Here is a 127,417-nt window from a genome sequence, read left to right as displayed (position 1 = left end):
AATAGAATAGAAAGGACAAATAAGAAGTGTGAGACTTCCCTCTTAATATTTTCATGTAAATATCATCATTTGAAACACCACTGAAATCTGCCTTGGTGATTTTAAATTCTATTTCAGCAGGGCACAGAGCCCCAAGTAAAGCAGTGCTTCCTACTTCTATGTGCCCAGTCAACTGTTCACATAGTTTAAATGTTACTTCATTCCCTTAACCACATTCTTTCCACACAGTTTTAGGTCTCTGTGATATTAACGCTGCAGTTGTGTCGGACTTGAAGCTCTGTTTACCAGCAGAGAATACGCTGTGGGAAATCCATAACTACTTCCTGAACAATATTTATGTAGGAAGTGGAATATTTAGTGGATTTCAAGCTGTATTCAGAATATACTGAATGCATATTAAACAGTTGCGAATCAATTTATTCCAAAAATCACCATCTGAAATTGTTTTCATAAACATGAATACTTTGTTGTCCTCAATGCAGCCAATTCTCTCCACTAACAGAGAAATGAGACTTGCAAACAACTTTCCCCCTCAATTTATGCTTTTTTGTGTGCTTTCCAATAGACTGGATAGCAGAGCATCAGCATGTGCAATGCTATAAATCCATGGAATAGCTGCATTTTTAACCATGGACTTTAATTCCAGGGCGAATTTATGTGGTCCTTGGCTAAATATATCCTCCTAAGTAAATTACTCATGCATCTGCCTGTAGGAAAGCTTTCTGCAGATAAAGAATCTGTTCCCAAATGCTACATCTGACAGCACATACGGCACAAAGTTCCATTCTTTTCTCAGTGGCAAAAAGCCCCCCAAGCTGAAGAAGGTGGAAGGCACAGGTCCCTGCTCCCTCTGCACAGACTGCTCAAGAGACAGGTTAATGCTGCCTGCTTCCTGCTCCTTCCAGAAGAATAAATATCTCAGTGTATCAGTCTGCTACATGTTTGTCTCCAGACCCTGTAAACAGAGGGATTTCTAAGCTCTTGTGAAGCACATTCCCACATTCATTTCCACTTATCCATGCAGAAGACAGTACAAACACATGCCTACCCCTGTGCCTTTAGCAGGATGGGGAACTCAGACTCTCTCATTACCCCTTTTTTTCCCTCTCTCTTCTATGTTTTCTACTTCTTACCATTGGAGTTGTCCTGGTCCAAAGGATTATCTGGTTCCATTACTTCAAATAAAAGCATCCAACATGCAGTTCTCCATGCAGCAGAGGCATAAAAACACAGCAGTTGCCTAAGCTGATTCACCTGATTTATGAATTAGTGCAGCATCCATAAGAGGCTGTGTTTCTTCTTTTGTATTACATCTGGCTCCTTTTCCCACTCGATGGCTGGGTATTACAGCATGCAGGCCTTTTTCCAGCATCCTCTTAATGCATTATATTTAAAGTAGCAGCAACCTTTTTCTCCCATCCCCCAGACTAAGTTACAGCAGTAACTAGGCTGAGCTGGCAGCAAGCGCAGCTCATTCAGAGCAGGACCTGCAAGCGTTCTCCGAGTCGTGGTGCTGCATAAAGAGGATGATTGATACAATAAAAAGTAAGTGGGCTTTGACACAGCACGGGGTGCACTGCACAAAATCCCACCAAAACCAGGCAGAGGTCCTGAGGGTTTGGGGAATGCCTGGCTGAAACCAACAGTCTGCACCCCCTCACGCACAAACACAAATTATGTCCTGCTCCCTCCTCCTCCCCCTCCCCGCTCCAATCTTTTATAACCCTGGATCTCCTCCAGCAATAGTCTGTTCCTCCACTCAGTTTATAATAAACTCTGCCATTCCCCCGTGTCCCTGGGGCTGGCATGGAGAGGAAGGAGGCTGTTTGCAGAATGAATAGCCCAGCCCGTGCCTGACTGCGAGGCAGCTCCGGGACTCCGTGCCGGGCGCTCGGAACTCGCTGCAGCAGCAGCCTTTGGCCGGGGACCTTGTCCTGCATTGCCCTGCTCTGCCAAGCCAGGGCTGCTGCTAGGCTGCCGTTGGAAAAGCTCCTGCAAAGGAGCTGAAGGACGAGCCCCAGCTTGGCTGGACTCGGATGGTAAATGACACCAGAGTCTCTCCACAGAGCCCGTATCAGCTGACAGGCAGATCGAGCACTGCACGTCAGGTCACCTTCACTCTGCTCCTTGGGTCTGCCACTACCTCCTGGAGACCTCTCGTAATTCACAACTGCTCCCTGTGCCTCAATCTTCTGTGATGGTGACATTGAAATATATCTTAGCTCACAGGAAAGGAGCTGAAACCTCCCAGCTTTACATGATTTGAACTTCTTGGATAAATGATACGGTACAAGGGCTGAGGAAGAAGACTCCACCACCTGGCTGAGAAATAAAAAATTCATTTTCTTTGAAGATAAGTCCAGAAAATAGCAGAAAAATATATCAAAGTGCAGCTCTAAACCAAGCTATGCCTCCGAAAGTAAATTCATATTGCGGTTACAACAATCCTGAAATAATTCTTCAAATCTAGCTTTCAGGATCAATTTTACCTCGAACCCACAATTCAAACTCTTTCCTCCACACTCCAGCTAAGGCATTAAGACATACCTTGTTTCAAAAGAATGTTTTTCACAGAATCCAAGGCAAGAATCGCTCTAAGCACCTAGAGCAGCCCGAGTGCATTTTGGGGTTGCCGAGGCTGGTGCCAGAGCACTGAGGCAGGCAGGGGCTGCTATTTCGGGCCCCGGGTAACGCTCCTGCCTCAGCAGCTCCCCCTTCCCAGAGCCAGGGAAGCGGCTCTGGAGCTCCCCGCTGCCGCCGGGGGCTCCGGGCTGTGGGCGGACAAATGAATGGCTGGCTGAAGGCAGCAAAACACGGAGCTCTGCCTGGAGGAATTAACAGCAGCCTGACAGGACTCTGCGGTAATTGTGCCTTGCAAACCCATTTTAGCACTGTTCCTGAGGGCTAGGCCATATTAATAGAAGAAAGACTCATTTCCATCTATTTGTTTTAAGTATTGCACAGTCTATAGCCTGTTAAATACTGCTCTGAGATCTCTGCCCTGGGGGAAATTACAGTGCTGCAAACCCTCTATTCTCCCCCCTCGCACCCTACGCTCCCGATGTTCTTTACAACTTCAATACTTCTCCCACTCGCTGACAAAACAAAAAAACCTCCCTCTTTCCACCTTCCCCATAAAAACACCTACTCGGGGACTGCAGGCACACGGCACAGCCTGTCAGCAGGGCTCCACCTGCTCTGGGTCATTCCACGGGCCAGGAGCAGGGCCTGATGGAAATAGGTGTCTTAAGTTCTGACTGAAAGATCGCATCCCTCCGGGATGTCAAAAATGGGCATGGAGGGGAATTGGAGACCTTTTGGGGTGAGGAGGCCCGAGCAGGTATGATCTGCCTGCTCTGTACCCCAGGATGGGGGGATGCACAAACACAGGCTGTGACTCACTGACTCCTCGATCACAAGGGACCAGAAATGCCTGGAGAATCAGGAGTGTCGACGTAAAGGAACCCATAGTTCTGCAAGGAACATCTGAGTCAAGACAAATTATATACAGAGAAACAATTTGTATTCTGCCATGAAACAGATGCTGCATATACATAATAGAGACAATTTAGAGGCAGAAAAGAATAAACACCTGTGAAGGGAGAGTCAGAAATAATCCAGGAATACAAAAGAATAGCGAAGATCAAAAAATCAAGACAGGAAAGTGAAAAGCAATAGTTGTTTAGACCTCAATGATTTTTTGTGACAACCAATTTGATTTTAATGACATCCAAATGATTCGCTAATCTCTAGTTACAGACCTAGTAAAAATTAATTCTTAATGTGTAAGTCAGAATGATGTCAATATTTTGGCTAAGACTCTTCACAGTTCCTAACAATTGAGCAATTGTAGTACCTTCTTTGTTTGAGCTCAGCTCAGGCAGCGAGGCAAAGGAGCTCATGCCATGATTGTGAAAAACAAGGGACACTTGGAAGACCAGGGCTTTGATCACTCGGGATTTTAATTGCTCAGGCACTGAAAGGAAAACTGCAGAAGTGAAGAGGGAAATGATTTTCAGACAAATGCCTGGATGGTCAGAGGCTGTGCTAGACCAAATCCTAGGAAATGAGCCAAGTGCTCTGAACTAATGAGCGTGGACAGAGAAGTCCAGCGAGCATATTCTCTGCAGTACCCATGAGATTAAGGGGAACACAAAATGGAGAGTTTTGGAAAGCTGACTCTTCAAGGAAGGAATTCAGAAATTGTTGGATGGAAATGGAAATTAAATGTCTTCTGTCTAATCAGAGCATCTCTGCATTCTCCTCAATAGCTGGTTTGGAGACAGGAAAAGAACTTCTATCTAATTGCCTAATGACTGCATGATGTTTGCTTCAGCATCTTTTATGTCCCAGGCTCCAGTCGTGCTCAATATGTCAGACTGCACTGGAGGAATTGGGAGCTCCTAACTCCTATGTCTTTTCCTAACAGATGGAATCATCACTCACATTGGCATTTATTTCACACCGTAACATGAAATTGTAAACAAGAAAGATGACCCTTGCTTCTGGTTTGCTGTAAAGCTTAGGGCAAATCACCTCATCTCTCTTTTACCAGCCACACAGATCAGCACTGGATCTTTATCATGAAGTAACAGTTTATTTCCAGATTAGGCAATACTCTAAGTCTGCAGTGTAATGTGGTGATATAACTGGTCTTGAACTTATTTCAGGGGAAAGGGTTTCCTTTGTAGGTCTGTTTGGACCAGGTTTCCCCATTCATGTATAGCAGCAATAGAACACAGCCAGCAGAGTCTATAAAAAGCCCGTTTTCTGTTCTACCAAGTGCCTAAAGATCTACAGGAAAAAGTAAGTAGAAATATTGTATAAACACGTGCAGCCAAGAGACATTGTGAAAACAACACTCCGTTCTTCAAAATACTATTCTATTCATCCAGAAGATAACTCATCATCCTCAGCAGTGATCCCACTATGGGAGAAACTCAAGTTGGACTTGCTGATCTTAAAGGTCTTTTCCACGCTCCGTGACCCCAGAACTCGGTGACTCTCCAAGGAGCCACGAGAACCCTGGAGGCTGTAGGAAGGAGCGAGGGCAGTTCCAGCTGCATTTCCCCGGGAGCAGGGCGGGCTCCGTTCCCTGGAGGCGGCTGTTGGGAGCGGAGCAAAGGCTCAGCGTGGTGCCCCAGCTGCTGCCACCACCCGGCCCCTCCCGGAACACAAATTCCCATGTAGGAGGGAGCAATCAATGCCTGCGGGTTGAAAAGCCAGCGAGGCACAGACCTGCTTAACAAAACCCTTTGCCAAGGTTACCGGGGGTGTTGTCAAAGCCTCCTCTTTTGTGAGGGCTGAATAACAATTCATACCCAGTAACCAGCTTCAGTTTCTTTGGCTTTACCTGGCACATTTTCAAAGTCTCTGCTCATGGCTGGGGCTGTTCCCATTGAGATGCAGCTTATCTTGCCCCGGACAGCAAGTGCAGGGATCATCCGACTCCAGAAGTTCATGCCAAAGCCCTTTTGTGCTGCTTTGCTGCTTGAGCTGAACTACAGCTCTTAGAAATGTGCTTGAAAATGTCACAGGCACAAATGGAAATGATGCAGCCTTGGTTACTTCATACTGGGGGGGAAGAATTTCATTTTGAGAAGTTAAGTATTACTGGGATCTTCAGGAGGCCCCAGCTGCAGAGCAGCCCCAGCTAGGAAGATTCTATCTGTGCAAATGCTCCTGCTATTAAGTCAGCAGGCTTTTATCTTAATTTTCAGAAGAAGGTGATGCTCTAATCACACATCTGAGGTGGTAACTTTTCATCCAGAACTCAGCAAAGCTCCACCACAGAGAAAAAGCATGTAAAAAAAAAAGGTGTAATGATTAAATGGAGTGTGAAAAGCTCCAAGAGCAGTGTTGGAGAAAAAGGCAATGTGAAAGACATTCCCCAGGAAATCAGTGCAAGGACTGGCTCCTGTCACACCTTCCCTCAGTGCTCTCTCTGCTGTGAACCATTAGGAGTTTGGTGTATCAGCGTGGTCTCTGGTAGAAGAGCAGCTCTGGGTCTGGTACATGCCCAAAACACGGCCCTTCCTGAACCCCCTTTGCCTTCAGAAGCCATTTGCTGAACAGACTGAGCCTCTTATCTCTATTTAAATCTCTGCCAGAAACTGAATCTTGTAATCATTAACAAACAAAATTCTAAAGAAAAGAAAACAACAAAATGCTTCAGAGTTACAGGCTCCATAGTAATGATAGAAAATACAACTACTGCTATGAAAGGAGAACACATTCAATATTCTACTGAGAAAAATGCCAACAATCAAATGTAGTCAATATTTTAAAGACCCCCAAAATTGATAATAACATCAGGACATTCTTTCAGGGTCACTAGAACATAACATCGCCTCCTGCCACTGTAAACTTCAGACTGAGGAACGTGTCTTTGGGCTTCTTTAGTAAAACCCTACTGGCAGTTTAATGGAGGAAAATAAAACTAAACTGACTCCTGGGCAGAAATAACAAAAGGTCTGCAACACCCAGAGCTCTGTGCCCAATTCACCAAGCTGTCTGCTGAGATTCCATCTGAGCTGACTCTACAGATTCCTCACCATGTTCCTGCAGTTGTCTCCTAGAAACAGGAACAAGAAGCATTTGCTGTTTTCTCAGCTCTTTTGAAAAGCTCTGCAAAGCTTTGCTCACGTTCCGGCCGCCCTGGGATCAGCGTGTGCTGCCTCAGTGGATGGACAGCCTGGGACAGTGCACTGGGGGCACGGAAATGAGATACAGCAGCAACAGGTGTCACATCAATGCATCATTAATAAAAACTCCCACCAAAGTACCCACAGAAAGCGCAATTCAGAGAAACACTGGTATAAACATGTGGACACTGAACCAGGATCCTGAGCATACCCAAACATTGGGTCGGCAGCTTACAAGTGTAGACTACATTGAAATTTACTCATCCTTCCTTCTTGCACCAAGCTAAATTCACAGGGACTGCAGCTCCGAAGGGATCTTACTGCACAGCAACACAGGGACATGCAGACTCTTGAAACATGGGCAGAAATTCTACCTGATGTTTCTGTGAAGAATAAGGCGTAAAGAAATAAAATGCAAATTCTATGCAAATTACTAAATCTTCAAATTACTATCTTCGAATTACTGAATCTAAATGCAAACTACTAAATCTTCAATACTGTCTGCTGGAAATGCTGGTGTAGCATTTATAAATCTTATTGCATATTGAATATCATCTTTTCTTCCCTCTTCCAGGTATGGCCAGTGTCATAGTCAGTGTAAATGAGGGGAAAAAACTGACACCCAGATCCTCTGAAATCTTGACGTGCACAGAGCAGTAGATTATTCCCACACATCCACAGTTACAGCACAGAAATGCTGGACTCCTTTCCATTTGCAAGTGCTCTCCAGAAATACATGGAACTTAGAAAAAAGAAAAAATTCCAGATAGTGTTTAGGCACGTGAACAAAGCTGCTGCACTGAAATGTAGTGTGAGCCCCCAAAGGCTGCCAGTCTGTCTGCTCTGAGCCCGCTCCTTCTTTGCCTTCATTTATTGTTTCTTGTCTTTCCCTCCTTCTCTCCCTTTCAGTTTAGAGATTCAGCCAATTGTTGTCCTTCCAGATCAAGCAGCCTCTTCATTTCACTGGCTTTTTGAGGCTAAATTACTCCATACGGGTTCCTGCATTAAGTGAAGCTCCCACAACAAAATGCAAAGGTTTTGAGCTAACTTTTGTTTGTTGCTGTCACTTGGAAAGTGAAACCCAAGATAAATGATGGCTTATTCTTTCTTAGGGTTTCTAATCTGTTTCTGGCTTTTAAAAAAGCTTATAATGTCTCTTTTTGGGATATTACTGTCAGTCTCCCTTTTTGTTGTCCAGTAACTCCCGGTTTCACATTCACTTTTCAATATTCTCCCTTGCTTTAGGCAGAATAAAAGTATGAGAACACAGTCTCTGTTCTTACTCAATTAGCTCTGCCTGAGCCAAGCCCTCAGAAACAGATCGAAATACCTGACAGAGAAACCAGTTTTAACCCAGTTTCCATAGAATTGTCGAGATGTTGGTGTGGGTGTAAAGTACTTCCAGCAAAACTCATTTCAGACTCGGCTAGAAAATGCGAAACTTCACTGAAATCAACAGGAAGAGCAAACATAAGGTGAAAAGACAGAAAATAAATGCTCGTCTTGGCATCCTTGGGAGGTTCAGACCTGCTATTCATTACGGTGATGAACAAAAAATCCTGACTAATCAATCATCTACCCTGCACTTCCTTTACTTCTCCAATTAGTCCATGTGAGGCTCATCCTTTGTCTTTCCTGTAGAGTATTTTGGGAATCTAAAACAGTTATTTGGGAATCCCACCCTCTTGATTCATGCTTCCACTACAGATCAGCCCTGAGGTGAGAGATGCTTCACCCATTTCCCCTGAAATACTTCTTACCTCAGCACAGATGAAGGTTAAATCGAATAAACATTTACTTACAGCATTTTAGGCAATACAGCTACAAAGACAAGAAATGAAAGAAAACCATTTTAGTCCACTTAAACCCAAATTAAATATACAAGTTCCTCTTTCTGTGTATGTGGGTGATCGATACAGTTGGATTTCCACGTCGAGGCGTTCTGACTCTGCTTACTTTACCCACTCATTCTAGACTCCCTTTCCTGGAGGAACATGCTGGCTTTTATAACTGATCTTCCTCTATATCTTATCTCCTCTAGAAACTCCAGAAGGTGTTTCAGCTTCTTCATCTTTTCATTAACTTATTCATTTTCCGTATCAAGTCTGGCTTGGGGCAGTGTGTAACTGCTTTAGACTCAGCTGCTGATGCTGTTGTTCAGACGTGTGTGTCCACCTCTCCCTAGGCAATATCAGCACCTCCAGACTCTCCAAAATCCCAGCTTTGTTCTAACTGAAATTATTAGAATGGTTGGAAGAATTAAAAATACTTTTTTTCCTCCTCCTTTTTGGCAGCCTACTTTTATCTGATTTAGCTGTGTCCTCGTTTGCCTTCTTATTCTGACAAGGAGATACAACAAATTTCTACAATCAGCTCCCATCACTTGATAAAATAATTTCAGTGTCAGATGAAACTGGCTTTGCCTGATGCTCAGAAATGCCTTTCAGGCTGCACAGACTATGAGAACTCCTCTTGGGCTTCTCTTCTGCTGCAGGTTTTTATCAGCAGCACAAAATCCTCCCCGTGTCCAATTCTGCAGCCACAAGGGGCACGTCAGTAAAACACACCTGTCCCAGGATCCTAGAGAGCCCTCCTCAGACACCGGAGCCAGGGCTCCACAGCTCTTTAAGCTCCTGTATCAAGCACCAATTTAATTTCCCTTTCTTCATCAATTCTTCATTCTCTCGTGATGTCTTGGCAACATTTTGTTCCCGTTCAACATTCATCATTAGCTTCTCTTTTTCTCTTACTTCCTTTTATACTCCTTTCCCTCCCATCTGCTAATTTAAAAGGAAATTGCCTGGTATTCAGCATTGTCAGCCAGTCTGTTTACTATGCTCGTGTTCCAGTGAAGACCATTTCTCACACACTGAGCTGCTCTGCCTCACCCCCCACCCACTGTTACTATCCTCAAGGCCTGGATTTTCTTCCATATGCCACCTGGAGAGCTAAGTACCCCTCCAGAGGCGTACGGCTCCCCAAAACTCAGTCTCTCTTTTTAGAATTAGGATGTGGAAAGGAAGATCCACATGGAAGAAGTGAATTTCCCAGATACAGGCCTTGCCTCCCTCCCAGGCAGTCCCAGCACAGCGGGCACGTTGGCACCCACAGAAATGAGAGCTCCTGGCACCCTTCTGGCTCTCGGAGGAGCAGCACTGCCACCCACACATCCCACACCCAGCCAGGGGAGACCACCTCCACGGGCATCAAGCTTTTTCATGTGAAACAGCTTCTCACAGTCCCAAATCCTCCCCTCCCACCACATCAGCCCAGCTGCTCCCAGCAATCCCTCCTGGAAGCACCTAAATCATTTCTGTTCCACATTGTTGGTTTTGCTGATCCTGCCTCGCTCAATATTGCACAGTTTGTGATTTCATTACTGACAATAACTCTGATTTTGACCTCATGCTCCAAGCCTTTAAGATAAAAGATGAATAACACAAAGTCTCCTTTGATCCCTATCACAGTGGCTAATGCTGAGAGTAAAATGTTGAAATAGTCCTTGATAGCAACGACATGAGAGATTTGCTTAGCCAGGGCCAGCAAGTGGAACTGGGGCTAATGGCTGCTGAAAGCCAGTGGGAAACAACTCACAGGAAAGGCTTCATTAAACCTCCAAATGCCACAATTCTCCTCTCAGGGTCTACTGAAATACTTTAGAGAGACCCCTTCAAAGGAGGTTCACATTGTGAGCGATGGCCCTATGGAATTATTTAAAATATCAATATAAACAAAAATATGCATCTGTTTCTCTAGAGATGAGATCAGCTGACAAAAATGATCTCCACTAGGAAATGTCAGATGTGAATTTACAAAGTGATCAGATCTTTTCAAATTCATCATTACCTTGGCTTTAAATAGAGGAGTATGGAATACATGAGAGAAGTGAGATTCCACCTTATCAAATACTACAGTCTGTAGTTCAGGTAATGTTATGAAATATCTGTGCTGATCTGAACAGAGATTTGACATCTTCTCTCTGCTCTAAAGCTGGTCCATTATGAGTGAGGTATTCCAGCACATCTGTAATTTTAAGCAGGTAAGCAAACAAAGCTGCTTCAAAGTTGAAGCATTTTACTTAACTGGTGCTTTGATAAAAGCAAATCTTTACAAAGTCAGTGAAAGCCACACCATCTCAAAATAGCTAAGACCACCTTCTCTGGGGGAAATTACGAAAAAAATATATTTAACTCTTTTTAAAAACCCCACCAAAATGTCTAACTTTTGTACGATTTTGTTACTAATTATACAAATCTTTATGTGCTGAAATGAGTGGATTCTTGTGTAACAGAAAAGTAGATCAGAATAATTTTACTGAATATTGGAGCTTGACTCCTTACCAACTGCAGAAGGTATCATGCTGCTGTATTGTATGTTGCTTAGCAATATAATGTGAGAAGCAGCACCACAGTCCTTGACAGCACCATTGTCCATTGAAATGCTTGTGAAATATTACCTGGGTTATATAAAGGTAGCACACAGTCACAGAAAATAGCACGAAGTTTCCAAAAGCACAAAGAAGGCTGGAAAGAAAAGGCATTGCTATTCCAATGGCAAAAAAAAAGTCTCCCTGGATGATCTTTCACTCTCTGAATACAGGCAGCATAAATTAAACATGGAGCAGTCCTATCTCGCGGGGTCCCCGCAGCTGTGCCCAGCAGCGATAGGCCGCGGAGCAGCTCCTCCCTCCCAGAGGAACGGCCGAGGCCGGGATGTGCCAGTGCCTCTGCGTTCCTGCCCCACACACCTGCTGCTCCTTGTTCCTTGTGCTGCTCTGGAGGAAAAGCCCTGTGCCCTCACTCAGCCTGAGAGGAATACGGGCAAAGGAGAAGCAGCAAGCCAAGACAGATTTGTTCTACAAACAGATGACATGATAGGGCCTTATCAGTTAGATAAATGTGAATATTCATATCTGGAGGCCTCCCAGCACCCCAGGGTCCCAGGCACACCCCCTGCACTCCCGTGCTTGCTCTCACTCCAGGCCCTGGAGCTGGGCTCTGTGTAATTCTGGAGTGCCATGTGACTGAGCTGCAGTGGCAGCGCCATGAATAATCCAAGGGGAATGGATTGCTCTGAGCTGCTGCAGGAGGAGGTCACAAACCCAAACCCGCACACAGAACTGTGTCACCAGCAGCCTGAACCTGAACCCAGGACCTTGCAGCTTACAACACAATCACCGGATTCACCAAGTGCTGTCAGCTGAGCAAGCATCAGGCTCATATTCTTACTTGGTCATACAGAACTAACCTCACGTGATGATGGTTCATAAAGACACGGGAGCGTATCTGCATCTTAGTGAAAAAATATTGAATGGACATGACAGATCCTAGGGGCCTTTCCAAGGAACAATTCAATATTCCCTTTTATAGTATTTGGCACACCACAGAGTTTATTCAGCTTGAATTAACTAATGGATTTGAGCATTCTCTTTAACAAAGAGAAAAGATGTTGAGTTCACTGACTGCAGAGTTACAGAATGCTTTAGACAAACCTCACAAACTGATTTACCACAAAATCTGTGCTGGCTTTTCTCTAAACTCACAGGAACTCATGCCTCATATTTCAAAATGAGAATTTATAAAATGCATTTAGAACATTTATTTTTGTTGATAGATGTATTACAAATAAACATGGGAAGTTATTTGCCTTTATAAAAAAGTGAGGATTGACAAAGGAAAAGATGCTGTGCTGTTGAATGAAACCAAAGAAGAGAAGCAAAGGCTTCAGGCAGGACAATCCCTTCCAACATGCCCACAAACCCCACTGCATGAACACACACAGCATGGATTCAGAGGAGGATCCAGTTCCTTCCCACAGAGCAGAACCTCATGGTAATGAGTTAAAGTCTCACAGTAGCAACAGTGAGACTTAACCTGTAACAAACCTCGCTCATTTTCACCCAAGAGAAATATGATTTTGATCTCAAGGATCGAGATGACACTCAAGGAGTATCATTTGCACTTGGTATGTAAGACCCATTCTCCTATACCAACATGAAGTGAGTAGTTTAAGCAGGAAGGGCACTTAAGCTGAAAGTAATTATGTTTGTCTCCATATAAAGGCAGAAGTGTTTGTTACAGAGACCTTCCTGAGCTCACGGCTACTCCTTGTAGCAAACTGTGCAGCCTGCTCGTGGTGTTAAGGACACAAGTGCCCCTTCATGATGCAGGAGTTCCAGAGAGGAACTGGAGAAAGGCCCTTAGGAAGAGCTGTTCCCCATATGTGTCCACGAAGGCAGCATTTTCTCCCAGGAAAAGAACACAAGAGAACTTACACAGGTCCCAGCTGATCACTGGCTGATGTTCCCAAAACTTTGATAATTTGAATAGGGACTGCAGAACAATGTGTGGGTCATCAGAAATATTGTATTTTTATGACAGCCTTTCTTCAGCCTTTGAATCATTTCATACTTCTTTGAATTCCTTAATTTGGTTCCTTTAACTTAGCTTTTTTAAACTTCTGCCACATATTCTTGGTGTTTCAGCCTTGGTTTCCTTTCACCCAATCTGAAATGAAGATCTATTCTGTGCCTCTAATGGATTTTCTGGTTAAACATAAGTGAATGTATCATTCAGCCAGAAGGTTTTTCAGAAGAGCGCAGCCTTACAATAGATTAAAAGCAGTTAGCTTTTACCAATACAGGCTCCTTTTCAGATCTGGTGCTTCAGAGAAGATCTGTAGAGAAAGACTTCTGCTTTTATTCCTTATTTTCATCCTGAGGAGAGGTTTTTCAAATTCACTTAAGCTGAAGTTGCTCTAGGTTTTTTACTTTAATTTGCAGCTGACAACCAGCGAAGGTGGCTGGCATGATAGAGCTGTGCTCTGTCTCACTCTCTGCACAAATAATTTTAGCAGGAGAATAAATAACAGCCCTGTTTTCATAGTCAATTGCTCAGAATAACTTTCAAAGTCTGCCCTTACGTTTCTGACCTTCCTGAGCCCGCTGGAAGCACCCAGAAGTGGGGAACAGTTTCAGTTAGAGGGTGAAGAGCAAACCCATTCCTGGCTTCCTCACAGCCGAGCCCTTCAGCGTCAATCAGCATCATTTACTTGGCTTGTCAGTTCGAGGGCACAGACCCATCTGATGTTCATCCCTGTGTCTCCCTCCGACTGTGCTCAGCCTTGGGACTGACTCCCTCAGGCCAGCGGGTGGAAAACACACCCGACCAACAGCTGGGGGCTGCATCTGCCCCCAGGTGAAAGCTCAGCAGCGCCCATGCTGGGTGAGGGTCCTCAGCCTGCACACCCAAGGCCTTCCTCTCACACTGTGTTCCCTACAGAGCAAGCCTGGGATGATGGAATGGCACTCGTGCCTGCTCCAAAGGCTCCTCGTCTGCACAGCAGGAAGAGCCACCACCTCTGCTGCAGAGGTGACAAGTACAGCTCAGTGACAACAGCCCACCTAAACACCGGCCACGGAGACACAAGGAACAGCTCCTCCTACGAGACCCCGCAGCTGAAGCAGAGCAATGCTGGGAACAACTCTGCCGGCCCAGCCTGGGATTTGGGGCAATGGGTATGGCTGCATTAAGCCCTTTTAAGTGGGGTTATGTGAAGAAAGCAGTTTGGGCACCAGTGCTCTTCGCATTTTGGTGCTGCCTTTGTTCCCCCATAGCAAAGTCTGAAACTCCCTCTTGTGGGGGATTCGGGAGGATCCTTTCTGGAACAGAAACACCACAGTGAGAAATTAATGGCATTTAAATCTTCATTTCCCCCGTACTCTGTCCCCTGACCATTCTGAAACGGGGTGATCTCAATACCAGACCAGAGAGAGCTTTGAGGAACCTGATTTGACCTCAAAGTTGACTCCGGCTGAACAGGAAGCAGGAAAAAGAAGCAGGGAAGCACTTTAGGAACTTCCTACTACTCTATTTCACTAGTTCCAAACATAGCTGACATAACGTGTAGGAGATTTTAAGCAAATTACTTCAGGAAACATGGAAATGTACTTCACTGTCCCAATTCCCAAGAGGAAGAGAGGCTAAGGATGAAACAAACCAAACAAATATACAGGATCAGGCTGAAGTATCTTTAGAGCCTCTTCTGTTTGTACCCCCAAGGATGCACAAACTGCAGCCCCAGGTACTGCTAAATTACCATTTTGATTCACCACAGCCTAATTCTAAAAATACCAACGTAGCTCTGGGCATCAATGTTCACAAACCAGATAAACGATACATCTACACACTGCTTTACATCCACAGAGTCTCAAAGCACTTTGCAAACTCAGAGGAGCCCTACAGATCCTCAGAGGTTACAATTGTTTGCTGAGAGTTATGAGCTCAGGCAAGTGCCTGGATCTTGGGCTTTGTTATGCAGCTCAAATCACCCCATGAAAGTTCAGCTCAGTCACTTTGGGCTCAACATAATGAACATTTTATGAGATGGCAGAGATGGAGACAGAAGATACAAAGGCAAAATAGAATTTACCACTTGGGAAATGTTCCCATTCAAAACCTGTATGTAGGAATAAGCTCAAGAAAAAGAAAAGGAGCACTTGAGTCATTTCTTACAATGAAGCTTTCTAACATCATGAACAAGGTATCAAGGCCATGGCAGTCCAAATGCCATCCCAGTACAGCTGTACCCCTTCACTGCTTGTATTTTTAACTGAAGTCAACTGCTCGTCCTTGAATTTATTTTTAACAAGCAGCAGTGATTTCAGCTGAGGGTACAGGGCACTGTGAGCGCACACTTACATATTCAGCGTGAGTGACTGAAGGAAGGAGACATCCAAATCCTTCCAGATTGCATCCCATTCATAAATTAAATGCAGACCTCATCCTCTGAAGTTATGTAATACAAATTGGGATGGTAATTATGTTGAGTGTTTCCTCTGGCAGAGCCAGGTTTTGCAGCTTCCTCACCTTGCTCCACTCTGCAGTTTCTGAATCGTGCCCTGACCTTCCGTTCCACCGCATTCCCACCGACAAACCTTCCACAGCAACTGAGCCACCCAGTCCTGCTCCAGTGCAAATACTCTGCACTTCCATTCTTACACCCTACTCCTAAAAGCGTCTGCTTGTCCTTTCAGCCACAGCAGGTACTGCATTTTGCCTGCCTTGGGTTCCCTGCATGGATGCATTGCTCACTCCCCAAAGGAACAGCATATTTGTCCCACAGTTTAGGGGTTTCTCCCTTTTACTTCAATATCCAACAGAAGATCACTGCCTCTTCTTAGTTTGCACAATAACTGGAATACTGATTTTCATATGAGTATTTGAATTCATGAAATTTCTTCAGTGGAATTTCTCTCCATTTTTTCCATCATGTAAAGACTGGGAGATTTCCCCTACAGAGTTCTGACAATCCCAAACACTTATGGGTATTTACAGAGGCTGCAGGTGTCCCCTCTTCTTCAAACTAATTCTTGTAAGCACACACTCAAACGACACCAGAACTTTAGGACAGCTTTAGCCTATGCACTGACATAGATCTTATCTCTATTCCTTTTTAATTGCAAGCAAGAAAATAATTTCTCATTACCAAAAAGTTATGATTGCACCCAAGAGCAACAGAAATGGGAAGAAATCTCCATAATGACAAATTATATGTCAAATCAACATGGAAATCCAGAGATGGGGAGTGTTATGCACAGGGCAGATTCTTTGCTCAGCAGAGCCAAAATCTTTTTTACTGCAGAGGTTGTTACACTATAATAGAGAACATTTGGCTCGAAGCTGATTGAAAAGGTAGGTTTACAATTTGGTATTAAAGGACAATCTGTGACTGGAGAACACAATGAGCAAGACAGCGCCTGATATGAAATGCTACTTGTCAAGCTTGACATTTTATGTCTCTATTTATATCAGTCTCAAGGAGATGGAGTTTGCTGGCAGTAAATCCCAGCCATTAAAGCAGGATAGAACCTGCTGGAAAAGTTTGTGGCTCGGTTTAATTGGGCTATATTTATCATTAGCACTATAGTCTTTAACATCTAACCTACTGACATTATTTTTCTCCTTCAAGCCTTTGTACCTCCTCTAGTGCCATAAAGTCTTGTGAAGGTTTTTTTGTTGTTGTAAATTAAGGGGGGGGAAGTGAAACATTCAGTCATGCCCTGTAGCTACCTAGGCCTAGGTAGAATTTTTAATCTGTGCATAACAGCAATAGTTTCTCGTTTTTATGTTTCCCTGAAATCACAGTAGAAGCAAATGCTAAGCCTAATGTCCCCACCAGCAGTGAGGCTCATTAGGTACAAGTTGCACCATTTCACTGGGAAAAATAATACATTTCTCTGTGATTTATGAAAGCCAAAACTCAGCCAAGTGCTCAGGTCTCTCCCCAGTTGTGTTACGGCTCAAAAAATTTGCGAAGGGACATTTAAAACACATTTCAAAACAATTTGTCTGAGTGTACATCTTGTTTACAAGAACAAACTATTGAAACCGAGTAATAAAACTTGGAGAAATGCATTTTATAGTGGAAACACTGGCACGACTTTAATTACTTCAGTGTAACTGGCATCTCTGTGGACAGACTGTTCAGGCACTTCCATTGTATTTTAAACCTACATGAAAAAGTCAAAGGACAAATGCATACAGCAAGAAATAGAAACATAAATCCCTTCCAAATGCGAGATGACTTCAGCCGAGAAAGTTTGCAAGCCATTAAGACACAGTCCTGTGGATGAAAGGAGAGGCAAGCAGTGGGATTTCCCCCATTGTCCGTGTTGATTCCAGTCTAACCAGAGCCACAGAGAGCTCTAAAACAACTTAATAAGGAACGAGACCTCAAGTCTATCACAAATTGAGCAAAAATAGCAATTCAGGAAATCGACTGCAGGCTTTGAAAGAAATGCATCTTCAGCTGCTGTGTGAGGAGAGATTCACACCACTGCCCACTCCCTGGAGACAGCAGCAAAACACAACAGAAACAGGTGGAGGATCAGTGAGGACCAAACAATCAGCAAAGTGATGGACTTGTGCTGGGAGCACGGAGCACCGAGGGTCATCCTCCACATCCACCACACTGTTAATTACAGCACCATTCCTGGAGGCAGGAGCACATCAAAGCAAAAACGCAGCACGGTGTGATAGCAGACTGCCAGCCCGAGAATTCAGCAGCACTTTGCAGATTGAATGCACTCCCTGAGCTCCAGGGGAACAGCTCCACGGAGCGCTGGGGCACGCTGCTTAGCCAGAGCAACCTTCCTGGAGTAACAGCTCCCACCCCAGGGAGAGGCACAGGAGATCTGAGCTCCAGAGGGCTCTCCTGCCCCTCTCAGGCACAAACATTTCCTGGATCTCACATCACCTCAGGCTCTGAGCCTCACTCACAGCAGCGCCGCGGGCACCCCTGACACACAGCAGGGAAATTCACTGGGCCCGGGGAACCCTTCATGAGCAGAACCCGGACAAGGCAAAGGCCAAAGAGCTGTCACAGGATCTCAGGGAGCAGAGGATGCCAGGGATTGTTTTATGCTACATTTGGAATGTTTTAACCTCCATTGACTGCCAGTAAACTCTCACCTTTATTGAAATTACAGCACAATTCCCTCCTGGCTTGGGGTGCTCCGTAGAGATTTCTTCCTAAAATCAGGCCCTGTCCAATGTTTGGAAACTGACTTGAGTTAAATGCAAGGAAAGATACTTTATACCAAAAAACCCCACACTTTTCAGGAATATCCACATTATTTATACACAAAGTAATTGCTTCTAATTCACCCAGTTCAACTGAAATAGCACTGAAGTCAGATTGTGATGTTTTATGTATACACCAAACTTCTTTCATGTTGTAAATAAAAATAGCATCTTATTACTTTAAGGAAAATAATTAACAGTAATAATCCTAAAAAAGGCTTTCTGTGAAATAAGTTTCAGAAAATAGCAAAGCCCAGTGGGGAGTCATAAAGCAATATATCTGTCACAGAAGTTTTTAAAGAATCTATATAGCTTTGTGGGGCTCCCTCGAGCTACTTTAGCTGTGACTAATAAGAACAGATGCACCCAATATGAAATTGTCCTGCTGAAGCAGTAGAAATAAAAATAAAACATTTCTTTCACAAAGCACACCAGATACTGTTCTATGATCAGATCATCAGCTGCTCGACAAACACTGCATAGAGACAAGCAATAAAAGTCACTGACTAAAGAGTGTCTTGACAGCTCTAAAGAAAGCTTGAGTAAAAGCTTCTACAAGCAGTGCTTTATTAGAGAGATTTACTAAATATAGCAATATCCTCTTGAAAAGTTGACCATCGTATCTTGTAATTTAAACACAGTCATCAAATCCTTCTAACCAAACAGATCTTGTCAACCAAGTGAGAAAGAGAGTCAGAGGCCATAATGGTTTAATCATTTCTGTTTTCTTTCCAAATGGTGTAACTGCTGGCCCTGGGGACAAACAGTTTGCTGTAACTCCCCTGTTCTAGTGCAGAATATTGCACGTGATATATCTGGAATGACTGCAGCAACCTCAGCTCAGCCAGGACCTGTAGTTAGTGTGGATATAACTCCCAAAATGCACAGAGTAAACACTGAAGATGTGGATGCTAAGGAAGCGTCCTTTTGTCACAGGACAGCGAGTCTGAGCTGCCCAGAATGAAGCTTGAGTGTTGAGATCAGTGATTGTGTTTAGCAAAGTCTTGTCAGTACTCTGCAGAACGTGTCTGAAATCCCTGGGAATTCCTCTGCAACCCCCTGCAGAACGGGCAGAATAAAGCTGAGCTCTCTGGGATTCGGAATTTCACTTGGAGCAGCCACTGCTGGTCTCTGCAGCCACATTACAAATCAAGGAAGGAAAAAACAAATCTCTTCTAGCTTGGCATGGTGATAATGAATCCTTTTCAAACCCTCTGCCAGCAATTTACCTCTCCAGAACCCTGCACTGCTATCCCAAATTCTGGGGACAATGCAGCCAGAAGTGAAAGGAGAGTGGAATTATGAAGGCCAGAAATGCACGATACTCATGAATTCATTTTTATCTCTCGAACTGGGAACACGTCATTGGGATAATTTCAGTCATTTGGTTTGAACAGCCTCCCAGAGACAAAGCCAGTCATTATTTTACATTGTTCAGCTGCTGGCACCAGCCTGTTTCTGTTTGGTTTTGTACAATGGAAACAGTAAATTTTTCTCCCATTAAACCACTCTCGCTATCTTTAAAATTATCTAAACCCTTATTAATTTCTCCTTTTATTTTGTGCTAGAGCCCCAAACACCTGGTGTACTCCACTTGATCTATTTAAAGGAACAAATCAAACGAGCCAAAGCAGAAATATTTCATTTCCAGTATCAAACACTTGTGTCAGAATGAAAAATCCTGAACTTTAGGGCTGCTTGGTAGCTGCTGCTGGAAACAGTGCTCTTTACATTATATTCCACATTTTACTTGTGCAACAGTATTTCCCCAAAGGAAAGTAGCAGCAAACATGGGAAACAGTTCAACAAAAGATTAAAAGCCAAATCAAGAGGAAAGAAACTGCAGGTAGCTCTGAGTTTTATGAGGAGGTGGGAAGAAATAAAATTCCTTAAATTGGAAATTAATTTCTGCTCTTTTCCATATTACTCTTCCATTTAAAGCATCAATTTAGGAGTGAATCTATAGTTGTTGTAAAAGATTCTAAGTAGTTCCTGAACTCATTAGAGTAAAAATGAGTAAAACGAAATGAGTTATTTCATTTGCTCTAACAGTCAGTATTAGAAGACAAAGATGATGTCTGAGCCTCAACCAATCCGAAACATGAGCATGTGCTGTGTTGCTAACGAAGGCATTGGCATGGCCATGGAATTGTGAGGGCATTAACCACAGCCAGCACAAGGTGCCACTTCTCAACTCAAACTTGATTAAGGGAGCATCCGTCTCTGCCGTGAACTACTGAAAGATCTGCTGGAAAGTGAGGATGAATGGATGGTGCGTAGTGAATTCTAAGGCTGTGAACTGATCTGTGTTAAGAAAGGGAAATCAAGTGAATAAAAGCATGGACAGAAACAGCACAAGGGCTCTGTGAATCACAGCTTTCACCTGTGAGCAGCACGTTCCACTCCTGACCCGGTGAAGGAGCTGCAGGGTCTCGGCCTCATCAGCACAGCCCGCGGCTCAGGGCTTGGGCACAGGCTGCTGCAGCACCACGAGGGACAGGACGGGACAATGCCTTCCCGTGGACAGAGGGCAGGTTGGATGGATACTGCGGGGAAATTCCTGTGAGCGTGGGGAGGCCCTGGCCCTGGATGCCCCTGGATCCCTGGAAGTGTCCGAGGCCAGGCTGGGTGGAGCCTGGAGGCACCCGGCCCAGTCCACTGATGGACTTTAAGTTGCCTTGCAACCCAAAGCATTCTGGAATTCCACAACAATCAGAGAAACCAAGAGGCCACCGGCACAGCTGGGGGGACTCTGGGACTGCAGGGATGTGGCTCAGCAGGGCAGGGTGGACATTTACAGCAGAGAATGAGGAAGGCACAAATGTGATAAGTCAGGACTGGAAATGCCCGGAGATGTGCCCAGGAAATGCCCACATCCTGTGACCAACTCTAAGCAAGAAGTTAATGCTCAGACACTCAGTAAAAACAATCAAACATTTCAGCAGCAGCAGCTGAATGGAAACTTACACCAGTACTTCGACTGCTGGGCTGCAGCTTCTCCCCAGCAATCTGTCCTAAAAATCTCATCATTAAAGGCAGTGATTAAGACAGAAATGTCACCTTTCATTTATGCAGCAGTTTTCATCCTGAAGCACTTCATTAACTATCTTTCCAAAGATCACTTTGCAACACTGATTCTGCTGTATTTCTCCTCTGTCTACCCAATCACAAAAAAGAGGCAGATTGTACCCTTTTCAGAATCCATCAGATAAAACCTCAAACTGGAGTTTCCATAGAAACACATCATGGGGCTCTCAGTTTCTCTATCAAACCTGTTCTTAAACTTTCAGCTTTACTTAATGCTAGATTTTCAAAAACGCCAATTAGCTCTTTCAATTCATGTAACAGTTGGACTCGAGGATCTTGAAAGTCTTTTCCAACCTAAATGATTCTATGATTCTATAAAAAGACAAGGGAAGAACAACAGCTGCCACGGACGGGGGAACAACAGGGAAAATTGTGGGGTTTGGTCATCCAGTAAAATCTCTGAGTGCCAGTCACCTGCCATTTGTGCTCAAAATCTCCTGTCAAAGGTTGTTACAGAAATCTGAGCCCCACAGGAACCCCGACCATGGAAAAAATAACGTCATGCAAATGCTGAACACAGGACCGGGTCATTTCAGGAATATTCTGACACAAATAAATGACTCACCAGAGTCTACTGCCACTGACCCCCAGCTCAGAGCCAAGTTTGTTGTCAATAAAAGTGAATACAAATGTTTGTCTTCCTTTTCTTAACATTTCCTTCAGTTCTTTTTCTGCATCCATACAGTTTAATCACTGCTTCCAGAAGTGTATTTGCAATAAAATACATTTTTATTACAAAGTCCCCAGAGCTTTGTTACTTTTATCATCAGATTTAGGCTGCATTGTTTGGCCAGAACAGCTTTCAGTGTCTCACACAGTTATTCTGGTTTAAAACTCAGAACTATTAAATACACAGGGTGAAATGTACAGCCCTTCAGTATCTGGTTTTTACAGTAACACAATCTCTTATTCTGCAACTGAATCTTTCAAGCGTGCCAGTGCTCTGGAATGCAGCTCTGCTCCTTCACTCCAGGGATGGAGCAGTTACAAGTGCTAACCCCCCCAGGCTATCTAAGTGTGAGACAAACTTGTAATTTCAGTGACATATGCAGGAGGGATCCTTCTGAGCCGGGGTTTCTGGAATAGCAAAGTGGCATTCCACTGCTGCTTTGAGGCACCTCGATGACTCTGACTTGTTCTAGCACATTTGCTTGCTTTGTGTGTGTTACCTCAGGCTTTCTCTGTTTTGTCAGACACAAATTTTCTCTTTTGCCAAACGTACAGAAGTAAAGAAATCGTTACATTGAAAAATCAAAAAGAGCCCTGGCTGCCCAGATGGATCCTGGGTAAGCCCAGAAATGACGAGTAAAGGCTCTGTGCACACGAGCAGCATAGGAAATAGGAGGAAGGTTTCTCCTCAGAGAAACTGACTGGAGAGCTCTGGGAAATTTGGAAATTTACAACTGCTGCATCCCCTTCTCTTCTCTTGCCCTCTTCCAAACTGGCTCCGGGGCTGGAGGAGCTCTCAGACTGCTGGAAATCTTGAAAACTCTGCCTCACTGAACTGTAAGAAACACTCCAGAAAACAAAAAACATCTCCAAAATATTCTCTGTCAGCAAATCCCATCAGCAAGGACAGTTTATTTTGACTTTGATTTGTATTTGTGGACCTTAACAGAATGCATAGGAAAATTCAAAGGAGTTAGTTGTGCAGAATTTCCTAGATTTCTAAAACACTTGTAATACTCACAGATAGTTTGGCAGTAAAACTATTCGCTGAAAATTTGACCAGATTTTCTCGGCGTTAGTAATAAGGAAAGTATCCTCAGTCAGGAAAAAAAAATGCAGATATTTTGCACAATGATTTGTTTCAAAGCTCAGATGCCCCCAGCAGCAGCACCCCTCGGGGGAGGCAGATGGCTGTGACCCCTTCTTTCTCCTGTTAGATCCCTGTACAGCAGCCCCAAAGCTCGGGATCCCCTCAGGAGGAGCTTGGCCTGAATGCTCTTTGATATGTATTCTCTAAGTGTAAACAACATCAAAATAATGAACCTCCCAGACTCAAAGCTATTTTAAACTATGAATCTTTTAATGTGGGAGAAATTATTCTGATTAAAGAAACCTGATTTTAGGACATTCCTATTTTGGGATTATTATCCAACATACTCTATTTCCACTGAAAACAAATAGTCCCACGATATAAAAATAGGCAACTAAATGAAATGCAGGCTGTTACAGCGTGGGAAATGTTTGTGGAACTTGCAATTCTGGGGTTGATTACTTTTAGATGTTTTAGGGGAAAATGATTCAAAACAGCACTTTTAAGATTAAAGCCAAAATATATGGACACAGACCTACTGCAAATGTGTAAGGGAAGTGAAAAAGCTCTCCAGAGAACTAAAAATTCAACAAAATATTTGAACACATATGTAGCAGGAAGCCAATAGATGTCCTGACATGCTTAAATGCACCCTTCAAAACTCAGAATGGCAAACAGCACTGGCAAACAATGGTAAGAGTTGCTTAAAATGTATTGTAAACTGGGAAAAGCTCACTAAAATAAGGCACACCAGCACACCTCACTACCAAACTGCCATGGCTAATCCCTGGGGGAAGCTCACAGCACACAGCACTTCATGCGTTTAGAAGAGCATGAGTAAAACTGAGGTTTCACATAAAGTTCAGTGTAATAAGCCAGCTCCAAACATAATTCTGAAACTGGGTATTCTACATCCAGCTACTTTTTAAGGTAAGAATCAACAACAGTTTCGGAAATAGCCTTTGCTATCATTCCATAATCCTTGGGGACTACAATTTACCGTGTTTTAAAAAAACCCACTGAGGTGACAAAAATTCCCGCGCTGAGTCGCAGCCTGGAGCCGGCTGCGAGCGGAGGCTGTGCTCAGTGCCCTGCTGACACCCAACGGCAGCGCGGGACACTGCAGCACGGCCCCGCTGCAAACGGCGCTGAATGAATGAATACCCGAGCGCAGAGTACTGCAGAGTACACCCCAACACGCCTGATCTCCAATTCACTCCTCACCATGCACTGGAGTTCAAGGAAAGGTTAAATAAACACAGCAGTACCAAGAGCTCCTGCTGCCAGAACTCCCATCTTGGAAATGCCACTGACTTACGGAAATAATAAAGTCAAAATCCCATGAAATGCTCCTCTTCACAAGGCCTAGAGATTAATACATCAATTTGCAAGTCCACTGTTTTCTTCTAGGCAGACAGAAATCAAGTTCTTAATTTCCTTTAGTTATTGAACCAAAAATCAGGAGAGAAGAAATCCCTATGTTATTTAGCAAAGAAGGAGAGGAGAGGGAAGGGGGACAGGGAAGAAGGAGGGGAAGGGAAGCTCTGCCGCAGGTCAGTGTGCTAGAAATGCCCTGTGGGAGAGCACCCCGATGGCAGCAGATGGCAGCAATGCCCCGCAGGACAGCAGGGTCCTTGCCCACCCCACCCAGGGGCTTGTCCACCTTCCCTGGCAAACAGCCAAAGAATGAACGATGGAATGCAGGCCCATCTAAAATCAGAGAGAAGCTTCCTCTTCTTTCAGCAAAATGCCAACATAAATCTGTACATCGCTACACAGCGTGCTGCTGAGGGACTGCTGAACCAGGGCTCCCAGCTGATGGAGCCTTAACTGCTTATTTTTTACTTTAGAGAGGAGAATGGAATAGGAGCTTCCTCTTCCTTGCTGAAACAAGGTAAACCCGTGCTGTACATCTCTTAATGAGCAATCTGTATAAATTTTCAAAGCTCCTATGGAATCACAGAACCATTACCTTGTAGCTCAGATTCTTCTAGCGGCAAATTCGCTGTGGAGGACAGGGGCTCCTCACAGCTTATCTGCTCTTTCCACAGAGCCTGTCCCTCCCTTTTCCAGCACATCCTTCCTTCCTTATCGATGCTGATGCGCTCAAAACCAGCCTATGTGCCAGGAGATCCTAAGGTCAAGCAGCCCATGGAATTTCACAGATTCTCATTCAATTGCAGCACGGTGATATTTACAACCCATGCTCAAATATCACATTGCATTGTAAGTTTCTCCGTGGCATTTGCGAGCTGCCTGCAGGTGACAACTTGAGCACAGGATGATTATTTATCAGTTCTCATTTAGACAGCTCACAGGTTGTCCCTTCCTTTCACCCACGTGAAAAATTAGCCCCACGTGTTACACACAGAGCAGAGGTGAACTCACGGAGTTGTAGTCAATAGGACAAAAAGGTTGAGAAATTACTAACATGAGAACAGCAGGTGTCAGCACACATAAATGTATTAATAGCAGAGATACGAGTAAAGATAATGGAGAGAAGGACTTTGAAGAGGTCAGAGATTTAGTCTTTAGTTTCATGGACTGCTCATCTGGATCAGTCTGAAACCAAGTGGCACAAGTGTGGCAGGAGGAGCTCACAGCAGCAATAGGAAGAGTGCTCACGAGGGGTCTTACACGCACTGGAGGAAGTGTTGGTCGTTCTCCAGTGCTGTTCTTGTCACTTGGAGACATCAAGAACCACGACCACATTTAGCATTCAGCTCCACTCCTACCTCTGCCTCAACCAATTGTGCTACCAAACCAAAATCTTTGCTCCTCTGGAACGTAATGGACAGCAAGATTTAGGCTGTCCCTTTAGGCTCTTCCAAGGAAGAGTTTAACACAGAATAGCATCAACACTGAAAATAAATCCATTTTAGTAGCCTAATACCGTTTTTGTTCATAGGCTGCAATGTGTTTTATGAAGAAGCAGCAATTGCTCTCTCTCAGTACGCAGTGAGGGTGCGTGACAGATGCACGTTTGCACGTGCCCAGTAATTATCAATATCCCATAGAGAAATAAAGGTTAAAGAATAGCCAGGAATTATTTATGGACTTCATAACTCACACTAATATTGAATTGAACTTTGGAACTCTTAAATTTAACAATCTGGTATGCAGTGCCTGTGTGTGTGATGTACTTTTGCACAGACTTTGTCTCTGTGGATGGACCTCAGAAAGCAGCAGAAACCATTACTGTGGCCTCCTCCAAACGGGATGAAAGATCTCAACTCTCCGCGTAAGAGAGCGTGGGGAAGAAAAGCGACAAAACCTCACAGAGCATTAAACGACACACGAGGCCGGGCCAGCTGGAACTTTCCTCGCTGCTCCCCTCAGGAGGGGGATGCCCGGGGCCCACTCACCTCAGGCGACGGCTGCCCGCCAGGCCGCTCGCTCACTCCGTGCCTTCCCCTCCTGTCCTCCGTGTCTTCCATGCCCTGCCTGCAGCCCCGGGCCGCCCTCCAGCCGCGTTCCCGGGGCTGCCCTCCATCCGCTTCCCCCGGGCTGTGGCGGGCCGGGGCCGGGCGGGGGTCGCTGCCGGCCGCTCCCTCACGCCCTCAGCGGCGGTGGAGCCCCCTGGCGGCGGGGGCGGGCGCGCGGCCCCTCCCGGAGCGCGCGAGCGGGGCGGGGCGGGGCGGGCGCGCGGCGGCGGCGCTGAGGCGGCGCTGAGGGAGCCGCGACGGGGCGGCGGTGACGGCGGCGGTGGAAGCGGCGGTGGAAGCGGCGGTGGAAGCGGCGGGGCAGCGCAGAGGCGGCTCGGAGGGGACGCGGGACTGACTCCGAGGCGGCTCTGAGGGGACTCGGGGGCCATGGCAGACCACGAAGCGGGGTACCCGGCCAAGCCCCGGCGGCCTCAAGGTAACGGCCGCAGGGGGAGCGGGCAGGGGCTGTCCCCAAACGGCCCCGCAGCGGCCGCTCCTCGCGGGGCGCCTTCGTGTCTCTCTCTCTCTCCCCGCTTTTTTGTTTCGGTTTTAATTATGGCTTCATTTAGTCGCGGAGGAAAGTTTGAGGATGCTTCACCAAAGTTAAGCCCGCGGGAGGAGCGAGGAGCGGTTGTGCTTCGCTTCCCGGGCAGCCTCCGCTTCCCTGAGCCCCGGCTGCCGAGGGGTCACCGGCGGCCCCGGAGCGACCCCAGCCCGGCTAACGGGGCATGCGGAGCCCCCAGCCCCGGCTAACGGGGCATGCGGAGCCCCCAGCCCGGCTAACGGGGCATGCGGAGCCCCCAGCCCCGGCTAACGGGGGATGCGGAGCCCCCAGCCCCGGCTAACGGGGAATTCTGAGCCCCCAGCCCCGGTTAACGGGGCATGCTGAGTCCCCAGCCCCGGTTAACGGGAGGCGGACCCCGCTGGCCCTTGGGGTAAGGTGGCCGCAGGTGGTGATTCCCGGCAGGTCCTCACGCCGCCCTCGGGAACGTGTCAGAGCATCACCACGAGCTGTCCCGGTGGTGTCACTCGGGTGGGTTTCTGTGGTGCGTGGTTTCCTTTCCCGTGCAGTAACTCGGATTGCTAAGGGGGAAACGACGGAAGTGATGACAAGCAGAGTCAACAGAAGTAATCTCTGGGACACTGCACCCGTAAACGAGAACAAGGAGAACTTAGGGGTTGTTTTTGACACTACTGTAGCTTTTCACCACAGCCAAATCCTGTCTAGGTGCGACTGGAGGAAGTGGTAGACATCCTCAAGTGGGGCAATGAGCTGCATTGAATTTTTACTTCTTGGTATCATTATTGACGTGGGTTTTAGCCGTCCAGTTAGGAGGTGCTGGTGTGTGACATGGGTCAGGACATTTTGGAGATAATGCACTGAGATAGCACAACTGGCAGTTTCACTCACTGGAAGCTGGAATGTTTTCCTGTTACTTCCACTGTTCAGAAACAGGCAACAGAAAAATCCTGATTTATTTTATGCTTTTCTCGTTTGCAGCCAGAGAAGGAAATGTATTTATAAGAAAGCTTTGTGTACGAAGCCTTTGGCTGGGTAATTTGAGTTGTTGTATAAATAACTGTGGATCTCTTTGGGCCTGGTGCCCAATGGCACATCCTGGCTCGGGTATCTTTGGAGAGGATCTGCATTTCATGTGTAACTATGTTAGTTACTAATACCTCACCACGGTCACGTCGGTGCCAGTCTTGTCTCTGCAAGCCTTTCCTGAACACGCTGCTGTGGTGGTTTCTCCTGCAGCTCTCATGTGATCACAATAAAATACGGAGTAAGTGGCATTAGACATAGTTTTGGTTATTTGATGTCAAAATTTTGGGTTTTTTCCATGTGAAATGCTCTGTGAAGCATTTGTGAGGACGCATAATTCACTTTGAAATTGGCATTTTGTTTTCATCAGGGCGCATTTTTGCTGTTTGACAGTGGTGTGCTTGTTTGGATTGTGGAGTCTTTGCAGAAGGAAATAAATCACAAATGAACCGTGTGCCACACCTCAAGCTGGAACGAGAACTTTCCCCTTCCTTCTTAGCCTCCAGCACTAAGTGTGTATTATAAATTCTTAATACAGTTTGATGGTCCAAGTGATAATTTCTTGCTAAAGTAATGGTAACCGTTCCAGTCAGCCTCAGAGGCATTGAAGGCTGATTCAATTAAGTTTTTTTTATTTTTTTAATAGTCCTTCTCCTTGTGGCTTATTTCTTGAAGAGGTTGCTCAAGAATATTTGCATATTTTTTTTGTCTGCTTAGACTTGCCCACCACAGCAGGCTATAAATCCAAGGTGGGGGCTTGCCTGCCTTTTAGCTCAGAGAAAATTCCAGAGGCAGGTTTAGGGATACTGTCAGCCAGCACTGAGTGTGGGGTCAAGCCTTTGCTTTCAGCCCGTGGGGTGGGCAGGGATGGGGATCATCTCCTGCTCATCCCATAAATGCCAGGCATGTTTCTTGTATCTCGTAGGGTTTTCCACAAAACAGCATCTCTCTCCCTTCTTGTATTGTGAAAAACAACACAGTGGTGCTAAATAAAGCATCCTCTTTGCTCAATCTTGAAATTTGACATCATTTGAGGTGCGACTTCTACATGAAATTCCGAACCTCCAGGGTGGGAAGGTGATGTTTGTGAGTGCTGGGACACCCTGGGAATCCCTGCTTGGCAGCAGGCTCCTGGCAGCCCCTTAGAGTCTTAGCTGGCAGGATAAGAAACTTCCTGTAGCTCTGTGAATGCCTCCCAGGCCACATTTTGGCATGGCTTTAGCTGGGCGGCTTTTGAAACCACCAGGTCGTTATTTGATCCCAGAGTTACCTTCAGCTGGTGTCTTCCATTGACAGAGGAATAAGGCAGGAGGAGTTTCTGGCCAAAAATTCTTCATGGAGGTTTTATTTCATGTCCAGCTAATCTTGTACCTCATCTTATCCAGCTTCCCAGACCCAACGGGTGTGAGAATTGTGGTTTCCTCAGATCTGCACCCGTTCCAGCTGGAACAGAACCCAGGTGCCAGCGATGCTGTCCCAGAGCTGGCAGCCTGTGGGGCATTTGTGTCCTACTCCTTCCATGGGGTTCCTCTGACTTGTCAGAAACAAAGGAACTCGATTCCCACTGCTGCCTGTGAGTCACTCTGCGAGAAGAACCGGGGGGACAGAAAGGCATTTGGGAATCGAAACTTCAGTGCTGGTACACTTCTGCAAAAATGCTGCTTGGACAGCATTCTGCCCTCAGCTGACTCGCACAACTCAGAGACTGATGAAAATCAAAGCAGAATTTGGCTTTTAATTTGATTTCTGATCTAAACCTAATGCATTTGGCCAGAGGAGCAGTGCTAACAGGGACTTATTTCGAGGAACATTCAACATAAATGCCCAATTTAGGCACTTTAATAGGCACTCTAGGTTTTAAAAAGTGACAATTTCTGCTCTTTTGTAGATGATGACGACTCTGGCCTCGGTGTGTGTGGATGGATCCTGGTGATCACCTCACTTTTTTTGACTGTTCTTACGTTTCCTATATCAGTATGGATGTGCATAAAGGTAAAATCGTTCACTGCTAAGGTGGATTTAAACTTTTAGCAATGCACAGTGGCTATTATTGTTTTCAGTTGGATTTATTGAGAAAATAAACACAAATTAATCTAGCTCTGTTCTTTCTTGAGCTATAGCAGACCCCAGCACTGCAGTGCATTCATCTTCAAACCAAAAATAAAAGTGGTATTACAATATTTTGGTCAAAATAATTCCTGCATTGGTGTCTTCACTGCATCTGCCCAGCTGTCATTAGTAAATAAGCTCATTTGAAGGATCAGAATAATTAAGAACCCATAACTATTTTTAAATAACTATTTTTTTTAAAGATCTCTCAGTGTATGTCACTCATCTAAATATGAAGTATGTACCTAGAAATCTGTCATTATGTACACAGATGTGGCTGCATGTGGCACATTTGAGGACCAGTGTTGTCTGTGATCACTCTGAGGTTGATGTTTGCAGTTTCCAGTCAGGAGGAGTTATTTCCTCCTGGCTTGGCTGATGTGGCATCAGAATTGCAGCTGGAAAAATCCCTGCTGGGTCACACATGCTGCACTTTGTTGTGTTGTTGCCAGGATATTCCTGATGGCTGCTGCTGGTGCCTGAGCCTGCCCAGGTGCCATTGAGGGTCTGAGGAATATTTCTTGTGGACTCTTGTCCTGATTTTTTCCCTTTGCTCTTTGCTTTTTGGCAATAGAGTTTTAGCTAAAACTCTCAAAAGCAGCCAGTAGAGAAACGTGTATTGAATTTGAGACTCGAGACTGCCCTAGCCTGGTGTGTTCACAATTTGGAATCCATCACGTGCGTGACATCCAACAATCTGTTCCAGATTATCAAGGAATACGAGCGAGCCATCATCTTCCGACTTGGACGCATCCTAAAAGGGGGAGCAAAGGGACCAGGTATGTGCTGCCCAGCAGTTTGTTCCTGTTAGTCATCAGCCAAACAACGATGGGGTAGAGACATTGCAGTGAAGCGGCAAATGGATTTCTCAAGAATTCTGTAACTTCCAGTAAGAGGATGTGTCACAACAGGAATTTATGAGCCCCGTGGGTCTCTTCCAGCTCATAAAGTTTTGATTTGTACTCTGGATTGAGAAGACAGCAAGCTTAATTCTATGCAGCTCTCCTTTGTTAATGTATGATCTCTCCTTTGTTAATGTATGATCTGCAGGCAGAATCAAAAGCACTAAATGTAAAGGGAGGAATAATGGCATCAAATAATGAGTTATTTGAAAAAAGAAGTTTGATGTATCAGTTAAACCCAGTGAGTCTGAAAGCCTTGATATCCTTCAAAAGTAACAGAAGCCAGTGGAGTATTTGATAGTATTGATAAGTTGTCTTTGTATATTGGAAACTCTGAGATCTGGAAGGTTGTTATTTTCAGCCGTTGCTCCTGCTGCTCAAAGTGACAGACAGGGGCAATGGCTTCTTCCTTCACTTTCACCTGGGCTTTGCAATGTTCCACATTGCTGGAAAGCTGAAGAATCTCAGTGAGCCACCAGAGCAGAAGGCAGGAGGTTGATGCTTGCCAGAATTAGGTCCCACAAATAACTATGTGGGGAACATTTTTAAAAGTAGTTGTTAATAGTTTTGAGGCTGTTTTATTTCTAAATGTTGAACATCTCTAAGTAAGTGATACCCAGATAAACTGAAGTTTCTCAGCATGCATTTTTGAAAATCTTACCTTGGTTTGGAAACCACTAACAAGTGTTGTGCTGCTGAGCTCCTGACCAAGAGCTGCACAGCCACAACAGTTGGATTTCACCTTATTGCAGTAACGAGTTTTGTCTGCTCTAATGACCCATTTTCACATCTTCTTGAATGGATTTTTTGGCACAGGTTTGTTTTTTGTCCTGCCTTGCACAGACAGCTTCATCAAAGTTGATATGAGAACCATCTCTTTTGATATCCCCCCTCAGGAGGTGAGTTTGCCTTTGCCTTTGCATCTACTAAAGTACTTGCAGAATTTTGTGCACTTTGCTTTTCCTTCTCCCCTCTCGGCGTTGGGTAGTGTGCAGTTGGCATACAGATTGCTTGTGCAGGTGCAATGTATTGTGAATAATGCATATATCCCTTAGAAATGTCATCCAGTCAGGGAAGAGCACTGAAAGAAAACAGATGAAGCTCTGAGGACCAAATGAGATAATTGAATACTGCCTGAGAGCTGGAATGGGAGGGGTTTGGAAAGAAGGCTGCTGGGCTCCATACAACATTCCCTAATCGCTTCTGTGAAATCTGGAAGATTTCCAGGCACAGCAGGGATCTGTCCCGTGCCAGTTTATCTACATGTATAAACTGGCTCAAGTAATGGGATGAAATTGGAATATACATCAAATGCTATTTATAGCACCGGGGGGATGAGTGGCCAGCTCCCCTTGTTGGCTTGGTGTGCACATGGCTCCTGTGCTCTGCCCTGCACAGGAACATGATGAAAGTGCTGCCGCTCATGGCAGCTCCTAAAGAACAAAAAAATTACTTTGATTTCCAGTCTGATTTTCCTTGGACATCTCAACTTTGTAGCAGAATGTTTCCAGAGCATTAAGCCAGCTGAACTCAGTGCTGCCAACTCGATGGATAACAAAAGAATAAAACCCAACCGTCCCTCTAAAAATAAGTTCGTGAACAATTGTATCCTGGTGGTTATAACTGTATCACTCATGTATCAGGTGCATTTTGAGACACAGAGATGCTCCGTGCAAGCTGTGTGGTGCACGTTTGCTGTCAGATCTGCTCCTGGGCTTGTTGCTCATGGTTAGCTGTAGATTGAGACAAATGGCAGCTGTCCTGGTGCACTCTAAAGGGTAATTGGGAGAAACCTAATCACTGGCAGGCAGAATGTGCTTGCAGCTGCTGATGTACCATTAGTGAGGCCATCAGTAATCCAGTTTTTCTTTTGACTTGATTAAATTACGCTCATGGATTTAGGTTTGTTTGTGTTCCTTACGTAGAGGCAGAAATCAATTTTTATTTGTTCAACATGATTTCTGTGCATGCTACTCATTCTTTAGCTTTGTGATCTGAAAAGCCTGCTGAAAGAGGAAGTTTGGGAAGGGACAGGGCAGGTAAACCTTGAAGGGAATTGTGTACCATGGAACGAGGTTCTCTGGTTCTCTGAGCTCCCCTGGGCAGTGCCACCCTCCTGTCCCAGGAGGCTGCAGTTCTGCAGCACGGTCCCCACGGCCCTGCTGCCAGGCTGCCTCACACAGCCCTGGTGAAACCTCACTGAAAGGCAGCACGGGGACCCGCCTGGGTGCGATTCCTTGCCAGAATCACTGGCTAAACCTTCTCAGATGAAGATGAATTTCAGAGTAAATAATTTCTGCCTTTTCTCTTTTTCCCGTCACTGATATGACTTGCAGATTCCTCTGTGAATTCGAGGAAGTGGGTTAAAAATAACATTAGGGCAAAGTGAATGGAATGTGCTTTTCACTGAGAAGTTTCTAATCCCATATTTAGTCTCAGCTTTGCAGAGCTGTACTGGGAGTTTTGTGAACACTGGGGCACGTTCACATGCAGCACTTGTGTATAAGGACTTTGTTTTCAAGACAGTGGGAAACCAGGACTTGGTGTAGTAAAAAAATATGTGATTGTCCTAATAGTTAACCTTGTATTTATGGAATATTCTGTACTTTCCCCCCTGCTTTTCAGATCCTGACCAAGGACTCGGTGACAATTAACGTGGATGGAGTGGTTTATTACAGGGTGCAGAACGCCACCCTGGCCGTGGCAAACATCACCAACGCCGACTCAGCCACCCGGCTCCTGGCACAGACCACCCTGAGGAACGTCCTGGGCACCAAAAGCCTCTCTGAGATCCTCTCTGACCGTGAGGAAATTGCACACAGCATGCAGGTAGGAGCATCTTGGAGCTACCCACCAAACAGCAGGTAAAGCAGCCATCCCATGGATAACTAAAGGTGGGGATTTATTTTATCTCTAAGTGATCTGGAGCTGTAGCAAAGCCCTGACAAGATCTCTTGGGAGGGCACTCTGTAAAATAAGAATGAGGGACTAAAGCATTAAGGGCCAGTGGGGCTAGCACGTGGGAATGAGGGATACAGCAGAGGATGGCTTCCCTGGATCCTTGTGTCAGTCCTTCCCTGTGGAAGGAAACTGTGCCACAGAATTCCTTCGATACATTAATCAAGCTCTGGGGGGTTTTGTTACTTTAAAGCAGTTGTGCTTTTATAGCTGTCACATCGTACTACAAATACCAAAGCCCTGAAAGTCTGAGAATTTGAAGAGAATTCATTTGGTTTATTGGTCATTCTTCAAATGTGGGCATTAGTTTGAGGCAGGTGTGTGGCTTCACTTACCTGTCCTGCCTTCTGTAGGCCACACTTGATGAGGCAACAGACGATTGGGGCATTAAGGTGGAACGTGTGGAGATCAAGGATGTGAAGTTACCTGTCCAGCTGCAGAGAGCCATGGCTGCAGAGGCAGAGGCTGCCCGGGAGGCGAGAGCCAAGGTAATGGCATCGGCCTGGGGGCTGGATTTGGTTTTTCCCAAGTAAGAAATACACCATTCCCTCTCAGGCCTTTCTAGATACAAAAAAGTACAGCTTGAGGGAGAAAGTATTTTCAGCTGTGAGGAGTGCCTCTGGTTTTGAGAGGCAGTGCTGGAAGCAGCACAAAAGCTTTTGAAGATAGAATAAATACTTGCATTGCATTCTCAAGACCTGAGATTCCTGCATTCTGGATGGGAGGATGCCGGGCACCGGGGCCTGGAGAGCAAACAGCAGGGCTCGTGCCTGGTGAAAGCACGTGCCCAGGGCGGGTCACTTAGCAGGGTGCTGGGCAGTGCCTGTGGTACCTGCCTAGGGCTGAGATCAGCCTGTGGATTGCCTGTTCCTCCTGTTTTGAGTTCACTTGGAGGACTGAGTTCAGTTTGACCCGTTTGCCTCCCCAGGTGATCGCGGCCGAGGGGGAGATGAACGCGTCCAGGGCGCTGAAGGAGGCGTCCATGGTGATCACGGAGTCTCCTGCTGCTCTCCAGCTGCGGTACCTGCAGACCCTGACCACCATCGCTGCCGAGAAGAATTCCACCATCGTCTTCCCCCTGCCCATAAACATCCTGCAGGGCCTCCTAGGTGTGACGGAGTAGGGAGACTGGGAGGGGCCAGCTCGGGGTCAGCCCATGTCCGCAGCACTGAATTCCCTGTGTATTGTAGCTTGTGGCAGTGTTAGCAAAGTGGGTTTGCTGAGGAACCTTTTTGTTTTACTGAGTGTGTTATAGAACTTGTATGTAATGTTTGTGAATGTGGACAATCGCAATATTTGAAGTAGAAAGCCTCTCAGAAGGAGTACAAGCAGGTTGTGATCTTAAATAAACTTTATCCATATTGTCCTGGATGGAACACCTCTAATCCAAAACTCCCTTTTCAAATAGAAGAGAAAGCCACTTGTGGTAGAGGTGATCCAACATTTGGAATTATTCCTTTTACAGAATGGGTCTGTAGCCCTGCAAGGGAAGTGGAATGGTGTCCTGGGGGCTCCTGAAAATCAGGCTCATGTTCTCCAAAACAGTCCCCATCGATGAGAAACAGTTGTTAGTGAAACTTTGTCTTTCTGCCACCCAGGAATGGCACAAACATGCCGTAGTTATGGATACAACGTGCTTGTGGTCGCTGATGGGCTGCTGTTGTTATGAGGCTGTGTCTGCATAGAGTTGCACTGCTTTAAAGCACTGAAAAGGCTCTGCATCTGTTTCTCCTAAAAATATTTTTTAAAAACCAAAGTGCTGCATTTTATCCAGATCTACATCCTTACTTCTCTAGGAAAGGACACGTCTGTAACTAGCAGCAGGGAGGAGTGGTGTTTAACAGAAGGTGCTGCACTGGTGCTTTACCTGTTGGTGCTGCTCTGTGCAGACCCGGAGTGGTTGTTGTGTCAATAAGGGCTTACATTTCATCCTCAAAGCAGCTGGGCCTCAGCTCACATAACCCAAGCTGTTAAACTTCCTGTTTTGTACCTCTGTAGAACGGATTAATAAGAGAAGAACTGGAGACAGCGTAGGGAAGACTCTTCAGGCTGCCACCAGCATTGAGTCTGACATCTATAAAATCTGGGACGAGGCAGTGGAACTGAAATGCCAGGATCACTGATGTAAGTGCCCTTCTCCCACTGGCCAGCATAACTCCATTAAGTAGTTTCTTAAGCCCTTTCTGCTCCAATCAGCTCTGTATTTACAGGTGTTTTAGGCCTGGGTACCTGTGCCTCGACACGCTGTGCCTTTGTCACTGGCAGGAGATGCCCAAGTGCTGTTGTTTTTCTGCCTGTCTGCTGGGCAGGTTTCCCTCTGCATCACCAAAGCAATATACCCTGTGTTTGTCAAGGTGGCAGCTGATGTAAGCTGAGCTTAACTTCTGGCTGGGAGCGGGAGAAACAGTTAACAAAGCTGGAATAATTAGCATTGCTGTGCTCAGGCACTTGGAGTGGGAAGCAGAGCAACAGCACAGCTCCAGGTTGATCCTTGGGGAAGATGAGTCACCCTGTAACTCCCGCTGCTGCTGCAGGTGCCACCCCTGTGAATTCTTGTTGATACCACAAGATGCTTTTTTGCTCTCATCCTGAATAAAAAAACATGCTGTTTACTAATGAGTGAGTTTCTGAAAGAGTAAAATACTGTTTATCAGGGTCTCAAACGCGTGTAATTCTGAAGAGGGGAAAGCAAAGCAGTCCCAAACTTCTCAAAATAATTTCTGTAATGTTTTACTAAAAAGTACACGTGCAAAAGATGGCACAAAGAAGGTTTTGGTTTCTAAGGTGTGTTCAAACATGGGATCTACAGCCGCTCTTTAATGTTTTCTTCTTCGTAACAAACCCCACCATTTCTGTGGTTCCCATATTTCATACAAGCTTTATTGTATTAAATATAATCAAAGCAAGGAGTAGGGTCAATGACCGGTCGTGATTGTTTTCGGAAATTATTGCACAGCTAATTGGCTATTAACATCCTTCCCTCATTAACATACATCCTGCAGGAGGAAGGAGCTCCAGAAGGCACTGAACTTGCTCTGTTTCAAACATTGCTCACACATCCACATCTGCCATTGCTCTCTGCAGGGGATCCACAGCCCAGTAGTCATCGTCCCAGCCCAGGAACCAGCCAGAGAAGGTGGGAGGCTCAAAGCCCTGCTTGACGATGGTCACCGGGGTCCTCTTGTCCCGCGTGGAGGGGTCTGTGTCAATGTAGCGCTTGGCTGGGGACACAGGGAGGGATCTCACTGAGCACCAGGCCTGCAGAGCAGCAGCTCAGCTGGGGCTAAATGGCTGCCAGAGAGGCAGCTTCACATCGGCCGTTTGAACAAAAATACCCGCTGCAAGTTTGTACCCTATGGTTTTATCTATGCCTGTCAGAATAGAAATCGCCTGAGTCACGATCACACAGCGGGAAAAGAGAAAGGGATAGTTCAGAGAGGAAAATGTGACATTACCAGACTTCAGTGCCTCAGTCTTTTCTTCTTCTTGGGCATCTTTCCCAATCCATACAAAGACCTAAAGATAAAAATATTAATGACTTCAGCAACAATCATTCTCTTTATGAAGGGATAATTTAGATGAAGCCTCAGTGAACAGAGTGTGACACAAACCAGAAAATCCTCATGTTGCTGTGCCTGAGTTGTTGACCAACATAACCAAAGTTCTGTTGGTCAATAATAGGAAGTTTTCTGCCTGCCTTTTATCTACATGAATTGTAGACCCTTGAACAAATTCTACACTAGCTTAACATCAAGGGGAAGTAGCAGATGTTTGAACATTTTTCCATAAAACATCAAAATTCAGCTCTGAGTTGCCTTGTGGCTGATGTGTGCTGAATCTGTAATACAACCTGTGGCTGTTGTGGTTCAGGTCTCCATCTAGAGCCAATCTGTGCCTATTCTTTGCTCCTCTTGTCCCCCTGTAAACGTGCCGTACCTGATCCCATGTGTCCAGGAGCATCACATCGTCTGTGGCAAGGTCATCCTGAGTCAGATCTCCAGGAACTTCTTCAATCTGAAAAACAGGGTTCAGATGAGCACCGGCCTCATTTACTTTATCTGCACAGGACAGACCACACACAGAAAGAGCAGGGGTAAGCTGGTGGGGGGCTCAGAGCAGCTGGGCCCGTCAGGTGGGTGCTGAATGAAGCCCCCAGACACTCACGGTGAAGCGCCCGCTCTTGTTGGAGCACGCGAAGAGACGCGGGGGGTGAGTGTCCATCTTCTTGTCCTTGAGGCGGGGCGAGGTGCGGTACGGAGCTTTGCCACCCAAGGCCGCCCAGAAATTGTCTGGAAAACACAAAGAGAGACTGATGCTTCTCCTGTTCATGGAACCACACTGGGGTTAGGGTTTGGGCAGGACGTGAAGCAGTCTTGCAGGTCAGAAAGTCCCAATGGCCTGCAGACATATCTGAGAGTGCTGTTAAACAATGAGAACACCCTGGAGAAGCCCCTCTTGCCCATGTCCACATCTTGTTCTGGGAGACAAAACACCCATGAAATAATTGCAGAGGATGTGCAGCTACACAGAAATGATCGCAGACTGCACCGGGACCCCCTCACCTGGCTCTTTGCCCTCAGCAACCTGTACTGGGCGGGCTCCCAGTATCTTCAGCAGCTCCTGGGCTCCTGATTTCTCAGCGTTGCTGGCTCCTTGGCCAACCCACAGGAAGGCAGCAGAGGGAGTTTTCAGGACAAAGGCATCATTGGAGTTCAGCTGACTGGCTGTAGGATCCAGCTGAAAAGAAGGAACACTGCAGGGGTCAGGTGTAACCATCCTCTACGGGGAGCCTGTTACTTCAAAATCAATCCAGAACCTACAGTTGAATAAACTGCAAACAAGATTTTCCATATGAGCATGTAAAGCTGTCAGATGTGTTGTGTATTCCCTGTATCCAAGTGATGAGTTAGATTTTCCACATGGGAAGAGTAAATAACTGTTTCAGTGTGTGATTGCAGGTACACATGACCTATAGCAGGAATGCCTGGCTGTCACTGTGCCTGTCCTGGTGGTTATGGCAGGAGATTTAGGAGCTCACCGGGGAGCCCACGGCTGAGCAGTCCCTGCTGCCAACGCTGATCAATCATTAACACCAACCCCTCTGTGTCAACAAGGACAGGCCTCTTGAAGCTGGGAACGTGGGGAGTTCCTGCAGCCATAAACCACTGCCCTCTCCTGACCAGGATTTTCTCTCCCCCTTGTTGTTGTGCAGAGGCGTTTGTGCGCGTTTCTCTCAGAGCAGTGGGGCTCTGAACCCGTGTCCTGGCTCAAGTTCCTCTGCCATAGAGGGAACTGAAATCTCCAGTGGATGATGTTCCCATCAAGGGCTGCACACACAACACCAAGGCTGACTGTCCCTCCACGTACCTCCACTGCTCTGGTGGCTCCGGAGGTGCTGGAGCGCACCTGGAACAGCCGCGTTGCCGCAGGTGCGGTCTGGCCTCCTTCCCTCGAGGTTCCACCCTTGTAAACAACCAAGGGCTTTCCACCAAACATGCTCATCAGGTGAGGGGGCTCTTTCCCTTGCACTACTCGTTTCTGAGAAAAAAGAAACTTCCTGTCAGTTTTGAGGAGCACAAGACTAACCAGAAATGGCTTTTACAACCCTCTGTTGAGCTGGAATATTACACAGCGCCCAGCTGGGCCAGGTGTTTTACATATATATACATATATATATATATTCTTTATTCCCCCAGTGTTGGGGTTGGTTTCTGCTGGGTCTCTTTACCTGCACGGGGCTGCCTCCCAGCTCCTCATCCAGCTGAACTGTGAGGAATGCAGAGGTTGCAATCTCATCCTGCGTGGAGTCGGCGCCCTGCCTGGAGAACGAGGCCAAATCCCAGCTTTATTCTCAGCCTTTCCCCCCCCCACACACCTCACAGAGATCAAGAGGAGGTAAGGAAACCCTTTGTTACTGAATCTCTGCAGCACTTCCTTCAACACAAAGGGAAAATTCCTTATCCCCTATAGTAGTACAGTGAGTACAGGGGGAGATAAGAACCTTTCCTAGATAAGCAGCATTTTCCCAGATAAGCAGAGCAAAGAAGGGAGTAATAACCGGGTGGGGGGGAGTTCACACAGTAATTCCCTCCACTGTTCCACTTCAAATGAAACATCCCAGACCTCTGGTATCGTTTTGTTTGCAAGGGAACGTTATCCAGGGTGAAACTTTATCCCCTAAAGATCCTCTGAACGCGGGAACCAGCAGTGATCGATTTTCCGAGTGGACTCGCAGCCCCAGCGTTTCCTGACTTGCCCCAGGGTAAGTCCCGTACCAGGTGTAAATGATCTGTCCCCGCTTCCCGTCGTGCTGGTAATCGTACAGGATGATGTAGCTGTCCCCGCCGTAGAACTGACCGTACGTGGCGGGGTCCACCGGCACCTTCTCGGAGCCTTCTATTCTCCAGATCTGGCGGGAGAGGAGCAGAGGCGCTGCCGAGCGAGCCCGCTGCCAGCCCGCGTTGTCCCCGAACGCCGCGTCCCGGAGCCGGCGGTGCTGCCGCGCCCTCTGCCGGGACCTGACCGGACAATTCCCGTCCGCTCCAGCGGCTGGTCCCGAACGGAGCTTTGAGGCTTTCCGGGGCGCTTTTCAACAGCCAAACCTCGGCCGGGCCCGCTGTGGGCTTCTGGACAGCCCCCAGCCCGTTCAAGCCCAGCTCCACCCCTGCTTCTGTGCTCAAAGCCGCGAACCCAGGTGCTCCAAGACATTCACACATGCAATGGCAACAGGGAGAAAAATCAAGAGGAGGAGGAGGAATAAACCCATATCCACAGTGCTGGGAAAGAGTAGAGTCAGAATCAACCCCACTTTTCTGCAGGGCTTTCAAGACCTCAGTGTTGATGGCTCTCTGGCCTTTTGTCTTGCTGCTCTTGCAGCAATACCATCAAGTAGCAAAGGAAAGTCTGGAAAGCTTCCCAGAGGGATTGTGCCACCACTGACCTGTTTCTTGCCAGAGCCATCATCCTCCATGCCGTGCTGGGCAGCCATGGCCTTGGAGCTGTGCAGGGTGGCTGCGTCGAAAGGGACCTGCTCAATCTTGGCAACGTGGCCAGACACGTGAGGCTGCCCCAGCCCATCTGTCTGGTCCTTGTCCCGCCAGTTCTTGAAGAATTGCTTGAACAAAGGAGTCTCACCACTCTCAGGGAGGACTTGGATCTGAAAGGAATGAGCTTTTAGAACCATCTCCCTAAGAACAGCAGGTTTATCTATTCCTCTTCACTCTTAGGTCATGGAAAAGGTAAAAGAGTATCTGAGAGGAAGAAACTTCAACCACCAGCCGTGCTGCAGTAAATTCTGCTTTAACCCAGGAGCAGCTCTGCAGAATCTCCCAAAACAGAGCAGATCTCCCACAACAGGAGCCACTCGACAGGGACATGTCACCTGAGCCATCCGTGCTCTGCAGTCCCCAGCCCATGTGGCAGAAAAGTGACCCCAGTGCTTGGTCACAGGTCCTTACCTGGGTGTGTTTGGGATAACCCATCTTGTCAATGAACTCTGAGGCTGTTTTCAGTGCTGCCTTCTTCTCTTCAGAGTTGGCACCTTTGCCTTTAATGAAAACAGAGAGAAAGGGGGTCAGGATATTTTACCCAGAGAAGAAACTGTCCCGGGTACCTTCTGCCAAACAGAAGGGCCCAGCCTCCCAGACCAATGATGCCAAATAACAAATGACCACTGCTGGATCTCTTTCAGGCCTGTTGTGGTGGCTGAAAGAGAACAACTCCCCTTCTATTTATGATATTAATTACTTTCTCCGGGTCTCTCAGGTACCTTTCCAAACAAAGATCTTTCCATCTGTGCCGTGGTCCAGGATGAAGCAGTCATCTGTGCTCAGGGCTGCCTGGGAGAAGGGGTTCTCATCTGCCACCAGGGACACTGCCATGTTCCCAGCCCCATTGGAGACCTGTGACAGCACAGCACAGAGGTCACATAAGGCACCCTCTGCTCCGTGGCCAGAGCCCAGAACTCGGGGAGGGGAAGGGAAAGCCATTTAAATGCACTGGCTGCTGCAGGCACTATTGTTTTCAAACAGGATACCTCTGACACAGCAACAGTATGGCAAAAACATAACACTTACTCTGAATGTTTCAACTCTTTCTAGCAAAGCACATACTGCTGGGACCACGGGAGATTGGTCCAAAATGGGAAATATCCTCAATGCAAAGGAAATATCTTCTAAACCAAACCAACAGCACAAAGGGACTGAAAGGTAACTGGAACAGCCTCCCTGTGTCAAGTGGGGTTAAAAATCTGAGTTCCTCTACTGACTGATGCATAAGGTGCCACATAACAAACCATCTTAGAAGATATTCACCCCATGGATACCAGAGGCTGCTTAGAGAAGGTTCCTCCCAAAAAGTCTTGGACACTATTCTCCACTCACACAGCTGATGGCAAATGGCACCTTCCAAGTCATGGCTTCATCTGGGTGTTAGAAAGGGGCAGGTCCTGCTTCTCAGGCTCACTGTTTCTAGTTCTTTCCTGTCACTTTCCTAACACAATGCCTGATAGCACAGAGGAAAACTTCCTTTTTCCCTCATTTGTTTCACACTCCACCTCTCTCAAAAATTCCTGCAAGTCCCAGCTGGCTCACTCCGGTCATAAGTGGTGACAAACCAACAGAAAGTACAAGGACATGCAGTGCAAGCAACCAAGGCTCATAGATAAAACTTGTTAAGAAGCAGAGTGAGGCAGGACTAGGACTCAGAGCAGCTCAGCTCCTCTCTGCTATTGCACCTCCATCCAATTTCACAAAGATCACTCTGCTCTCCCCAGAGTTATGGCAGGGCTCCTCACTACCTTGTACAGCTTAGCCAGCTTCCTGTTGGCTGTGTCGGTTTTGGTCTCATCAGCAGCTCCTTCTGGCAAACTGGGCTTTGGTCCCAGAACCTGTGAGGGAGAGAAAAATCATTACCAACCAGTCCAAGAGGATCTTCCTTCCCAGGTGCTCCAGTCAAGAGAATGAGTGGAAGAGAATTCCAGATCAGTCACAAAAATTCCCTCTGACGTCCCAGCGGGGCAGAGGACCAGCTCTGCACTGAGCTGTGTGTTCATACCACACACACCACCCACCCCACCTTTCTTCCACACACCCCACTTGGCACTCCAGCAGGGACAAATGGCCAGAGGGAACAACCTGGAGCATTTCCTCGCGCTCGGATCCCTCCTCTGACACGTAGACCTTGGCGCGCCCGTTGCGCTCGTTGTCCCGGATGCCCTTGGCCAGCACCGTGGCCTTCAGCCGCTCCTGGCGGTTGCTCTTGGAGCCACACCATTGGAAGATGTTCTGGGGGAAGGAGAAAGTCGTGTCAGAGCATGGCAGCACCTCTCCAGGTGAGACAGGACTCAGCTGGGTCTGAACAATGTCAGTGTTTCGGGATGCTTGGCACTGAGATGGCTTCAGCAGAGTGGGGGAAAACAAAACTTATGTGAAGGTCAGACACCTCCTGCCCCTTGAATTCTGCCACACCTGCCTTCGATGTGGTACTCACACTGCCCAGGTCCAGGATGAAACAGTCCCCTGTGTTGAAGCTGTCCCAGCTCACAGGGACCTCCGTGGCCCGGACCGTCCGCCTGCCCTTGACCTGCAGCAGCCTCTGCACAGTGACCTCGTTGGGAACCACGTGCCTGAAGCCAGAAGCCACACCACCAGCCTGGGGGGAAACACAGGAGCAAGGATTCACACCAGGACTTGGGGAAGAGTGTATTCCCATGTGTGTAACGTGTCCTGCCTACCAGAAATTATCCCAAGCTCAGGATTCACTTTCTCTGCTGACAGAACTGGGAATTATTTATCAATGCAGGCAACAGGACCCATGTCAGTTACCCTCCAAAAAAGCACAACCAACTTTAAATGTACGAAAGTAACAAAAAGCAAGTGGGAAATAAACAAACCAGAAAGATCGGGAAAGTCTCAGACATGAGGAAATGTCAGCACTTTGCAAGCAGGTGACCTGCTATCACTTTCCTTGTGCCTTTGGATTCCTAACAGACACAACTGCTTGACTGCATGTTTTCACTTCTATCCCACTTTATTGTGATGGCAGGGAGGAGTAACTCCCACTGCTGTTCATCTCCTTTACCAAAACATTGCACATGCTGGGAGGGTGGGCTAAGCACAGAGACTGCAAGGTCAAACTGTTATGCAAGTGGGGAGAAATCAAATCTCCTGGGTAGGCGCTTCCCATTAACTTTGCTGCTTCTTAAATTCATTCCAGGTGCCTCGGGACTGTTCTTTCCTCTGCCTCTTGAAGAAAAACAAAACCTCGATTCCTAAAACTTTCTGGGGCTTTCCTTGTGTATTATTAATTCAGCCAAATCTCTCCCACTGGGATCTGCTGTTCTCCACCCTGTTCAGTTCCAGCTCATTGAAAACATCTGGCTGAGAAGGAGTTTCAAGCAACTGGAAAAAGGGCAATTCTCACTCTCCTGGAATTGGGCAGGATGCCCTTTCTCGCAGACTCGGGTCAGTTGTCACCCACCTTGTATTTGATGCCAGACTTGAAGTAGCCCAGGAAGGTGGGGGACTCGTGGCCCTGCACCTCACGGTGCTGCACAGCCTTGCCCTGCAGGTGCTCATCCATCTGCACAGTGAAGATGGCAGCAGCCCCACGCTCATCCTGAGAGCTTTCATCACCTGAAACACGGAGAGAGACACACTGGGAGGGGGTGCAGGGCCTGCCTCTGCATTCAACTGTGCAAACACACCAGGAGAAAGCAGGTTTAACTGTGGTACTGTCAAAGAGCCCGGGGTTTGCAGGCTTTGGGGAAAGCCGTGGCATGGTACTCTGTGACATGGACAGCAGAGGGCACTTAGGAGAGGGAAAAATCCCACTCCTGGATCGGGAGGAACTCACCTGACCTCCCTCCTTTCAGGCAGAAAGGACTTCAGCCAGACTTTTCACCTGAGATCTCCCCTGTGAACCTCTGCAGAACTTAGCTGTCCCATTGCCCAGGAAAAGCTGGGTTTAGGATCGGACGTGGCTGCACTCTCTATCGCAGAGACCACGCAAATATCTGACATGAGTAGGGCTATTAACCCCAGAACTGCATTCTCACTGCGCTGCTTTTTCTTTCCTTGGCTAACATTTCCTGGCCGTGGCTGCAGCAGAGAGGCTCAGGGCTCACCGTGGGCTCCCAGCTCTGAGGGACACTCCCAGCACTCACCCAACCAGAAGTGCAGGTCGTACTGGAGGTTCCCGCTGCGCTGCTTGATGGTGTTCAGCACCAGGTAGGAATCCCCAGTGAAGAAGTCTCCATACAGGTTTTTTGGCACTGGGACCAAATCAAATTTCTCGACCCTCCAGATCTGAAGGCCGGGTTCCTTCCCAGCCTTCAAAAACTCGGCGTGTTCCACCATGCTGACAGGCTGGGGGCGAGACAGAAGGTGCTGTTCAGCGGCAGGACACAAGGAAGTCTTAAAATTAAATTGCTTCTCATCTCCTAACTTCTTGTGCTAGGCAAAAAGTGGAAACTTTCCTTTTTTTCATGCACTGAGTTTTGAAGGGGGGAAAAATAAGGACGTGTGTGGAAAGAATCTCTCTCCATTGATCACTGTTAATTTTCACTTCCAATCACCTCCACTTGCTGCTTTATTACTGGCTTATCCTCTTCTAGACTCTGTTGTGTCTCTCTCTGGATTTTAATCTCTGTATTTTTCTAACTAATTTATAACTTTTTAGTATGGCACATCAGTGAAGCTTGTCATTCCAGGCTGTGGGAAAGAAACCCCTTTTAACTCCACTTGTACATCCTGCACAAACATTTACAGGCTTCCTAAAACCAAATGGAAAATGCTGTGAATATCACTGAATATTTAGGTAATTAACAGGCTTCTTAAAGCTCTTCTGTTCTGACCTGTTACTTCACTGCTCCCTTGTAGAAATTACATTAATTTACACAACATCCTGTCCTAAGGACACTGCAATTTTGGTTTAATATGTTTATTGCCATCCTTATGCAATACATCAACACAGTGCAATATCCTTTTTTTTTTTTTAATAAACATAATGAACACTTTCTTATAAAAGAATTCCCTTTGGTAATTCTGAAAGGAAATAAAACATTTCTGGTGTATTGGCAATGAAGTCTGCCCATCGACCACAGCACACCTTTGAGAGCTGTCAGGTAACAGGGAAGAAAACATTACAATATCACATCAGAAGCATTCAGTACTTTGACAAAGAAGATGGTTCACAGCAGCTGATGGACAAAAGTAAAATATGCTCAGTTTTCAAGGCAGAAATAAAGAATGTTACAAGCTAGAAAGCAAAATAGTAAGTTAGGTATCAAAGTGATTCCTAAGCTGAAATCAGATATCAAAGATGGAAAAGAATGAACTTTGTCATCACGATTGCAGTCTGCCTGAATCCTACCAAATTCCCACTAAAAACTGACAGAGTCAAAGGAGAGGGGCTCCTGTAAGTAGCTGGAACCAGAAGTTGTTCAGTGTTTAATTGTGATGTTCCTCACTTACCACAGCTGAAAGCACAAGAGCTGCTGTAACAACATATCCAAGCCCTGCCACAGACACGGAGCTGACACAGCTCAGCTCCAGAGCCATTGTGCAGAAAATGCTGAGGAAAAGATAACTGAAGTCCTTCCTGCCCATTTCTAGGAGCAAGCGGGCTTCTCCCTTGTCCTGCCGAGCTGTGGGGAGTCCCAGCTCCCCGCTCCTCCGGCTGCTGGGGAAGATGAGGGGCAGAAGCCAATCTTTTATCGGGGACAAGCACACACCCACCCCCTCGGCGGCCCAGGGGCGGAACGCGTTTGTGCAAACAATGCTGCTGGAATCGCGGAGCCTCCCGCAGCCTCTCCCGAGCCCGGCGGGCGCTCGCTCCGCGCCATGTGCGATCCATTACCCGCAGCAGGCAGGGTCACAGAGGCCAAAAGTCCCCTCGCAGGCAGAAACTCGGAGACATCAGCCACAGAGGCGATGTGTTGTCAGCCGAGAGCCGGAGAGTTGATGAGACGCAGGGAACAGCACGGCGGCTCCAGCTGGCAGCGGGTGCAGGGACAGAGATTTGGGGAAGACAAGGATTCAAGGGAGCAGCCTGAGGACGGGGAATGCACCCTCAGCTCCCTGGAGCTGTCAGAGCAGCAGAGCTCAGCCCCTGCTTTGCACCCGAACGAGCCTCCACGCACAGCACTGGAACAGCTCGGGAGGGTTGGGGATGCACTGCTGGATTTCAGCTCCCAGAACACAACAGAGCATTCAGAGTCTGCTAGGTGACACAACAAAAGCTCATTCAGCAATTCAATAATTTCACAACCAAGTGTTTCTGAGGGTGCAGCAACACCCTGTGACAGGAACGCAAGAGCCATCAAACCTACTCAGGCCAAAGGAATTACAACAGGGCCGATTGTAGCACCCCAACAATCTGCCACCAATAAAGAGATTATTCTTCCAACCATCTCACACTGCAGCGGGCTCATCTATCACATTTCCCAAGTGTTTGCAGGGAGCGACCTGAGCAGGAACCTTTCCCTGCGGCCCTCAGGAACGGAGCAGCCACACAATGTGGAGTTGAGCTGCGGGGCACTTGAGCTCTCAACACACCCAGGGGGAATTCCTGACAGGCTGAGCTTGCCATGGTCAGAATCTCTCAAAAGATTCTTAAATAAAGGGGCCAAACCCTCCACCCATAAAACGCCACAACAAAACTTCCACAAAGGAAAAAGCAGACCCTGCTTTGGGCTTTCTGCGCTCTCCATGAGGGTATTTTCTTTCCCTCTCTCCTGAGAACACTCTGCTGCTCTCTTGTCCAAGCTGATGCATTTTAACTTGAAATGTCACCTTGGCAATGTACCTTTGAAAATTTCACTGGAAAGTCTCAAACTGAAACAGACAATAAAAACAATGTGCTAGTCCTGCTGGTATTTCTGATCTCTGTGAAGGAAGTTCAGAGTGTCAGAGGTCTCAGTCTCAGTGAAAAACATGCTGGAACCGTGACTCTAAGGAAGGCAGCTGTGAAAGGCTTTGGCAGCTGCAGCAAACCCCAACCAAAATGACTGGGTTGCATAACATTAGAAAGAGATGGGTCCTTTCCAAATGGAAAAATACTCTGGACTTTTTATTACTAAATTAAATACCTGTTAAATAGTCCCATGCCTGGGCAAACCTCACAGACTGAAGGCACAAAGACCCAGGATAATCTTCTTTGTTAGCATCCCACTGCAGGATATTGTAATCCGCAGATATATGTAGGCACAGTATTTTTTAAAAGCATTTATTTAGCCTTCTAATTAATTTGGCATTTTGTAACTCCAAGCTTGCATTGCCAATGAGCTGCAATATATAAATACAGGCAAAGAACTGAAAGAGGGCTACAGTGCATAAATTGTATATTATAGTGCTCTTTCATTAAATTAATCTGAGCCATTCCTGGAGGGAATGGGTGTAAAACAGCTGGTTTGGGTTATCACTGCTGGCAGCAAGTGTTGCATTGTTAAATCAAGCCCCAGAAATGTTTGCTCTGGACATTGTTCTGAGGGCACTTGCCAGCTGAAATCGCCAGGGCCCTACTGAAAAGGGTGTCCTGATGGAGACATGGAAAACAGGCACTTTCCAAGCTGCTGCTAATAAAAGTGTCCAGCTTGGTCCCAGAAAGGCTGCTATGCACAGCCAATGTCTTATGCAAAGGAAAGTTGTTTAAGGAAAACAAGGAAAGGGCTTGGAATACAGGATTTCAGCGCAGATGGATCAGCTAAATGACACTTGGCTGCATAGTGATGAAAACAAGAACTTGGGAAAATTAGTCCAATGATTTGAGCAACCACTGGAAGACAACAAGTTCATTATGGTCTCCAGATGTGCAGTCACACCAGCAGGACAGGCCAGCCCAGGAATGCCCTGGGATGGAGTCTGGCCTGCAGGAACAGTCCCAGGGATTTGCTCCCGGGCACCCAACAGGAAAGGCGACCACGGATCAAAGTCTGTGTCTGGCCCACAGACCAACAGCAGCCTGGAGCTGCTGCTCCGGGGAAGTGTGGAATGAATGATCTCCCCGAGGCTGGAAGCTGTTTGCTTCAGGGGAAGGCCAGCAAAGGCAGAGAGGCCCCAGTGCCTGAGCTCAGCAATCCCAACCCTGCTGTGCATCCTCCTGGTGCCGTGCCAGGAGCCCCAACTGCGGCTGCAGCTTCCACCGCCTCCAACCCGGACCGAGCTCCTGCCTCTCCTGGTACCCAACCCAAAACACCTCTCCTATTTCCACCCTGCAGCTTGTAACAAACAGCTCTCTTGGCCTCCCTCCCTAAATTCTTCATTTCTGCTCTGCTCACTCATCCCTGTGGCCATGCCTCCCTCCCATCTGTCGCAGTCACCTCTGCCCTCCCAGACTGACACCAGCAGCACTCTGGCCGTTTGTCTTCACTCTCCTCTGAATTTCTGCCAAGGAGCTGCCCAGCTCTGCACTGCCCAGCACAGCCACGCTGAGAGGAATGTCCTGTTCCCTTCAGGAAAAACCTGTGGACACTGAGCCTGGAATCTCTTGCTCTGCCTCGTCACATTGCAAAATCCATTACAGGGAATAATTAATGTGCGGTTCCTCCACATCAAGTACACTCTCACATCTTCACACCCACCACCATCTAAAGCTTAATGATGTCACTAAAGTAACTTTCTACAAGATAGTATCATCCAATATTCACAGCAGGAAAAGAAAGAAAAAAATCTTTATTTCATTCAGTAACTGGCCACTAACAAGAGAAAAATGAGCACAACAATTTTTGTGAGGCCCGGTTAATTCGTAATAATTTGTGGCAATTCACACCTGAATATATCCACAAATATAGTCAGGACTTACCTGCACAGGGCTGCTCAGGAAGGCTTGGCTGAATTAAATGAGACAGAAACAAGGGTAGCCCACACCCCCATGTGGTTGTGCTCATTTGCAGCTCCGGCGTCGACTCCTGACGGGCTCAGATAATTTGTCTAAATCTGCTGCATAAACAAAACCCACACAGGAAGGGCTGCAGCCGACACAACATTTCACCACAGAGCATCCAAACCACCTGCTGCTCGCTGCTGGATCAATTCCTGCCTTTCTACATGGCAAAGGCTGTATTTTTGATTTTTAATGGATGGCACTTGCATAATATCAAAATAAGTTGCAAATACAGATTGAGTTTCTTAAATATGAGGAGAACAGTAAATCTGAGTAGAGTCTGTGTCCACATTACAGTCATGCTGCAAAAATGTCCCTCATGCACCAATCCTTTTTGTACCTTGGGGGCACACATTTGCATTTCTACCCAACTAACTCTCTCTTTCCTTTTATTTATTTGCCAAACATTGCCTGGAGAATATGAACTGCTCCAAATAAACAATATATGTCCTCAATAATGAAAGCCTCCCTTATCTCACAGCATTCCAGGCTGCCTACACCAAGTGCCACAAGAGGTAAATTACTGCTGTATTTCTGCTGCAACAACAGGAAAACCCTAAATCCTTGTTTTGCAAGAGGCAAGGGGGTATAATCCTCCTGGCATGATCAGTTTGAGGAAATCTACAGGTTGTGCTTGCCCCAGAGCAAGGGCTGCATTCCCCAGGTCTGTAAGAGCGACACTGAAGAGATCACACAGACAAAAACCCAATAAAGTCATTTGCTTGCTCCTGGTTCAGCCCTTTGTGCACTTTGAACACAATCGACACTGTCTGACTACCCATGTAGCCATTTCTTTATTCTCTGGTCTGCTGCTGCCCCATAAAAACTCTGATGAATTTACAAAGCTTGTGAGAGTGAAGAACACAGGACCACTTGAGTTCTGACAATCCAAAACTCAGGACATGATGCTGCTGAACACAGAGAAAGTTCAGCACAGGATCCAAAGCAATGACAGCACACCCTGAAAATGGAAATATTTGTTTATTTGTTCAGCCTTCCTGCCAAACCAGTATAGAATATCAATAATTCTTCAGTAAACCATTGAAAAGAACTCTGGCAGGACTTCAGCTTTGTTACCAAGGGGACAGGCATTGAAAAACACCTAAAGTGATGGATTAGCTCAGTTTTCAGCCTCCAGACAGCCCTAAACTCATATTTATACAAATCTAAACCCAACCCCTTCCCTTCCATCCCTTGAAGAAGCCAGTAAACAAAGGTTATTTGGGATAAGAGAAAACTGGCATGGTAGAGCCAGTTTCCTTCTCCCCAGCCATGGTGACTCCATAAACTATTTCAGCTCCCTGTCTGAGGAGCAGCACGGTTAATGGCATTCCCTGCAGCTACATCTTAACAGAAAAGCCACAAATCCAAAAAAATTCCAACTGAGCTGCCTAAGTCAGATCAAGACTCCAGGACATGAAGTCCAGCATTAGCTGTGCAACTGGCAAGTAGGTTTGTTGTTAAATTAAGATTCCTACTAAACCACTTGAGCAAGTTAAGGCCCAGAAGATTTGAGTATTGTTCACTTTTTCCAGCTGTTTGTTTGCACTATGAGTCACATCAGCTCTATTCTGGGCTCTGTACCTTTTGAATACAACCCCCTTGGTAAACACAGAGCTTCCAGCCTGATGCACCCCGGCAGAAATCTTCAACCCAAAACCTGAGTTTCCTCTCAGTTGCAGTGATGTAAACTGGGGAGAATATTGCTTCCACAGGAGAAAGCTTTGGAGATTAGACAGGTCTGCCATCTGAAACACACCCAGGGAAATTTGCTGATACAATCAGCTGGTTCAGAGCCTTGCCTTGAGCATAAGTGAGAGCTGAATCATGCACTTAAACACACACAGCACAGGGAAGGCTGGATCACTGGAAACCACCAACCACTTTCATTCACTGGGGAGCAAAAATAAATCCTGAATTAGGCTCCAACACAAATCATTGTTCAGTGCTGAAAAAATATTTAAGGAGTGTTTATGTAACACATAAGACATAAACCAGCACATTAAAATATGACTACCTCCCCAGATTACATCCCAGAGAGAGAGCTGCTGGTGACAGCCAGAACACATTGAGGAAGGCAGTGAAGACATGCCTGTGGTCAGCTGCAGGGAAATGACACAGATGTTCTTCCTCCAGTCTCCAGGTCCTGCCTGTACAGGGGAAATCATCTGCAACTTTATGCAAACTCTTCTTCCCCAGAGAACAAGCTGCTACATTCCTCTGCAGCACAGAAGTTGTTCAATCTGTGATCCATAACCCAAAAGCAGCACGTTCTTGCCAGAGAAAGGCTGGAAGGCAGGAGAGTGGCCTCCAACAATTCCAAGAGGGAAGCACAGAGCGTGGCCTTGCACTCCTCGTGCAGCACCAGGCCCAGGACGGGGTGAAAGGACTTAGGAGTCATTTCCACACGTGGGACAAGGGCAGGAGAGCTACAGGCAGATGTCAGGGTTGAGTATAAGTGAGTAAAAAGCACATAAATGAATTTTGCTGAGGTCACAGTAACAGGGCACAGCAGGTCTGGTGTCACCACGGAGCCAGTGGGAGTCCCTCAGTTCCTGCCTTCCACATCAGCTCCACTCAGAATTCATCTTTCCACATCAAAAACCTCCACAAGACAGGAAGCAACTCAGGATTAACAAAAATAAGCTTACTTAATACACAATAAAAATCAAGGTGCTCCTTTCTAGATCAGCCAAGGAGCAGAATGTGAGGCTGAGGGTTCCAGGCTCCTGTGCTCACCTGCTGGCAGGGAACAGTCACAGACCTGTGACTGAAAGCTTCCTCCAGTCCTGCCCCAGCACATACACATCTCCACCACCCTCCTCCTCAGGCAGAGACAGGACTCCCCCATTTCCCCACTTCCCATGCCGTGGCTTCCTTCACAAACACCAACTTCCAAATAAATCACTGTGGGAAGGGAGTTCAGAGCCTCCTCTCCATTGTGTCCCAGCTCTCCTGACACAGACAGGTGTGGCCAGGCTGTTAATGACTGCGGCTGAACATTCAGAGCTTCTCACGCAGGAGTTCCCAGCTCCAGAGCCGCCCCACGCAAGGCACGGGAGCAGCACAGCCAGGAATGCCCGCAGCTCCCATCCCACGGGCACAGCCACAAGAGGGCAATGCTGGAAACACACAGGCCGAAACCATCCCTTCCTCCCGGCAGCTCCGCGATTAACAGGGAGTGGTTCATTTTATTCCATTTCAAGCGGGATTCGGGCTCTGGTGTGGAGGAGCCACAAGGATTGGATCTGATCTGTCAGAGCAGACAGCCCGAAAGAAGGGAAAGTCCTCCTCACGGTGTCGGCGCTCACTGCAGCAGCCTCCGTCCATCTTGAGAGATCCCGGGATGATTCATTTCCTCCAGCGTTTTAAAGATGCTGTTTTGAATTGTAGCTGTACTTTTACTGCATGTGGAAACACTGAGTAAATAACGTATGTCTAAACTTTGGGTTTGGACAGGGTCCCACTGCCTGACTGCCCTAATACAGACAAACTGCTGTTTCTCCCACTCCAGTTGTGCTGGGAGCTCAGCTGAGATTGTTCCAGCTCTCCAGGTTCTCAGTGGGAGGTGAATGAGGAACAAAAAAAGAGAAAAGGAAAGACCAAAACCACAATCTATAGTCAGAAAGGAGCACTTTGAAACAGGCAAAAGGAAAAAAATATATAAACCTCCAGAGTCCATAGCATCCAGACAGCATCACATCCCAAATATCGATCACAGAAACCTGACAACCTGGAACATCCTGCCTGAGAACGCAGCTGCTCACCAAGTCCCAAAGCTGGGAAAACTGAACGAAGTAGAATAAAGGTCGTTCTCCAGAGGGCAGTGTGAGATCCCCAGAACACCAACCAAATCAGCCGCTCCCTTGCCAGCAGCAGCACCAGGCTCCCGGAGGGGCCCGGATCCTGCACGGCCATTCCAAGCTGGCATTTCCAGACAGCCCAGCACCGCAAAGCTGCCGGAGCTCTGCTTAACTCCCCTCGTGTCAGAGCTCTGTTTAACCTTGCAAACGCATCATCAGCGGATAAGTAGAGATAAATACCTGGGCGTCCTGCTGAGACAGGCTGCTACTGCCTTTCCCGACTTCTCTGAGCGCACCTTCCTTCCCTGAGCAGGTGTGAGGTACCGGGCTGACATTTAATGGACACTGCCTGCCCCGATTTCATCTCTGCTGGGATTCTCAGTGCCACATCACCGGTGCCCTGGCACAGCCCTGGAGCCCTGGCAGGGGGCACACACCGATGGGCACAGCCTGCCGGGCTGGGCAGGGAAGCACTCCCGGCATTCGCCTGCTGCTGAGCAGGGCAGCTGGATCCCGAGGGCAGGAACACCCTGCTGCAGGGCAAACAGAGGCACCCAGCAGGGTCTGACGGCTGATAAGAGGCCCGATGAATCTGCTCTGGCCATTGGTGCTATCAGGGTGTAGGACACAGTGTAAATATTGAAAATCTGTCACCGCCTGTGCCTCGCTGGGAGCAGAGATGAGGCAGAGGCAAAAGCCCTGAAACCCAGGCCTGGTGCACACCTTTCTCCTCCTCACTGAAATACCTGAACGAAGTCAGAAATCCCTGACCCAGACACTTCCCCACTGCCAAAGTCACAAGGACAGACCCGAGAGAAGCGCCTGAGCCCTTTTCCATGCTGATCTCCATGCAAACACCCGCCGCCAGGCAGTGCTGAGCCAGCGGGACGCTCTGCCGGGCCCCGGGGCTGCCTCCGGCTGCATTCCCTTCTCCCACGGCTCTGCGGAGCTCCTGCAGAAAAACACTTCCCGAAGTGCCAAAGCCCAGCTTTCCGCTCAAGAGCTGTGCACGATCCCCACCTAGGGAGCTTGTGTCTGACACAGGGAAAATAGTTCCAGCGTGGCTCAGAGCTCCAGCAAGTTTAGTGCTTTTATGGGAAAAGAATTAATCATCCAGAGCATTTCTTTCTGATTCCCTTAGGCTTCTTAGTGTCTGAAGTGATTAATTAATGATTAAGGGACTGAATAGACACACACTTGAACTAATGCTGTGAAAAGCAGAACAAATGAAGTGACAGAGGTACACAAAGAGCTGCACAAAAGCTTCAGAAAAAAAATAACTTGAGGTTTTCTTCCTAATGCAAAATCTCAGTGACCTCTGAAAGCCACTGCACAAAACATCCTTTGAGTCTCGATTTTAAAATATCCAAAAGAGATTAGAAGTAAGCATATGAAATATCAATACGTACAAATTTCTTTTCAGCTGAAATTGCTAGAAGGGATATCAAATACCTGGTCCAGAGAACCAGACAATCACAAACCAACAGAAATAGTACACAGCTTGTTACAGACAAACTGTCCATATCAGAATCTTCTGCCTTTTCAGGAAAAACATTCGATAATAATCAAGCAGAGGCAGAGACACGCTCAGAACTTGATTATTCACATGATAATTCCTGAGTGCTGTGGAAGGGAACAGAGAACAAGAGCAGCTGCTTCTCTCTAGAGGCAGGAGTTGTTGTACCCAAGCCACTTCATGTCTGTGTTTAACCATGTTCTGCTTTACTGCAACCGAGCTGCAGAACTTGATCACCTCAGCTTAAAGAACAGGGGAAAAAAAAAAAGTTTATTTAGGTCTCCAGATTCCAAAGTAAAACAGGGACATGGTTGTTTTGTGAAGCTGCACATTTCTGTCCAAAATCCTCTTTCCCATGCATGCCACTCAGCAGCAACACTAATGTCTGGGACTGGATTAAAATGGAAAGCTCGTGTTTGTAAGTGAGCTGAAAGCAAATATAAATCCTGAGCCCTAAACACGTCACAGGGCTATTTTAAAAATGGTTTGGTTCCCACTGGAATTCTGTAAAACACCCAAACTACAACAAAAAGTTATTTTATCTGAATATGGGATGGGGGAAGGCACTGTGTGGGTCAGCAGCTGAACCTGCTGCTCCTTGTCCCTGAGGAAGGTCCCGACCCTTCCCTGGCACAGAGCTCAGTGACACTGCTGCCCACACCACCAACGCTGCCTGTGGCTGCAGCACCCCCAGAGTTATAGAAATCATTACAAAACCAGCCCTGCACTGGAACACATCAGGCAGCCTTTTAGGCAGAGCTGGCAGCAATCCCCCCTGGTGACATTATCAGAGCCATGAACCTGGATTGCGGAGTGCTCTGCTGATGAAAGGAACAAATTCACAACGGGTTGGATTTGTGCCTGTAAAATCCAAGTTAAACTAGCAGCAGCAGTAGCATTTCTGCCTTGTCACTCTTTTGACATTCAGAAGCAGCCAAAGATTGATGGCTGGTTCCATTTCCCCCCCGTTTTCCCCACAGCACTGGAGTTCCATCCAGCCAGAGAAAGCCTCCGCTCTGCCAAGAGCTAGAGTCATTCCTCTGGGGACACTGCAGGTACTCAGCTCTCACTAAAACTCAGCTGAACTCTCACACAACCACTGGGAAATCTCTCCCTGGCTTTAAACACGAAACATTTCGGGCGCTCAGCATCCACCCATGTCACCAACGAGGTGTAACTCAAATTCCCACCCTGTCCTCATGCTGAATTCCAGTGAAATCCAGGAGCTGGACTGCCCAGCACCCAGCAAGCCTGGTGATGGCACAGCTGGTGCCAGGCCAGCGTTCCCATTATCCGCTCTGGAGATGGCCAGAGCTCAACCAGAGCCTGGAACCACGGCCAGCAGGAACCGTGGGCAGGGAGGGGCAATGCCAGCAGCACCCATCCCACGGAGCAGATGTTAAACGGGGCTGACTTCTGCTTCTCTCTGCTCCTGCACAGGCTAAGCTTCCAGCTCCCACCTCTCCACGGCAGAAACTATGGAATAAACTGTCTCGTGGGCAAAAGAAAGCAGCTGCAATAACCTGTGAGAGACCCATTCCTCAGTACTCAGGTTTCACTTCATTTTTCCAGATGGATGGTATAAGGTTCTCTGTAAAACAGTTTGAGAAACCCAAAGGAGGAGAGGCATTTAAGGAACCCCCACCCCCTCTGACTCCAGAGCAGGACACCCTGAGCTGAGCCATGCTCTACTCCCACAAAGGAAATAAAGGATTTTTTTTTTCTATAAACTTGCATCATGCAGAGTTGGTAGTGGAAAATGGAAATTGTAATGATCAGTAAGAAAAATAAGAGACTTAAGGGGAAACAATGCTAGCATCATTCTTGTTAGCAAAGTCGGATTTTTTACATCCAAGAGCAAATAACATTCAAAGAAGTTTTATTCCAAGACGGATCTACTTACTAATGAGGCCTCCTTGAAACAAGTCATCCCCATAACTTTTTTTTTTTTAAACACTCTTCCTAGGAAACATTTTAAATATGTTTTCAGTGTCTACATTTTTTGAATTTCTATTCAAACAGAGCTTTCAAACATTCTTCCCCCAGGCAAGGAACAAAACAAGCCCCCACTGTTCCCATCACCGCTCGCACCGGCGTTCACAGGCGCACCGGGCTTGCGGGGGGCTCCTCCGGCCCCCGGCCCGGCGGGACGGGAACTGCTCCCGGGCGGCAGCGCTCCCGCGGAGCCCGGCACAGCCCGGCACAGCCCGGCACAGCCTGGCACAGCCCCGGGACGGGAGCGGGGACAGGACCCGGCCCCGCGGCCCCCTCCCTCCGTCCCCCCGAGTCCCCGTTCCCTCCGCCCGGCCGTGCGGCGAGGAGCCGGGGGCAGCCCCGGCAGCCGCTCCCGGCCCTACCTGGTGCTGGCACTCGCGGGCAGAGGCAGCTGCGGGGCCGGGCAGGGCAGGGCAGGGCCGGGCAGAGCCGGGCAGCCCCAGGGGCGGGACCCGCAGCTCGCCCGCCTCCGCCGGGCCGCCTCCCTGGGCGCGGCTGCGGGACCGCGGGGACACAGGGACGGGGACACGGGCCCCGCGACACCGCACAGGTACCCGGCACAGGTAGCCCGCGGCGGCGAGCCCACACGCGGCGCCGGTACCGGCCGTGCCCCCGGGCCCCGGTGGGGCTGGAGCCGCCCAGCCCCTCGGCCCCCCGCGCCTTCCTGGAGCCCCTGCACGGCCAGGCCTCTCCTGCCCTTCGGCTGCCGCATCTTCCCACCGCTTCCAGAGAATGTTTTAATGCCTTGTCACATGAATCCCATGCTCGGTTTTGTAACTTTCGTGCTGTTACTGCTGTGTCCACACCAAGCAGACGCAGAGGGGGTCTGTAGTACAGTCCCCTGTGGATGACAGCCATTGATCAAGCATCACTGCAGGATACAGTGTGGGATGTCCCAGTAACCATCCCCGAGGGCTGGGAGCTGCCAGTGCCCGTGCACACCCTGATCCTGGACACTGTGCCCTGGAGGCCAGTGACCTCTTCCTTCCTGTCCCCTATTTATAGTCACCCTGTCCCTGCAGCCAGTGCTCCAGGCCATGTGCTGTGGATGCACAGACAAGTGTGTACAGATGCCTTCTGGGCCCCGAGCCGCACCAAGCCCAGCTCTGACGCTCACCAGCTACAGCGTCCCTCAGAACATCTCCCTCCCACAGTGAGCGCCCCTGGGCTCTGTGTGAGCAGAGATCTGGGGAACAAACTGGGACGACACGGGGGACAGGATGTAATTGTTGGTTAGATAACCCCTTTAAGCTCCGAAGAAGTTTGGTGTAACAATAAATGACTTGAACGCTGTTAAGTGCACACACGAAGACACGGACCCCACGGCTCGTGTGCTTGGGAATTCCGCACACAGCACACTCATCCCTCCCGCGGTGCCTGTGTTTGAAGTTTGGGAAAGGAGATCGATCCTTCAGAGCAATTTACCAGGAAGCATTTTCTGTGAAACATTGTATGTAATGACACATCTGAGAGCCAGTCAGACATCTCCAACGGCCCTCACAAACAACAGAAATTTCCAACTTCTTGCATTTTTATGGAGTTTTTCCTCGGCACTACCAGTGAGTTGTGGTAAATGTAAGACAGGCAGGCAGGCCACAGACAGCTGTTGTTTTCCTTTTGCTCTCTCCATCGTGTAATCAGAGAACTGTCTTGTGCTCTTGAGAGGAGCACTGTACCGAGACAGTGCCACCCTGCAGTGGGCTCTCACAAAAAAGGTTTCTATGCCACCAACAATGCCTCCACTTGCTGCTGGAATTGTGTGGAACAAAGACATGGTTATTGATAAAGCCAGGGGTGGGCATTTCTCCTCTGTCGTGGCTGTAACTGAAGAAGTTTTTTGTTGTGCTTTTGTGTATGAGAACATTATTAACCAGAATCTTTTAGGTGGGCTAAGAACCATCTGCCATTTTGATTCTCAAGTCTGGGAGAACTGTGCATAACCAAGGCAGGAGCAAACCTGTCATTAAATCAGGAAGATCCTTTACAAAGAGGACTGACACTGCACAGTCACACAGATTCTGTTCCCATAACTCATCTACTTGCTGTTCTGCATCATGTTCATATGCTACCGTGCATTTGTAACATCATTACACAGCTGAAGCAAAAATTCTGCACCTGTCCATCAAATATGATTAATGCAAAATAGCCTTTTAAAAACAGTGTTCAATTAGTTTAAGTACTGTTAAATTGTAATGTTTCCATGGAAATTTTAGGTCCCCTTTTCCACTGTTCAGCTGGAAATGCAGTTGTCCTGTTGAGGGTAGAAAGGTGACCTTGGCATGCTGAACCATCTGAGGGAGTTTCTTCCCAAGAAGCAACCCCTCAGTGCAGAGAGTGAGATGTGGAACCACACAGGTTCAGAGCAGAACCGAGAGTCTTTTGATGTCAGAAACCGCTGTGATTGATGAGGAGGGCAGAAAGGTTTCCAGGGAGCCTTGTGCTGTGGCACTGCAGAGTCCTCCAGCAAGGAAACACCTTGAGGTGGGGCACAAACCCCTGCAGGCTGTTGCTGTCAGCTCCAGAGGTTGCTTTCTGTCCAGAAGCAGCTCCATGTGGATCAATCCTTGCCTTGTGCAAGATGATTGACTCACAAAGTCTTTCAGCACTCTCAGGATCTGGTCTCCGGGCATGTTGTCATGTCAGCCAGGAAACCACAGCACTTGCGTGCCTTTGAAAAGCAGATGCTGGCATTTTGCAGGCATTTCTACAGTTTGGTCTTGTGCTAAAATATAAGCTACTTGCTAAGGGCACATCGAAGTATGAATGCTTGAGGATTGTGCTCAAGGCATCAGAGTTGAAAGGTGAACTCCAAACTAAGTCAAATGAAGTCAGCAAAGCTCAGATTTGTCTCCAGTCAGGACAAAAGGAGGCACGGTGAGCACTGACCCATCAAGTGGGCTCACTGCTGCGTGTATTTGGAAGTATTCCTCCATATTAGTGCTGAAGTTCCCGTGGAAAGGGGCACACTTCCATTCCATACTGCCATTCCCACAAAATACTGGCAGAGACAATCCAGCTGAGCTGCATCTACTGACACCAGAACTGACATTGGCCCAAATGTTCTTCCCTCATTCATGAGTTTAATTTGAAGCTTTGAGGTTGTAGAAGTGCCAGTGGGCTTGGGCTGCCTATTTTACATGAGATGAAGGAACTAAAAAAGATAAAGAAGGAACTAAAAAAAAACCCCTTGACCACAGGAACATTTCTACAGACACCACAAAACTGAAATAGTAAGAGATGAAAGGAGAACTGGGCAACTCAAAAATAAAATACAAGTAAAGACCAGTTAGTCATCTGTGAGCATCCAGTGTTACGTGATCAACTCCCACACATCCCGTGTTCCCCCTTCTGTGTCTGTCTGGAGAAACTGGAGCAAAGCCAGGAGATGAAGCTGGGGTTCAGGGGAAGAAGACAGGCAGACAAACCTGACTTTAGCTACCTTTTATTGTCTGTTTGTGGCCTGACAGTTTAAATCCTGAGAGGCTGGCCTGCTCTGCTGTCCTCAGGGAAAACGGAGTGCTGCAGATAACAAATTTCATTCTATCCCATGCTCTTCATGAATGCTGGTGTGTAATTTAATCATATTTAGGTTTATTTTCTTACAAGGATGCATTCTAAAGAAGGAAGCAGATCCTACAGATCACTCCATGTAATTTATTTGCAAAGAAGAAAATCCTCAAACCTTCTATCAACGTCATGAAGTCAGTCTTTACTTTTGCTGGGGTTTGTGGTGCAGAAATAAACCCAAGAGCAAGGCTCACATGAGCAGAACATTTGGATGCTGTTCCCTCCTGACAGAGGCCTCAGAAAGAGACACGTGGAAAAGGCTTTTCAAGAGTGGACTGACCCAGCAGAAATCCACAGGGAAGGGTGGGACCACGGAGGAGGATTCCACCCCTGGCAATTTGGTGTTGTTACCAATTTAGTGGGTTTTAATTACTGTTGGTAGGGCCTGTCCAGATGTTCACAATGAACGGGCTGAAGTCAGCCTTTTCTCAATAACTGTTGTTGAAAAACTGCTGCAGGCTTTCAGGCACCCACAAGAATAAAGAAGCAGAGAAATGCAGATGCTGTTACTCCATCCTTCTCACTCACGTCTTCTGTTAACTTTCAACTTTGTAGGAATATTTGAGCAGAGCATATAAAACGATTCAAAAGCAGGAGTTTTGAAGCAAATATTTTTTTTACATCACCTCAGAAAGGAAGGCAGTTTTACATAAAATATATTTAGGAATTTCAGTTATAAAGCTGAATCTTACTCACATTTAGGTAATGGATTTTAATTTTGTTCCAGGTAAGAAACAAAAACAATTCTAACCCAAAACTGCTTCTCATTTCTGTTCACAATTAAAATTCCCCGTGGGCCAGACTCCAGGTCAAAGTGAACAGAACCCACCACAGTGATTTTCCGAGCTGTTGAGTAATCCTGAGGTGTCACCACGGGCGCTGCAGGGGAAGTGCCACCCTGTGAGTGTGACTGGGGAGCTGCAGGGGGTGAGCAAACCCTGCCCGGGGGAAAGGGCTGCTTGCAATTCCCCCTGGAAAAGAAGCTGCAGCTCCAATCGGGCACTCCCACCCTGGGCAGGCTGTGCACCCACTGCCCTTGCCACGGATAACAGCAATAATGGATAACACAATGGATAACAGCAATAATGGATAACACAATGGATAGCAGCAATACTGACCTGTCACAATTCCATCTTGGGAAAAGGGAAGCTCACCCTGCCTGCCTGACTCTACCAACACTGAACCATAGACAGAGAAATCTTCAGTGTATTTTGGTGTGCAGTATTTGAACAATTCTGAATTTTAGAACCTCTCGTTACAGTGTCTGTGTTCATGGAATAATATTTGGGGCAGTACCAGGGAAGTGTATTTTTTCAAGTCAGTAAACCAGACTGCAACTGTGTCACAACAGTCAGGTCATTTTCCGTTTAAAGACTCCCTCTCGTGGAAATCATTCTCACTGGCTTGTTTTGACCTATTTTTCCAGTAAAAGTCACTCCATATAAGGTTTTGCAAAACTTGAAAAGGATTCTGTTGCACAGAGTTGTCTGTTTTGAACTCTGACAATAAGTGACAGGAATCCTCCATCTCTACTACATTGCCAGCAGATTTTGTATTTTTCTATTGAACCTTTGCTTTTTATAGCTCAGAGATTTATTTGTTTAGCATGAAGATAAAGGGGAAAAGAACTCTAATTGTTTTTCACCAGTGCTTTTCACTCCCTGACGTTTCTGCCCAGGTAACAGGGAGTGTTATCCACCATGCAGTTTCTCCCTGGTAGAGGTTGAGTAATAATTAGGGGGTGGCTGATTCATGGAAAGCAGAGGATTCCCTGGATGTTGCTCAACTAAGGAAATGGGATTAGTAATGTCACAGCGATGGAGATGGAAAATGCCCACTCTGGAAAATACTTCCACAGAAATGTTACGGCAGTGGGGAAGCTGCAATTTGAACCTTGGACACTGGCACACAGCAGAATCTGATGCTTTCCATAACGTGTGGGACTGAAATGAAATCCTTATTGGGGAAATTTATTGATACACTTTTACATCTCCTGAAGCACCGATTTATTCTTTGAGTCCCGTGAGCTGGGAGATTTGGGCAGTATGTTGTGCTTTCAGGTCTTTAGGATCGCATGCCACGAGTGTTTAAAAAGCCGATATAAAACACTCAAAGCCCAAATGAACACCTTCGAGCATTTCTCGGCCAAGCAGCGGATGATGATCCTGGAGACGCACGGGAGGCTCTGGAGCCCCTCAGAGGCGCCGGACGCCGCTACAGCCCCGTACCTGAGCCGCGCCGCTCCCGTTCGCACCATTCCCCGGCGAGCTGAGGCTTCCGGGCGGGTCACTGTTGGCTTCCGTGCCATTTTCTAGGGGAACAGCGCGGAAATCCGGGATTTTCCAGGAGAACGGCGCGGAAAATCGCGGCACTTTCCGCCGCGCCGGAGGCCGCGCTCCGCCCTGAGGCGCCGCCGCCGCTCCTCCGCCTGAGGGCGCGCGCGCTCCCGCCCCGCCCCGCGCGCGGCCCCGCCCCGCCCCGCCGCCCGCCGCGCGCGCGCGCGCTCCCGCCCCGCCCGGCCCCGCCCCTCGCGCCGGCGGGGTGGGCGGGGCCCCGCCGAGCGGCGGCCGCCGTGATTGGCTGCGCCGCGGCGCCCTCGCGCCCACTCTTTGTGCGGCCCCGGCGCCCGTCGAGAGTGGGAGGGGAAACCCCGTGCGAGGGGTGCCGCCATCTTGGCTGCGGGGGTGATGGGGGCGCAGCGGAGCCGCGTCTGAGGCAGCGGAGCGAGCCCGCAGCGAGCCGAGCCACGCCGCACCGCCCGCGGGGCACCGGGCACCGCCCGCACAGCCGCGCTGCACAGCTCCCTGAGCCCCGAGCACAGGTACGGCGGGCCGCCAGCGCCGCCCGCCCGGCCGGGCCTGCAGCGCCGGGGCTCCGGCGGGCCGGGCGGAGCGGGGCGGGTCCCGGTCGGCCGCGCTCCGTCCCGGTGCCTCCCCGAGCCGCGGCCCGGCGGGCCCGCAGGGCGCCGTGCGGCCCCGAGGGCGCTGCGGGCGGGCCCCGGGGCCGGCAGGCAGGGGAAGGGGCGGCCGGGCCGAGCGGGGGGAGCTGCGGGCGGGACTAGGCCGCTGTGCTCTGTGTCACCGCCGCCTCCCACCGCTCCTCGGCACTGCACCGGCGGCAGCGCCCGCAGCGACCACCCGGCCACGGGCGATATTTTTGTGTGTGTGGTTCTGTATCTCCCCCTTACGAGCTGTTGCAGTTGCACGTAGGGTGTGTATGTGTATGTTGTACCGGGTATGTGGCCTATGTGCAGCGTTATCTCTACTTTTAATTGTTATATTGACCTGTGCCGTCATGAACTTTGACAGAAAAATAACTTTGAGGGTTGAGGGAAAAGCCACTTCCTATTTGAGAAAGCAGCGAAAGTATTCTAGACTGGGTTTTTTTGTCAAAGCTTATTGAGGCTAAACAGAGTGAAATTCTTTTCTTTCTCGTAATTGTTTATTGCCTGATTGCAGCACACTATCTACAACATCTCTTGGTAGCTTTGTCTTGAAGGGGAGTTGTGCTGAATTATCCTTGCACAAAGCCAGGCAGAGGTGGGTGTCTGCACTGGAGTGGCTCTGGCTGTGGCTCCGGAGGTTGCTCGCTGTGGCTTTTGCTCCGAGACGGGGTAGATGTGTGTTGGGATGTTTGTCAGAGGTGACAGAGCCCCTTAGTGAACAGGATTCACTCGGGTCAGCTGCATCCTAAGCCGTATCAAACCCCAAGCCGCCACATCTTGTACAGGTGTTATCCTGTGGATCGGATTGCCTGGGATTGATTCCTGTCATGGTTTGGGCTGCGGGGCCCTTGTGCTTGGGCAGTGCTTGCTAGTGGGAAGAAAATACCTTGGGGAATTTAATTACTAAATGTCACAATTTGATATGGTTTATAAAGGAATTTGCTAGCTTCCTGTAGGGATTTGAAAATGTCGTAAGGCTGAGGGGAAGGAAGAAGTTCCTCTTTTCCATTTTGTGAGTAACAAAAACATTGAGGAGTTCTTATGAAGGACAGCAGCTTGGAAACAAACCTGTTCTACTGGAGGTACTGGGATGTAAAATGTAAATAGTGCTTTAAAATTGCCTGCTCACTCCTGGGCATCCAGTGAGACCTGGTTTGGACTGATTCTCATTTTGCTGAATCTCCCTGAAACAGGAGGTAGATCTTAGTTAATATTTACCTAAAATGTCTGTGACTTGTGTTTTCCTAGCTGGGGACTCCAGAGCGTTCTGATTTGTCGGAATGACAGAAAACTCTTCTAGTTTTGTGTATTCTGTCCCAAACTTAGCTGATACCTCTGGATCTTGGCTCTCCTGCTGGGAGCAGACACACAGCAGGTTGGAGTGTTCTGTAAGGAGAGGAGAAGTGAGGAGATCCCAGTGGATAGAGGGTGGCTGAGGGGAGGGACATGGCAGGAGGTGCTCGAGCTGAGGAGGACAGGCAGGCAGTGATTAGCTCAGCTCTGCTGCTGGGGTGTGGCTGGGGAGAACTGAGGTGTGCACATATAAATGCAGGAAGTTTAGGAAGCAAAATGGACTAACTTAATGAGGCAGGATGTGAAAGCAGTAGAGGGATAACCAGGCCAAGGTGGGTGTGACTGGTGAGGAAAGTCAGAAAGTGAAGGAAAGTCAGTAAGTGTGTTATGGTTTGGAAAGAAAAATGAAGTTCTCGTGGAGGAAGGAGAAGGGAAGGCCTGTGAAGACTTTAGAAGAATGTCCTAGGCCTCAGGCTGGGTTAAGGTGCTTGACATGATTGGGGAACAACATACCAAATGCATTTCTTCAAGAACAGCCTGGAAAGGGCTCTGCAGGGCTGCAGTCTGAGCCCCAGAGCCTGCAGGCCTCCTGTGCTCTCAGGGAAAGAGTAACCAGAGGTGGGAATAGCCAGGAAATGCAAAGTGATCCTGGGCAGCAGCTCCCAGAGGCTGCTGGGTGAACAGAGATCACCTCAGCCAGATTTCCTCTCTTGTGCTGATTGGATGCTTTGGTGAAATCCAGAGGGGGAAGCAGGGGAGGATGACTCTGGAAGAGCTGAGGGGTGAGTAAGGAAGTGGCCAGCAACAAGTGATGTTGTCACACAGGTGCGAGGGCTGCAGCAGGCGCTGAGGCTCCTCAGGGACCGGGCTCAGCAGGGCTTTGTAAAGCCAAGCCTGCAAAAACGAATAAATAAGCAGAGCAGGGTGGCTGCAGAGCATCATCTTAAAGAGGGCTGAGATGTTGATGTGCTTCAGGAAGACCTGAATGTCCTTGGTGTGTGAAAGCCAGAGAACCACAGTGGGACTGAATTGTAGCAGACCTCATAGCTTGCTGCGGCCAACAGACCTATGGGGATACAGTGCTTGGGTGGATGAATGATAACAGAGCTGTTGTTACCTTCAGTGTGCTGTGATCTCACAGGTGACCATAACTGAAGCACTCAGACTGTTTCCAGCCTGCTGAAGTGAGGTACCAGTCAAACCACATTGTTCTGTGTGCTTGTCAAAAGTCCTTATCAGGGGAAAGGTGCAATTACGAAATGAAACAATTCTACCCCCCTCCAGCCCCTCCCCCTTATCAATCTTAGTGTTGTCTGTTAATTAACATCCAGGTAATCTGCAGCTTCAAGTGTGAGAGCTTTTCCTGCCGCGCATCCCTGGAGAATGATGCACAGAACGCCTGGCTGCCCGGATGGAGCACAGAATCCCCTTTGCTTCACAGTAACTCCCCGCTGGTTCCCGGGCTGCAGAGTGCTGTGGGTTGCAGGGAGCCAGTAACAGCTGGGCAGTGCTGAGTTTGAACCTGGTGGTTTTTACCCCAGCTCTCATCTCTGCACATGGCCCATCCATCATCCATGGATCATCCATGTGGTGTGAACCACAGCAGGGTCTAATAAACCCTCTGCATGCAGGTTCTGGTCTCCTTTCATAGCACACCTGCTTCTTGTTGAGCATAAAGATACTAATAATATCCAGTGAAGAGTTAAAACTGTGTCCTTGAACTGGAAGGAGCTGCACGGGTCTCACAAAGGCTGGTATGAATCTGATATTTACAGTTATGTTTCTGTGATAAAGAATGTTACAGCAATGTGCCCAGAACAATCTTATCTCAGGAAGTACAGATGTAGCTGATACTTGAAATAAGGTTTCAGTGGGATTTCTAGATATCTGTGTGGTGCTTGTTGATTAGAGGAGGAGATGTAGCTGTACTGGTGTCTCATTAAGGTCATCTTTAACGTTGTTTTTTTAAATAAGCCTCTAAGAAGAAGTTGATATATGGGAAATGGATTTGGTGACACTGCTCACTGCAAAATTTCCAGCCTTAAATGTAAAACAGAAATGAATTGTATAGGCTTTGGAATGAGCATAAATCTGTGCTCAGTGAGATGCTCTGGCCCGTGGCCATCCTGCACTCGTGCTCTGGGCTCCAGGGCAGCCTTACCTGAGGGAAGGGAGCCAGCAGTGAGCTGGCAGCCTCGCCTGCAGGAGGGGTGGCAGGTAGGCCAAGCTCCCAGGCTCAACTTCTGCTTTCTGTTAACAGTAAACTCACGGCTGGTTAACTTTGATGGCACAGTGCACGGTGCCAGCACTGGAGGCTGAGCTGTGGATGTTGATGTGCAGCTTCCTCAGCCCTGCAGTTCTTGCTCTCCCAAGAGGAAAGCCCCATCCCCCCTGCTGGAATTACTGAGATTCACGTGCTGGAACAGAGAGGCTGGAGGCAGTTCCTGCACAGGGGTGATGCCCATCAAGGCATCAGCCCCTTGCATTGACATGCAGCTGATAGTTTAGAATTTACTGACCCCTCTGGTGCCCTGTTCTTGTCTGGACTTCCTTCTTTCGTCTGCAGGAAATGCTGAGCTGGTCAGTTTTCCAAGGCTGAATTCTCAGCAGGGTTTCTGTGTTTAGTTGCTTGTGTTCTTTTTTTCTCCTTCAGCTCAGAGTCCTTGTGGAATATCACTTTTATTCCAAGGTCTGAGTACAGTTTGAATTCCTGCTAATCCTTATTGGAATTTGAGTGTTTAAAAGTTTGTTATTTGGTTGTTTTAGTATTGCTTGGGTTTTTACTTGATTTTTTTTTATTTAAAGGAATCATCTGTTCTCCAGAAAATATTCCTGACCTTTACTATTGGTTTGGAGTATTTCAGAATCTTTTCTGTAATGTGACCCTTGGAATAAATGTAATATCAGTAGTTTTTTGTAATAAAATAGCATAGTTAAGACTTTTGTACTTAGAGGACATAATGAAAATGGGAATATCTCAGCAAGCAGAAACAGCCTGACAAACAGAGCTGTATATTTAGCAATGAAGATCTAGTTGAGACTCACTTCAAATTCAGTTTGTGACAGAGATGCACTGAGTTCCCAGTTTGTCCACGATTTAAAATAAAAGTCCTGCTCACTTTCCAGACTTGGACTGCAGGATGCATTTCCTCCTGCTTGGAACAGCAGAGCAGTACACCATTGTTTACCACACAGTGATATCCTAAAGTCATGTGCTCAGAAACATGAAACTTCCCTGCGTTTGGAGTACTTGGCACTCCTTGGCCTCCTGCTCTTGGGAAGAAGAGAGGGCACGCGGGCCTGTGCCACACAGGTGGCTGGCTCCGTTTGGAGTTCACGGTGCTGTTGGTTGGGCTGGGGTTGTTAACGGCATCGGTGTCTGATATTCCCATCCTCAGAATGCCCAGGAGATCTTGGTGCGTGTTGGTGCTCTTGGTGTCTTGTGGCTGTAACACCCAGTTGGTTTTGGTGGGAAACAGGGCAGTTCCTGCTCTCCTCCTGAAGTACTGGCGTGTAGAAATCAGTTTGTTCAAGCTTTCTTTTGTACTGCAGTCACCTCAGGGACCCCCAGTTTGGCCCTGTGTGCCATCAGATGGAGCTGAGCTGTGAGCGTGGGGCTGCTGCCCTGCCCAGAAAGGAGGTGGCAGGGTCCTGCAGGAACATGTGCTTTGTGTGCCCAGCTCACTGTGCTGGGACATGCTGGAGAAGAAAAGAACATCATGTGTGAAGATGTTCAGGGAGCTTGAAGGACTGGATGTTTCCACAGTGACACATTCATTTGGAACTCAGTATGGAGCAGTGACTTGTCTTTATTTACTGCTGTTGAAAATAACCCATTCACGTGTTACTGTCATTCTGGAATCTTCCAGGAAATAAAGCAGTAAAGCTGCTGGCTTGCTTGGTGAATTAGTGTCCAGAATTGTCAGTTGCTTTCCTATCTCGGAATCCACTCGGTTCAGCAGAGCAGCGTGTGTCTCTGCAGGAGTTAGCAGAGGTGCTTTGTGTTCAGCTTGGGACAGGAGGACTGAGCGTTTCCATCTCCTGAGCCAGCCCTGGAGGGGAGACAGGGGCACTGCCTGGCACTCAGTAAACCTTCTTAGCTGCTCTGGGAGCTGTTCCCCTCCCAGCTCTAGATAAGCATGTTTGCCTCAAACCTCAGTGCTGGGAAGCAGAGGCTGCTGGCTGTGCTGGGAATGAGATTTGTTCATCTTTCTTACCACTGCAGTTCACTGAGAGGGATTGATTGTGGTGCAAGGAACAGTGCTTTGCTTTTGAGAAAGTCCCGGGCCTGGAAGCTTTCCTCTGTGTTTCTTTCCAGTATTGGTTTCATTTGTCATGTGAATGACACATGACCTAATGAAAATCTTTCTAGGCTCCAGCAGCGTTCCTTGTAAGGAGTACCATGTGTTTGCAATGGCTGGCTGGCTGCCCTGCAGGAGCAGCAAGGGAAGTGCTGAATTCCTGCTAGAAATTTTCCACTTGCTTAACTGATCTGTGGATCCAGTTTAACTTAAAGCCTGGGACCAAAGCAGGCATTTCCCATCTTTGTTGTTACCTGGCAACATCTGGCCCTTACAGATGTGTGATCCTGGCTGACTGATGTGTTGGTTAGCAAGTCACCTTTTACTCCCTCCAGATTTGAACAGCCAATGCCAGTTCTAATTCCCTCGACATTTAGGAAAATTCTGGAATGTTAAAAGTATTTTGACTGCCTTTTAAAAAAGAGAAACTGCTCAGCAGCCTCGCTGTAGCACTGCTGTGCTGACAAAGCCACAGGGATGTTAACCAACTTCCTGAATATCTGATTTGTGGCTTGCAGCGCTTTTCTGACACGGGCAGCAGCACCCCAGGCCCCAGTGAAGGCTACTGCAGCATTCTGTTCAATCTTAGCTGCTTGCTGCGAGCTGCACTGCTTCCTTCCTTGCTGTTGCAAGTCTCACAAGTGTGAGGTAATAGTTCCAACTTGCTGGTTTTGTTAAATCTCCTCAGGTTTTGTGCTGGAGTCAGATTTTATTTTCGGTCGATCCATCAGCTGTGGCGGGTATGTGCTGCTCTGGCAGTGACTGCAGAGCAAGGAGGGACTGAGCTTTTCAACAGCTTGGAGTCCTTCTGGGTAAAATTGCTTCTCAGTGCTGCCCCAGAGTGTGTTTCTACTTGGAGGCCTTGCTGACAGGGGCTCAGAGCAAACAGTGCGGGAGCTCTGCTGGCTGGCTGTGCCACTAATTCAGTGACTGGGGAGCTACACAGATTGGGGGAGAGGAAGAGGAAGGGGTTTTTTGTTTCTATGAACTGAACTGGATGATTTGGGTTGCCTTGAGGGAACAAGTATCAGTTCTGACATGTTCTGTTTTTTTGTTTTAGTGCCACAATGGCAACTGCACCTTACAACTATTCCTACATCTTTAAGTACATCATTATTGGTAAGTAGCAGTGGCTCACACCCGTTATGTCCTGCGTGGGTACATGAGAAGCCCGTGGCTGTGCCAGGCTGCTTTCACTCTGTGCTTGTCCCACCTCAGTCCCCACAGGTCACCACACTTCTCTGCAGCTTTAGCATTTACTGGAGCATTTTGCATCATTAATCTCAAGGGTTTTAGAATTTATGTTGAAGGCATGAGTGCTGATAGGAAACCATTGCATGAGGCTCATAAACCTCTGCCAGGCTGTATTTTTGGGTTTAAATGTTGCTTTTAGCTGCAGCTTCCTTGGCTGCTTAGTCAGGAACTCTAAGGGATTGCATTTATTGCTGTCCTGGAAGAACTGGTCTTGCTGTTAATTGTTTAATTGTTAATGACCTTGTGTAGGTGTAAATGCTCTGCAGGTTTGTAAGTCAGGCTGCTGTGACAGCCTCAGCCTCTGCAAGAGCTGGTTCTTAAAAGATCTTGCTGTGCCTGGCTCTTGGCATTGTGCAAGAGGATCAGTGGAAATAAAGCCATTTCTTGAGGTGCTCTGGGTGGTTGTCAGTATTTTTGATGTTCTTACCACAGTAAGACAGGAGCAAACACCAAGTGTATTTTACATTTCGGTTTCTTCAGCTGTACTTTTTATAAGCTTCTGAAATACAGTTATAAAATCAGTACTACAAATTAACTGTTTCTTGAGTGTTCTGATTTTGCTTGCAAGCTGTACCTGTAACCAAAGCTTTAGTGGCAAGTTGATAAATTCAAGGATACAGCCAGGGATAGAACACTGCCCATCTGACCTGAGAAATGAATGTCTCTGTACCATTTGTTGTGTGGGAGGGAGAAAATGTGCTCGTTGCAACAATGATTTAACTATTCTTTCTGTAACAGGGGACATGGGTGTAGGAAAGTCCTGTTTGCTTCATCAATTCACAGAAAAGAAGTGTGAGTATTTCAGTTCATGATATTTATCTATCTGGCACTTTCATCCCTTTTCCCTGCCTGTTTCCATCATGCATGAGCTCATTTGGTCTGTCTTACTCTCTGTGAGCTTGGATTGTACTGGGTCACACTTCTGGTTTGACTTCAGCAGATGCAGAAACAAATATTGATGTACTTACGGCAAAACCTGCTCCAGCCAATCCTGCCTGTGAGAGGTGGGAGGGCTGGATCTGATTTTACAGCTTTTTTGGGGATTTTGATATGGACAAAGAGAAATTTAGTGTCTGAGCTTGGAATGCTTTCAATATTGGTGTAGCTTGCTCACAAGCAGTTGGAGTTTTTAGTGCTGTTAAGGATTTCAAAAGGGAAAAAAAAGAATAATTTTGCTTCGAGTGCTGGTTTGCAGCCTTAAGCAGCCCTGCAGGACCCTTGGCCTGCCCTGGGTGTTGGTGTTTAGGGCTTGCTGCAGTCTCTCTCAGCTGAAACATTTTCTCATGTTTTATCATCACTAATTAAGCATTAGCTTCAGCTCCTCCTGGCGTGTGTGGCACTGGGTGTGCAGCAGCTGTTTCCTCACTCAGTGAGTAACTCTGCAGGTATTTCTCAGGACAGGCATCACCATGTGCTGCTTGAGGTGAGGTAACAAGTGGGTAGGAGCTGCAGTTTAAAATATTTGTTTTCCAGGAGAAACGGGAACCTCTGACTGTTGTTTTTTGTGAAAATGCTCTATCAGCCAGTTCTTTAAAAGCCATTTTGCACATGGTCAGATTGTCCATGAGGGGAAAGTTCTGTCAGCATCAAGTTTGGTCAGAACCAAACTAACGTGCCAAACACCTCTGCTGTGAGACTGCCCCTAACTCTAGGCAGCCTCAGTAGGTCCTCATCCTGTCTGTATTTTCTTGATCTCCCTCAAAGATGAGCTTATCAACATGAGTTTATCACAACTGGAAAGATCCTTTTTGGATTTGATTTGGTGTGCTTGTAGCTGCTTATGGAACTGCCATTTTCTTGGACAGCCCTGTCTGAACCAACTTGGGTGTTTGTTTTTGAAAATGTGACAGACTTTTTAACTGTATCTTTCCTGTAATTCCCTAAAAAATTATCTTTTCCTACCGCATTAAAATAGTTAACCTTCTGCAAGGATAGACTGGGAGTCAGCTGACTTGGTACCTTCTGATATGTATGGCCAAAGAGCAGCAGAGAAGGCAAGGAATTTTCTAACTGTTTTTAAAACTAACAGCAGCTCAGGAAATGGAATGTTTTATTTCTGGTTAAGTGATGCAGTTTTGGAACTGTAGCTGTAAAAATGCTTTTTTAGAGACTGAAAATCTAGTAAAGATAACTGAAAACTTGTGGTAGTCATATTTTTGCAGCAAGGAAACCTTGTCCTAGGAAGATCTGATCTTTGCTCTTATTTTTCATGACAGTTATGGCAGACTGTCCCCACACAATTGGTGTTGAATTTGGCACAAGAATAATTGAAGTTAGTGGCCAAAAAATTAAACTACAGATTTGGGATACAGCAGGACAAGAGAGATTCAGGGCTGTCACACGAAGCTACTACAGAGGAGCAGCAGGAGCTCTCATGGTCTACGACATCACCAGGTAAGGGCAGCAGAGCTCTGGGTGTGATGCTGAGGTTGGGTTGCACAGCCCTGTAGGTACTGTCTGTCTGTCCGTCCCCTTGGCTCAGAGGCTCTGTGTGTGTCTGGATGAGCAGCATCCTGCCTGCCACACCTTACCCAAACACCCCAGTGGTTAAAGAGCTGCACAGAGACACAGGGAGGGATGTGAGCAGCTTTTCTTGGAAAATCTCGCTGCTGGTGAGCCTGAGGAGTTTGCAGTTCAGGCTGTTACCTGTGTTGAAGTGTTTAAAGAGCTGGCTTTGCCCTAGAATGTGCTCTTCAGCAGTGCTGCTCACCTGGCAGGGTGGCCCCAGCAGGGCGCGGCGGTGCCGCAGTGACCCTGCAGAGCTGCCCGTGGTGTGGGGAGAGCCTGGCCTCAGCCTGACCCTGGGCCTCTTCCCCAGCAGCCACCCTGCCTTCTCTGGAGGTGACAGCTAAAGATGCTGCTCAAGCTATAGTGCATTGGATGCAACATGAAGTACTTTTGCTTTGGCTCCCATCTTCCTCTGGGGCTGTTGTTGATATTCTTCAGGCACCTCTTTGTTTTGTCCTGCATCTGTAGGTGTGTTCCCTGTTTGTGTAAATCCTGGTTAAAACATGACTTTCTGCAGTTTGTTACTGAAGAGCTGTTCTGCTGCACTGTGTTCTGGAAAAGTATCTGACAGGAAACCCTTTAAGGTGCTCTGTTGGAAACAGCACCGGCCTTGGCTGTGTGCAGAGCTGCGTGCCTACAGTGGGAATTGCTCTGGCTTTCCACTGGCAGCAAGAGCTGCTCCAAGGGTTTCAAGTTGACTTGAATTTGTGGTCTGAGTCCACACTGCTGCTGCTGCTTTGTCTGTCTTGAGGTGGGGAGAACAGCAGGGATGATGGATGTTGCTGTGTTTGGATGCTGACTGTGCTGTTGGCACCTAAATATTTTATAAAAGGCTAAAAGTGTCCTCTCTCGATTCTTTGCAGAAGAAGTACATATAATCACCTAAGCAGCTGGCTGACAGATGCAAGGAACCTCACCAATCCAAATACTGTAAGTTGGTCTTCATTTAGCTTAAAAGCAAAATTGCTTCTCCCTGAGCAAGTGGTGGGAGGCTCAGGCCAAAGCACTGCAGTGCTCTGTGCAAGAGCTGCCTGTGTTTCCTGCACTGCTCCTGTCCCCACTTGCAGAGTGCAGTGATTCGCTTCCCTGCTGCAGGAAAAGGGCTTCCTCTAAAGGCTTCTTGTGCCACTCACCTTTCAGGGTCTGTTTGTTGGAGACAAAACTGGGGTGAAATCTGGACCAGCCTTGATTGTGTTACTCCTTCTTGCTTTGTGTCAGTAATGAGGTGGATGCTGTCCTTAGGCTGGAATGTAAATTGGATCTCCAGCAAAAGCTGACCAGGTTTTGTGGAGGAAGATCCTTCTGGGTCTCTCTGCCCATCCCACAGAGCTGTTGTTCTTCAGCCTGTTCCTGAATGCCTCTAAGACACTTTAGCACCAAACTGATGGGAGAACTCTAAAGATTCTGTCTGGTGATTAAACAAATACAAGAAGTGGCTCAAGGTACAGCTCTCATGAGTAAAGAGCAGCTTTCTAGGACTTCATCTCATGAGAACACCTCAAAGCCTTGGAAAGTGACAGCTGGAGATGCTGTTCCTGCTTTCCCAGAGTGGGGAATGCTAGAGCAGAGTTCTCCTGAAGGAGCACGGCTTGTGTAGATAATCTGCTCTGCCTGTTTCCTTTTGGTTTTTTAGAGAGTCTCATCAGTAATGAAGGTGGCAGTGAAAAGGCTCCTAAGCTTTTTCCCAGACTAACTCTTTCTCTCCTGACCCAGGTGATAATCCTCATAGGAAACAAAGCAGACCTGGAAGCACAGAGGGATGTTACATATGAAGAAGCCAAACAATTTGCTGAAGAAAATGGTGTGTTTTTTTCTCTTGAGCTGGTACTTTCCTACAAGATAGTGATGTTAAAGTGAATCCTCAGCATTGATAGCTGCGAGCTTACACTTCCAGAGTGATGGAATTGTATGTACAAACTCCTGCTCTGCCTCAGGCAGTCTGGTAACTGTGCAGAGTTCTAGAAATCAGCTTGTGTTGATGCCTTAACATAGTCACAAAAGCTTGTTTAGTACTGAAGTAGTGTCTTGCATGTAATGGGAAGGTCATGGTGTGTCTGACTTGGGGCTCTCTGAGGTGTGTTGTGCACTGACTGTTAAACCTCTGTCTCTGAACAGGTTTATTGTTCCTTGAAGCAAGTGCAAAAACGTAAGTGACTTTTGGCTGCGGTGATGTTCAGAGTGGTCTGTTTGCTGTGACTTGAAAGTAACTTGGAGCTGAGAGCTCTGGCTGCATTTCAGGCAAAGCCTGGTTGAATTCAAATGAACTGATTTGGATTTCAGGCCTTGTTTGAGTGTGGCATGTGTTCAGTGTGTAAAGGGTTCCTTCCCCTGGCTCTTCAGAGCTGCAGCTTGGTCTGTAGGCAATGACCAGCCCCTCCAGCAACTGAAGAATTGCTGTGCCATGCTTGGGGCTGGCTGTGTCACTGGGTGTCCCCAGGGCCACCAGGAAATGTGGCTCCCACTGGCACCTGCAGAACAGAACTTTGTAATAAAAAGAGATTCTGCCTATGGCGGCTCCCTTGGCTTTAAGCCTCTGTCAGAACCGTCCTGTGCACCTGGCTTGATGCCTTGGCTTATTTTTGCTCCTCAGTTCTTTGGCACATATTCCTTACTCCGGCTGGTCCCGATTGGGGTGTGGTGCCAGGGAGGGCTTGCCCTGTCCGGGGCTGGGCTGTGGGGCTGAGGAGGAGGGCGCGGTGCGTGCCAGCTCCGGGGCAGCGCCTGCCCAGCTCCCTCTGGAAGCGGCACCGCGGCCCCGGTAACTCCTGCCGCTCTCTTGCAGTGGAGAGAACGTGGAGGACGCGTTCCTGGAGGCTGCCAAGAAAATCTACCAGAACATCCAAGACGGAAGCCTGGACCTGAACGCGGCCGAGTCGGGCGTACAGCACAAACCGTCAGCCCCGCAGGGCGGGCGGCTAACGAGCGAACCCCAGCCCCAGAGAGAAGGCTGTGGCTGCTAGTGACCCCTCCGTGGCTCCTCCTGACCCCTCACCTCTGGCTCTAGGGAGTGGTGCTTTTGACCGCTTCCCCATCTTCTGTACATCTTACTGGGTTTAATTAAAACTCTGAGACAAGTTTAACACAGTACTAAACTGCTAAACAACTTTAGATGTAATCAGGTTATCAAAGGCAAGTAGAGTAATAAAACCTCTCCTGCATGGTAAATCTAGAAGTTTTTTTTTCCTTGATTGTCCTTGTGATAGTGTCACCGATACATAATTTAAACTGAGCACTGATGCTGGACTCCTGATTTTACACTTTTGCAGGGCTTTGTCTTGTATGGTTTATTTTATGGTTCTTTGGCCTTTCTTCCCCACCTCTAACTGTTCGAGCTGTCAGTAGTAAAGGATAAGTTTTTGCTGTGAAATGACTTCTGATGGTAGCGAGGGGCTCTGTAATGATGTGCTTTTGTTGGAAGAATTCCCTGTGGGATGTGCTGGGGTCGGGGTGGCGCAGGGAAGCGATCTGTTCATTCTTGTGCTCAATAGCTTTACGTCATTCTTTTGCCACTTTTATCCTTTACCTTTGTTAACAGAACGTAAATATGTATAAAATTTGAAGGAACTGAGCTAACAGTTAAATACATCCTGTGTATATGATTTTAATGAAGAAAATGATGCCTGGCATTAGAGCAGTGTGTAAGAACCCCCCGTTTGTACAGTCTGAGCTCTCTGCGCCCCCGTGGCAGCACAGCCCAGCTGGGGCTGCAGCTGCTGGGTGTCACTTGCAGGGTCCCCACGGTGCTGGGGACACAGACGTTAACACTAGTGGGGTGTGGCTCTCATTCTGCACCGTGCAATGCTCCCCTCTGCACTCAGCAGTGCTCTGCCTGCTTCTCTTTGGCATTCTCGGGCTTCAGCCGTGGCCGGGCTCTCGCACACCTCCCGCTTTTGTACCTGTGACTTTGGGACTGGGCAGAGGCTGAACTGGACAGTTGGAACAACGTGTGCTCTCTAGGGATTTTTAACTACTCTTGTATTTTTTAACAGTGCTCTGTGAGGGTTTTTTTTTTTAAGGGTTTTGCTTCAAGCTTTCAAGTACATCCTTCCTGGGGCGCCACAGCCTGGCCTGTGTGTGAGGGGGAGTCACGTGGTGACCCTGCCTGGGGGGTGTTGCTGCACTAACGTGGGCTTTTACTGTGGCTCCTCGTGCAGCTTCACTTGGAAAACGTCACAAGGTTTAAAAATGGAAGGGGGTAAATGCTTAACCACAATCCAGTGTCCCACTTCAGGCTTACTGCAGCGTTTCAAATACAAAGTAGTCTGAAAATCCCTCTCTAGACACTAAAACTCTACAACGTTCAGACTTGTAAGTAACCAGTGGTACCAGAGTATTGTACAGTCAATGTTAAATAAAAGCCAAAACTGGAATGTGCAGACAATAGGATTTGGGTAACTCGTGTGCTGTCCCTTTGTTTGTCTGGTTAGTCCTTTTTTAACTCCTGTTCCTCAGTAGATGGGTATGTTCAAGATCTCCAGCTCCTGCATCCTGCTTAACCCGAGGCTGCACCAGGGTTTGCCCAGGGACCACGACCTGCTGCTGATGTGAAGTCAGTGTTGTAATGACTACAGCTTGTTGAGGTGCAATACCTGTACTCCCAGAGTAAGTTACAGTAGGTCTCATTGTTTCTGTCACAGAAAGGATCTGTTTGGACTGCTGTACTCCTCATTTGATGTAACAATGCTATTAATCTAAATATTTGTAAATAAAGTACCTGTATCTAGATAAACCTCCCTGCTGTGTGTTACTTGCTCTGGCCCTCTGTGCTGAGGGTGGGACCTCTGAGGTGGGGAGAGATCTTGGCGTGCTGGGATTTGTGCTCAGCCTTGACCCTGGGCCTTTCTTGCTGCAAACATCACAGGCTTTCCCAGAGGAATCTCCCAGAGGTTTCCAGAGCTGCTCTCGAAGGGAAGCAGGGCTGGGTGTGTTTGTTCCCAGCGAACTCTGACAATGGCCGCATAGAAAAATCTTATCTTTAAAGAGGATGAGAAAAGGCAAGGCTGAGGCTGATGCCAAAGCCCATCCTGGGAAGGGTGGGGAGGGCTGGGACAATCCCTGCACAGCCACCGGCCTCTGTTGGCCTGTGCCTTGCCCTGCTGCCTGAAGGATTTACAAAGAGGCTTTTCCTCTGCTAAGTAGGGAGTAAGTTCATTGTAGTTCTGTTAAGAAGCCATTGTCTGTATCCACCTGGTTCAGACAAATGGTGCAGCCAAGCCTGGGGAGAGGAGGAGGTGCTCACCCAGCAGCCAGGAACAGGGACAGGGACAGAAAGGCCAGTGTTGGACACGTCCCTGCAAGGAGGAGCCCCAGCACTCGGAGCATTGTCACTGGCCAGGGCTGTGCCAGGATCAGGGTCCTGGAGAGCAGCTTTAAGGAAAAGGATCTGCAACCACCCCCGGATAAAAGCATCAATCACAACAGTTTATTTTAGGGAAGTATCCAAAATAATTGTATTTTAAACCTCCGTGCATTTGGCAACACATCAGACCTTGTAACAAGGTTTTAAAGTGGAAACTGGCCACTAGCTGGACACTTAAAGAGGAGGTTGGTTTGGACATGTTTAAATATAAATTTAAATTTTTTAGAAAAAAACAACTTAGATACAAAAACCTGCTGTCAATTGTACAAAACCTTCACAGTACAAGCCTTGCAGCAGCTGTTTGTGAGTGGTGGCAAAGGCCTTTTCAGACAAGGCTCGCCCAGTGAGGTAGAGAACTCTTCAGAGGTGGCATCTGAGGGCCCCTGTCCACGCTGTGGATGTGCTTTGGGCTTGGCTTTTAAAGTGAAGCCACTTTTCAAGTAACCTTTGTACCTTAAACCGTTACAAAAGAACACTTTTGTACCAGGCTGGGGTGGAACCAGCTGTCCCAGAGGTCAGTTGAACCAGGAAAGTTCCTGAAAGACCAGGGATGGCAACAATTTATGCAGCAGTAACTCCACGGGCCAGGAGAGCTCCCAGCTCTCACCCAGACTCTTCTGCACCACGCACAAACCTGAAGCAGAACCGACACCAGCCCCAGGAATGCTGTCACTGGGAAGGGACAGTGTGGTCCATGAAGCCACAGCTGCCCCACGGCCCCTCAGCCTTCCAGCCACTTGTGTCTCTGGGAGGTTGGAACTGGCCTGGAGCCACATCTCACCTTTGGCTTTCACCGAGAGATTCCCTGGGAGCTGGAGCGCAGCACCGGCGATCCCAACGCGCTTCCCGGGCTGCTGGGGACCTGTAAAAACCCCAAAGCACTGTGAGGAAAGCTCAGCCTTTGCAAACACATCAGCTACTGCCAGAGCAGGGCTCGGGTGAGATCACCACCTTCAGAAACCCCTGCCCAGCCCTGCAGAGGCAGCACATGGCTGCACCACCTCCCAGTGAGAGAAGAACCATTAAAACCCCCCAAAGGAGAATTCTGGTGCGCAGCAGAGACTTACCTGAGCTTTTGTCACACTGTGAAGAGATCCCAGGCTGGGGCTGCTGGCCAGGAAGGAGGAATCTGAAGCAGAGCTGTTGACCAGGTCATCCAGCACCTGCAGCTGGCGCTGGAGGCTGTGCAGGCTCCCGGCCGTCTGCCGCTTCCCCTGCAGCAGCACCTCGGCCTGCTTGGCCATGCAGCGCCGCAGCTGCGCCTGCAACGCACGCCAGGGTCACACCGGGATGGGCACACGGGGCTGGCACACAGGGTCACACCGGGATGGGCACACGGGGTCACACCGGGATGGGCACACGGGGCTGGCACACAGGGTCACACCGGGATGGGCACACGGGGTCACACCGGGATGGGCACACGGGGTCACACTGGGGCTGGGCACACCCGGGCTGGGCACAAAAGGCATTGGCAACACTGTGTAAAGCCAGCCCTAAAGGCTGGAAGGTTGAGTCTCACACCACAAGCAGGGCACAGTGGGTTTGGGAGTTGTTTTTAAATAAGCTCCGTTTTGATGGCCATGTTCTAACCGAGCCTGGCTTTAAGGTGCTCATGGGTGGTGCTGAACTCCTCCGTTGCTGATACACCACAGGATGATGTAAGTGAGAGAATCTTGTTGGAATACTCCAACATCCAATTAAGTGCCAATTAAACTTACTTATCTTGCTACAGCCAGGCTTTTACTGTTCCCACCCAAGGCTCCTCTCTCTGGCCATTACAGAGTGGATATGCCCAAGCTGCAGGAGGCTCCCCACTCCCCCAGGTTGTTTAGATCATGTTTTGAAGGGGCCCAAGGGATGTGAGGGGCACGGATGTGGCACCTTGAGGCGGTCCTCATGCTGCTGCAGCTTCTCCCGGCGTGCCTCCCCCCGCCACTGCTCATCCTTTGGGGAGAAAAGCACATTCAGCCAGAGGCACCAACACAGCACCAGGAGCAGCCACTTGTCCAAAGCATTTTACCAGTAAGAAGAATCTGGAAATGTTGAACTTTTCTTCCAAGGAGAGGAGCTGTCTGTCAGCAGCAGCAAAGGGAGCAGTCTCTGAGTTATCACACTCACACTGCAGGCTCCTCTTTCCCTCAAATGATGCTTCCAAATCTTCCAAGGGGTCTGGAGAAGATGAGCGTGAAGATTTAAAGCCCGTCCTAATCTCATTTTCAACCTCCAGGTTGAGCAAGGTTGCTGCACTCTCCATCTCCCTTTGTCTCTCTTCCAGGTCTTGGGTTTTAACCTGCAGCACAAAACAGCTGGGTTACAAACACCAGTCCTTAACCCAAACCTGCCTCCCACTCCGACCTTGCAGGGCCTTCCCAAATGCTTTCTGATTGCCAACAACATTCTTCTCTGTTTTTAAAGGGCCTCACAACAATTTAGAAAGGGTTTCTTGAAGGACTAGAAGGAGTCAGATGAGGTGAATCACTTTTTAATTTAGAGTATCTAAAGAAGAAAAAGCTGGCCCAAGCTGGCACTGGCAAGTTGTTAAATGCCTGCTGAGTAGCTCTGAACATTGCTAACATTTAGCGATTGGCATAAATTACAACTCCGGGTGTATTTTTGTGAATACTGCAGGAGGAAGATTCAGAACCAGTACAAAATGAGTTTGTCTGAAGCCATGAACCCTCAGCCCCCTGGATGTGGCACCCAGCTGTACCTGGCTCTGGGGGTGGCTGCAGTCCCCCCCGAGGCACTCGGCTGGCAGGCAGTGACTGTGGGTGACGAGCTCAGCCCTGGCACTCTGCAAGCTGCCACTTCCCTGCTGCTGCTCCTAGGAAAGGGCAGGGAGATGCCTTTCACTGGCAGCACCACCACAGAACATGAGCTAAGAGAAGCCACGGCTCCTTTGAGGCAGAAACGGGAGTAACTTGGGTGCTGTGCAGCACTGGGAATGCCAGAGGGGGGCTGCCTCAAGTCTGGTGAGGAAGCTGTGGCATTACTTTGTTCCTCCAGTGACAAAAATGGGTGCTCCATCATTCTGCTGTTTAAAACAACCCAAACCCCCAAACCTTCCCCACTCAGCAAGGACTTACTTGCAGTTTGCTTTCAAGCTCCATCCTTTGCATTTTCTGTGTTTCTCTCAGATTCAAGATTTGTTTTTCTGCCTCTCTCCTCTCTGACACTATCTGACCTTGAAGTTGCTTTAGCTCAGACTTGGAGAGCTCCAGTTCTTTCTGAAGACACTGTATTTCTCTGTCTTTTTGTTGTAACTGTAACTCTTTTTCTGAGAGCTGATGTTCTGTAAAGAACATTTTAAAAAATAATCCTGATTAGCAAAACTTATCTTGGCCCACTTCGTACACAGCAGATATTTTCCAAACACCAAGAACCCAAACAAGACGAACAAAAACATTTGTTGTGCCATTATCCTCAGCCCCCAGAGATGGTGGCAGTTCATTTGTGCAATGACTCTTACTGCTTTTCCTGATGGTTTCTTCAAGAGCTGCACACCGGGACTCCTCCTTTTCCAGCTTCCCAAGGTTCTCCTCTGCCAGCCTGACTTTAGCTATTGCCTGCTCCAGTTTCTTGTGTTGATCTGTTAGTTCCTTTTCCAACAGGATTTTCTGATCCTTCACTTTAGCTGCACATTCTTCCAGTTTCTTCCCTTCACGCTCTGAGTTTTGCTTGAGGCGATGAAGAACCTGCCAAAACCCCCCCACCCTGAGCTTGAACCAGCACCAACTCAGGGAGAACAAAAACCATCACTAAGAGACATGAGAGAAGCAAAACCAGCATGAATTGGAAAGAGCTGCAGTCTAACAGTCCCTACTGACAGAAAATGTTTGTCAAGTTTTCTTGCCTCGCTCATTTTCAGAACAGCTCCCTCACTGTTTCTTTTGGGAAACACTTTGCTGAAACTCCTCACCCAACCCAAGCAAACTTGGCTAAACTAGTCTGTGCTTTTGTGATTATTTGTAAATTCACACCTTAAACTTTTTGGCCTGAATTATTTTTAAGGTCAGGAGGAAGTGAGGCAACTGAGGGCGCTCATTACCGCTTCCTGTTGGGCGAGTTCTGTTTCCTTCTCCTTGATCTTTTTCTGGAGCTGCTGCAGTTGGTTCTGCCTCCTCTTGTGCCTCTCCTGGCTTTCCTTCCGTTTCCTTAAATACTCTCTGACCTCCTCCTTCAGGGCTGCCTGCTCTCTGAGCAGCTCCTCCTGCTGCCTGGAGCTGTTTAACAAATCCTGCAATGGGAAACAAAAGCACGTGGCAGGAGGAGCTGGGAAGAACCAGCCCAAGGTTTGGGTTTGAGAGAACAGAGCTGGCCACTGGCACACTCAGGGCTCCTTCCACTCAAACAGCCACAGGGTGAATATGAAGGAGCCACCAGATAAAAAGCCAGGAGGTGCTGCTTGGTTGGTTGTTTTTAAATGATCTTCTTCCTAAGAAGCAATCAAGCACTCCCCACTCAGCAAGAAGGCAATAAAGCAATCCCTGCTCTCAGCTCTGGTGTCGAGCTGTGCCCTCGTGAGCAGGTCAGGAGCAACAACAGACTCCCAGAGAGACCATGAGGATGGGTTTCACTGGCACCAACCTGTTCCACGAAGTGAAGCTGCTGCCTCGAGTCATTCAGTTGTGCTTTCAGTGTTTCCAGTTCTTCTTTTTTCCCTAGAAAAGTATTTGGAGACAAGAATTTTCAATCAGCAGCTTGAAATACCAATACACAGAAATTCTCTCTTTTCATGAGCAAAGAGAGACTAAGACAAACACAGTTTGTGAAACGTCCATCTTTTCAACATGTTAGATTCTGTCTGCCCATGGACATGGGAGCATGCTGAATGTTTAATACCATACAGTTCAGTTAAGGTGTGTCTTTTAACAGAATTTCTCTTAAAGTGTATCTACTGCTTAAAGCCAAAAATTGATCTTTACCTTGAAGATCCTCCTGGACAGCAACAATCTCTGCATTCAGTGATTTCTTCTGCTTGTTCAGTAGCTCCACCTCCTGCTGCAGGTTCTTAACTTCCACTTCCACTTTTTCCATGTTGGACAGTGCAGCTCTGCTGCTGTCTTCAGCAGCAGTTAAGTCTCTGTAAAATGTGAATCACATTCTTGGTTAGTTGGAAATCCTTGGTGAGGACTTAAAAAATGTCAGTAAAACCCTCTGAGCCCAAGGGGATGGCACAAGCAGAGCAAGACAAATGTCCTGTTCCAAGATGCAACACTTTATTTTTGTACCATTTCTCATGGCATTGCCAGGATGTAACAAATGCTGCTGAGTCATCAGCTCCGTTGCTGAATATTTTTTAAATCTACTGTAGAGAGGCTTAAAGCAAAAGCTCCACAGAACATAAGAAAATGCCTGTTCTGTATCATTGGGCACCTCAGAGCTGCATTTTTACTTACAACACACAGACATTCAAACACTTCCCCATCCCTCCTGATGTCTGCAGGATAAAAAGCAATTCCCCCACCTTTTGGTTTGTGACAACCTCTTCTCCAAAGTGCTGGAGTCCTCCTGCAGCTTCTCCTTCTCCCTGCTCAGAGCCTCGATGCTGCAGTGCAGAGCTCTCATCTGGGAGCCCAGCTGCTCGTTCTCCTCACGGTCCCTCCTGAGGAGCTGCTCCTGCCAATCCACCTCCCCCTGCTGACACTGCAGCAGCCTCTGAACGTTCTCCAGCTTTAACTTCTCCTAGGAGAAACAGCCACGGTGAGCACCACATTTCCATGGGCCAGAAGCAGAGCACTGACATCCTTGGCTGCAGCCAGAGTGATTTGAGTGCATTTAATGGAGGAAGGTGACAATGGAACGGGTCCAAGTACCTTGGGGACCTTTGTAACGCCAGAGCTTCCCCAGCTGAGCTAAATGCCCTTCCACACTCATTGTTTGGAAGTGAGGACACAGGATCCAGATAAAAATACTCTGGAAGTTCCTGAAACCAGCATCCATCATTCTGCAGCCCCAGAAGAGTCTCTGTGCTCCCTCTCTTTCACATAGACCAAAAAAATCCCATTATTTTAAAGGGCCTAGGCAGACTTAAGACTTTTCTGTGACAAGCTGAATTCAGATTAGAAACTGATTGATTTAAAAGTATCAGGACTCTGTTACCCAAGAAGAGAAGCACAGCTCTCCCAGTTGCTGCATCAGCCACAGAAGCATTTCTCACCTCTAGAACAGCCACCTGGGTCTTTTCCAGCTCAGTGACCTTCTGCTCATGTTGTAGTTTCAAACCTTCCAGTTCATTCTTCTCAAGCTCCAGCATTTCCAGCACATGTTTCAGCTCTAGGGAGGTGAAATAAAGAGCAGTTATTGGATCAGGATGAGAATTAAAGAGCTCTGTGTGTTCCTTCACACGAAACCCAGTAAATCCCAGGACATACCCATCTTATGCTTGCTGATTTGCCCAAGTATTCCTTCAAGATTTTCCTCCTCCTTTCTAATATCCCTCTTTAGGACCAAAAGCTGTGCTCTTCTCTCATTCATCTGGACTTCCAGTTCATTCTTCTCAACACTAAGCTCTCCCAGAAGTACTTTTATTTCCTGTGAGAATGTATCAGCATTACAAGGAATACCATTCTTTGCAATTTAAAATGAATATTTTCTTTAAACTGAAGTTCTAAATATTTATAAAACAGTTTAACAGTCTGTCATCAATATTGTGGTTTAACAAACAAAAAACACAGAATATTCAAGTTAAGGTCTTGTTTGTTGATGATTTAGAGTAGTAATTCTGCAAAGATTTTGATCTCCAAATCTTACCACAACATTGTCATTCAAGTGAATAATAGGCCTTAAAACAAAACCAGACAAGAAGCCCTCACAAAAGAAAATAAACCACCAAATATAATTAGCCCAGATACTTGGTTTTGATTTCAGCAGGGAAGTACAGCATCCTCTCTGTGCCAATGGGGATGGGGACAGACTGGGGCAGCTGTGTTGTGTTTTACACACACTGATCACACTGACTGCCTTCAGCAGCTGCTCCCCAGCAACAGGAAGTCATTCACAGGCTTCCATTTAATGTAACTTAGCTCTCAAGGGACCAATTCTGTAAGAATTACTGGAACTGGGGGGTTCTTCTTTGTGCATCTGGACCAAGCTTTTAGTCACACGAGCCCATAAAATTCCATGTTCTATTTCTCAGTGGGTTTGGGGAGGGCACAAAAAGCAAAACTGATTTTGTGGAAACCTCCTGGAATGTTTGCAGTACTTCAAGCCTTTTGCCACAATGATTTGCAAGCTCATTTGGGAAACTTGCCCTTATTTGGCGAAGTTTTTCGTGTGCTTCAGTCTCTCCATCTCGAAGAGCCTCTTTGAGGTCACCTTTCCTTTGGGAAATGCAGTCCTGAAGGCCATGGAGCTCTTCTGTTCTTTGGGTCACCTGCTGCTCCAGGAACAGGAGCTCTTGCTTCTGAGCAGAAATCTACAGTGCAGAAATTTAACAGAAGAATCAGTGCAAGCTTTTGTAGCTAAATATGAAAAAACCCAGGTGAAAAAGTGCATCAGAGAGACTGGGATCGTAATTGGGAGACAAAGGCTAATTCCAACAAAATGGATAGCCCAGAGTTAGCAGTCCAAACCTCACCTGATCTTTCAACGTTTCCAGTTCAGTTCTCTTGCCCTGAACAAGGTTTTCTGCTTCTCTGATGATTTGGAGATGCTGGCCCTCGTTGCCTTCTGCAAGTCGGATGTCTCCTTGGAGCTTCTGAAGGCTGAGAGTGAGGATTAGAACAGGAGTCAGAAGCAGTGAGGATATCTTGGGCAGTGACTTACTGGAGGAGGTCATGTTCAACTCAACACAGTCCACAGTAAATTGAAAGTCCTCACCTTTCAGTGAGCATTTCTATCTTCTGGTTTAATGACTGCAACTCAGAGTCTCTTGCAGCCACCATTTTGTTGATTTCCTTCAAAATACCTTCTTGTTCCCTCTTGAGCTGTTCCAAACCCCTCGTATCTGTCTGCAATAACCTAGAAGAGCATTTATGCCTTTTCATATTAACATTTTAACAGCTCTCCCTCTCCAAAAGCGGAGTCTGGAAAGATCCCAGTCCTTGTGCTCACCCCGTGTGACACAAACCCACAGGAGCACCCAGGGTACCTGAGCTGCTGAGCTGCTTTCACAAGTTTGGTGGCTGTTTCCTGAGCCCTCTGCTCCAGCTCCTCTGCCTCCATTTCAGTGCAGGACAAATGGTGCTTGGCACGATTGTACTTCTGCAGAGTCTCTTTAGTCTAGAGCAAAAATTGAAGATTGAGACAATGCATTCCACCTTATGCTGCATTTGCTGTTTAAAGGTGAGCTCCTGGCTTGAATATTCCACCTCAGCCTTCTCCCTCTTTCTACCATGAACAACTTTTTCTCCTCTCTTGTCCAGAGCAGAAGACCTTCCTCCTCTTCAACAAGGACTAAACCAAGTTCCTCCAGCACAGTTTATTTCCTAACTTACTTCCATATAGAAGCATTTTAAGAAGTTCCAGGTTCCCATGTGAAAATAAACTGCCTAGACAAACAAAACAACACTCAAATTCTTCTGCCCTCAGGGCTTTGCCTTCCCTCACCTTGCCCCGGGTGCTCTCGAGTTCCACCTGAGCCTCTGTGAGGAGCCTGTCAGCCTCTCTGAGCTCAGCCCGGCGTTTCAGGAGAGTTTTCTCTGCACACTCAATCTCCTCTGCAACATCTTCCTGCTGCTGAAGGGACTTCTCCAGCTGCAGCTCTGCAAGGAGGCTGTCGGTGTGGCCATCGATGAAGTCCCTGAAAGGACGGAATTAAATACAACAGGGAATTAAAATACAAAGATGCCAAAGATCTGGGAACCTGTTGAAGTTCTAGACTTGTAAATGAGTCAGAAAGCTGCCTTCTGCTGGGCAGAGGTTGAGGTGTTTGCACAGCTTCCTCTCAGTGCCCCGTTCCCACCTGCGTGCGCTCCGCTCCTGAGCCGCCCGGCGCAGCTCTGCCACTTCACGCTCCAGCTCTTCTCTTTCCTGCTCAAGTTCTTCAACATTTCCATGCAATCTTTCCACCTCCTTTCTGTATTTATGCTCAGCTGCCTCCGAGCATTTCTCTTTGTATTTCTGAGACTTTAAATAGCACACGGTGTCTTCCAGCCTTGAGACTTCACTCTCCTGCATACAGGGAACAGAACAGCACAATCAGGGTCTGTTTTCCAGCTCAGGCCCCCTGACACCCAGGAGCAGCTCCAGATGGCAAAGACTGGAACCAGATCCAGATCCTTCCTAGCAGGGAGCTTTTCCTAGAATCCATTTGTCAGTCAGCTCCCAAGGGTCCCAGCTGCAGCTCTGGTTCTTACCAGATCCTGATGTTCAGGCACGTTGCAGAGGAGCACTCCCAGGGGCACGAGGGGCACGCTGAAGTTTGGAGGCAGAGGGCCACAAACCACCTGGGATCCCAGAGGAGGAGGGCCATGGATGATGGATCCAGGAGCAACTGCAGCTCCAGTGGCTGCTGCAGGAGGAGGGCCATAAACCCCCACGCCCTGAGGTGCAGGGGCCCCATCTGGAAGGGCTGTGTAAATGACTGTGCCCGGGGGTGGGACAAAGGGAGAGGCTTCAGGGACAGGAGATCCTGCATTTCCTTCACCATCTTCTTTTGCTATAAAAGAGACAAAACCAAACATGTAATAATTTTTTTTCAGTCAAGATAGTGTTCAAATGCACATTCTAAATTCTATGTAATTTACAAAAATGTAACAAATGTTGCTTAAACAAAATTATTCAACAGTAATAAACGTTTATATTCACTCTTGCCTATTAAAAAAACCCAAAACTCTCCGTGATCTCTAAGCAAGCCCATCTTTAGTCTGCTCCTAAACATTCTGAGACTGACACTGACTCACCTTTGCCAGAATTTGCTTTGTACAGCCTATTTCTGACTGGAGAATAAACCCAACATCCCTGGCTGGGCAAGTCGTCCCTCCCACAGGGCGTGTCCTGAGCATCCCCTCTCCTGGCTGGGGATGTGCCAGAGCACCCCAAACACACCCCAGAGTCTTTGGTGCTCTGGGAAGCAGGAGTTGAAGCCTAAAGAAAAAAATACAGCATGTGTTAATCTAGAAATGACAAATCATGGCAAATAAAGGAGTTGTTGTAGACATTCTAATGATTTTTCAGAACAGGCTACACATACCCTGCTGTCTCTCAGTTCTGTCATGATGCTGCTTTAAAAGCACTGAACATGTTTTAACAGTATTGGTTTTAAATTCAGACAAATATTCCCTTGAAAGAAATGTTTGTCTGTAACATCTCCTTTTAACCCTTACCTAAATGGATTTTCAGGAGTGCCCCCAAACAGTTCTCTCCCAGTGTTATGTACCTGGACTCCTGTCAGCACACTAAAGGCCTTTACCAGGGAACATTTGTGTGTGATTCATTTCAGTACTTCTCCTACATGCCAGCCAATATTTGTCCTTGAATTTCTCCCAAACCTACTAAATGTATAATGCACTTTCCCCATCAAAGAGCTTTCCACAAGGAAAACAACCCAAACCAGGATTTTCATTCCTGACCTGTGACGATGGCAGGAAGTACCAGTATCCCCCTCTTTTCAGGGGCTCTGCTGCACTGGGGCTGTGATCATTCTGCTGTAAGAGCACATTTCTGAGGGCTGCAATTTCATCCTGCAAGGTTTCAATTTCATCTTTGTTACCTGGAAAGTAAGCACAGTTTCAGAGTTAGCTAAGGCAAATAGTTAAATAGAAACTGCATTCAACTTTTTCCCTCAATGTTATCCAGTTCAACTAGAACTATATTAAAAAAAAATAATTGCTGAGGGAAACAAATTAAATATTATCTATAATGACAGGCATACACAGGGGTTTGGTGGTTTAAGATTGAGGAAATACAAGTTCAGATCCAGGTAAGTGCTGCTCATTTTCCTTACACAGAGCTCTGCCAATGTCCTGAGCAGTTTAAATGGAATGCTCAGCACGAACAGTGTTTCCTAAAGTGCTGCAGAAAGTGCAAACCAATGAACATTGACACATATCCTGTATAAACCTGTACAGAAGGATATTCTCAGCACTATTGTCCAGATTCAAACAGTGAGAAATGGGGAATAACAATCTTCTGTATCCCTGTCTGCCTGCAAGAAGTGGAGAGAAAAGAGAAGTTACCTGTCCCAATATTATCCAACAACCATTTCAGACGGTCGATCTCTGCTTTTTGCTGTTCCACAGCCTCACTTAATTTATTAATTTCAAACTTCTGAGTGTCTGATGCAACAGTTTTCTCACCAGCTTTCTCCATTTCCTGCAGAAGCTATTTGAAACAGAAGTTTAAATCACAAAAAGCTCCCACTCAATGCCACAAAGCTGTCCTTCCCAGGCCCTCACAGGAGAGATGTTTGAGTGAACAGGTGATGGCTTTCCTTAAACTCAGCTGCTCCAGGCAGTGAGGTTTTCAGTTTGCTCTGGGGCAGGTGTCAGGGGAGGGAAGAACACTGATTTGGGACAACTTGAGGGGGAAAAGGCAGGGCAAGAACCTCTAAAAATGACATTTCCAAAAACTCGCCAGTATTTTATCATATAACACAGAGCAAACAACCTACTTGCTCTTCCTTCTCCTTCAGGAGTTGTTGTAGCAATTCCCTTTCTGCTTCTGCTTTGGCAAGAGCCTGGGAAGCACGAGCTGCCTCGGCACAGAACTCTTGGGCTTCCTCAAGCTCCTGAAATTGAGATTTTCATTTGAGCTGTAGTTTGCAGGAACATTTCTCAGGCTTCAGATGTGCCATTGTGCAAAGCTAACCATTGAGAAGCATCAGCACCTGACTGCTCTGGAACTCCAGATACATGTCAAATACTCTTTCTCCTTCAACTTCACAGCATTGGTACAGAGGAGATGTTATTATGTAGCCAAAAGGGCCTCCCAGTTTGAAAAGGAGTTTCCAGTCCTTTCTTTTGTTCTTCTGGCACACAGAACAATGTATTATCTATTGTTTGCCTCTCAGTCAATAAGGGATTAATGATCTTCCCCCTCCCTTTCCCTCCCACAGCAGGAACCTGTCCATACCCACATTTCTTCACTCATCTCTGCATCTCCAACTCTGCCCAAAGCAGCTCAGAACAATTTAGAAGAAAGCTCTGAAGCTCATTTGAAGGACACCCTGCCCCCACTGCAATGGCATTAACAAGCAATTAATTAATTGCCCATGCTGATTTACCTCAGCTCTCTCCTGGTGGATCCTGAGCACAGTTCCCTGCAGAGCCTTGAGCTGCTCTGCAGCGATGGAGAGCTCGGTGGCTGCCAGCTTGTCTGAGGTGATCACTGCTCTCTGCAGCTCCTTCAGCTCCTTACCCAGACTCAGCACTTGCACCTGTGCCCTGGCATCCTCTATTTTTTTCTGAAAGCAGGAAAATAGACTTTTACAACGTACTTTCTTTCACCCTCCCCCCTACCCCATTTTGTGTTATTTAGAAAAAAATCTAAAGCGAGGACAAGCAGTAAAATGTAGGGAAAAGCAAGATGCTATATTTAACATTTGTGTTCCTGCATGGGTTGTTTTAGCTTAGAAAGCAAAATTCACAAGCTTTTGTTTCTCTTTCCTGAGCGATCAAACAGTGCATGGACCTGTCCTCACCCATTCTTACCCTCTTCTCTAAATCCTCCAGCTGAGCAAGGATAGCCTCCTTTTCTTCATCTGCCTCCTGGAGCTGCTGATCAGCCAGGCCCTGAATCTCTTCCATGCTCTTTATTTTTTCATGTAAACATTGAATTTCATTCTCTAACTGATGCACCTTGCTCTTATTTTGCCTGTTTTCAGCTTTAACCTGTAAATAAAATACGTTAGAATAAGTGGCCATAAAATTTTTTTTCCAAACAAAAGCCACCCTGTTTTAATTATTTAATTAAATTTCTGGGAAATGCAGTTACCAGCATACTTTGCATCAAAGCAGAAAGGAAAGGCAACTACTGTGCCACTGTAACTGTAATATTTTAAGAGTGCCTCAGTTATTTTATTACAGATATGGATAATGATCTTTCAAGAAGGTTCAGAGCTCTATTTTTCTAGTGGTCATTAAAGTCTTTGTTGCCTCTGAGACAGATCATTGACTAAATTCCAATTCACCAGACAATCAGGTAAAAATCAGGAAGATTATTAATGAAAAATCAAATCAGACTCAACTGTTACACAAAGGACAGAGCACAGCAAAGCTTCATCGAGTGAAACTTGATCCTTCAGCTGCAGGTTACATTTTTTAGACTAAGCTGAAATTGCCTCACTCTTGCTTTTGTTGTTTGATACATGCCTGTCTGTATTTCTCCTGTATTTCTTCCAGTTTCTCCTGCTGGGATACCACTTCTTCCTGCAACTGTCTCTGTCCAGCCCATGCTTTCTCTTTTTCCTTCTGTGCATCAGCAAGGATGTCATTGAACTCCTTCTGCAGGCTTGCGAGGTTTTTCCCTAAAATATCAGCTGAATTTGGACACCTGAAAGAGAACCAACCCCGGTTCCAAGACAGAAAACTGATTTTAAGTTGTGATCCCAGATACTGAAAGCATGAATGACAAACAGTGCAAGTTTGAGACATGCTGTAATTCACAGGTTAGGTTGGAAAAGCCCCCTGAGCTCATCAGATCCAACCACTCCCCCAGAACTGCCCAGGCCACCACTAACGCATGTCCCCAAGTGCCACATCTGAATACTTTTTAAATCCCTCCCGTGCTGGTGACTCCACCACTGCCCTGGGCAGCCTGTTCCAATGCCTGGCAAGACTTTCAGTGAGGAAAATTTCCCAGATATCCAAGCTGAACCTTCTCTGGCACAACCTGGGCCATTTCCTCTTGTCCTGCTCCTTTCATATGCTCAAATCTCACACTGTGCTTTTATTTTACTCACTTCATCTCTCCTGCTCCTGTCTGTAGCCTTTTCCTGAGGTCATTTATAGAAGCTATGACATCCTCAGGGTGAATTAAGTTACCAACTGCATGGTTTAGCTGATTCTGGAGATCTTTAAGCTGTTGTTTGAGGAAATTATTGTCTCCCTAAAAATAGAAAAAATAATTCACACAAATGTAAGCAAACAAATCCACAAGTGATAAAACTAGGATTTTTAATACACCAAAAACCTCACCTGCAATTGCTTGAACTGTAAATGCAGCTTGTAATTTTGTTGTTCCTTTTCTTCTGCCAGCTGTGCTTTGGTCTGAGCATTCTCTAACAGTTGTCTTTCCTTTTCAAGTTCATCCTGCAGGGCTGACAGCTCCATCTACAAAACCACAAAACCTCCAGATTAATATCCACACTCCCAACCCCAACCTGCCACCCAAACACACAACAGATGTATTTCTTAAAACAGTAACGACATGACAACACCTAAAAAAGATCCAACAAAACAACCCCAAGCAAACCATCTGCACCTTGCTTCAAAGCAAAGTTCTGAATCCCAGCAAGCTGTGGGGACACACCTACACCAGCAGTTTGGGATTTGGCTTTGGGGATGAGGTGTCCTGGGGTAGCTAACACCTCTGGCAGCACTAAAGCTCTGTTCTTACCTGGCTAAGTTGTTTCAGTCTTTCAAATTCTTCTTTTTGCTGCTTGACTTCAGCATCTCTCTCTCTTAATTGAGCTTCCAGCTCAGCCTTGTGGGTGCTGACCTTCTCCTGAGCACCTTGCAGGGACTCATTTATCTCCCTCTGCTCCTGGAGTGAACTCTCCAGCACTGCAATTTCCTGGAATTTAACACCCGTTTCAGAAGGATGTACACGGGAGAGCCAAAATTTAAGAGCATTTGCCTCCCTTGCCTTTAACTCAGGAACTCCATTAAAACTTGAAGGGAGTGGCAGTTCTACCTGCAAGGCGAGGTCAGTGGTGCCACTGACTGTCCAAAATCCACACCCGGGTTAGAAAGGTGGAGCTGGAAGGGAAACAGAACTGTCCCAGCAGTTCGGGTTCACACAACACTCATCAGGATGCCAGACAGCTCTGTGTCACTGGCTGACAGGACAGATCCCAGCTGCTGACACACACCCCTGGCCAATGTCACCTGCAAATCCCTGTGCAGTGCTGTCTGCAAGGTGAAACCTGCACTTCTGAGCCACCTCCCACAAAGCCCAGCTTTACTGCTTGTCTCTTACAACTGGTTGTAAAGGCCAGATTCTATTCTTGAGGTCTGTGAGCACATGTTACCACATCAGAAATTATTTTGCCCAAGGAACTGTGCTTTCCTAGTCCTAATCTGATCACCAGCTTATTTTTTCAAGTTTATTCTTAGATATCTAAACTTGGGGAAAGAGGTATTAAGCCTTACTTTTCTCATATTTTCTGCATCCATGGCAACCACTTCCAGGTTGTTTTTATCCTCCTCCAGACCTGCCAATCTTCCCAGCAAAGATTCCTTTTCCTTCTGCAACTTCTTACACTCCTCATTGGCCTGTTTTGCCTGATGCCTCACACCCTGCAGGTATTCCTGTAAGCCAAGGATAATACTTTCCAGATCCCTTTTCAGTGCTTCATTTGTTGCTATTTGACCTGCAGGAATGCAAAATGAATTGGAGGTAGGTAAGAGGCCACATTTATTTACCAAGCAAACCAAACTTGTTTTCCTTCATCATTTCAAATGTTTGGCATTGGAGTAAGTAAAAACAAGCACACAGAACTCAATGATAAAATATTGTTTTTAAGGTTAGGATTCCCAGTAGTACTGTGTTAACCTGGCCACTGGAAGAGGAAAAAGAAATTGCAGCTCTTTGTGCATTCCTGCCCCCTTTCCCAAGCAGGTAGAAGTGAGGTGAGCACACACAGTTTCCTTTTGCATCATTTAAGAATAGTTTTTTAACACTTTTGTACCCGTTCTGTATTTCATTTGAGCAAAGATAAACAAATCAATCCTCAATTCAATTGTCATGTTGCCCTAAGCACAAGAAATACCTTGAGACAAAAATTAAAGTTTACCATCAGTGAGCTGCTGCTCCAAATCCTTGATTTCCTCAGTTTCCTTGGCAATCCTGGAGAGCATCTCATCCAGGCGAGTCTCTAGCTGCTGGCAGTGTTTGTTCATTATATCCAGGTGCTGCTCTTTACTGGCTTTTTGAGCTTTCATGTGAGCCTGTCAAGTAGCACAAAGGTAAAGCAGGGCATCAACACGGATTTCAAACATCAAACTGGGATTTTGTCTCAGTTCTGCAGTGTCCCACTCTCAGCAAGAAAAGCCACAAGCTCAGCACACACTGTGGTGCTTTGGGGTTTGTTACTTGTTGGTATTTTCCCTCAGTCCTGCCCCACAAAGGATCCCAGATAAGCAGCAATCTGTGACTACCAGCATTGTCTGCAGGCTCCCCCCTGGCCAGGCTGAATAAAGCCTGCATTTGTAAATTAGTGCTCATGGCTACTATCTTTCTTCCTGCCTTTACATTTTGTTCTACCACTTCCTCTCTCAGTCAAGAACAAACATGATTTCTCCCCGAACCTTTAATCCTGTCATCCTGCATTGCCCTCAGAGCAGATGATGCTTTAGAACATGTCAGGTCAGCACTTGAATGAAAATACTCTGAATAAACAGCAAGTCGGGTCAACTTTACAGTTACAAAGTAAATATTCCTAAGTAAATCTTATTTTATTAAAATATTTCTGAGAGATACATCACACAGCTCACACAGACTCTGGCAAGGACTTAATGCATTTAGTATGAGTTAACTGATTGTTTCAGCTGTTTACAAAAACTTGGTTATCAACAGAATAAAGTGTTATTTCTTACCAGCGTGAAATTGCTCAGAAACAACTCAAAAGCCAGAAACTTGGGAAAACACAGAATTATACTGTCATGATTAACTGCATGTTTTTCTTACTACTAAAAAAAAAATAAATCAAGGTAACAGTAGAAAATTTAAATATGAGTTCTCAGAAAAAAGAACACTTACAAAGTTGCTTCCATAACAAAAGCAAACGGGTAAAACCAAAGCTTTTTTTGTATTTTTAATGGATGAAACCGTAAGTTAACTTAAACATCCATATCAGCACAGTTAACTTGTCACCTTGCTAAACACAAACTGCCCTGCAGCCTTTAAAACCGAAATTTCAACAAGTAAAACTCGAGCCGCTGCCACTCAGCCATCTTGCTGCAGTTGCTGAACGGCACCAAAAATGCAGTTTGAAAAAGAAACAGAAAGCCACAAGTCCCCGACCACTTACAGCTTTGCCTTTGTCTTTTCTTCCTGAGCCAGCGCTCGCAGAACGCCCCACCCCTGAGCGGGAATTCATTTGAATAAAGCACCGGGAGCTGCGGCACGGCCAGGAGCTGAGCGGAGGCTCCGGGGGGCCGGGCCGGGGGCCGGAGCTGGAGCCGCCGCTCGGGCTTCTCTGCCCGCTCCCGGTTCCAGCTCCGTTCCCAGCCCCGCTCCCGGCCGTTGGCTCGCACGGCGTTTCCTGTGTTGTGATTCGAAGCGAGAGGCGGCCGCGGGAAGGGCCGGCCCCGCTCCAGCCCCGGCCCCGCTCCAGCCCCGGGCCCGCTCCAGCCCCGGCCCTGCTCCAGCCCCGGCCCCGCTCCAGCCCCGGCCCTGCTCCAGCCCCGGCCCTGCTCCAGCCCCGGGCCCCCTCCAGCCCCGGCCCCGCTCCAGCCCCGGCCCCGCTCCAGCCCCGGCCCCGCTCCAGCCCCGGGCCCCCTCCAGCCCCGGCCCCGCTCCAGCCCCGGGAGCCTACCCGGAACGCGCTCGGCCCTTCTGCCACCCAACAGCCGAGGAAATTAAGTTTAAAATTAAAAAAACAAACTTGTTTAAAATCATTTTAAACAAGTGTTTGCGCGCCTCTGCTGAAAACGGAGCCAAGAATAAAAGTATTTTCATTTTTCAATTAAAAGCACCCAGCTGGCTTGAGAAACTTTCGTTTAGAGAGATAAGTTTTTTAAAAAAACACTATTAAAGATAACTCAGTTTCATTTTAGTTTCATTTGTGTGCTTGCTGTAGCTGAACACAGTTCTAACTCAGAAAAAGCCCTGCATCCCTGATGATCATAAAGTCAGGTGGAAGCTCGGGCTCCGCTTGGCGCCCCAGCCCAGGAGCTGTGACCTCTGGGACCTCGCTGATTCTCTCAGGGCTGGAGGTGACAGCAGAGAAAGGCCATCAGTCCCCACCAAGCAGGCCGGATAAGCACTGCCACACACAGATCTTTAAAAACCTTTGAGGCCAGACTCCACAGAAAGATGCACGAAGGATTTCTTACACAGAAATTGTCTGCAAGGCTCTGCCCAGTGTGTTTGTGCAAAGCATGAACATTTAGTTCTTCACGTGCTCTACAGCACCTGCTGGGAATAGGAGTTGTTCAAGTGTTTTACCAAAGCTGCTTGGTTTGGTGGGATTTTTTAACTGTAAAGGTTTTTTCACTTTCAAATCATAAGTTAATGACTTTGATAAACAGCAAAAGAATATAACTCATTAAATAGGCACAAGCGAATGGGCACCTGCTAAAGCTGCCTTTAGTTCATTGCACAGTATAAAAAAACTTCAGATTCTGCTTTTACTTACATGCCTTGGATCCTCAGGATTTACAGATCCAAGAGAACTCTGCAAATCTTCAAGCTCTTTCTGTTTCTTCCCTATTTCTCTTTTCTGTTTCTCTATTTGTTTTTCCAGTTCTAAGGTCTCATTGCGTAGCTCCTGCAGGATTTGTAACTTTTCACTCAATTTCTGTTCAATTGCTTCCTTGCTGGCCTGGGAGATCTGGAGACACCATTAGGATGTTGAGTGGTTGGAAACACACAGATGATCAAGAATATATTTAATATTCAAATAAAGACAGTCCTGGCCACTGATTTTCAGGTAAGTTTAAAAATAAAAAGTAGCAACAATTGATGACAGTTGAAGAAGTGGAAGGTGCTGTTTTAGTTTAATGCTGATAAATTAATTCTTGCTGCCAATTCTGTAGCCACATTGCTTATCAGCTGCACAACTCAACCTACACAGCAGGTTCTTCCAAAGGGTCTGGGGAAGTCAGCAATAAATCAGAAGCAAAGTAGAACAGATGCCATGAAGTGCACTACAGCTCTAACAGTGATTTATGAACAAGCTCTCTAAAACCTGGAAGATTTTTCTGATGCTTGACACATGGATTTATGTCTGTACAGTGGCCTCTTTATAAGAATGGGGAGAAAAAGTTGCATTTTCTTACATCAACACTGCTTCAAACACCTTCCCTTGCTCTTCGTGGAAAAACTTACTTTTTTCTGAGCCAGAGCAACCTCCAGTTGTTGCAGTTCCCCTGTTACTTTCAGCACTTGCTGCTCTGCGTCTCCAATTTCACTTTGCAGTTCTTCTAATCTTCTTTGTGCTGCAGACAAAAGAAAGCCAACACAAACCCCACAATCCCACAGAACACATTGTAATATCGTGTGTAACACTGACACACAGCTGTGTATGAACACATTCATCAGCACAGCACTAACACCCCGATAATCACAGCTAATACATTCTGCTTTCTCAGCAAGCAACTCCAAAGTTTGTTTAACAAGTACAACACAATTAAATTCATGCATCAAATATGAAACCACCCCAGAACTGTGTTTTCAATAACACGTAATGCTCTCATCCTGAGTTATCTGAAAATAACAGCAGTAAGAAACTGTAGCAGTTTTGACACCAAAAATGCATCAAGTCCAGGGTTTGACAACCACAGCACTCCCAGCCTCTGACACACTGTTTCTATTCTGGTGTCAAGCACGTAACCACTGGAATGAACCACACTGATACACGTTTTTATCTTCATTTAATAAAACACAAGGTTTTACCTGAATTAATCTTTTCTTCCTTATCCTGCAGTATTTTGTCTAGACTTTGGAGATGTGATTCCAGCTGGGGTTTCCTACAGGAGTTGTCTTCCTCCTGTTGCATTTTCCCAACCTGCAGCTGCTGAGCTTTGTCAGAGATGTAGCCTTCCCTTATAAACGTATTTCTTTTGTACCTGGCCTTGCCGATGTAGGGACTTTCACCAGGTACATTATCAAGTTCAACCTCCTGAAATGTAAGGAGCAGAGTCTTTATCTCAGAACTATGGCTGCAGTCAACCCCTAGCATACATTTACTTCTTTTATCAAGCATAAAAAAGAAAAACAATTTGAAATTAGAAGAATAAGAAGAAAACAGATTATACTTAAAATTTTTGGCCTTGAACATTGTTATTTTAGAACGGAATTAAAACCAAACAAACCCAGCTGAGGTGTGCCCAGTTTGTTGCTGGTGTCTGGAGGAATTTTTTCTCAGTATATTAAATTTACTTAGATTATATTTAGTCCATTACATTGTTGCACTAAAGTTTACTCAGGCATAACTTCATTGTAGTCAATGACTACTGATCTTTACTTTTCTTATGGATTTCATTCTGGCATTTCTGTTTGCAAGTATGACAGAGGTTGGGCCTTTAATAAAGCAGTATCTATTAGATTATAGGAAAACAAAGATGGTTTTTATTTTCCAAGTCGAAGAATCAAGGGAAGCAGCAATAAAAAGATGCTTGACTTAAAAATTATTACCTCTGAGGGCAAATAATTCAAGGGCTCAAATTTTACATCGATCTTGTAAAAGGCCAGCTCCTGCTCCAGCTCGTACTGCTTCTGGCAAGCCCGGGTCAGCTCCACTGTCTTCTGCTTCAGCTAAGGAAGCACAAAGGCAGTGAGATCATTCTCTGGAATCCCCTCATCACTGGCACACACAGTGCAGCTCCACAGAGAGCAGGGCACAGCCCCTAACGCGGGAACAAAGCTCACAGCACAGCTCAGGATCAAGGATATCACAAAGGGCAATTTTACAATGGTGACTAAGAGGAGACAAAAGCCCCACAATTAATAGAATACAAATGATCACATGAAAGGCCTTTTAAATTTACGTACATCAAAGTGACAAGTTTATTTTTAAACCTAATTTAGGATAAACCAGTAATTTGGGTATGATCCTTCAGCAAAATCTAGGCCAAAATTACCAATATATTTACTGCTACTAGTGAGCATGAGGGCTGTCAACACTAATGATCTGCTAAAAAACCAAAATATTTCCATTGTCAAGAGTACAAAGTCTGTGTATTTTATTTTAGCTTAACCATGTGCTAGATTGGTTTTGAGGTTATTTTTAAGTAAAGGTCCATCATGTGATTTCTTTTTAAATCAACTTTTCACACTGAATACCTGAAGGAGAACATGCAGCACAATTCCAATAGAGAGTGGAAAGCAGAACTAATGGAGGAAAAGAAATAGAACAGGAAAGGCTTAAAGAAAGATTTCAGAACCTGATAAATGTCATGCAAAAATTAACTCAGTTTAAGAGAAAAGGAGAAAAAATAGCAAGAAAATTGTATTCTAAACCATAGTGAATATAAAATCTCACTGGGAAACTTCATAATAATGTTGCTACTTCAGGGAACGTGCAAATACATCCTAGAAATAAAACCAACCATGCAACCCAGGGGCACAGTGGGGCTACCTTGAGTGAGGAACAAAGGCTCTGCAGGAAGGGGACTGTGACAAACCCAGACACCAGCTAAAGGGAGACAGAAGTGAGCCAAGTTTGTCATCCAAAGGAGAAGAGAGGGTTCAAGCTGCAAAGTATTTGCTGCTAAATCTCCTTTTACTCTGTGTGTGTGTGTGTGTGTTCAGAGAAAGAGCCGTAGACATGCCAGGTGTGAGAGTCTGAAGGATAAAATTTTAGAGGACAAGTCTAACAGGATAAAATCCAAATATTAATTTCCCATCAGGTCATTCATAACCCAGCACTCTCAAGTCAGTAGGACTTGGCCTGCATTTCATGGCTACCAATGGAAGAGACTCTAACATAAGCCTTTAGGATGATGTGAATAAAATACAATTAAACTGGTAAGCATTAGCCAAAATAATAATCACGGGCTATGACTGACACACAACTTGTGTGCACATCTTGTTTTTGTAAAAGTAGCAATTTTCTTCCTTATTGCAGCAGCATCTCAGAGTCTGACCAGTGCAGCATATTCAAAATATCAGCAATCCAGCAGCTTAACCTTTCATCAACAGACAAAATTTTAAACAGAAATACATAAATAATTACTAGAAAGAAAGAAGGAACTACAAATCACATGAGTGATACTGAGTGCTGCTTCCATAGACTTTTTCCACAGAAAGAATATTGAAGGTCAATAATCACCCTCTAAAGAGCTGGAAGTCTCTCAGAGTTAAAATTAAATCTTCAGTCACTTACACTCCCACACTGACAGCTCTGTGTCCAAAGATTTCCTTAGTGCCAGGGATTATCTTACCAGCTCGTTTTTGGTGCCCAGGTCCCTCTGTAGCTCTTCAAAGCTTTGTCTCTGTTGCACAGCCTTTTCCTTCAGTGACTTGTTGAGCTCATCTTGATGCTGAAGTTGCTCAAGCACTTTGGACTGGCTAAGTTTCATGCTCTCCATTTCCTTTTTTGTGTTTTCCAATTCTCTTTCTAATTTTTCTATCTCTTCTGAAAAACAAAATCAGAGAAACATTCCAATAGAAAAATATTTTCCTTTGAAACTTAAATTTTGTCTCATTCACTTTAGATTTTACAGATTATTACCCAAATTAAACCTCTCCAGAGCTTCCTGCCTGTCATGGTTTGTCACTGGCTGTCCATCCAGGTTTTCCAGTGCCCTCAGGTGGAATATGGTGTACAAGCAGTAGTGAGGCAGACTTGCAACTGGGTTTCCAGCAAGGAACAGAGAGGTCAGATCGTGCAGAGGCTTTAGTTTAGCTATATCATGGAGCTACCAAGAGAAACAAAACAAGGATTAGACATCCTTCTGAGAAGAATTAAACCCCCAGGAGTAAATTTCTGATTATGTAGAATGGTCTGTATTAAAAGATTAATTTTAACCTTTATGCTAAAGAATAATCTCTAAAAACCTACCAAAATACACAGGATTATAACTAAAGTCACTCTTTAAAATTATTTCAAATTATTTCCTCTATAAAAAGTGCCACTGCAAAGAGTGTAAATGCAATCAAGCTTTATCTTGGAAATCTCAAGATACCAAGGCCCGTGGATGTACAATCCCCCAAAAAGTTATGCTTTCCCAAACAACATAATATAGGTTTGTATCTTCACCCCCTGCACAACAGGAGTTTCTCTGATAAATAACAGGAGTTTCTCTGATCAATAACTTTATTAGGCTCCCAACTGCTGCATTTCACAGCAGCCTGTGTGGAAAGACACCCAGAGTCAGTCAATCAGTGTAAATTCCCCAGCTCAGACCCAACAATGCCTGTTTCCAACTACAATCACTTACTGAGGACACTTTGTTCTGTTTCAAATTCAGGCTTCGAAGCGATCTCAGTTTCTTCCCTACCCACACAGGAATGTGCTCAATCTCATTCCCTGCCAGGTTCAGCTTCTGTAGGTTCTGCAAATGTTCTATGCCTTCAATTTTGCTGAGAATGAGAAGGAGAATGGGGTTTGTCATGAATCACGGCAAATTTGAAGTGAAGCTGAGGCATTATGGATAAACTACAACAAAATCTGTCACAGTGAATTATCCAAGAGATCAGCAAAACCATTATTTAGAGCCATGGACAATTGAAATGAAATGACACCAGCTTACTTACAAGTACTAAATTAAGACCAAAAAATCACAGCACAATTTTCTGCCATTGTCACAAACTCATTACTTTTCCATGTCTTCATTTCAATACTAACACTATTTTAATGTGTGCTGACTCCATTTTAATAGGCAAAATTTGATCTTCAGAATGGGACAAAGATGAAGCAAAATAAAGTCGTTTTGTGGGGGGGGTTTCTTCCCCCCCATGAAAAGGATCAGCTGTACACTGGCAGCATGAAGAGCTACATTTTTAGTGTTTTCACTAAAACTATTGAGGAAACCATGCTAGGTTGTAGTTTACTTGAGCATTTTTTATGAGTATGTGTGAACATTAAGTAAAGCATGAGTATTATAACAAAGTACAGCAGGATGTGCTCCTGTGACTGTGCTATTTTAACCAAAGTGTGAAAACTTTCAGAGCAGGAGCTAAAAACTCTTTGCCCTTTTCAATTCCTGTTGAGAGAGGAAGTTGAATGCAATGTGTAGAAAGGAACTCTGGGGTTTTACTCACTTCCCATTGTAAATGTCTCTGCTGAAACGGCAGCCTCTCTGCTGCAAAGGCAGTTTCATAATAGTAAAGATCATAATTCACTGACAGAAAAAATTAAAAGTGATTAAAAGTTTTGCTACTGCATGACCCATTACCCTTTATCACTTTAAACAAGATGCCAGGCTCTCGAAAGAGTCCAAAAGCAATTAGGGAATTTATGGCCTGCCTGATCAAGCCCATTCAGCTTCCTCTCCTAAAAGGAAAAACTTATTCTATTACCTGTAATAATAAACAGCACAAGTTTTAATTAATTTTTAATGCACTTAATTGGGTTATTGCTCTTCATACCGCTCTCTGTTGTGGTATCTGGAAACTTGCACTTCTGGCTTGGTTTCCAAGGAAAACAAATTAAACCACAGCCATGTACACTGACAGCACTTCCCAGAACCATTCATACTTCCAATACCTCAGAGCTTATGCTCTTTAAAAAGACCTCAAAGCCTCTTAGCCTTGACATACAATTGGGAAACTCACCTCCAGTGTTCACTCCTGTGAGAGAGCTCAAGCAGGAAAGCAAAATCAGCTTTATTGACCCTGGGCTCCCAAACCCTGGGGTGCCTCCTCTTACCTGATTCTGTTGTTGGACAAGTTGAGCTCACGCAGCTTCAGCAGTTTATCCAGCTTCTCAATCTTCTCTATTTGGTTGTTACTAAGGTTTAGCACCTCTAGTTTAGTGCACTTTTCCAAATTTTCTATGTACTAAAGAACAGAAAATCCCTTAGCATAGGGATTTGGTTTGTCTTAAAGAGAAAAGCAGCTTTCTATTAATTAAAAATACAAATACTCTAATATTTTATTAATCACAGTTCATTGTGGTGTTTTATAACCCCACTTTAGGTACAGTCTTCTACAGTGTTGGAAAGCTGGATTTCAAATTTACAGTGGGGTAGTCTTCATCTACATAAAAAGCAACACATTAAAAAAAAAAATCCCAAACCAACCAAAGCCAGCACAATCCAGAACCTAAAAATGCCCTGAACTAATCTGTTTTAAGCATCATTCTAATGAGACAATTCTTTTTCTTTTGCTCAAGCCTCCATTGCCTTTTTTTTAACAGAAGCTGGGTGCAGAGCTAGGCTAACAGAATTAGACTGTGCTGTTTACACCCACTTAAAAATAAGCCTAATGAATGCTAATTATTCTGAACTTAGTTTAATTTCCATTTTTTTCCAAACACTTACCTTAAATTTCTTGTCCCCATCCTTTGGGGAAGAAAGATTCAGTGAGCTTATACAAGCCAGATTTTGCTGTTTTGACAGACCCCTTATAAGGGGTTCAGTTATGTACCTGACCCCTGGGTTAACACCATTTTCACCTGAAATTAAACAGAAAGGATTGATGATTTTTATATTTGTTGTTTTCTTTACACTGAACACTGGAAAAACATTGAAAATTATCCCCCCAGAAGCATGTACAGGAAGGAGAAAAGTCTCATTATTCTCCCCAGCTTTCATTACTCCCACTTCCACATTTGTGATAAAAAAAAATAAATATTAAAGCAATTTTTGGGCTTCTTTCCAACAAAGATCATACATCTTGAACCACACAGTTCACAGAACATTGGCTCTTAACGCTTGTGGTATGTGCTTGGATACCAGTATTATTGACTATACAATACCTTTCTGAAATTTAAAAGCAGCTCCAACATTTTCTGCTGGAATATCCCACTGCTGGGGCCTCTGCTCCATGCTTTTGGGAGCAGCTGGAGGGGTCTGTTGGCCAAGACGTGCAGGTGTGGCACCAGAACTGACAGGTGACATTGGCTGAGGTATCAGGGATGCTGATGCCTGTGGTTTTCTACCTGGAACTTTCCTTACGGAGCCTTTCTTCATTGCTAGAAATGCTGGCTATCACATGGCAATACCTGCAAGAACTGAAACAAGCATCAGGCTGTGTAGAAAGCTAAATCTCAAAGGTTTGCACGACAACAAAGGTGCTACAGAGGCTGCCAAAAAAACACATCTCCAATGGGTGCCAGCTTCCAGTTCTCCTGGCATTGGGAAGAATGTTACCTTTATTCTCCCACCCTGCTACAGCACAGCCCCGGGGACTGATGGAGCAGCTCTGTGTTTGCAGCTCAGTGTTTGCAGCTCAGTGTTTGCAGCTCCTCTTGCTCCTGTCCTGCAGGCTGTGGTTTGCACAAAGCCTGCCAGCTCTGGAGATACTCTCAGCTCAGGCTAACAGAGCTGGCAGGGACACAAAGGGAGGATTGGATCCCAACTGATCCCAAAGCTTGAAATCACCCACTTTGCAGTAAGAGCAAATGCAAGCAGAAAAAGGCAACCGAGGGGAAAAGAATTAAAATTAGGAGCAGTCTAGCACTGGCATTCCCAGAGTTGTCCTTTCTGCAAACAAATTGTCCTGTGACTGCCTGGGAAATTCAAGGGAATGTTAACAGAAACCTCCCTCAGTGATGAACGTATTTCCCCAGGGATAAGTGCAGGAAAAGTCATGTACTCTGTGTGACAAAGCCCTTGTAGCAACCATCTCCAAGGGACAGAGCTTCACCAACACCTCCACCCACTGAACAAGGAGCACATTTTCAGACATTCTTTAAGACAGAAAAGTCTTCTGATAGGGGAACTTGGAGCTTTGTGAGTGATGACATTGTACCTTAAGAATACGTTCTTCATTGTGATGGATTTTTTTTTCCCCCTCCGAAACTGGAAAGGAAATAAGGACAAGGGAAGGTGGGGCAAGAAAAAGGGCCGCAACTTTCTATCCATTACTTGGAAACACAATTCATAGAGGATGAGGACAGTGAGACTGGAAGGCAGGAGAGGGAGAAAGATGCTGGGAGAAAGGCGCTGGGAGAACGATGCTGGCGCGCTACCGCAAAGCCACTTTGGGGCGTTCCTCATGTTCCAAGGAGCGCAGTTCGTGTTTTCACCGCTGCTTCCTGAGGACAGGCTGTGCTTTCGCAGTGACAGCCGCGGGGATCGGGGCCCCGTGCGCTCGCAGCCCGCATCCCTTCCCGATCCCGGCCGCGGGCCGCCCCCTCAGGCCTCCGCTTTGATTACCTGCGTTGACATGGTAACGCCGCCTCACCGCTCGCCGCCGCGCCACGGGCGGGCAGGGCGGCCTCGCAGCGCTCCCGAAGGATGGCACCGATTCTCAAGGCACCTCTCCGCCGCCTCCTTCCCCTCGGCGAGCGATCGCCGCCCGCACCGCCGAGCCCCGGGTGCCGCGGCTCCTTTAAGGGCGCTCCCTGAGGGGCCGCCCCGCCGCCATTTTGTCCGGCCGGCGATCGCGGCGGGTGCGGCTGAGGGGCGGGGCTTGGGTGAGGCCCCGCCCCCGCCCCTTTCCCGCCGCTGAGGCCCCGCCCTCGCCTCGCCATTTCCCGCCGCGTCCCCTCACGGGGAGCCCTCAGGGGGAGCCCTCAGGGATTTGCGGTAAATAAAGCTGAAATCGCTGTATAATGTATAAACAGTAAACCCAAATCATGTATAAACAATACAGCCTCTAGGGGCTTTGGTTTATTTCAAACCCGAGCCGCTGTACAAACAATAAAACCTGCTCTGCTGATAGGTGTTTTTCCCTTATCTGTACTCTTATGTGTGTGTCATGTTACCATCTCACTACAAAATTGCATATAAATGGGCTTTTTTTAGAAATACACAGTATTTACAGTTATAAACTCTGCGCGTCCGGTGTAAATCACAGTCATTTTCATAAAGGCGTGTAAATAAATCTCTTTTTAACACTTGGACTCTGTTAGTTCAGCATCTGTAACTAAGTGTGAAACGCAGGGCTAAAAAACCAGTAGGTTGTGTCTCTGAAAAGTACAGAGAAGGAGCAGAATTAGATTTTTAAAACACTATTTCAGGTTACTGTTAGACTTTTACAGCATTTCCCAGTGTCCTTCACTATTTGTGCCTTTAATTTATATACCACCCCACTGGTATTTAATAATACATATGTTGGCCACTGATTTTAATAATGTTAAGCATCCAACATTTCATAAACTTTTATTCAATTATTGTTTCTCTTCTAGTTCTTACATTTGGCGAGAAGCTGACCTTACTGTAAATTCACTTTCTATTGATCAGAAACAGTTTTGTAAACGCTTTTCCCGTAAAGGTTGACCGTGATATTTGTTTAAACTTCAGCATTCTTGCACAACTTTATTTAACTTTACATAAACCTGTTTGTTGAGGTGCTATCCCAGATACCAGGCCTGCAAATGTTTTGTCATCAATGGTCGTGGGGAGTTTTTTACAAATTTTTTTCCTTTTTTTTTTTTTTTTTTTTTTTTGCAAAACGCTGTTTAAAATAGTGCATGTTGATATATTGTGCCCTAATATTTCCATATTGCTAATTTTATTTGTAATGGAAGCGGTAAAAAAGTTAATCTAGAATACAAATAATCTAGAATACAAATGGCTAAAAGAAATTTGTAAGGGAAAAGTTATTTCAAATCAACAAAAAATAATGCTGGTTCGAACACATCCACACATTGATATAACTCAAATGCTTTTTTGCTTCAGACACAAATTTAAACTCACTTTAATTAAAAAAATATTACTAAGGACAAACTGAATCTATTTTTTTGTTTGTCGGGTTTTTTCCTACATCTGAAAATTATTTTATTATGAGGTTGTGAGAAGGAAGGTGAGGACTGACACAGGATTGCTGTGGACATATGAAAAATTGAAATCATAAATTAAAAAATTACAAAGTTTAGCAGTTCTGGTTTCCTCAGGAAGTGGCAATCATGTTTTAGTAAAGAATGATCTGCCATCAATTATTAACCGAGAGTGAAATGTGTTGGCATTTCTGCTCACCCACAGCAGAGGCTGTTTATCCCACCCTCATTAACATCTATGGTTTGCTCTTGTCCCGGACACGATGACTATTTTAATATATTTTATTGTTCTGCTGTTTTCTGGGACGACTTTTAGCCAAGAGAAAACGTAAGTAAAAGCAAATACTGAATTTACAGGAAACGTTATTTGATTGTTGGGTAAATAAATCCAGAATTTAACTAAATCCAATACAAGGGGCACTATCCAAATAGGATTTTAATTAGTGTCTTACAATACCCTGATTATCCTGCTTGCTTTCATGCTGTGCATGTGACTGAATTCCACAGGGAAGTGAGAAATCGGAAAGATTAGAAGGAAATCTGTTATTGTTTTATATCCCATGTGCAGATATGTCCTTACAGCACCAAAGATCTTCCGAGCTGGGGCCTCTGAGAAAATTGTAGTTCAAGCTTTTGGTTACCAGGAGGAATTTCCAGTCAGTATTGCCCTGAAAAGCTTCCCAGATAAGCGGGCTGTGTATTCGTCTGCTCGGATTTCCTTGACCCCAGCCAACAAATTCCAAGATGCTGTAACTTTAACAGTAAGGAATTCTGACCTTTCTTGCACTGTTTTTATTATCACATTTAGTCTTAAAAAAAAAAAAAAAAAAAAGATGAAGTTTCAGTAAGTTTCCAGTTGTTTAAACTGGGGAGGGAAGGCTAATGCCCCGATTTTGGGTCTGAAATTGAAATTACGCTGAATAAAAACATTGAGGTTAAACACAGAATCAAACTGTTTCAGAAACATTGCCATGCTTGCATAACTTTAAAAATAGAGAGAATCAAATCAAAGTACCAACCAGAGCAGCAGCTTTGTTGTGGCCAGGGTTCATCGTGTGCATAAATGGAAATCTGATCATTTGTGCTGTTGTAACCTCATTACTGGGCTTTAAACTTTGCTGGTTTAGTTCTGGGCAAAACGCAAAAACAAATAAAGAATTTAAAAATTAAATGAAAATAAAGAAATAATTTAAAATAAAAATTAAAAAAAAAAGCAAAATTTCAGAATATCTGTAGCTGAATACTCCAAGCCATCCTCTAGCATGTTAGCAAGAATAAATCCGTGTGAGTATTGATATTTTTATTTAATGATACTCAACCGCAGGCTGGTAATTGCTTTTCAGATACTTTTTGCATCAAAAAAATACTGTAGGATAAAAAGCATGAAAAATACTTTAATAATCTTCAAAAACCTTTATTTCGTCTCCCCCAGGTTCAACCAGCAGATTTACCAAGAACAGATACTTCAGACAAATATTTGTATTTGGAAGCTGTTTCTCCACATTTTACAAGATTTAAAAAAATTCCTGTTTCCTATGATAATGGGTTTCTTTTTATCCATACAGACAAACCAGTTTATACTCCTGATCAGTCAGGTAAATAATGCTTATTTTTCCTGGCTGGTATTTAATTTTAAAAGCCTACTGACTCTACCAAGCAATTAGGATTTAATTGTTCTTTAAGCTCTTGGTTGTGTTGCATTGCCATCAGCTGATATTTAATTTTTTTATCAGCAGAAAAATACTTTGAATTATTTGATCATACTGGAAAAGTTAATCACTTCTCCCTGCCCTCCTCACCCTAAATTACTAATTTGTGGCACAAAGAGTGAAAGATATTCCTGGGAGTTTGTTAAAAAGATCAGTGAATTGTTTGGTTGTTTTGATTTTGAGATTTATTACTGCAATTCTTACAGTGAAAGTCAGAGTCTATTCTCTGGATGAAGAACTGCAGCCAGCTCGGAGAGAGACTGTCCTGACTTTTGTGGTGAGTTGTAATTGAATTTATTATTAATATTTTGTAGCTCTAATAACAAATAAGGTAGGTAGGTAGATGGGAAGTCAGTATGGCAGTCAATGTTTAATAAAACTCTGAGATGTTTTTGCAGGTAGCCAGACATCTTTTAAAAGGTTTTAAATTGACTTTGCTACGTTGGGTTGAGGTTTTCAAGTCCCAGACCTGAAGTTGTTCCAGAACAGGAAAAAAAAAAAATCTTTAATATCTGGACAAAGGATTTTTGAGGGAATTTAATAATGTATGGGCTTTATACTGTTTGTTTCATTTAATATATAAAAATAATCAGTGTCTACTGTATTTTTTAGCCTTTAACAATTGGCTTGTTATCACAATAATTTTTTAGCTATTTTAAGCATGGCTTTTACTTGGTGGAACTAGAGTAAAGTATTTTACCAGAATTTCAGTCTGAGTTTTTCTACAAATATTTGTGTTTTTATGCTTTGAAGCTCTTAAGAAAAAGATGTTATGGCCAGGCTGCCTCTGAAATCCCCTCGAAGGATGAAGATTCCCCTTTTGATAAGAACAATCTGTAACTGCTCATTCTGTTCTCTTATTTCAAGGATCCTGAAGGAGTAGAAGTGGATATTGTGGAAGAAAAAGATTTTACTGGAATAGTTTCTTTTCCTGACTTCAAGATCCCTCCTAATCCTAAGTAGATTTATTGAGTGTTTTTTTGCTGGATTATTAACATTATAGTGCCTTTTTATAGTGGCTGTCGTAGAGTGGTTTTGCATGGAGGGCATGACCTGAAACTTGGAGATTTCAAACATTTCACAGGGGGTGGAATCGTGATAGAAATTACTCATGGCAGAGTATTCTCCTTAAAGAACACTGAGCGGCAGGCTTTTCATGCTCAATTCAAAAAGGACATTCATGACAGTTAAACCTTTCTGCTGCAGAGATATAAACAGTGACAAAGACGTGGGGATTTCATATTTCGTGTGTGTTTCATACAAATCACCAGCGTTTTCCCAGGAACAGCAGCAGTTTTAAAAAAAAATCCCTTCAGTTCTCCTTTTAGTCTTGAGAGGGTGCTGAAGTATTGCTGAGGTGGCAGAAGGATGCTAGCAGGGGCTTGAGAAACTGGTTTGCAACTGGTTTCAGTGCTTGAAAGTGTCAAATAATTATGATGTATCAAAGAGAATCTGCTCAAAGCAGGCCTTGAACACCTGCAAAAATCTGGTGCAGAATTTTCCTCTCTAAGAAATTACTACCATTGTTATCATTCGTTTTCATCTTAAAAACTGTTTGATTGTTGATATTTCATAGATATGGAATTTGGAAGATTAAAGCAAAGTACAAGAAGGATTTTGTGACCTCAGCTGTGGCAAAATTTGAAGTTAAGGAATATGGTAAGGTGTGCCCATGCTGTGAACCTGGATTTTTAGTGTTTTAAAGAACTCAAACCCTTTGAAATGGTCATGATTCTTCAGCTCCTGTGGCTCCATGGATAAAACACCTCCAAGTGACCTTTTTTCCCCTCAATTTGCAGCAATGCCAAGCTTTTCCATCACCATCGAGCCAGAGAGTAACTTCATTAGTTCTGATAAATTTGAGAACTTCAGGATTGTTGTGAAAGCTAGGTGAGGAAATTGGCCTTGGAGTCCTGAATATCTTGTATCTCCTCTTCTTTTACCTGAGGAATGATTCTCTGAGTCCAGACTTTTCCTCTTTGCTTTCCTCAAGAAGCTCTTTCATCAAAATCATTTCTGCTGTGTAAGAAATCTAAGTGACCCTTCTTAAAATTCTCTCAAAGCGATTCTTTCACAACAGAAGTGTTTAAACTACAGACATTTGTTTTCATTTTACAGACATTTTTTTAGGCAATCACTCTTCTTCAAAAACAAATGCTTTGTTGCAGCCATTAAAGTGATCTTAAAAGCATTTATGTTGTTTTATTCTCAGCTATTTTTCCAACAAAAAGCTTCCCAGTGCTGATGTTTTTCTTCGTTTTGGAATAATTGAAGAAAGTGAGAAAAGAATGATGCCTCAGGCAATGCATGTAACGAGGGTAAGAAGCAGCAAATCCAATTTATGTAGAATTCGCATGCATAACTCAGGACTGATCCAATCCCACTGAAGTTTTTCCATTAAATTTGGTGAGAATGGGCCTCAAGTTGTAATTTACATCCACAGCTCCCCAGTGTGGACCTTTCCTGTGCAAGGCTGTCATCAGGGGCAGAGAAATGCACTCAGAAATGAAATTCAGAGGCAGCATCTGAGACAGTGGCATTTCAATCTGCTGTGATTCCTCTCTTGGCCAAGCTGTGTTAGTAAAATTTGTATGAAATAACTTCAGTGCTATCTATTACAGAATAACTGAAATCAAATGGAGACAAGCAGATCAAAATGTCACTGATTTATTCTGGGGAGTCTGTTCTACCCCAATTGTCCCTTTCCCTCATTTAGTGAAGACATCTCTGTGTTATCCCCACCTCTTGCTGAGCCTGCACACAAACTTTGCAATATGTGCCATTGGTTGATTAATTTAAAATAATTTGATGGAATAAAGAATTCTTTATTTAAACTTCTCCACTGTTTGATTTCCTCTGAAAATAGACAGTGAACAGAAACACCTGAATCTACGTATGGTCTATGTATTATTTCTAAATTATTGACTCTGAAGTGATAATTTCTATTTCATTTCCAGATTGAAAATGGAGTTGCTGTGATCAATTTTAACAGTAAGAGAGCAGCAAGTTCTATAGGCTTTGACAGTCTTGAAGCACTGGATGGCTCATATTTATATATTGTGGCATCGGTGTTGGAGTCTATGGGTAAGTTGCTCTTTAATCGAAATTTTTCTTGACTTCTGCAAATGTGAACAGAACTAGAAAAGGAAATTGTAAGGCTGACTTTCATAATATCAGACTTTCTTTAATACTCAGTTCTTCCTCGAAAAACTTGAAGGAAGGAAGAACAGCCCATTCTCCCTGTAGAAATAGTTAGGGATTAAACTTATTTTTGGCTATTTGTTCCATGGGGTGCTGTGTTTTGTCAGGTGGCCTCAGTGGAGAGGTGGAGTTCACTGGAGTCAGGTTTGCTGTCTCTCCTTACAAGCTGAGTTTGATTGCCACTCCTCTCTTTGTGAAGCCTGGGCTTCCCTTCTTCATCAAGGTCAGTTCCCAGGAGCAGGGGGTTGCACATTGAACATAAACCCCATCATGCACAATCCTTTTCCCTCTGTCACTCTCTCTGATAAACACACTTTCATTTCTTTGACTCCCTCTTGTAGAAGCAGCTGAGCAGCTTGGAAGACTCTTCCTGAAAAATGTCACCATCTCTTTGTCCTGATGAACAGGTGCAGGTGAAAGACACCATGGATGACTTTGTTGGGAATGTCCCTGTAACTGTCACTGCCAAATCCTTGAATGAGCAGATGGATGAGACTCAGTTGATATCAGAGGGTTCAGAATCTGGGAGAAGAAGAACAAGCACCAGTGATGGAACTGCTTTGTTTGTTGTTAATATCCCACCAAACAGCAAAATGTTGGAGTTTCAAGTGAGTTAAATTGTTCCATTAAATTATTTCTTCAAGGGTGCAATTATTTCTTCGAGGGTAAGGTCTTGAGCGGGCTTCTCTTTTATTAATCCCTCTGAACAACATATTGCAGCATGATTTCAGTATTGTCGTTGCTTGTTTGCTTAGGTATAATTCTGTACTCAGACTATTCAGACATTTCATTCTCTTTCCAGGTAAAAACTGCAGATCCACATCTTTCAGATGAAAACCAAGCAAGTAAAAGCTACGAAGCAAGAGCTTATTCATCCCTGAGTCAGAGTTATCTCTATATTGACTGGGCTTCAAACCACAGAACGCTGGAAGTGGGGGATGTAATAAATATTAATGTATATCCACAAAGTCACTACACTGATAAAATACATCACTACAGCTATTTGGTGAGTAGCAGATGTTTCTGCATAAAATATTGAATTGTAATTTAATATGGATTGTCATGGATGAAAAACCTCAGCAATCAAGAACTATCCTCAGCATAGAATATGTGCAGCTCAGGCAACTGCTTCCTCTCAGATACAATCTGTCAGCTTTATAGGAAAAAAAGAACAGTCTCATGCTTAAATTTTATATTTATATGGTCTATTTTTTTGAAAATTCTTATCTGACATTGACTGGGATTGAGGACAAGAATTGTTGGTCTCAAGAGCTATTTCAGAAGGTGAAATTTAGATGAAGGACAAGAAGTGCAGAGACAGCACTTCTTTTTAGTGGAAGATATAAATTCAAATGATTATTACATGTGAAAAATAGACTGAATATAAAATTTGACTTTTTTATTCTCCATCATTTTTTTAAACCATAGATCACATCAAAAGGGAAGACAGTGAGCTTTGGAACTCAGGAGAGAAATAAGGATTTGGAATACGATCATCTGACTTTACAGATAACCCAAGAGATGGTTCCTTCAGCACGTCTCATTGTTTACTACATAGTCATGGGAGAAGGAGCTGCAGAGTTAGTGGCTGATTCAGTTTGGCTGAATGTGGAACAGAAATGTGGGAATGGCCTTGATGTGAGTAGCAAAATAGGCACTGAAATTTGTGGATGGGCCTTTGTTTTATGGTCAGGTTTTATCTTGGACTTAGCACAAGTTCTTTAACACTAAAATTATTATAGTAAGTGTCTGCCATCAGATGGATTGATTTCAGAACAATGTGCTTTCAGAATTACCAATCTTTGTTTTCAATTCATAGATAAAGCTGCAGTCAAGCAAGGAGACACAGAAACCAGCAGAGGTTGTATCGCTCACCATGAAAACCCAGTCCAATGCCTTTGTTGCTCTGTCATCTCTTGACAAGGCAATATATGGAGTCACAGGAAGAAGGAAGAGGGCAATGGAAAAGGTGAGGTAGCAGCCAAAAAAGAAAATCAAGTTGCTCTTTGTTTCATTTCACATGCAATAACTGATAGTGTCATGCAGTCAGCCAGCCTGAAAACGGGCAGAAGAGCAGTTCAAGGCGGAGTGAAAGTCGTTTGTTTAAATATACAGTTCAAAATTATTAAAAGAACTAGTTTACAATCTTTTGAATTCCAGAAGACATAAATTGTGGTTTTAAAAGCAGATCTGACCTCTCTCATCAGAACTCCACAGACCTGGCCAGAACCAGGTTGCAGTGGAGAGCTCCTTGCTGAAGGAGCCATGGAGAGAATGATCTCCTTTGTTTCACAAAGAGCCTTTCCAGGCTGTGTTCTGAACACCTCCTGCTAGCAGGGCACGTGTGTTTCTCCTCAGATCATGCTGCAGCTGGAGAAGAGTGACCTTGGCTGTGGGGCTGGGGGAGGACAGAACAACGTTGCTGTGTTCAGGATGGCCGGGCTCACCTTCCTCACCAATGCAAACGCTGATGACTCACAGGAAGCAGGTACATTCCTGTGGTCCAGGCATGGAACTGTGCATTTCCTGAAATGTTCCATTCTCAGTCTCAGTAATTGTCTTGGAACTCAAGGGCATGCACATACTGATGGTTTTTGAAGAGGGGAAAGCATCTTGTGGAGCAGTTATTGTAATAAAAATGAAAATACCTCTATGTAATTAAAACAGCAAACATAAAAAAGTTTCATTGGAATTTCATTGGAAACTTTTATTTGGAATGTGACTTTGTGGAGTTATTTTTAAGAGGACAATGCTATTACAAGAAAAGTTCATGTTGTGTGTACTTTTTTTATTTTTCTGGACAGGTGAACCTTGCAATGAAGTGTTGAGAGCCAAACGGTCTGACCTCAGGGAAAAGATACTCGATAAAGGTGTTACAAATATTTCCATGTATATCATTATTTTAAAAAATCACATCCATTTGGAAATAAAAACTTCATCTCAAGGAAGCAAATTGTTTTATTTTTATTTCAGAGGCCAAATACCAAGACCCAGGAGCACGGAAGTGCTGCAGGGCTGGCGTAAAAGCTTATCCAGTCTCTGAGACCTGCAGGGAGAGAGCTCAGAGGATTCGGAGCACCCGGAAGTGCATTTCTGCATTCACAGATTGCTGTGAATTTGCCAACAAGCTGCGGCTGGAGGAGCCAAACAAGCTCCTGATATTGGCCAGAATGCGTGAGTATGAGAGCTCTGGGAGTCCTGGAGAGGTGATGGAATCTATTAACCCCTCCCTGGTACCTCTCAGGGTTGTTCCAGACACAATTTCACCAGTCTCCCAAAGCTTTGGTTATATATCCCTGAGGAAGGCAGGAGGGCAGTTCTTTATTGAGTTCAGCTCTCTGTTCTCTTCACCCACATTTAGAACAAGCAGAACAGCAATCAGAGACTGTTAAGAGTAAACTTGAATGCCAGATTTGAATCCTTTGCCCAGGCCCAAGACAGCCTGGATAACACCTCAGGAAAGATCTGTGGGAGGGTTAAATTCCTCGTCTTCCATTATCTCCCTATAATTGCTTGTTAACAAGATGATCTGCCAGGATATTGGACAGGTATTCACATGTGTAACTGGATGAGGTGGGATTAACACAGATTTTTGACTGAGGATGTTTAGGTACCTTTTTTCTTGTATCAGGGTTTTTTACTTGCTTTATTTACATTCTTCAGATTCTGAGTCTCTCTTGGAACTGGATGAGGCACAAGTTCGTAGCTACTTCCCTGAAAGCTGGTTATGGGAAGTTCACCAAGTTTCTTCAAGGTACTGCTTTTCTCAAATCAACTTTATAGAAAGGGAGTGGTGAAACTGAGGTAAACTTGGTAACTTAGTTTTACCTGAGATGTGTGCTGAAATGGAGTCTTATCCAAACAAACTATTCCTGCCATGTTCCTCTCCCTGTGCTGTGTGGTGCCCAGATTGTTGAGCCACTTTCACTTTGGACCTTGCTAAGTACCATCTTCTGTGAAATCAGCTAAAACCAAGCTTATTCAAACCAAAATCCAGAATTCCTGTTTCCTGGCTAAGAACTCTCCTAGAGTGTTGCTGGTGATGAGCTGTGCTGTTAACAGATGGTGATTGGTAATGGATAAATGGAAAAACACTTTTAACACAGGTCCAAGACTCTGTCTGTCACCTTGCCTGATTCACTGACCACCTGGGAAGTACAAGGTGTTGGCATTTCAGATAAAGGTAGGTCCTGCAATCCAGCTGGTTTGAAGCTGAAGAATCAGGAATTTTTGTAGACCCTCTCAATGAGTTTGACACTCCTGTTCTAAAATGTTCATTTTCTGGTTGATAGACAGAGAAAGAAAACAAAAATATGTATTTTAGGGGAAGTAAATCACTTCATGTCATGTCAGTGTCAGGGGCTGGGAAAACAAAGTCTGTCTTGTGTGTGACAGTGGTTCATAGACAGTAAGAAGAAAAAATACTGAGTAACTCTTCCCTGGACAACTTTACATTGTCCTGCTGCCTGGAGCTCAGGGACTTGAGATTTTCCAAGAGATTTGGTAATCCAAGCAGAGAATTTCTTTGGGAAGAAGAAACCCGAAGAACCTGGTACGTCAGCTGGGTTGTGAGGAGTGGTGAGAGCAGCTTGGATCAGGAAGCAAAAACCTGGGAGCTTTTAAAAAGCTTGGACTGTTCAAAGTACACTCTGAAAAATCATAAATCACCACTAAAGTATGTCAAGACCTTTTGTTTATCAGAAGGGTGGATGAGACGCTCTGCTTTCATGTCCCTAATTCTCTCAGGTATTTGTGTTGCTGAACCTTTGGAAATCCAAGTTGTGAAGGATGTTTTCCTGAGCATTTATGTTCCTTATTCCGTGGTACGAGGGGAGCAAATCGAGTTAAAAGGATCCGTTTATAACCATAAAGCCTCTGCAATTAAGGTAATTTCTGTTAATGAGTCCTGTGGAAGGATTGACATAATAAACTGGAAAAGCATTTTTCCTGTGAGTATCCAGGATAAACAGATCCTTGGATAGGATTTCTCCAGTCCTTAAGCCAGAAACAGGGAAGCAGCATTACAGTAACACAATGCTCAGTACAGGATTTGATATCTCTCTGGTGTCGTACCTGCCACGGAAATGAAACATTCAAATCTCTCCACCTTTCAGTTCTGTGTTAAAATAGCAGCTGGAAATGGAGTCTGTACCTTTGGAGATTCTGCAAGTGCAGGGTCGAGGATGCAGAGCTGTAAATTGAAGAATCTGGATGCTGGCTCTTCCTCAGCGGTCACATTCCGCATCCTCCCGCTGGAATTGGGTCTTCAGACCGTCAACTTCACACTGCTGACCCCCAGGAACAGTGAAATTGTAGTTAAAACTTTACGGGTCGTGGTAAGGAAAAAAATCTCCATGTTTTTTAGCACTTTGTAGCATTTCAAATTGGGTTCAATTGAGTCAATATAGAAATTTTGCTCTATTTTAATATCACACAATGTTCTTGAATTCACTGAGGTGTGTGCAGTGGAAAAAGGAATGGCTGAGTATTTGAGCACACTCGTTTTTAAACCTTGATTATAAGAACAGAAAGATTACATGTATAAAAAATAGATTAGAACTTTGTAAGCAAGGGAGAATACTTAATTCTAAGTTGTTTGGTTTGGATTTTCACAATCTTTTCCTTTACTAAGGTTTAACTTTAATATTTTGTTAAATTTTCTCAAGAATTGTGTGAGCTGGAGCACTAAAATTCATGTGTACAACAGCTAGGTCAAACTCAACTACAGAAAAAGAAGGCAAAAATCCTGTGGGTTTAACCTGTTGTTTCAGCTGATATATTTGATTAAACAAAAATGTTTCCATTTTCTACCTCTTTCCTCATAATGATCCCAGCCAGAAGGCATTAAGAAAGAACTCCATGCAGGTTTCACTTTGGATCCACAGGGTGTTTATGGTAAGAAAATTGATGATGTGTCTTTGTGTTATTTTTTCCTGGTCTTGATTCTTGATAATCAAGTTTTTCATCGTGTGAAAAACTTGGAGTTTCTCCTTCCTGAGATAATGTAAATATGTCCTTTCCCAAGGATTTCCTGCCTTGGCTTAAGGGAGCTTGGATTAATTTCTTAAAGGAATCTTTAGATGTATCTTTTAGTGTAAGATGGTTGTAAGCTTTCCTCAGCTTTACTAATGGGAATAGAATATGTTCTCATTTAACCAAAGAAACCACAAAGTTTAGGTCCAGATCAGATTTTTTTGGTAACAAATGAAAGATAAAGAATTTTCACCTGTTCTTTTTAAAGCTTGATCTTGTTTGCCTGTGCATTTGGGAATATTCCTGATTTTCAAGTTTTGGTTGCTGAATTCTCAGTTGCGACCTTCAATCTGTCCATTACAGCAGAATCATCTGCTGATTTAGATTGCGCAGTATTTAATATATATAAATATACACATCTTCAATTTCAGGTTCAATCAAGAGACGACAAGAATTTCGATACAAAGTCCCACTAAATCTGGTCCCTAAAACACAAATTGACAGAAGTGTCAGTGTGAAAGGTAAATAGAAACTTCTAGTGCGCTGCATATGTACCTTTCCTTTAATATTTTGTATTAATTCATCTGATTTATTCTTTTTCTTTTGAGAGAAGTCTTCCCAAGTCCCCTTTAGTGTAGAAATGCAAACACTTCCCAAAGAATGGCTGCTCACGGATTCTGCATATGTACCTTTCCTTTAATATTTTGTACTAAATTCATCTGATTTATTCTTTTTCTTTTGAGAGAAGTCTTCCCAAGTCCCCTTTAGTGTAGAAATGCAAACACTTCCCAAAGAATGGCTGCTCACAGATTCTGCCCTCAGATTCGCTTTCACAGCCTGCTGTTTCAGTCAGTTTTGGGGCTTTTCCTTGCACAGGGCATCTTCTGGGTGAAGTGATTGCCACGGTGCTGAGCCCCAGGGGCCTGCAGATGCTGAGCAGCCTGCCCAGGGGCAGTGCAGAGGCAGAGCTGATGAGCATTGCCCCGGTGTTCTACGTGTTCCGCTACCTGGAGGAGTCGGATAACTGGCATTTACTGGGCCCGGAGACCCTCAGCTCCAGGACTCACATGAGGAGGAAGATGAAAGAAGGTAGAAAAATCTGCTGCTTCTCTTGCTTCAGGGTTGTAGGGGTCCTTTGCTGAGTGAGAAGGGTGATGCATCTGAGGGAGCAAATATGATTCTCATAACTTTCCTTGTGCCTGATGTATCCCCTCAGGAATCGTGAGCATCTCGTCCTTCAGGAATGCTGACTCCTCCTACAGCATGTGGAAGAATGGGCCAGCTAGTACATGGTGAGCTGAAAGGGGCTGGGGCTGGAAAAAGCTTTATTTCATATTTTCAGTAAGCACCAGACAAGAGTGTGATGGTAGATTTAAGCAGTGCTTACAACTCTGAATAATATCTTTTGATTCCTTGCTTTCCCTTTTTTTTGTGTCCATAATTCACACCACGACAACCAAGATGGCTTTGGGATGTAATGAGCTTTACCCTGAAACATGGGAATTGATCCTGGTTTAAAATAGTTTCAGTAGTTACTGCCCATTTGTTAAGTTAAATTTAAAATTAACCTTCATTATCCCTTTGAACCATGGGAGTGTGCAGGATGCAGAACCCTAAGCAGTAAATTTGTGTGTGCCCTCTGCAGTACCTGCCAGTCTGAACAAGCAGGATCTCTTTGCTTCCCTCGGCAGGTTGACAGCTTTTGCTCTAAGGATCCTTGGGCAAGTGAATCAATACATTAATCTTGATCATATATCTGTTTGTGATTCCCTGCTGTGGCTGATTGACAACTGTCAGATGTCAGATGGGTCATTCAGTGAATTTTCAAACTACCAGCCAGTGAAACTGCAGGTATGAAACCCAAACCTTTTCTGTGCTTAGGCAGTAAAAGCTGAAGGCACCAGTATGTTTCATATTTTAGGCTATATTTCATCAAAACACCTGTTCCAGACAACTTTTCTCTTTATTCTAAATTCATTTAAAGCCCAGCACAGTCTTGCAGACCTTTCTGTTTTCCCACAAAAATATCTGTTTGCTGCTGCTTAATATTCAGAAAAAAATGTTTAGGTTCATTTCATAATCTAATAGTCCTGGTTCCTATAACTTCATATATTTTGGTTTCTTTTTTACAAATGAGCTATTACCTTCCAAAGAGTCAATGTATTTTCAGGTTTAACTAAACTGGTAGTTTTTGCAGGAGTTTCTATTAATTTCCACAACTTAACACTGAGAAGTTCTACTTATTTAAATGAACTTTTATTTCTATTTCATTATTTTCATTATTTGGTTTTTGCAGGGTACATTACCTCGAGAAGCCAAAGAAAAATCTTTGTATCTCACAGCATTTTCTATTATTGGAATTGACAAGTCAATGAAAATATGTCCTACTCAGGTAAACATTATTTTTATTCCTGCCAGCAGGCATGCTCTGGGCTTCTAATTTCTTTCCTTTTCTTAACTTTTTTTTTTTTAAAAAGTCAAGAGGTTTTTTTTCAGTTTCACAGATTTATTTGCTTCGTCACTCTTTGTCTTTCAAAGCCAGCAAAAGAACAACGAGGAATTTCTGGATTCATGTTAAGCTATTGCAGAAGACATTCTGTATCTGTATAGTCCTGACAGAGAAGCTGTGTTTCTTTAGGGTCAGTGTGGTGGCTGTGAGCTCTAAGCTGTCCATGTTTTCAGAAAATCCACGATGCCAGGAGCAGAGCAGGGGATTATTTGGTGCAGAACGTGCAGCTGGCCCAGAGCCCCTTCACCATGGCCATCACCGCCTACGCGCTGGCCCTGCTGGACCCCAACCACATCGCAGCACGGGCCACCTTCTCTGCCCTGAAGAGAGAGGCCTTTGTCACAGGTACTGCTGCATTCCCTCTGCCCCTGGCCAGCCCTGTCCCCATCAGCACCACATCTGTACTCAGCACTTTGAAAACATCAGGTTTTTTGTGTAGTGGGTTTCTGTCGCTGTCGTATTTTCTGGAAAAATCCCTTCGCCAGGATTTCTCTTCCTGGGAAGCTGAGAAGCTGCAGAGAAAAATGAAAACAATAATTATCTGATTGCTTCTCCCTGTTTTGCTGCTTTGGAATGTGGCTTGGGCATTGTTTACCAGCTGGTCATTGTTTGGTTGGTTTCATGTGAATTGGTTTTGCTCAATGACCAGTCACCCTCAGGCTGTGTCGGACTCTGGAGAGGAGTCATGAGTTTTCATTATCATTCTTGTTCTCTCTGTATCCTTTCTCTATTCAGTAGTATAGTTCTGGTATAGCATTCTTTAATATAATATATCAATTCCTCCTTCATCCTGAGGACCCAGCAAATGCCACAGGTTTCCATGCCTGATGGGTGCAGAGTGAGCTCCTGCCCGTCTCCTGGCCCTGGGTGGGCAGTGCCTCACCTAGTGCAGCAGAGCTGCTGCTGGGCTTGCACCTGAAGCCTCTTCTCCTCCTGCAGGTGACCCTCCCATCTGCAGGTTTTGGAAAGATGCCTTCAAAGCACAACAGCCAACCCCCAGCTCTGTCACTGCACAAATGGTTGAAACCACAGCCTACGCCTTGCTCACGACTTTGCTAAGAGGGGACAGTGACTATGCCAAGCCCATCATCAAATGGCTCTCTGAAGAACAGAGATACGGGGGAGGATTTTACTCAACTCAGGTGTGCTTTTACGTATTTTGTCCTCATTCTTGAAGTACCAAAATCTGAAACATTTTTTTCCATCCCTGGACATCCCAGGCCAGGCTGGATGGAGCTTGGAGCAACCTGGTCTGGTGGGAGGTGTCCCTGGAATGAGAGGGGCTTTAAGGTCTATTCCAACCCAAACCATTCCATGATTCTGTGGTAGCAACATTTGAAGAGGATAATTCAATTAAATGCCATCATCAGAGTCCTGTGTGTGGGATTAGTATCAAGTAGATCCATTGCCATGATGTTCTTGGTCTGTAGGAAATCTGACTTCTCTTCATTAAAATAAACTGAAATTTTATAAATGGAATCTCTGGAGTTAATTCTTTGTGATTGGTTTCTGACAGGACACTATTAATGCCCTTGAGGCCCTGACTGAATATTCCCTTCTTGTCAAACGGCTGCGTTTGGACATGGATGTTAAAGTGTCCTACAAAAATGGTGGACCCCTGAACTTATTTAAACTGACAGAAGACAATTTCGTGGGAAGAACTATGACAGTGAGTGAATAACACTGCTTTAAAAAGAGAAACCAGAATTCTTAGCCTCTCGGTAAATTTAGTATATTTGAATATTCATTTAAATTTAATATTCCTGCAGAAGCTGTTACGTATTTGAAATGTAAGCAAGACAAGCAGATCAGCTGACTGAATTGTTGCTAATCTTGATTATTTGTGTGTGACTTCTTGTTCCTCACCAATTCTTTAGGTACCTTTGGAAGATGATCTGTATGTGAGCACTGGCAGCAGCACTGGCATAGCTACAGTAAATGTGAGTATGCAACCAGGTTTCTTTAAATGGAACTTCTCTTTTCTTTACATGCTGTGGTTTTGCTCAAGAACTCCTCGTTTATTTCTATGCTGATAATTTGTTAGCTCTGCTTTGCTGGTATTTTTTATATTACCAATAAACCAGACTTGTTTCTGTTCTTCCCAGTGTGAGTTTTTACAGTTTTATGCCAGTTTTGAGGATTGTTTAATGCTGCTTCTGTTGTGTCTGATTTATTTGTGTGTGTGCAGGTGAGGACAGTGTATAACACCATTGGGACTTCTGAGGACTCCTGTAACTTTGAGCTGAAGATTGTTCCCAAGAGAGATGATGGTAAAGGGTTAATATAATTTTAAATTATTTTAAATGTTGCTACTTGGATCAGTGCAAGGGAGGGAGGGGAAAAAATCCTGGGTTTTTTATGAGTGTTTTTGTATTAAGAAGGAAATAAATTCTGCCACTTTCTATATGCAAAACTGGAAAAGAAATTGCTAAAAGCTTTTTTTAGCCCTGTTTGAAATGACTGCCTTTTTGTGAATAGAATTAATATTTACTTTATTTCTGTTAGGTTCATTTTTAGTCATTTATGGAAGAGTTTTTACAGGTGGGGGATTGAGAAGAAAGAACTAGGACGGGGAGTGGGAGAGGTTACAGTGAGTTCTACAAAGCACTGAGAATTCCAATTACAACAGGGGACAGAACCAAATTCTAAGTTTAAATATTATAAACACACAATAAACTACAGTAAACCTTAAAGCTGTCATTTTGCCTGAATTACCAAGCAGGTAAATGTTACTTGTTCATGGCTAGATAATGAATTCCTATAGAAATAGCCACCAAAACAATGTAGAGAATTACTTTCCAACCATGAAAATGCTTTGTGAGAGTTTTGGGCTGCTGCTTCTGGAGAGTTCTGAAATTCTTTGGCTCCACTTGCCACGAACAGGTCGCATAAGAGGAGAGGGGGAACCCCTGGGGCGCCTGGAGGCTTGTGCAAAGTAAGTGAGGTTTTCATTAATAATTCCATCAGCTCTCCTGATCTTTTCTTTCTGTTTCTTCACTCTTATGTACTTGTGTGAGCAGAATTGCAGCCAGCGCTCATGATCTCTGTGGGAAGGAGTGTTCTGCTTATATTTGGGCTCTCCTGGAACATAAGCATTAAAAGCTTCTTCATGCATGGCGTTGGCAGAAATCTGAATGGATTCCCCTGGACTGTTTTGCTTCATTATGAGTTCACCGGGGCCTAAGTGTTGACAGAATTTTGCTCAGGTTTTTCTGGGATCACACTCAAAGAGGCCTGTTTCATTTCAGTCATAATTAACTAATAGTGGCTCTAATCTAATTCAGGTACAGGCCCAGTGCCAGGGAGCCCCGGTCGGGCTCTGCTCATGCCGTGATGGACATAGGGCTGGTCAGTGGAGTGGAAGCCAATCCAGAGGATTTATCTACTGCAAGTATTCAAGAATGGCTTTCCCCTTACTGGCTTTGTATGACAGAGCTGTAATATTTACTGTCCTTCATCTTCTTCTGTGCCCTGCAGCTTGCGAGTGGAGTTGATCAGCTGATAGCAGATTATGAGATAAAAGATGGGCATGTTCTCCTGCAGATAGACTCTGTATGTTACCCCTTCTCTGACTGTAAGCACTGCTTTTACTCTTTGGAATCGTTTGGCCTCCTTTAGAGCTCCTTAATTCATGTGTCTCTCAAACAGGTGCCGGCTCACAAGTTCCTGTGTGTTGGCTTCAGGATCGGTGAGCTTTTCCGGGTTGGAATGCTGAACCCTGCCACCTTCACTGTGTATGAATATCACGCACCAGGTATGTGTTCCAGCTCTTCCCATCCTTCTTTGCCTTTTAGCTCTGTATTCCTCACAAAGAATTAAATTTGCCCAGCTTTAACAGATTTTTTACTCCATTTTATTTGAAGCTCGGGTGACTTTTGCCTTGCCAAGTTTCAGTGTTGACAGCTTAGACTTTGATTTTCTACACGTAATTTTTATTTCTTTCTGTATCTTCTAGACAAAAGATGCACCATACTTTATAACCCCTATGGAAATGAAAAACTGATGAGATTGTGTGAAGGAGATGAATGCAAATGCATGGAAGGTGAGCTTTTTCTGAAGATGTTTCCTCATTTTACTTGGTGAGAAAACGCAGTGTAGTGCTTTGAACAAAGCCACACTGAACATAAGAAAAACGTCCTCATAAGAACACAGCTGTTTCCCCTCCAAATTTTGCATTAAAAAGAAATTTACACCCGTGTGCAGTGTGATCATGGAAGTCTGACTGGATTAAGCCTGGTGTTCGAGGGCGTTATTTTGTATTTTAAATGTTCACTGTTCCAGCATGCAATCCCATACTTATGGTGTTGCTCTGTTAATTTTCCCATGCAGGATGATGGAAGTGCATGCTTTCTTTGGGGACACTGGCATTCCCTTACCTCTGCCTTTCCCTTTCTCCTCGTAGCTGAGTGTGGTAAAATCCAGGAGAGACTCGGCGGGTCGGTGACTGCTGAGAGCAGGAGAGAGGCTGCCTGCCAGGAGGACACTGCTTATGGTAATGGGGCTCTCACTGCCTCTTTCCCTGCTCTCACATGGCTGTTTGCTCTGTCTGCTGCTGCTGCACAACATCTAGTTCAAATTACAGCTGTAGTGGTTAGAAATTCAGTGTGGCTGTGTAGAGTAATGTAGAGAAAGGTGAGTTCTACCCACAGCTCCCCTCAGGTTTGGTGCGGGCAGCACCTCCCAGTCCCTTCTGCCCCTAAAACCATTGCATTCCCAGGAATCAGGGTTGTAAAGGGACACAAAATTCTCCCTCTGAGCCTCTCTAAGACACTCGGGATGCACGGCAGGAGCAAGGAATAACTGGGTTCTGCTTTGTGTCGTTCTGCAGTTTATAAAGTGAACATCTTATCTCGCACTGAGGAGGGGTTTTTTGTGAAGTATTCTGCAAATCTTCTGGACCTCTATAAAAGGGGTGAGTTCCATGTTTCTGCTCCTGGGAGAAAGGAGTTGGAATGATCTTGGGCACTCACTGTCTCACCTGTTGCTCATGGGGCCTGTGGAACTGAAGCTGATTTTCACCCCTTTGTCCTCTGAGTTTAAGCATCCCATATTTCCTTAACATTACTATAATATTAAATTATTTAATGTGCACAAGGCTTATTCACCATTCAGATTTAATTGAAAAATCTTTTACTAGAGACATGTTTTATATAATTAAATTTTCCTGTTTTAGAACAGTGGCAAAGAGATCCCCTGGCTGTGCAGTACTGTAGAACATTTTAGTGTTTTCTATCTAATATATGAATTACTGGGAATTCTTTCTGTGTAATTGTCCAATTCTTGATTGTTTATTTGTTTTCTTTTTTTACTTCAGGGCAGGCTTTTGCTCAAAAAAATAGTGAAATAACCTTTGTTAAAAAGAAGTCTTGCACAGAAGTTGAATTGACCCCAGGAGAGCAGTATTTGATCATGGGAAAAGAAGCCCTAAAGATAAGCATTGGTTACAGTTTCAAGTAAGTCATTTACCACCAGGACATGCTGAGATTTAATCTTAAAGTGTTTGTATGTAATAATTCTTGCGAGGCACAGAATTGATTTAATTTTGAAAGCATTCAACCAGCAGTCACACAATGTGGCATCAGATGTGCACACTTAGAGCAGGATTACGAACACAGAGCAAGCACTTCCATGCTGTCATTTTTTTTTTTCTGTTTGACATTTTCCTTCCCAAATCTTAGCAGCAAATGAGAATTGTCTGTTGTCTTCTTAGGTTCCAGTACCCTTTGGACTCCAGCACTTGGATTGAGTGGTGGCCTTCAGACACAGCCTGTGCATCCTGTCAGGAGTTTCTGAACACAATGGATGATTTTGCTGAAGATCTCCTCATCAGTGGCTGTTAATTCACTTGGACAGTTTTTAAATTAAAAATCCAGATCTAATCCCATTGAAAAGAAGAAAAATCCTCGCCTATTTATTAGTTCTTTTTGACTGAAGACTCATTAAGAGTTCTCATAAAAAATTATCTTGGCATGTATTTTATAGCAATGTCATTACAGCAGAGTAATGCTCAAATATGATTTTTAAGCTTGGATGAGAGAATAACACAGAAAGGTGCAAAGACATTGAAGTCAAAAGAAGTGAATTGACTGCAAAAACAAACATGGAAAGCACTGTCTTGTCACTAAACCCAAGCCTTATCAGAACATAAATATATGCAGCCACTTTGTAAGCTCTCTGGGAAAGAAACTTCATTCCTTAGCTTTTCCTTTTGCACTCTTTTTTGAATTCCTACATTTCCATTCCTGACAGTAACTGATGCTGGTTTTATGCTCTGCTTTCTTGTTAAAAAAAAAACAAACAAAAAACCAAACAAAATTCTTCAATTATATGTGTGCCTTTATTATTGGTGTTTTCAGACACAGTCAACTGAATCAACATCTCCTGTAACTTAGGTGGATTAAAACAAATGTTCCTTTGCATTTGATGAGTGAATTTGACAGTTAAAAATCTTGCCTTGCCTCCAGGAAAGTGGCAGATGAAAGGCCAATTTTCCTGCTCGCAGCTCCTGGCACAAATCACCTTGGTTCCCAGTAAAACTGAGAAGGGAATTTGATACAAAGTACAGTTGCACACGTTTTTATTTGTATTGAGGAGTTGCCCAAAAGCAGCACGTCCAAGAACTTTAAAATTACTGTTTTCCCTCTCTCTTAGGAATATCTCAATCCAGAACATTTAAGATGTGGAAAGAAGATATTCAGAGATGATGCAATTTTTAATTTTGGCTCTGTGAGTATTTGACTTTTTTTTCATCCTCCAAACTTTCTAAGAAGCACAAGAAGCTCACACTGTGTCCAGTAATAACTGGATATAAATTCAAACTGCAGGGAGCAGTGCATGGAAATGCTCAGTGGGGCTGTCTAGACAGGCCACCTGTAAACATTGCTGCTTCTGAACTGGTGGCTGTGTATTGTGAGACCTAATTATCTCTTTAAAT

The 127,417-nt window shown here is 45.6% G+C and overlaps 5 protein-coding genes across 13 annotated transcripts; 3 read left to right on the top strand and 2 right to left on the bottom strand.

Annotated features, from left to right (window-relative positions):
* Positions 1-26,729: 26,729 nt before the first annotated feature.
* Positions 26,730-36,628, top strand: STOM (stomatin). 2 transcript variants are annotated; one of them, XM_038156378.1, is made up of 9 exons: positions 26,730-26,933; positions 29,932-30,035; positions 30,859-30,931; positions 31,871-31,953; positions 33,680-33,883; positions 34,366-34,500; positions 34,941-35,121; positions 36,011-36,136; positions 36,223-36,628. In XM_038156378.1, exons 1-8 carry the CDS (start codon positions 26,885-26,887, stop codon positions 36,133-36,135), a joined length of 954 nt encoding a protein of 317 aa, XP_038012306.1. In that variant the 5' UTR covers positions 26,730-26,884; the 3' UTR covers position 36,136; positions 36,223-36,628. The 2 variants fall into 2 exon arrangements, with proteins under 2 accessions (XP_038012306.1, XP_038012305.1); XM_038156377.1 differs by having other exon boundaries at positions 26,731-26,933; positions 36,011-36,628.
* Positions 36,629-36,865: 237 nt separating this feature from the next.
* On the bottom strand, positions 36,866-57,587 carry GSN (gelsolin). 2 transcript variants are annotated; one of them, XM_038156375.1, is made up of 17 exons: positions 46,486-46,620; positions 45,177-45,378; positions 44,492-44,646; positions 43,502-43,663; positions 43,147-43,296; positions 42,810-42,899; positions 41,781-41,913; positions 41,470-41,558; positions 40,953-41,168; positions 40,288-40,421; positions 39,741-39,831; positions 39,380-39,550; positions 38,575-38,749; positions 38,177-38,301; positions 37,949-38,026; positions 37,468-37,528; positions 36,866-37,233 (listed from the first exon to the last, which is right to left on the bottom strand). In XM_038156375.1, exons 1-17 carry the CDS (start codon positions 46,618-46,620, stop codon positions 37,064-37,066), a joined length of 2,337 nt encoding a protein of 778 aa, XP_038012303.1. In that variant the 3' UTR covers positions 36,866-37,063. The 2 variants fall into 2 exon arrangements, with proteins under 2 accessions (XP_038012303.1, XP_038012304.1); XM_038156376.1 differs by lacking the exon at positions 46,486-46,620 and adding an exon at positions 57,571-57,587 and having other exon boundaries at positions 36,997-37,233.
* Positions 57,588-63,401: 5,814 nt separating this feature from the next.
* RAB14 (RAB14, member RAS oncogene family) lies at positions 63,402-77,806 on the top strand. Its single transcript, XM_038156237.1, has 8 exons — positions 63,402-63,596; positions 70,374-70,432; positions 71,306-71,359; positions 72,784-72,961; positions 73,939-74,005; positions 74,789-74,876; positions 75,191-75,221; positions 75,858-77,806. The coding sequence occupies exons 2-8, from the start codon at positions 70,381-70,383 to the stop codon at positions 76,033-76,035; spliced, it is 648 nt and encodes a 215-aa protein (XP_038012165.1). The 5' UTR covers positions 63,402-63,596; positions 70,374-70,380; the 3' UTR covers positions 76,036-77,806.
* On the bottom strand, positions 77,075-105,782 carry CNTRL (centriolin). 7 transcript variants are annotated; one of them, XM_038156231.1, is made up of 45 exons: positions 105,527-105,782; positions 104,125-104,379; positions 103,688-103,821; positions 103,075-103,205; positions 101,645-101,786; positions 100,936-101,122; positions 100,646-100,839; positions 99,546-99,593; positions 98,898-99,017; positions 98,157-98,382; positions 97,590-97,699; positions 96,898-97,092; positions 94,333-94,486; positions 93,689-93,909; positions 92,934-93,110; positions 92,513-92,647; positions 92,278-92,423; positions 91,688-91,868; positions 91,028-91,207; positions 90,601-90,780; positions 89,989-90,105; positions 89,555-89,699; positions 88,949-89,088; positions 88,280-88,463; positions 87,734-88,035; positions 87,340-87,548; positions 86,985-87,177; positions 86,527-86,657; positions 86,256-86,396; positions 86,014-86,140; positions 85,687-85,851; positions 84,809-84,968; positions 84,595-84,710; positions 83,902-84,119; positions 83,360-83,517; positions 83,022-83,095; positions 82,483-82,671; positions 81,904-82,129; positions 81,521-81,726; positions 81,145-81,258; positions 80,455-80,724; positions 80,316-80,378; positions 79,502-79,696; positions 79,216-79,296; positions 77,075-79,068 (listed from the first exon to the last, which is right to left on the bottom strand). In XM_038156231.1, the coding sequence occupies exons 2-44, from the start codon at positions 104,336-104,338 to the stop codon at positions 79,225-79,227; spliced, it is 6,990 nt and encodes a 2,329-aa protein (XP_038012159.1). In that variant the 5' UTR covers positions 104,339-104,379; positions 105,527-105,782; the 3' UTR covers positions 77,075-79,068; positions 79,216-79,224. The 7 variants fall into 7 exon arrangements, with proteins under 7 accessions (XP_038012159.1, XP_038012157.1, XP_038012158.1 ...); XM_038156229.1 differs by having other exon boundaries at positions 77,075-79,296; XM_038156230.1 differs by having other exon boundaries at positions 77,075-79,296; positions 104,125-104,370.
* A 1,498-nt stretch (positions 105,783-107,280) lies between these two features.
* Positions 107,281-126,902, top strand: C5 (complement C5). The gene is made up of 41 exons (XM_038156607.1): positions 107,281-107,419; positions 107,660-107,852; positions 108,524-108,686; positions 109,007-109,077; positions 109,668-109,759; positions 110,377-110,459; positions 110,600-110,690; positions 111,013-111,118; positions 111,758-111,884; positions 112,109-112,224; positions 112,409-112,609; positions 112,804-113,007; positions 113,430-113,639; positions 113,821-113,970; positions 114,360-114,489; positions 114,806-114,871; positions 114,975-115,175; positions 115,665-115,755; positions 116,108-116,184; positions 116,748-116,887; positions 117,116-117,337; positions 117,836-117,896; positions 118,406-118,495; positions 118,851-119,063; positions 119,191-119,266; positions 119,666-119,825; positions 120,271-120,366; positions 120,657-120,828; positions 121,423-121,625; positions 122,000-122,152; positions 122,361-122,423; positions 122,672-122,753; positions 123,367-123,418; positions 123,768-123,870; positions 123,961-124,035; positions 124,132-124,237; positions 124,439-124,525; positions 124,886-124,975; positions 125,312-125,395; positions 125,798-125,936; positions 126,194-126,902. Exons 1-41 carry the CDS (start codon positions 107,355-107,357, stop codon positions 126,321-126,323), a joined length of 5,034 nt encoding a protein of 1,677 aa, XP_038012535.1. The 5' UTR covers positions 107,281-107,354; the 3' UTR covers positions 126,324-126,902.
* The last annotated feature ends 515 nt before the right edge of the window (positions 126,903-127,417 follow it).

The sequence above is a fragment of the Motacilla alba genome, chromosome 17, assembly GCF_015832195.1.
Source record: "Motacilla alba alba isolate MOTALB_02 chromosome 17, Motacilla_alba_V1.0_pri, whole genome shotgun sequence".
In the NCBI taxonomy this organism is placed as follows: Eukaryota; Metazoa; Chordata; class Aves; order Passeriformes; family Motacillidae; genus Motacilla; species Motacilla alba.
The sequence above is the reverse complement of the archived record's forward strand: the minus strand, read 5'-3'. Positions and strand labels throughout refer to the sequence as shown.

Coding starts and splice junctions, on each gene's coding strand:
- STOM (XM_038156378.1), top strand. CDS start 26,885: ATGGCAGACCACGAAGCGGGGTACCCGGCCAAGCCCCGGCGGCCTCAA. Junction 30,036..30,858: donor CAGTATGGATGTGCATAAAG/GTAAAATCGTTC, acceptor AATCTGTTCCAG/ATTATCAAGGAATACGAGCG. Junction 33,884..34,365: donor AAATTGCACACAGCATGCAG/GTAGGAGCATCT, acceptor TGCCTTCTGTAG/GCCACACTTGATGAGGCAAC.
- GSN (XM_038156375.1), bottom strand. CDS start 46,620: ATGGGCAGGAAGGACTTCAGTTATCTTTTCCTCAGCATTTTCTGCACA. Junction 44,647..45,176: donor CGACCTGCACTTCTGGTTGG/GTGAGTGCTGGG, acceptor TCCGTGTTTCAG/GTGATGAAAGCTCTCAGGAT. Junction 41,559..41,780: donor AAAGATCTTTGTTTGGAAAG/GTACCTGAGAGA, acceptor TTTTCATTAAAG/GCAAAGGTGCCAACTCTGAA.
- RAB14 (XM_038156237.1), top strand. CDS start 70,381: ATGGCAACTGCACCTTACAACTATTCCTACATCTTTAAGTACATCATT. Junction 71,360..72,783: donor TCAATTCACAGAAAAGAAGT/GTGAGTATTTCA, acceptor TTTTCATGACAG/TTATGGCAGACTGTCCCCAC. Junction 72,962..73,938: donor ATGGTCTACGACATCACCAG/GTAAGGGCAGCA, acceptor GATTCTTTGCAG/AAGAAGTACATATAATCACC.
- CNTRL (XM_038156229.1), bottom strand. CDS start 104,338: ATGAAGAAAGGCTCCGTAAGGAAAGTTCCAGGTAGAAAACCACAGGCA. Junction 86,658..86,984: donor TCGAGAGCACCCGGGGCAAG/GTGAGGGAAGGC, acceptor TTTTTGCTCTAG/ACTAAAGAGACTCTGCAGAA. Junction 84,711..84,808: donor AATCAGCAAGCATAAGATGG/GTATGTCCTGGG, acceptor TCACCTCCCTAG/AGCTGAAACATGTGCTGGAA.
- C5 (XM_038156607.1), top strand. CDS start 107,355: ATGACTATTTTAATATATTTTATTGTTCTGCTGTTTTCTGGGACGACT. Junction 123,871..123,960: donor ATCCAGAGGATTTATCTACT/GCAAGTATTCAA, acceptor TGTGCCCTGCAG/CTTGCGAGTGGAGTTGATCA. Junction 125,937..126,193: donor AGCATTGGTTACAGTTTCAA/GTAAGTCATTTA, acceptor TTGTCTTCTTAG/GTTCCAGTACCCTTTGGACT.